The sequence below is a fragment of the Notamacropus eugenii genome, chromosome 2 (assembly GCF_028372415.1).
Source record: "Notamacropus eugenii isolate mMacEug1 chromosome 2, mMacEug1.pri_v2, whole genome shotgun sequence".
Classification (NCBI taxonomy): domain Eukaryota; kingdom Metazoa; phylum Chordata; class Mammalia; order Diprotodontia; family Macropodidae; genus Notamacropus; species Notamacropus eugenii.
In genome coordinates this window covers 267645353-267762045 of record NC_092873.1, presented here as the reverse complement: position 1 = coordinate 267762045, position 116693 = coordinate 267645353, and the positions used below count along the sequence as shown (strand labels likewise).

The following is a 116693-nucleotide window of genomic DNA, read 5'->3' as shown; positions in this document are numbered from 1 at the left end:
CCGACATTTATTAGTCATGTGACCTTGAGCAAATCACTGTGATGCTCATTCTCCTCATACGTGAAATGAGGTTAATATCATTCATTAGTATCTGTCTCATTAGGGTTGTTGTGAGGATAAAATGAGATAATACAATAAAATGCTTTGTAAATCTTAAAATAATGCTTGCCCTAAAGTTTAATAAATTCTTGATAACTGAATGAAGGGCAGCTGGGTGGTTCAGTGGATAGAGAGCCAGGTCTGGAGCCAGGAATACTCATCTTTATGAGTTCAAATGCAGCCCCAGACCCTTACTAGCTAGGTGACTCTGGGCAAGTCACTTAACCCTATTTGCCTCAGATTCTTCATCTGGAAAACAGGTTGGAGTGTCTTTGCTAAGAAGACGCAAAATAGGGTCACCAAGAGTCAGACTACTGAGAAACAGCTCAATAACAACAAATGAAGGAAGGAAAGCGACATGAAAGAAAGCTATTAATTAATAATATTAAATTGAGATAATCGCTCAATAAATAATGATCCCTGGTTTAGGTTGCCTGCAAAGATCACTTTAGCTGAGGAGTGTCAGAGCGGTAGGTAAAAGGATGCCATTAATATTAAGGGGCCTCAGGCATAGACTCACAACACCTCAGGAAGACCTTCGTAACATACAAACAAAAGATTACGAAGCTGCAAGAAGGATTTTTCTGTCTAACCAGACTATTAGAATCACATCAGCAAAATGGGGTTAATATTTGTATTACCTATTTCACAGGGGTGGTGTAAATGAGAATTATTATCACTCATTCTTCCCTTAAGTCTCATTTGGACATCTCCTGATGACAACTTTAATTTCATCCTGGCAAAACCTCACCCAAGCTTCCTCTATTTCTTTTTTCCTCCAACTCCCAGGAATCTATGCTACACACCTTCATTTCCTCACTTCCCACTCACTTCTCAATCCCATAGGATCTAGCTTCTGACTCTGCCACGGCTCTCTTCAAGGTTATCAATGATCTCCTAACTGTTGACTCCAGTGGCCTTTTCTCACTTCTTATTCTGCCTGGACTCTACAATTCTAGATACTGTCAATCACCTTCTCTACATACTTTCCTGCCTTACTTTTCTCTTGGCTTACCTCTTACATGTCAGACCCCTCTTTCTTGTATTCTTTTTTCTAGGTTATCATCCTTCTATTACCTACTAAGCATGATAGTTCCTCTGTCCTTGGCTCTCTTCTTCTCTATAACCTCTCTCTCTCTCTCTCTCTCTCTCTCTCTCTCTCTCTCTCTCTCTCTCTCTCTCTCTCTCTCCTGTTAGCTCCTATGGATTGCATTATTACCTCTTTGTGTGTTCGACCTTGGTTGCCAAAGAAGACCATGCCATCCGAGAAATGATGACATGACTTGCACTTGACTTTGTTTTGAGTGAAGGAGGGCTGTGCAGAGCACCAGCCTCACTTTTCCTCCAGAGCCATCTGAATCCAGTGACCAGATATTCATCAGGATGACTGCAGATGACCCAGGATGAGGCAACTGGGGTTAAGTGACTTGCCCAAGGTCACATAGCTAGTGAGTGCCAAGTGTCTGAGGTGAGATTTGAACTCAGGTCCTCCTGACTCCTGCACTGGTGCTCTATCACTGCACCACCTAGCTGCCCCATTACTTCTTTGTAGATGACTCCCAAATCTATATAACCAACCATAACTTTCCTGAACTGTATAGACCTACATCTCCATATATGTTTGTTGGACAACTCTACCCGGAGGTCCTGTAGGCATCCAAACTCAACATGTTCAAAACTTATATTTTCCCCAAAACCTCCATACTTCTCATAATCTGTCAAGGTTCCACTGTCCTTCCAACATACCTGAATGTTTAACTGTGGTGTCCTTTTCAAATCTTTTCTTAATCTTCCCCCAATCAAATCAATTTCCAAGTCTTATGAGTTGTACCTCCACATTTTTTCAATCCATCCTCCTTCTTTCCACTCACAAAGCCACTGCTTTAGTATAATTCCTCAGCACCTCTCACTAGCATAATTGTAATTTCCTCTTAATTTGGACCGCCTGTTTCCAGTCTATCCCGTCTTCACACAATTGCTAAATCAATAGACCTCAAACACAGACGTAATCATGCAAATCTCTTATCAGAAATCTCTTGTTTTTCCTCATTGTCTCTAGGATAACATACGAAATCCTCAGCCTAATATTTATGACCTCCACAGTCTGGCTTTTATCGACCTTCCTAGTCTTGTTTCACATGACATCCTTCTACATACTTCACATTCCAGGCAGACTGACTTACTAGCTGTTTCCCTTACATAACATTCTATCGTTCATTTCCTACCTTCATGACTTTGCATAGGTGGTCTTCAATATCTGGAATACACTCCCTCCTCACTTCTATCCTCCTTTCCCCAAATTCCTACTTTCTTTCATGGTTAAACTCAGGGTGCCAACTCTTACAAGAAATCTTTCCTGGTCCCTACAGTTTTTAGTACAGTCTTCCTCTCATTAGACAAAGGTCAAGTTTGCCCATCTCAGGTAGGTGGCAAAGTGAATGGAGTACTGGAATAGATTACTGGATTGTCATCAGGAAGACTCATATTTGAAAGTTCAAATCCAGCCTCAGACACTTATTACCCTTGTGACCCTGGGCAGGTCACCTAACTTTGCTTGCCCCAGTTTCCTCATCTGTAAAATGAGCTGGAGGAGGAAATGACCAACAACTCCAATATCTTTGCCAAGAAAACCCCCCAAAGAGGACAAAACTGAAATAATACCTCAGATCTCATTTTCCCATGCTGAACACTCAATTCTGTTTCCTTCAGAAACATTTCATTGTCTCTAACAGCTTGGAGTGTGGAAAGGTATTTCTACGCTTAAAACAGGCCATAGTCACTTGCCTGGGGCAGAAATATGACCTTGGCACACTTGCTTCAAGTCATTGCACAATTTTCCTTACACTCTAGGCTAGTTAGGATTTCCAGCTTTGTTAAGCTACTTATATGTCATCCCAAAATGTTTTAAATTTAATTTAAATTTAAAATTCTTACTGCCAATTATCACTTGATAGCCCCACCACCACTTCTTTAAGTATCAACAATTCCCCTCCCTGTTCTACACCAATCTCAGATCTATTTCACTAATTTGTCCAGCCCACTAATCATTCTGCCAGTTTTGCTTAACTCTCCAATTGTTCTACTTAACCTTTTCCTACTTACCTTGCCTCTTCTTGCCAACTACTTTCTCCTTTTCCTTCTTTTGAGAAGGAAATTTCCATGCATTACTATGTTATCTTCTTTGATCTCCCTTAATCCTCAGATCCTTCTTGATCCTGTTAAAGGGAACTTTACCTTTTTTTCCCCATACATCTAAAAATAGCATCAGGAAGGGGTAATTATTCTCCTTCTAACATTCCTCAATTTCTTACAAATTTGTCCTCCCAAATTCAATTTCTCACCTTCTTTGCCATCTCAAACCTCCCCAAACACCTACGTCAATCAATCAACAAGCATTTATTACATACAGACTTTATGTCAGGCATTGTGTTAAGTGTTGGGGATACAAAAAAAGGCAAAAACAGTTTCTATCCTCAAGGAGTTTCCATGCTAATGGAGGTGACAACATGTAAATAAATACGCATATACAAAACAGAAACTGCATGCATAATTTCCTTCTTATTGTGCTTGACTTTCTCTTTAGTCCTTATCCTTCTCCCACAAATTTCTCCAATAGAAATGTGGAATTGGTATCGTACGTAATAACTAGGGCAACTAGGTGGCAAAGGGAGCAGAGCACTGAGCTTGAAGAAGACTATGTTCATGAGTTCAAATCTAGCCTCAGACACTTACTAGCAAGTCATCTAACCCTGTTTGCCTCAGTTTTTCATCAGTAAAATGAGCTGAAGAAGGAAATGGCGAACCACTTCAGTATCTTCGCCAAGAAAACCCCAAATGGGGTCATGGAGAGTCAAACCTGACTTAAAAAATGACAGAACCACAGTGATATAATCTCCAAATCCAATAGCCTTTTTTTTCCTAGTCCTTACCCTTCTTGCCCACTGAAATTTTTTCAGATACTCTCTCCTTTCTTCCTTGGTTTCAGAGATATCTCACTCTTACTGTTTTCCCTCATTCTTCTCTAGCTGCCCCTTCTCCATCCTTGATCTCCTTCCATTCCTATTCAATGTCTTTCCAATCTCTTAATGTGAATATTCCCCAAGAATCTCTCCATTCTCCTCTTCTTCCTCCTTATAGTTTCCCATCCTAATTTCATTCACTCCTTTGACTTCTGCACAGATGAATCCTAAATCTGATGACCCTTCTAAGTTCCAGACCTGTATCTCCAGCTGCTTCCATTCCCACCTGGCTAACCTACTAACACCTCAAACTCAACACATCCCAAAATGAATTTTATTACCTTTTGACCCAAACCTTCTCCTCCTTTGATCTTCATTGATCCTGGGAAAGTGGCACCACCATTCATTTTATCTTTTATTTTCAAAGCCTTGGGGTGGGGTGGTGGAAAGACTGAAAGTTTTGGAGTCAGAGGACCCAAGTTTCTATGTTAACTCTGTTACCAGTAGGACTTTGGGTGAGTTTCTCAGCCACTCTGGGCCTCAGTCTGTTCATATGTAAAATAAGAGCTTTGAACTAGGCCTCTAAGGTCTTTTCCAATCCCTAAGATTATGATAATTTGAGTTTTCCCTTTTTTCTTTTCACTTCCAATAAATTACTAAACCCTACAGAATCTTGCTCAAATCCATCTCCTGCTTTCTATTTATTTCCACTCCCACTAAAGTAGAGCACGCCTTCACTACAGGCCCAAAAATTATCTGGCCTAGTATTGCAGTAGCCTCCTCTCACAGCCAAGGGAGTTATCAAGGGAGTTTCCTTGATAAATTCAGCCTCATGACTTTATAAGGCAGGAAATGATTACAAGACAGTTTGGAAGATTGGTATCTTATTTTAATGTAAGGGAGGATAAAACACACCTTCCTACGGATTTCCAGTGATTGGGGTTGCCCCCAAGATGATTTATTTGACTGGCACCCTAGCAGGACAGATTCTTTTTGGAGGAGACTGCTCTGTGCTGGTCTATATAAAAGAGCTGGCCAGGCTCTCTAAGTTCTTTCAAAATTTTTACTTTTTATATATAATTAGGAAAAAAGATATATTATTTTTTTAAAAAATTTTTATCTTACCTCCAGATGTTAGTACAGTGAATAGTTTCCTTCCAGAAATGATGCTGAAACAGACATTATCAAGAACTATTTTCCATGAACAATTAATGGGCATAAACAATTACCACAATAAAAACTAAAAATTTCTAGAAAATTCCTCCACCAGAAAACAATTGATTCCTGGGTCAAGCAGAGAGTTATGATATTTAAGAATACAACTAACTTGGAAAAGACATTCATTTGAATAAATCTTACAGAAGAAGATAGTAAAAAAAAAAATGGCAATAGTATTTTCTTGTTAAATACACAATAAACAATGGAGAATTAAAAAAAACAGCATTTTTGCATTGTGCCAGAAATAGTTAGGTAGCACTTGACCTAGCAAGTCTAACCTCAAATATTTTCTAGCTATGTGATCCTAGACAAGCAACTTAACCTTGTCTGCCTTGGTTTCTTCAACTGTAAAATGAGGATAATAATAGCACCTACCTCCCAGGGGTGTTGTGAGGATCAAATAAGATCACATTTATACATCATTTCACTTGGGCAGCTAGGTGGCTCAGTGGACAGGACATTAAACCTAGAGTCATGAAGACTCATCTTCCTGAGTTCAAATTCAGCCTCAGATACTTATGATTTTTGTGACCTTGGACAAGTTACTTAACTCTGTTTGCCTCAGTTTCCTCTTTTGCAAAATGAACTGGAAAAGGAAATAGCAAACCTTTCCAGTATCTGTGAAGAAAACCCCAAGGTGATTCTAATAAACACATTTGTGGAAACATAGGTGATTTCTCAGAGTAAACTCTGCATAGTGGCATACAAGCCAAAGGAGAACATGATCATTTTGGATCAGTCTCTGAGACTGTACCTGATCTATGTCGGACCTGAGCTTGGGGACCCTGTTCAGGACCATAGAAATAAATGCCTATAACGTAGACTAATAGTGTCAAGTCCAAGTAGCCTGTACATAAAGATTCCTGAGAGCTGCATATTGACTTGGTTTTAAAATGCAATGAATGTTACCTAGGTTTTATTGCAGTTTTACTTGTTTTGTTAAATATTTCCCAATTACATTTTAATCTAGCTTGGGTCGCGCTCAGGAGCGTTGAGGGCCAAATGCCACCCACATGCTTTATGTTTGATACCTCTGGTAAACACTGAAAATGCCTCCAACTCTAAAAGCTCTGTTTCTTTTGTACATCATCTATCCCTCCAGCGTCACTAGGTCAACACTTAGAACCTATTCTGGTGGTGTCCTTCTTACTCTCAATGCACGAATGTGATCAGCAAGGTTTTCTGAGGACTGCTCTCAAGCAAAAATCTGGTCTCTAGCTCAGCTATTGCTGCCTCCTCAGTGCAAAGGATGCTGGATCTGGAATCAGAGGACTTGATTTTGAATCCTGGCTTGGCCAATTGGCCAAGTTACTTCCCCTTTTGGAGATTCTCAGTTTTCTCATCTTTAAAAATAAGGGGGTATATCTTATGACCTTTAAGGTGCCTTCTTGCTTTAAATCTGTGATCTCTATGATCTTGTGAGTGTAGTTTTCCCTCTTCCCTTCCCACACCCTCACCCCCAGCCCCATGCTATTTCATGGCTTTTAGCTATGTTTGCTCTTTGTCAATTCCTGATTAGCTCTGTCTTAACACCCAGCCGCCATGTTTCTGGTTTCCTTTCAATCTACAGTAACACACTCTCGCCTGGGACAATTGGTGCAAATCAAGTATATGGCAATCTAAGGATGCCTCACAACTTCGGAAGTACATTCAATTCAATTCATCAAACGTTTATTAATATTCACATCTATAAATAGGACACTTGTGTTAAATGGACTCTGCTTGGGGTGGATTGAGGACTTGGAACTGGAAAAAAAATGAAGTAAAACTCAATCAGATTTGGTTTTAAAAAAATTTTTCAGCCAACTTCCTTGGCATAGTTTAGCAGTACAGTATGCCTCCTGAGATGGCTAATTAAACGCACAAGAAAATAATGGAATGAATTTACAACAGAAAGAGAAATAGCCTCCATCATATCCTATCCCTGTACACACATAAACCCTAGTTATTAGTATTATTAATATAAGTAAGATCTCATTACAACTACAAAAAATTTACTTCAATGAAATGCTCTCAAGCTTCAATGGATGGTCCATGCTAAAACTCTGTGTATCTCATTATAATGAAATTGCTTCTATAATTCAAATATATATGGTGGAGACCAGGCTCTTGAAGGCAGTATGTTGCATTGGAAAGAATATTGGATTTGGAGATAGTCTCTAATGAGATCCTTCAATTCACTTGGGTGGTATGCTAACCCATACATAAGGGTTCCTGTGGCTACATATTGATTTAGTTTTAAATGTAATATCATCTATGCTTTATCTTATTTTTATTTGTTTTGTTAAATATTTCTCAATTATATTTTAGTCTAGTTTAGGTCACTAAAGTACCCAGGGCTTTATGTGAGACAGTGTGGCCAAAACTTAAGAACATACCCTCCAAATAAAGATAAGACTCTCAAAGTTTTGGTCAATTAAATGGCTTTTATTTACTTTAATTAATGTATGTACTCTTAGTTACTTTACTCAATTTACTTAGTAGAGAGTGGGAAAGTTCCACTCTCATTTCCATATCATATAACGGAAATTACTTAAATTGCCAGAGATGAGCAAATAGGGTGTTGCTAGGTTCAAATGATCTACTGGATTTAAATGCTTTGCAGACCTTAAAATGCTATATAAATGTCAGTTATCATTATTAGCCTCCAGTCTGGTGGTGACTTTATTCCTCTATTGCCCTTCTGCTGAGCTCTAGCAAAGTTTATAGAGCCTTACAGAGGCATGTTGGTAAAACCAGGGGTGGGAGGTGGATGAGGAAAGTTTGGAGGAAATGTATGCACATATTTTTACATTTAATATGCATTATTAACTCTTAAGTCTAGACAATCAACAAAACAATAAATTTGTATCTGATTGCTGATTTGAGATATAAATGCTAACACTGAGAATTCAACAGTTAACTCAAACAAGTCTGTAAAACCTAGTTCCAGCACATCCCTAACATCTCATTCCATACCACAAATGATCTTGTCTTCCACCCTTACCCCCATCCCCGGATGATGGAAGCGATGGTCTTCAGTCCAAGGTTCCCCAATGAAAAGTGCAGAAAGCTAAATTCGGGTAGGCAGACCCAGTGGCTATGGGCTGTGATGGCTAGGATACATTCAGAAGAGTGAGATCTCTAGTGAGGCTGAGGTCTGTCCTCTCTGGACTCTAGAAAGCTGAAGGCTCACTTTGTGGTTTTATCTCATATCTCTGGTCATTAGCAATGTTGGATTTCCTGGAAGTGTTTTGCTTGGGCTTAGATCTGAGTTCCAATATGGCCTCAGATAATTGCTAGCTCTGTGACCCTGGGTAAATCACTTACCCAGGTAAGTGCAAAGTTGAGGTAATAATAGAATCAGTTCTCAAGGTTATCGTGAGAATTAAATGAGATAATATTTGCAAAGCACTTTTCAAACCTTAAAGTGTTATATAAATATTAGCTATAATTATTATTATTATCATGTTTGGTCTACATTGTAGTATAAGTCCATTCTGATTCTATTGAGAGTGGCAGCTTGAGCTCTCTGACCTCCTTTTAATTTTGTCAACCAGGGAGGTTTTTGGTGATGTAATTGGTAGCCAAGGTTTTAAATACCAGTAAACTAATATATTGATGTCACATTTCAAGGTGACAGTATTGGCTCACAAGTAAATGGTTATCAAATCTATTCCATTTAGTTGTTTTTATACTTAGGAGGTTGAAGTACATGTACTTGTTATAAATTCAGAATGGAATCATCTCAAAAAAGTTTCTATGAAATTGACTAAGGATCTGGTATGGAATCACCACTCTGCACCTAATACCTATATGACTTTAGGAATCTCTTCATCTCTCTAGGACTGTTTCCTAACTGTAAAATGTGAGGGTTGGATTAAGTGACTTTTTGCTAACTCTGAATGACACGCAATGTCATCAGAGGTGGGCGATCCCCCCAGTGTGGACTGAAATCCCTCTAAGCCTTGAGTTTCTGTAGCCAAAAATATCCATTACCAAGCATCTGGCGATGAACCACTCTGAAATTAGCTAAGCTAGTCCTCAGATGACAGATGTAAAATTCGTATCCAGCCTGCGCTTTAAAGCTGTCTTGGTTTCATAGGATCTGTCAGACCTTATGCTCCGCTGGTATAGACTTTCAGAACAAAGATTCACCTTCTACTTCAACAAACATTTATTATACTTCTATGTGTAAGTAAGGTGTCTTGCTAGGTTCTAGTATGGCATGCTAGGTTCTAACTTGACAGTTGTCCTGATTTTTGTCCTGCCACTGGACTCTGACAACTCTGGAAGAGAGAATGAGGCTGATGACTTTGTACAACTCTGCCTCATTTAATTCCAATTCACTCGAGAGTCAAGGCATCACCCAATGATGTCATTGGTCCTTTTTGAAACAAAGGACAAACAATACATACACACACATATCCATATACATATATACACACACACCTATGCAGACATATACATACACATACCTATAAACAGGCGCATAGACATACATACTTCTATATATACATCCATTCATACATATATATATCACATCTAAGTAAACAACACACAAACACAGATACAAACACAGAGAGAGAGAACACAAAGTAATTTCAGGAGACATAGGAAAAAGAGAAGGAAAGGTACAGCTGTACTCTTGGAGCTCAAAAAGAGATTTGAGGCTCTTCCTGAAGAGGAGAGAGTTGAAAGCGCTGCTTATCCTCCAAGAATGATGCCATAGGGCCATAGACACTATCAGGCATTACAGTAATCATACAGGATTGGAACAGGATGATTTCATGGCAGGGGAAGATACGTGATGAAGAGGAAAATAAGCCCTGGTTTGCCTCCATGTTTCTGGTGGAGGAAAGAAAAAAAAAAAAAGAATTAATTATGCCCATATCATACCCTTGTGTCATAGTCAAGCAAAACAAATTCCCATGTTAGTCACTTCCAAAAATTCATTTTTTCTTCTACTTATTAATTAGTCTATCATCTCTTTTTCATGAGCTGGGCAGTGTCCTCCTTTATCAGTAAACTGGAATCATAGTTGCTCTTTTATTTGATCAGAAACAGTTAAGTTTTTCAGAATTGTTCATTTTTACACTCTTGAAGTTTTAGTATAAATTGTTCTTCTGGTCCTGTTTAATTTTACTTTGCATCAGTTTATGGTGATTGGGAGTCTTGTAGTGGTGGGGAGAGCTGAGGGCACAGCTTCCTCCTATTCCGCCATCTTGCTAGACGGCTATATTTCGCTGGTCCTAGTTGTGCTCTTTTCTTGTCTTCTGCCATAAACAAAGCACCTTCCTCTTTATTCCATTTCCTCCCCTCTCCCCCCATGACTCTGGAATCATAATCTAACAAATGTTGCCATTTCTACTGGAAAGGGTATATCAATCTCTTTTACTATGGCTCCATTCTATATCCCTGGGACTTTCTGAAACACCCCTCCCTGGGCACTATTCCCTTTTACGTGTGGTCTTCCTAAACTCTTTAAGGACCAGGATTGTCTTAATTTTGTATTTCTATCCTCAAGACTTAACACATAGTAAGAACTTAACATACGCTTTTTAAATTAATTCATTTCATTCATAGATGGTATGCTCATCAAATTTACAGATGACACAAAGTTGGGAGGGATAGTTAACCCACTTAATGGCAGAGTAAGAATCCAGAAAGAAAAGATCTTGACAGTCTAATTAAAGTGAAATTCAATAGGGGTGAAGCAAAGTCTTATAGTTGGAGTTTAAAAAAAAAATCAATCTCCTAAGTATAAGATGTGAAAAACATGGCTAGACAGCAGTTCCTCTGAAAAAGATCTTTAGTGTTTTAGTGGATTATAATCTTAATATGAATCAGCAGTGAGATGTGGCAGCCAACAAAAGCTCACATGATTTGGGTAATGTAAAGAAAGCTTGTTGTTCTTTGTCCTTCAATTTCCAAAAGGACCCATGTCATCATTGGGTGATGCCTTAACTCTTGAGTGAATTGGGTTCAAGTGAGGCAGAGTTGCGCAGTCATCAGTCTCACCCTCTCTTTCAAAGTCATCGAAGTCCAATGGCAAGACAAAAGTTAGGATGACCAGTGATGGCCCAAAATGCATTGGATGACCTTTGCATCTTCGGTGTCTGACCAAGCTCTCAGTGCTGTAGAGCACTGAGAAATGATCATCTTGTTAGATCTTGTTTGGATTATTGTGTTCAGTCTTGTATACCACAGTGTAAGAGCTCACCCTCTTCCCTTAATACTCTCTTCTTCCTAGATTTTTAGTATACTGCTTTCTCCTGGTTTTCCTCTTACCTATCTGACTCCTCCTTCTTGGTCTCCTTTGCTGAATCCTCATTCAATTTATGATTACTAAACGTGGGTTTGCCAAAGGATTCTGTCCTGGGTCCTTTTCTCTTCTCCCTCTATACTATTTTATTTGGTGATCTCATCAGCTCCCCTGGTTTCAATTATCATCTCTATGCTGATAATTACTAAATCTACTTATCCAGCTCCAATTTCTCTGCTAACCTTCAGAGGAGCATCTCCAGCTGCCTATTAGAGATCTCTAACCAGATATCCAATACAATTCTAAAAGTTACTGTGTCCAAAAATGAACTTATCTTTTTCCTAAAACTCTCCCTCCTTTCTAAATTCTCTTAAATCCATGTTATATGAGAATTGATGGAAGGAATTAGGGATGTTTAATCTGGAGAAGAGAAGATGGGGGAGGGGCTGTCAAGGGGGGAAACATGATAATTGCCTTAAAGTATCTGAAGTGTTGTCATGTGGAAAAAGGATTAGCTCCAGCTCAAGGGCCTCCTTCTGCAAGAAACCTTCCCTGATCACCCCTCCCCCAGTTGCTAGCACCTTCCTTTCCAACACACCGTGCATTAATTTATATATATATATTATCAATATATTTATGTATTACAATGATTAGCTCAACTTAAGGCTAGGAGAAAATGTAATGTACTCTTGATAAATGTATTCTTGCCACCTTCTCAAGTGTGGAGTATGAGCAGCAGCTTGATCTCCTGCCAGGGCCCATCTTTGCTGGTCCAGTGAAGCCGCTACTTGATCTCAGCATTAATCTCCTTGGAATCCTTCACACTGAAACATCAGTCCACTTAGTTTCCTTCTCTTCAGTGTTAGGTTTTTTTTATTTTAGATGAAAAATTCTGAGCTCAGTAACAATCATTCTGAAATATCGATTAGGGAAAAAATTCCTGACACTTAGGGAAATGTTGGGTTCTCTGCTTAACCATATATATATATTTAGGGAAAGGTTGGGTTCTCTGCTTAACCTTATATATATATATATATATATATATATATATATATATATATATATATATATATATATCTTCTAGTTAACCTGTAGTCTTTTTGTGGTTTGGGAAAAATTCAGTTTATTGAAAACATTTGGTAATAAAATAATGGGTTATACCATAGCATGTGTGGTTGGATATGCATGAGGAGAGGAAGATGGAGAAAGAATAATCTTTTATGGTTGTTTTTTGAAGTAATCAGGATTATGTGACTTACCCAGGGTCACATAGCTAGTAAGCATCTGAGGCCAGATGTGAACTCAGGTCCTCATGACTCCAAGGCCACTGCTCTATCTACTACATCGCCTAGCTGCCCCTAAGAACTCCTCTTTTCATGTGACTCCCCTCATCCTAGATCCTCCTCTCCATAATGCTCATAGAACCAAGGACTTACTTCATATCTTTCTTCTCCATCACAACAGAATCTTCCCTTTACTCCTTGTTGGCTCCCATCTCTTAAATATATATGCTCAAAATCTCTTCTTCCCTGACTCAGAAATAACTTCTCTTTAGAGTATGACTCAGTCTTTCTCTCAATAACTTTGATTGATTTGGGGAGATATACAGGCTCTGTTCACATTTGGCTGTGATTGTTTGATTCAGTTTTTTAAAAAAAGTGTTTGTATCTAGAAGGCACAAGACTCAATTGGGGTGGTTCCAATTCCTACTCATACATTTATATATGTACCTATTGTCTTAGTCAATAAGCATTTACTTACCAGGCACTGGAGATAAGAAAAAAAAATGAAACAATCCCCATTCTCAAGGAACTTACATTCCATAGGAGAGACAACATGTGTATATATAGATATATGTTAAAATAGATATGCAGAATAAAAGTTAATGCAAAATAGAGAGGGAGAAAAGTCACAAGCAGTTACAGGAATCAAGAAAGACATTATGTAGGAAAAATCTTGTAGCAGGTGGTACTTGAGCCAAATCTTAAAGGCAGTGAGGATTCAATGAGACAGATGAAGAGGGAGTACATTCCAGGTATGGCGAATGGCATTTTAAAGACTCAAAGACTGTAGTAGATGAGAAACAACAAGAAGATTAATTTAGTTGGACTATAGAGCACAAGGTGATGAACAGTGCGTAATGGGGCTGGAAAGATAGAGTGAGACCAAGTTGTAAAGAGCTTTAAAAGCTTTTTATTTTAGAGGTAACAGGGAGCCACTGGAGCTTATTGAGTAGAAGAGAGACAAACTTTAGCAACTGTGTGAAGGACAGACTGGTGTAAGGAGACCCATTAGAAAATCCTTACAACAGTCCAGGTGAGAGGTGACAAGGATCTGAACTAAAATGGTGGCAGAGTGAGTAGAGAGAAGGGGTTGGATGGAAGAGAGTTTGGAGAGACAGGAATAACAACTTATTGTCAAGGGGCCTCTTCCAACCTTAAATAATTCTGTGATTCTGTATATAGGGAATCAATTCAATTCAACAATCATGTATTAAGGGCCTACTAAGTACAAGGCACCTGCACCAGGCCAGAAACTACAAAAGCAGAAATGAAATGTTCCTTGCCTTTGAGGAGTTTACATTCTGTTAGGGGTAGGGGATACAGCAGAGAGACAGAGAAGTATAATAAAAGGAAAGGAGTGTATAGGAAGGAGGAGAGGTCAAAGATAGGTAGTAGAATGGACAGCGTGCTGGTCCTGAAGTCAGAGAAATCGGAATTTAAATTCAGATACATACTAGCTGTGTGACCTCTTGGAGATCACTCAATCTCTACTTTCCTCAGTTTCCTTATCTGTAAAATGGGAATAATAATGGCACCTAATATTTGTAAAGTGCTATATTCATGCTAGCTGTCATTAATGCTCTTGTAGGTGAATGGGAAGGAGATAATGGAGGAGAAATCATTGGCACATTCTACAAGATAGCCAACATTAATAGAACACTTTGATGTTTGTAAAACAGCATTCTGTTCTCAGGTGACCCTCATGACCACCAAGTCATGCCCTATTCTAGTTTTTTTATTGTCTCTATTTAGCAGATGAGGAAACTAAGGGTCAGAGAGGTCATGACTTACTAATAGTCACCTAACTATTAAGGTTTGGAAGCAGGTCTCTTCTGCTCTCTATTCTTGGAATTCCCATTCCTTCAAGGAATTCTCTTGAATTGCTACCAATCCTTCAGAGACAAATTCAAATTTCTTCTTGTCCAGAAAACCTTCTCTGAGTCTCTTAATCAGTAAAGAACTTTTCCTTCCTTGGACCTCACAAAAACAAATAAAGGACTTTATATTTAATCCTGGATAGTAGAAAGAAAAGTTGGCAATGGATGCCACAGGAATAGGCTCTTTTGACTCTGGAAATTGGGTAAATGTGAAAAACATCACAAGTGTCTGTGGCCCTCAACATTCCTGAGTGGCAATCCAACCAGATTAAAATGTAATTGAAAAATAGATAAAAATACAATAGAACACAGATAATGTTAATATATGATTTTCTAAGTCAATGTGGCCTAAGGCCATGGTCCTTAGCTACTTTTTAGTGGCCTCTGTTTCTATTTCAGTTTGCTTTATATGATGCCATCAACTGTCTCCAACATGGGGAGGGATGGTGGTAAGGGAAGTGCCAATGATGATCTTTGCCATTGGGCACCTCAGACACTTCACACTCACTAGCTGTGAGATCTTGGGCAAGTCACTTAACCCCAATTGCCTCATCCTGGGTCATCTCCAGTCATCCTGATGAATATCTGGTCACTGGATTCAGATGGCTCTGGAGCAGAAATGAGGCTGGTGACCTGCACAGCCCTCCCTCCCTCAAAACAAAGTCAAGTGCAAGTCATGTCATCATTTCTCTGATGGCATGGTCTTCTTCAGCAATGAAGGATGAACACACACACACACACACACACACACACACACACACACACACACATTGGGCACCAAACATTCTAGCCCCACTCCTGAGCATGGCTTCCATTCTCAGCTTGGTTAAGTTTCTTTTTTTAATTTAACTTTAACTTAATCCCATCTCTTTCTCCCTCCATCACATAAAGAGCTAGAAGTAGTTCAAAGTGGCTCACCTCTGAGTTAGGGGGATAGGCAGTTATCTGGGGTACACATTTGAAGGTGAGAAACTTAAGGCACAGCTAGAAGACTTAGGGGCTGGGCACTTGTGAAGAAAATAGTGATAAGGGATAAAGATGCTGTTAGAAAGAGTCATCAGCGTTTTGTCTCATTTGCCATTCCTCTGGGTTTCTGACTTTTCTTCCCTAACTCCGAGCCTCAATTTCCCTTTTCTTACTGGGGTTATTCCTGCCCTTGATTGTAAACAGATAGCTTCTTCTTTCTGGAACTAGCAGGACAAGTGGGCAGGTTGTCCAGAAATGCTTGGCAAACCCTTCTTTTTGGCAGACTTTCACCTTAGTATAAGGACCCAACCACCCTAATGAGACCTTGCCTGGAATTGAGCAGGCTTAGGTCACCCAAAGATAAATAGGTTTAACTCCTTTTCCCCTGAAGCTAATGCCCTAACATGATGAGGATTCAAGTCTAACTCTATCTCCTGAAAGATCTAGACTTGGGAAGGCAAGGTTAGGAGTGAGGGGAAGATTCTATAATAATGAAAGCCATAGGCATACAAAGAGGGCAGTGGGAATCTAAAAAGGGGAGAGAGCTTAATCTCCCCCAGAGTAACTGCTCTGAAGCCCCTCCCCTGACCTCCGTTCCATTACCCTTTGTCCCAGTAGCTCAGCTGGTATGTAACCTTTGGCTTCTGGTCCCATTTCTCACCCAGCCCCATAGTGACTCTTCCCCTCCCACTCATCCATCCCATTGCTGTCCCAGCACACACACACACACACACACACACACACACACACATACACACAGAAGAAGTTGGACCCTGCTCTTGCCCACTGAACCATGGAGACCAGGGCCTGGGATTCTCATTCCTAGAACCCATTCCCCCATTTCAGATAAATTTTATGATTAGATAGGGGCTAAGGTAAGCCCTCCACATCAGGGCTTCACCCTCTGATATGTCCTTTGTTCCAGAGTTTTAGTTCATCTTCTTTAAGGTCTGCAGATAGTCCTCAGTCAGGTTCCCAGCTGGGCTTCTGACAGATCCACAACCTACCACCTAGCTTTCTAGCCTGTTATAGGTAGACCTTTCTGGATCCTCCACTTGTCAGCACTTTCTCCCTCTTGAAATTACTTTGCATATACATTGGATGTACTCCCTACGAATAAAATAATGAGAAATCATTATCTTAAGTGCTATGCATATGCCAAGAACTGCTAAGTACCAGGGATACAAACTGAAAGCAAAGACAACACCTAACCTTCAGAAGTTGACATTTTAATGGGAGACTGGTATCTGGGGAGGGGCACTTTGGTCTAGGAAGGAGGCCAGGAACAGTGGCAGAGTTTGATCATGGTACTAGAATGAGAGAGCTGGAGGAGAAGCAGAGTTGTGTTTCCTCTATAGAATGCCAACTCCCAAAGGGCAGGACTTTTGCTGTTGTCTTTGTATCCTTAGAACTAATAGAATAGAGGCAACTAAGTGGCTAGAGCACCTGCCTTGTAGTCAGCAGGACCCAAGTTCAAATCCAGCCTCAGACATTTGGGCAAGTCACTCAGCCCCATTGCTGGGGGAAGAAAACAACTTATTCAGTGAATGAATGAGAGCCAAACTGATTGTACTTGCACTGATTGTACCTGAAGGCAACCAAAGGCTAATGAGTGAGCTAGACCTTGGGCTTAGCTAATAACTGTGGATCTTAGCTCTGCTGGTGAAACAAGTATCAAAAGAGTGATGGGCAGGTAAGGAAGATAGATCAGTGATGTCATGATGTTAAAGGGCAAGGGATGGAGCAAATCACCGGGAGCCCGGACTCTGCATCTGTTGTCAGCTCACCTAGGTCAAGTCCCTACCATCATCCAAGCTAAGGAAAAATTGGAGAGAGGCTTTGGGCTATTTGGGTCATTGGGAGTGGTAAGAATGCCTTAGGGCTGGGGAAGGGACTAGTCAGTCCAAGAAAGGGATAGAAATCCCCAGGTGGGAGAACCTAGGGATATAGTGACGGAGGCTCTGTTTGGCTGTCTATCTGGTACACTAAGAATCTTCCTCTACTTTTGTAGTGAAAACTATAGCAATAAAACAAAAAAAAGGCATTACCCTGGCTCCGTCCAGCAAAACCTGATGCCTTCTGCTTCAGAAAGCTGGACCCTGGACCCTACTATACTCAGATCTTTCATTTCTGCAGTAGAAGATAGCCTATGAGGATAAGGAGAAGATAAAGCCAACTGATTAGAAAGTGGATCAGCCCAGCAATATTGCTATGAGGACTGTATCCCCAAGAGATCATAAAAACGGGAAAGGGTCCCACAAGTACAAAAACATTTATAGCAGCCCTCTTTGTAGTTGCCAAAAATTGGAAATCAAGGGGATGCCCATCAATTGGGGAATGGCTGAATAAATTATGGTATATGAGTGTAATGAAGTACTATTGTGCCATAAGAAATGATGAACAAGAAGACTTCAGAGAGGCCTGGAAGGACTTATATGATCTGATGCTGAGCAAAAGGAGCAGAACCAGGAGAACTTTGTGCACAGCAATGACCACAGTGCGCAAGAGTTTTTTTCTGGTAGACTTGGAACTTTGTAATAACACAAGAACTTAAAAAAAAAAAATTCCCAATGGTTTTCTAAGGCAAAATGCCTTCCACACTCAGAGAAAGAACTATGGAATTCGCAGAATGTAGCAGATCGTATTTATGTTTGTGTGTGTATATTATGTTTTGATTTGTTATATGATTTCTTCCATTTATTTTAGTTCATCTACACAGCATGACTATAGTGAAAATATATTCAATAGGAAAGTATATGTAGATCCTATATAGAATTGTATGCCATCTTGGGGAGGGAGGGGCGTGGGGGTGGGGTAAAAATCTAAGTTTTATGGTAGTGATTGTAGAACATTAAAATAAATTTAAAAAAAATGGATCAGCTGAAGACTAGTTGGAGGAAGAAGGGGCATAGAGATCTTAGAGGGCATTCAATAGAGGGTAGTCCCAGAAGGGGCCTCAGAAAGAAAGCACATTAGGGTAGAGCTTGAAGGACCAAGAAAAAAGACAAAGAGGGGAACAGAAGTGGCCATCCCCATAGAGGATGCCCAAGAAAGTGTCGGGTGCCAATGGCAGAAGCAGGAGAGACAAGTCCCAAGAGGTAGAACAAGAGGAAGAAAGCAGCTTTCTAGCAGAGTGGGAGTCAAGAGAAGGACAACTCTCTTCAGCAGCAACAGCAGACTCCAGAAAGAAGAGCAAATCAGTCCGAAAAGCAGGGTCCCAGCAAGCCACCCTCCATGTTTCTTTGTACTCTCTGTAACCATGAATCCAGTAACTACAGCAACGTGCAAAGACACAAGTGGCTGCATGCTCAGGACACCTTCTGCTTGCTATACCTGTGGATGTGTTTTCACTGACCCCCTCCAATGTGACCCAGCACTAGCTTGTTCCCTCAGGAGAGCACTTGTGTCTACTGCCCTTACCCTGTGCTTTTGCATATAAAACTACCCTTCACAAGCACCAACTTTGACCGCTCTCAGATTTTTGCCAGCCAAAATAGACTTTGGACACACTTGCATGGGTATCTGATAGCCTTGTACCTCCTTGCACATGTCACAACTGGGACGTTACCATCTGTCTACCTTGAGAGTACCTGAAGAGGCAGCAGCAATTTTTGTGTGAAGATGTGATGCTGTTTTCATCCAAGAATCCTAACTAATGCCAACGATGTTGCCACATATGGCAGACCTGCCTCTTCTGCCAAATCTCCTACCTGGGAAAGCACCAATGTGTTGTGTATCTTACAGCTCTTGATAAACCCACTCCCTGGAGCTTGGGAACCTGGAAGATGATCCCCCCAAGGGCTCACAGAAGGAACTACCAGTGGAGCAGAGAAAAGAATCACAGAGCCTCAGATCTGGCAGCAGGAGCTACCAATGATTGAAGGAAAGGTAGAAAACCTCCTTGGCCAAGAGCAGGAGCAACCATTGAAGATGCAAAAACAAAACAAAACAAAACAAAACACCCTCAGCTGCCACCCTGGCTCCTCTTGACAAAAAGGAACAAGGTAAGGATGGTCACTTGAACAGCTGAAAATGGTCCCTGGGACAGATAACTTTAGGAGTGTCCCTGAACAGCAAGGTAGAGAATAAACAAGCAAAGATCCTCCAGGAGTAGTACTTGTGAAGGGAAGAAGGGAGCATCACATTTACCTGATGCCTGAATGAGAGGCATAGGGATAACCACCTTCCAGGCTCCATCTCCTGTCAACTGAGCCAGAAACAGGGGATACCACAGTGACCAAACCCCTCCAAACTCAACAACAGGGATTCTATCTTCACTTCAAAGCCCCCAAAATGAAGTGCAAGTCACATCAACAACTAATATCTGTCTCCTGCCTAGCCTAGAATGCCAGCAATAGGCCTTTCCATACTTCACATATGACAAGAAATAATTGAAGGGGGCACTGAGATGACCATAAGGCAAACAGGAATAAGCTCAGGTATGTCAAGGACATGGCTTTCATCCTTCTGGCTAGAACGCTAGGAGCAAATGGCACTCCCTTACCACTGTGCCCTCCAAGTATCAAACCTAGTTTGAGGTGCCACACTTACACCCTCAGGGAGAATGGCAGGGCCAACAACAAATCCAGCACTTTTAGTGGCTTCTGCCAGCCAAGAACCCTCTAGATCTATTACCTCCTTTCTTCCCTGGCAGTACCTGAAGGTATCTGTCATTTGGTGTTATCCTGCAGTCATGGTAGTAGGATACATAGGTAAACCTTTGGATATGGACTGTAAGAACTCTCCTCTCTCTTTCTGTTCCTATTTGCCATGTATCCCTACAGTTTTTAGGTGCTAGAATATGAGGCTTCCCTACCCACCAACTGAAGACCCAGTAAAAGATGCTGATTGGACTCCAAACCCAGGAGGACCAGGCCTAGTTTAGGGAAAGAAACCAATCTCTTAACATACAAGCTAGTCACAGTAGCCAGGACCACTCATTCCCGTCACCAATCAGGAGAATGAATGATCAGCTCGTTCTCTGAGCCGGGTTTCCCTAAGCAGGGCTTTGGATTTCTCACATTGTGTATCATTAATCAGTAACTATAAGCTCAACTGTTATATAGAGTCCTACTAAATTTGCAGTGTGACTTCCCTTTGCCTCTGATCCCCTGGTAATGTTGTTCCCTCCTCAATTTAAAATAATGAGGGAGGAGGGACAATTTGTTTGAGGTCTGTTCTCAGAGTATTTGATAACTTCTGAGCTCAAAGGGAGGGAGGGAAGGAGGGAGCTAGGGAGGGGGATGGGAGGGCAAAGCAGGTGCCTGGCGGGGGAGGTGAGAGTAGCAGACAAAGAAACTTGAGAGGTTAATCAAGGTGAGGGCAAAGTTGGTGGGTGAGATGGTACAGGTGGGAGGAGATTTACATTATTACCAAGGTCTCATGAAAAACTAATGAAGCAATTTTGCCTTCTTGTCAGAATTTACAGTTGGGAGCTGAACAATAGAGAACCACTCACCTGGATTCCATGTAGACGGCAACACTCTATCCAAGGCCATCCTTGGCCATAGGGGCCCAACTTCTATACTCTACCCCCAGATAAAACAGAGACAGAAACAAATTCACTTGAGGTTTTTATTAAACATGCTAAAACCTTAGGAGAAGGACCGTTCATTTCTGCCCTGCTCCACAGAGGGGCAGGTGGAGATTGGGGGCAAGGTGAAAACACTGCTATTAGGAGGCCAAAGGGAGGGCCCATTGGCAGGGAGGTTAGCCAGAGCCCAAGGACACACTCACCTGGGCATGACCTCAAGGCTTCAGGAAGCCCTCACTGATTCTGTTTCATTCTTGCCTTTCAACATCCTTCTACCCTCAGTCCATCCCAGTCCCAGTTTTCCTGCCTGCCCCTCATCTCTGAGATTCTTCATTTTCCAGGCCTTAGAAGAATGGCATGGTGGGAAAGGGAGTGGGAAATGGGAGAAAATTCTTTGCCTCTACTATTCCCAGTCTTCCTCCCCTGAAATTCTAATCTACCCAGCATGCACTACTGTGAGAAGATCTTGAGTTTGAAGTGGGAATATGGAAAGGGGAGGCTCCAGTAACTGCTGTGGCTCAGCTCCTAAGAGGAAATTGGGAATAGGGACATAGAGAGCTGTAAGACAATACATGATACCTATATTCTAAGCTTAGCATGTGATAGAAAGGAAAAGTGTCCCCTCTCCCCCAAACACCCAATTCTGAAGCCCTGACTCTGCTTCAACTGCTCAAGGGTCTATTATCTCCTGCCTTGCCTCCATGGGGGCCACTGCTAGTCCCTGGCATGAGACTTTGCCATGGAGCACTATTCATGCAGGAGAGATTGTCTTCCTCAGGTTCCTTAAGAGTTTTGCTACTATGATGATGGGGACAGGGACATTATACAATTTACAGTTACGCTTCACAGATAGGTTAGCAGAAGAGAAACCAGGATACATGGGATCAGGGTCTGTGGAGGAGGTGGTGATAGGCAAAGACAGGGCTGGCAGCTTAGGAGGAACTTTTTTTTTTTCTGGTAGCTCCGAAACCTGTCCTGGATGGTAATTGCAGCTCTCTCTGTCTCAGGTGCTGTCATATCAATGCCACTCTCTTCTGCTGGGTTGGCGGTGACATTCCCTGCAGACAGCAGGGTCCATTACTCAGCCTCAAGGCTCTCGTTTCCCACCAGAGCCACCCCTAGTCTCTGACACAAGGCCTAGACACCAAGCAGGGGGATCACTATCTCCAGGGAGAGACTGGCTCACTCTTAGGTCTAAGTGGCTGCTAACTGGATTCTTTTACTTTCCCCAGTCCCTTATAGCTATGCCACCCTAATGGCCAAGGCAGGGGCAATTTTGAGGATTGATACTGCCTCAGAGACAGGGTGGAGAAAATAGGAACAGAAGAATATAGAAGAATCAGGGCCTACGGAAAAGGGTGCGAGGGAAGAGGGGAACTAGGACAAAGGTTCAGGCTGGTGGCTCAGGAGCTGGGATCTTTTTTCCTTTTCTGGAACCGGCGGAACTTGCCCTGAATGGCAAGTGCGGCTTTCTCTGTCTCAGGTGCAGTCAGATCAATATCAATTTCTTCTTCCTCACCCTTCTTGGCATCCGTTTTCTCTGCAGATAGTAAGGAGGACCCTGGGGTGAGTTTACCAGTGCCATTTCCTCTTTCCTTCCAGAAACCAACAGATCATTAAAATCCCCTATTTTTCTGGGCTCCAGGGTTCTCTACCCTTCCCACGCCTGGAGTCCTGAGTGATATTACTTCATGAACTTAAACAAGGTACTTGGGTTAGGGACTATCCAATGGTGTGCCCAGAGGAACCTCTTTACCTCAAGACCAAGATAAAGGACTTCAGGCATCACAGACTTACTTTCTGCAAGGCCAAAAGCACCATTCCGGTCTTCTGACTCCTCCCTCTTAGAATGAATGCCCTCCAAGTTCCTGCACTGATGGATGAGGCAGGAATTCAACAATCTACTCCTCCAACTCTGATTTAATCCCAACTGGAATGTCCAAAGTTAAAAGATAAAGAAGTTTCCTCCCTTGGATCTTGGAAATACAGCTTGACAAAGTAGAAAAGTTACGAGTGGTTAACTGCTCTGGCCTAGTCAGTCCTTTTGCTCATCCAAATCCCAGCTCATATTTGGTGCAGACCAGTGATGCCACTGGTGTAGCCAGATACTGAGCCTAACCCATCATAGGATGCCATGCCCAACTGTTTTCAAGAGCTTCTACATTAATAATACACATTCTTTTTATACCAGTGTCCTAGGAGCTGATTGGACTGCTCAGTCCAATCCTACTCACCCTTTTCTTCTGGACTGGATGCCTGGTTGGCTTTTGGAGACTCGTTGGTGCTAAGCTGAGGAGAAAAAAGAAGAATGAAAGAACTCCTTAGGAAAAAAATGCAAAAGTGGAGGTGAGATGCAGCCTGCTCTTAGCCCACCATCCTTCCTAACTCTCTTTCCTCCAACTATGATGGCCTCAGGGGTCCTGGATTTGGAAAAAGGGCTATAATAACTCTCCAATATTGTCTCCTTTTAGACATTATTGGGGCACTTTGGACAGCGTGTTAACATTAACTTTATTCAATAAATCCTTAATAATAGTTATAGGAATTCAAAAGAAAATTTTAAGCAGGTGTGGTAATAGTCAATTCTGGCCTTACCAAGACTTAGAAACAAAGAGTTTCTACTAAGAATACTTTCAAAAGGCTCTAGTCACATCATGTGCATAGTTAAGTGTTCTTGTCTGTTTTCTTAAATCTCTTTTACAAAAATGGAAATAAAATTGAACAAAGTTACAGAAAAAACTTGTAAAATGAACTAGTGGATGTTAAAAAAATGCCAACTTTGACATTTGTTCATTACTTGCCTTCCCTGGCCTTCAGATTTTCTCCTTTATAAAATGAAGACGTTTGGCCATTCCTCTATCAACAGTCACCCACTTTATTTCCAGCTAGCTGGCAGAAATATTGGAGTATAGATGAACCTTTTTGTCTTTAGCCTCCTTGTAGCATATGCCCAACAGTGAAATTTTTGGATTAAAGAGCATGAATACATTTATATAATACATAATTCCAAATTGTTTTTCAGAATGGGCCATTTCAACAGTATATTTGTGTGTCTTCTCTCCAGTATTGACTATTTCCATCTCATCTCAACTTTGCCAATTTGGTACTAGCAAAGTCAAACTTCAAAATTGTATTAATTTGACATTTTTCTAATTAATCATTTGGAACAGTCTTTCATATGGTTAATAGTTTATAATTCTTCTTTTGAGAACTATTTGTTTATTCATATCTTTTGGCCACTTACTAACTACAACAATGTAAACAAAAATGATAATAAAACAAAGATAAATATTATGTAGTTAAAAAATAACCAGTCTTGCCCCACTCCATCCCCCAGAAGAAATAAGGAAATACACCTCCATCCTCTTTTAGGATGGGGAGTAGTCTATGGATGTGGAGTGTTGCGTATAATGTCCCCAGTTAAAGAAGTAAAGTGATTAGCCTAGGGTCATACAGTCAGTTGGTGTCAAAGTTGGAATTTAAACCCAAGTCTTCCTGGCTTTGAGGCCTCTTTGCATAGAATCCAGAGTCACAGGACCCGAACTTGAATTCTGGATCTGCTACTCAACTGTGACTCCTTAGGCAAGCCATTTAACATTTCCAGGTTTAAGTGTCTGATATCTGTCAAATGAAGGGACTGGATGATTTCTAAGGCCCCTTCTGTGACCCCCTTTCCACCTCTCATACCAGAAAGTTAATTTATCCACCCATTCACCACATGCTAAAGACACAACAACAGGAGCTGAAGCCTTTTTTCCTTCTCTCCACCCACAACAATCTCCCCAAGAATGGTTCAGGGGCCCTCCCAACTCAAAAATCTTCCACAGTAACCCCACTTTCTACACTGTGATCCTTGGGGCCACAAGGGATTTCTTCCTTTTCTTCTTTGAAGAGGCAACCAACCAGGTAAATGTATACTTGGGACCATTCCCTAAGGAAGTAGAGTCAAAATTTCATGGGCTCATCATAGATTTAGAAAGGGAAGGGGTCTTTGAGACTTTTTTTTTAACCCTCTTCTCTTACAGACAGGAAAATAAGTCCCAGAGAGGTGAATAACTGAATGAGGATTTGAACACTGGTCCTCCACCTCTGCATCTGGCCCTTCTGTGTCCTCTCCCCACTCTGGGGCCTTATGTTCATCTCTTGAAGCAAATTGTTCTCCTGTATCACCAATCCACAAGGCTAACAATAGCCCTGCTCTGGCAATGCTCCCCACTCTGGCATCCCGCCAGCACTAGGGGCTGCGCACGCAGCGAGAGCCTGACATGGAGAAGGTAAAGGGGCAACAGGGACAGAGTCACCAAGCACCCCGAGATGAGCAAAATGAGGGAAGAGAAAATTCCTATGCGCTGACTCTTCATAAGCCATTTTCCCTGTTGCCAGTAAATCCCCCAGCCCTGATCCTTGCTTCAGCCATTATCCAATTATCTGCGGCTGAGCTTGCTCCCCATAATCCCTCCATCACCGCCACTCCCTTCTCTCACCCCAGCTCCAACTGGTGACAATAACCTGAAGCCCAGCCCGGAGGCCCAGGAAAGACCTCATTGCAACGTGGCCCACTTTCATCTCTTCCTCTTCCTTTACTTCATATCGGTTGTCCTTGAGGGTTCTCTAAACATGGATGTATGTCAGGACTGAGCTATATAGGACCCCTCCTTCCCTCCTCCTCCCCTCCCTGTCTGAATCTCTCCTGAGATTACTGCTTCTGGAATGAAGCCACAGCTCAACAGCCGTCTGGCCTCTTGGGGACTCCCAGCTCCAATTTGGCTTCAATTGTCAAGAACTAAAGTCTGAAAAGCAGACCGTCTGCTGGGGGGGTAACATTTGATAGCCCTCCTCTTCCCCACAGAAGACCCCGGGAACTCCTCCATGCCCTGCAGCACCTCCTGCTGGATCTAAATGACTCCAGTGATCCTCTGCTTCTTTCTTCCTCTCCCTCTCCCCACCCCCCAGCACTTAGCTCTCAGAATAGCCACTCTTTTTCTCAATTTAGTTCTTTGTGTTTTATTTGTTTTTGTTAGGTTTTTTAGGGTCAGGAGCTGCCGGCTCCCACCCTCTTTCTGGTACTTGGCCCTTCACTACCAATCCAATAGCTCCCCAGGCTTCCCCCCTGGCTCCTAACCTCTATTTTCCAAAAGCCCAGAATATTCACCTAAAATAAACAAGGCTCTCTTTACTTTCTCCTCCCCCAAAATCCAGTGGAGCTAAAATGACGGGACGTTGAGGCACAACCCCCATCCCAACACTCCCCACCACACACACATTCCTCATGCCATTTTTCTACCTGTCCTGATCCTCTAGTCATGCTATGATGTATACAACATTGGGACCTGCACGGAGTGTACACTCTCCTCTTGTGGCCTTTCCCCATTCTATTTGGGGTTCCTATTAAAATAATGGGACAGATTGCCTCATCCTCTGACACGTTCACTTCTCAACTACAGCAGGTGGTAGGGGGCATGCACAGCATCTATTTGTCCATTTGCATTTCTCTGTAGCCAAACAAAATGAAGGAGGCACAGAAGGACAGATCTCTACAGGAGTGCTAGAGGCCCCACATCCCTTACCTATACCACACACAGATACAGAGCCACTAGGGCAATGACCTATGTATTTATTTCTTACACTCTATGTCTAATTATCTACTATTCTAATCATAGAGAGATTACACATTTTCTTCCCAAATCCTCCAAGATTTGTCCCACCTCTTTCACTCTTTGTCACACACTCTTTGCATGAGTGTGTGTGTGTGTGTGTGTGTGTGTGTGTGTGTGTGCTGGGGGGGGGGGGGAATTGTCACACTCCACTACTTGATTAAATACTCTTACCACAAGGAAGGGCAAAGCCCTGAGTTGGAAACAAAGTTTTAGGGATTTCATCTCCACCACCCACCCCTCACCATCAAACAGCTAAACTGTTATTACCAAGACCTATTCCACAGCTCAGTTTTTCCTCTGTATCCCACTGGGAACAAATTAGCAATATATGCATTAGGGAGGTCAGGGCTAGTGCCAAAAGCTGAAGATTTGGGAAGGAAGTCCCAACCAGAGCCTGTACCTTCAGTTCTACAATGCTGTAACCCCTTGCTTGAAGTTTGGTTTGGATCCTTCAAGCTCTGGTTCTTGTAGACCATCTAGCAAGTTTCTCATTTCTCTATGAAGCCCAGCCCTGGCCTCTTGAGCTGTTCCTGTTTCAGTTTAAAACTCTTGCTTACCTCCTCACTCCCAGCCTTCTACCCCAAGGTTTCACAGCAGTAAAAATGTTACTTGGTGGGCAGTGAGCCTGAAGCTTAGTTGAGAAGAACCTCCCTGCCTAGAGAGTACCAAATGCTACTCATTTGTCATCTTTCTGTCCTCCCGCTTTTCTCCCACACCTACTTACTTATTAGCAACAGAACCTCCACCCTGGAGAGCCATCAGTCCCAGCCAACCATCTCCCAATGGAGCCCATGTCTCCTCTCCTAGGCTCCCTGCCTTCCTGTCTTCCTCAACTCAGAGCCTAGCATGCTACCATGTTCCATTCCATCAGCCAAACTCTAGCTGCCAATTCCCAGTGGGCACACTTTATTTTCCTCCACTTGCATGGATTCGCACATGAGAATATGGCCAAACAAGCAGTAAAAGTAAAGGAAGGGAAGGGGCTGGCTTATTGTCTCAGGTGCTCTGTTTGCTAACCTGCACAAATACCCTGGCTAGGGATGTTTCACAGGGACAAAATGAGAGCAACAACGCCCCTGATCCATGCCCCCCATCCCAGTTCCTGCTTTCAACAAAACTGGATGTCCCTATTTCTTCCCTACCTCCCAACAATCGAAAATGATCACACATTTGTTCCCTTTCTATCTTCTTAGCATGATGAATTACAGCTAACTAGTTCATAAAAGCATTCTAGCTTCTCATGTGGAAGGTGGTTCTAATTCCTATAAGTTCCAAATCCAGTTTACCCCTCTCTCCTCAGTCAGCCCACCTGAGTTGAGAGTCTAACATGGAATCTGCTTTCTGAGAACTAGGAGATCTCATTCTGTTATCATCTCTAAAGCTGTTAAGAAGGGGAGAAGGAAAACCAAAAGAATGGTTCCCCTCACCTCTCTGCATGACCTTGAAAAAGGAAGAAAACCAAAAGGGTGAACAGATTGTTTTCTAGTCTCTCCTCTACTCATTTAAGTAGGTTCTAAAGCCACAGGTACATGGGGTACTTTAACAATTTGGTGAGGACAAGGTTGCAGGATACCTGTGGTCAAAGCCCTATTTGTCATAGAATATCCCCAACTTAAGCTAAATGGTAGGAAAGAACCCCCAGAGCTTCTGAATTAGGAGGAGGGATAGGGAGTTGGAGACCAGGGACCTCTTCTACATTACAGGAATACCCAGAGGGGTCTTTCTTGTGTGGACTAGTCCTAGAAATCATAATCTCGGATGTCACAGATATTCAAAAGTTCCAAATCATCTCCACCCTGGGTTTTTTAACTGGCAAATCTCCAGAATGGTTCCAGCTCTCCAGGGCAGGGAAGTACAACAGTCTTAGATAGGAGGATGCCCCCCTACAGCAAGTCTTTAGGCTTGCATGCCTCTCAGACTTCTTGGGCCCAACCCAAAGTGTATATGCTGCAAGCCAGAGGGAGTGTCGGAATTCAAGAAAGAAATGACAATTCTACTGTGACAGGGGGATGTGTGGCCCGATGGGGGCTCTCCCTGCCCAAGATAGCATAGCACTTTGTGGAGGAGGTAGAGGTTTGGGGCTGAAGCCTGTAGGACCAGAACGGAAGTCAGGCATTGGACATTTCAGAGTTTGTTATTTAGTAGGCTGAGTGTTGGTGTAGAAGCAAAGTCACACAATTTGGGGATGGGATGTTTCTCCTGATTGGGCAGAGGCACTTGGAAAGCTAGGGGGTTTAGGCAAAACCCCACGGTCTTGCCTTCACACCTTTCCTCAAAAGGAAGCAGGTCATAGCTCTAGGGAAATCCAAGGAATAAGAAGCTTGGGGGTGGTTTTTGTGTTGCTGTGGATAACCTTGGGTAGCAGTTCCTAGACTCAGACTCACCCCTTCCTCAAGCCCCTCCCCTTCTTCCTCCTTCATCTCCCTTTCATTTTTAATGGTGTTGCCACAGCAACCACTGCCACCAGAATAGGCAAGATAGTGTCACCCTCTCTGCTTCAAACAGCAAGTTGAAACTCATCTCGGGAGGGGTGAACTGTATAGTTCACTCCATGGTTCTCATCTCACTGCCCCCCTTAAAGAAAAATCAGCAGGATGTCCTGGGTACCAGCCATCAGAAACAAAAGACTGACCTCTTCTACCTAGGTAGCTACATGCTGCATCCTCAATATGGCTGTACACAAACACAGCCTGAATGCACACATAGCTACATGCACATGATACCAAACCCAGTGCTCGTTAACATGAACATGTGTCTGCAAATCAGCGGCAGGGAATCCTAAAAGGGCTTCTTCCTTTTAAAAGATCAAGATTTGATAAGCTCCCCAACCTAAAAGTACAACAACTACAGGGAGAGTTACTGGGCCTAGGTTCTGAGCTCATGGGCAAGTTGGGGTTTCAGTTTCAATACTTATTCCTCCCTGACTATGTTCTATGATCGCTGTGAATTACTGGGCACTGCCAAAAGAGGGAAAGTTTTCCGTGACTCCCAAGTGCCCTTGGCAGGCTCTTCCATACTTCTGTTTTGGAGAGATTGCTGGAACTACATTCATTTCAGAATAGGATCCAGCTGCAGCCCTCACACAGCTAGAACAAGAAATACTTGCTCAAGGTCACCCCTTGGGATAATAATAGTCAGAAAAAGAACTCAGGTATCCTTCATCCTTATTCATCACAAACCCCTCAAAGAATGCTAGAAACCATATTTCCCAGGTCCCTCCAAGAACAGGGAAGAGAGACTTCACAATCTTGATTCCCAGTCAACCTAGCTCCTCCATCCAGCAATCACTCCCCCTAAATCCAGGAATAATACAACACCATACCCCCACCCCACACCCAGAGCCAGAAATGTCTGACCAAGCCAGCTTACCGAATTCAGTGAGTCAACAGCCCCAGCCCCATTTCTACCAGCTTGGGCTGCACCAGTTTAATGAGTGGTTATTTGCGGCACACTGCACATAGCTAAGGGCTGTGCCTTCACCTCACACTGGGGGGAAGAGTAGTGCCAAGGCACCATTTATTACTATAATCTTCAGCATGCATCCCACCCATGGTGCTAATGACTCAAAATAAATGTTTTAATCCCCTCACAACCCAACAAGCAAGCACGCAGCAGGAGGGGTTAGTGTAGGAGGAGAAAGGTGTCATGGACAATGATGGTAAGTGGGCATAATGAGTCCTGATATCTCCTTTCACTAGACAGAGGACCAGGAAACCTAGGTGGGTATCACCTCTGGAGTCACCCTACTGGGAAAGAGAAACGGGGCATCCACATGACTTTCTAATGATTTGCTTACAAAGGCTCCTGCCCAGCCTCTAAGAAAACCAAACAGGAAAGCCTAAGCCTAGGGGTTGCAGAGAAAGTGATTGAAGATTTCCTTAAGCTCTAGGTTTTATAGGCAACTAAAAGAAAGGGGAAGTCTCTATTTACCTCCTCTGAGGAATGGGTAAAATCCTCTCAGTTTAAGGAGGACAGAAGCATGGATGCTGGAAAATGTGTACTTGAGGTCTGGTGATCTCTGGGTCTTTGCTTATTATCATCAACTAGCTCAGCAGGTTCTCTGTTCTCTCTTCCTCCCACAGTTGTCCCCCCAAAGGTTTTGCGAACTTGACTTGAAAATAATATGCCTTTGTGTCAAGAACTAAATACCCAAACCTGATCCACTAGTCCTATCCCCAACATCCAGTGAACCTAACAGTTGCTCAGGACTAAGAGCAGCCAGTGATGCCTTAAGAAATTCATACTATCAATCTTCTCTGCAATGCAGTAGTAGCAGCTGTTTCTGATAAAGCTCCAGGGGCTAAGGTGGTGGTGGTAGTAGTACCAGTAACAATGAGCACCTTGCAATTATTTAGTGCTTTAAAATGGAAAAGGCCTTTTCATATCTATTATCCTATTTGATCCTCACACTCACATGAGATAAAGCATTGTTATAGAAATCACCACAATACAAAGAGACAGGAAAATCCTTTTCTCCCAGTTAACTACCTCCATATACCTGCGCTGCTTCTGTCAACCAGCCTAGCCTATCACTAAAGTGACTAGATACCTTGTATTAGAAAATGAACAGAGATTAATTTAAACTATGTGTCCCTGCCCCCACCAATTTCTCTTGTCACTTTTTGACCCAGGATAAACTTCTTTCCTCCTCTTTCTGTATGACCTAATTTTTAAGTCAGTCTCAGTGTTTCGTACTCAATTGTACATAGTAGTTACTCCAAAAGATCCACCATGATTTTGTCAGTGTGAGAGTTCCATCAACACCTTAGCAGATAACCATCAACACCTTAGTAGGCTCCATGAAGTGGAGCCAAAATAATCTATCACCTGGTGGCCAACTTTCTGGCAATAAGCCTCTCAGCTCTTAGTTAGACTGGTCCTTGGATGATAGACCTGTGTTTCATTGCCAGGCATGTACTCAGAGCCTTTCCATCTTGGCAGGACCTGCCAGAGATTACACTTCATTGGTATGGCCTTCAAGAACCCAGGGTCACTATGGAGCATGAAAGTAAGACTTGAGTGAAGGACAAAAAAAGAATATTTTCCTGAAAAAAATATGTAAATCAATTCAGTTTAACTGCACTGGCGAAACAAATGATTTGAAATAATTCTGTCACATCATTAGAAAATAAATGATTTCCTAATTTGTGCTCTTTTAGTTCAGATTTTAATTGGGGGTTTTCTTAAGACAGAACACAGCTATATTTCTATGTTCCAGGATAGTCTTGCACCTGCTTCTCCCAATGGACATGAATAGCGACAGAGGAAACAATCTCCTCTCTGATTTTTTTTTACTAATTTTTTTTTTTACTAGATTCCTCCCAAACTCCAACACCCCTAATTATACTAGTAAATACCTAGAGCTCACTCCTTGGCTACAAGGGCAAGATTCATCAATTTTGGCTCCTGATTGGCCATCTGAAATGTGATTGCTTTACCCTTAAGAGCCTCAGTAGAGACTCCCTCACACCCCACCCATTCCATTTCCAAGAGTCCTCCGACTGCTGTTCTTGCTGGATAGAGGAGAGACATCTTTTTAGGCCATAGGACCATAGGATTTTCTATTTCTCCTAGACCAGAGGAGCAGACTATCACACCAACCTATCACATCAGTCTCGAAAAACTGTGCTGAACCTGGTTCTTCCAGTCCTTAGTCTCGAATCTTCTAATAGGTTGCATAACAATACCTAAGTAGGCTTCATTTTCTCCCCTTATCCATTCACAGGTGGAGAATATAGAATTACTTCACATATAATACTTCAAATATTCTAATGATAAACAGCTCTTGTGTTCTATGTAAGAATTTTATTAAAAGGATGGAACTACCAATTAAAGGGAGAAAAATCACTTAATGAGTATTTATTAAGAAACACGGGGTCATTCCAGCTCCATACCAGGTTTCCAGTCTATTGGTTTGGAGAGGTCACAACAGAATTGTGTTGCCTTGATAGAGATTCCATTATAGGGACAGTTGCTCTGACCTATCTGAGTAGTCACCTAAACACCCATGTGTCTCATTTCAACAGAAACAGGGGTAAGCGATTGCAGCTATGCTTTAGTCAGGTCAGGAATGCAGCAGAGGAAGAGGGCAGAAACCAGATGTTGACAAATAGGCCCAGATGTGGCAAGATAACAGCGTGCATTCCAAGTGGGATATATGCCATGTCCAAGGGAAATAGTAACATAGTAAAGAAGACAGTATTTCTGAGTCCCCCCCACCAGAATGCTGCTAGTGAATTACCAACCATTCCAGCCCTTGCCAGGTGGCAATGCAGCATAGACCCATCTGAGTAGCCACCTAGACACTCATGCCCCATTTCAACAGAAAAGCCTACTGGAGTAAGGGACTGCCCCAGTGAGGGACTTCCATCAGGTCAGAAATGCAGCAGAGTAAGAAGAGGGAGACAGAAGTCAGAATTACGCTTCAAGCAACTAGATTCACTGCATGACAGTGGGGTTATAGAAAGGAACCAGGGTCCTCGGGTAAACCCCATCCCCATCTCTTCTTGAAATAGAAGCTATAGAACTATACAAGATGTACTGAGTTCCCTCTCCTGCTACTAATCCAGACCCCCTAGGCCCAGCTATCCCCACGTAGCCACCAAACTCTACTTGAAGCTGTAAATGTACATAATCTAGTCTCTAACAGCCAGCTCCTTATGCGCATGCAGACACGAACACACTCAAAGGGAAATTCATTGCTGCAGTACTGGATGACAAGAGCCAGGAAAACCCTAACAGAAGTGGACTGTTGTCCCTACTGTATCTTCAGCACCTAACCTTAAGCCCCTGTAGCTTCAGTGCAGTAAAACCAAGGGGATTCCCCCAAGCACTGGCTCTCCAGGTGAAATGGGGATCTCCTAAGGGAATTCCAAAGCTTCCCCTTTCCTACAGCTTCTCTGGAGTAAGGAAAGGGACAAGCGGAGGAGGAAAAGCTTGCGTAAGATTCAGGGTACCCAGGGCTTCCCCAAGCTGGGCACTTCTGCCTGGAGGGATGGGCTAAAAAGACAGAGACACTTCGGAGTCTCCCTGGAGCTGTGGACCTTCAGTCAGCACTTCCGACTTTCGCAAGAGTCTTAACAAGAGGAAGAAAACAGGCTGGGCCTGAGCCCCTGGGAAGCAGGGACCCCTTGGGGAATGGTTCCAGAGTCAGCTAGTCCCTGTACACACCCAAGTGGTTCCTTTTTGCAGTTTGATTTTTATAAATATCCATCTCTAGTGTTGGGCTCAGTTCCATGCTAAGAAGGACATTTTCAATAGCCAAATTGTTCTTTAGATCCAGTTCATTCTGACAGACTGGGAACACCCAGCAGCACTGAACACAGTGATGGCTAATCCTTTATCAGGAGATTCTACCTGCTACCACTCTACTACTCATCAGACTGAGATCAGACTCAGCTACTGAGTCAGGGCACCCCCCCCCACCCAGGACCTATAGACCCTTAAGACATCAAATTGTTTTTCTTTCCAATGATATTGTTTTTCTCTGATCACAGCCCTAAAGTGAACACCATTTCCTAGACCAGTGTCCCACAGAGGAGCGGTGCCCTCTCTGCAACCGAAGAGGCTAACCTCATCAGCTCCATGCAGCCACAGTTCTTAGAGCTTCGACTCCCAGGGACAGCTTGAGTTGCAACTTTCAAATTTAGAAACAGCCAGGAGGGGTCAACTCTAGACCTCAATGAAGGGAGAAAGAAGAAAATCTTTGCATCCACATTAAAGGTGGAAGCATCTTGAATGGAGTCAGAAAGACAGGGTTCAAGGCCTAGATTTGCTTTTTTTTTTTTTTTGGCTGTGGTGACTCTGGGAAAGTGATTTCATCTTTCTGGGACTTGATTTCCTCATCTGCCAAATACAATGGGGTGGGGGTGGGAGGAGAGTTGGACTAGGTAAATGTTAAGGTCATCTCAGCTCTCACATTAGTACTCAGTAACAGAGCTGGGGGTAAAGGAAGGAGATGGCAGTGTTGGTTCATTTCCTGCTCCCTCTCTGAAAGGCTCCCTTTGGTCACGGTGGCAATCAGCTGAGGGGCTGGAGCCATTGCCATTCTTCTGGTGGCCCCTAGACTAACTGAATTTATTAAGATAAACTTAATGGGCATAGCAACCAAAGAAAACTTTGTTGTTGGAACTAATTAGCACCCTGGACGGCATCCCCTAGCAAGAGGGAGGAGAGTAATTCCATAGCCTGAGCCTTCAATTGGGAATCAAAACTCCAAGGCCTTTTTTCTAATCAGGTGACCTTGGGAATATTTGTACTATTTCTCTCCCCTGCCCTCTTCCAATATCGCTAAACAAGAAATGAGAAACAAAAGGCTCTGATACCAAGCTGAGAAGTTGGGATTAACTCATGCCCAGAAAGAAATTCTACAAATCTTCTCAACAATCCCAAATCACTGAGGGGACAGAGGGAGAACTATACTCTGAGAAGAAAACAGCGTCAGGAAGCAAGCTGGAGCTGTCACTGCCCAAGATAGCTATACTTGAGCAAGAGAATGTTGATTTCTGGATCTGGGACTGTTAACAAGTTAGCACAAGCAGAAAACTGGGGGACATTCCTCAAAGTCCGTGGTCTGATCTCCCTCACGGATACAGTCCGAGACCAGAATGCCATAAGATGACTATATTGAGACTGGCCACCCTCATTTCCAATGGCAGCCATACAGCTTGACAAACACTGCAGAGGGAGGGATGTATACTACTTAAGGGTACTTCTCCACCCTCAATCAACCCCCTCCCCCAACATAGATCTTGGAATATGACACTATGGAAGCTACCCACCAAGATACACTGTTGAAGATGATAAAAAGCTCTTCCTTACATTCCAGTTAGCCCCCAGCAGAGGGCTGCCCCCACCCCATTTCCTCCTAAGGAAGGAAAAGTCTCCTGAGCTGAGGGAAGGATAGAGAAAGGAGGGAGGAGGAAGGAGGAGGGCGGAGGGTTGTCAGAGAAGTGCATAAATAATAAAAGAGGGATGAATCCTTAGACTGGAGGGGGAAGGAATGCACCTGGGCTGCCCAGTAATAGCCCCAGGAACCAGGCAGCAGCCAGAGCTGCAGAGTGGGAGAATCTTGAGGGGATCTGGGGAGAGGAGGGGTGGGGAGCAAGGCTGTCACTCGGAACTCTAATCCACCCACCCCGCAGCATTCCAATCACCCCCAAAGCTCCTGCCGCCCTTGGCAGTAAGCTCGCATCCCAGTAACATGAGGGGTCGGTCACCCTCTTCTTCGCAGTTCTGGGCTTCCTCTAGGAGAGCAGGTGGGGGGGCTGCCTCAGGGTTCCGTACTGACCCCCTCCACGGGTGACCCCGCAACGCGTCCCTTGAGGGGTACCCCCTCCCACAGCAGCCCCCTCCCCACCCCCGCCTTGCCTCCTCCTCCCTCCCCTGGGCAGGGCAGGTTCGGGGGGTGGCCCCCAGTGAGGGCGCTCACCTCGCTCATGGCGGTAGGACGGGGCTCGTTGGGGGAGCAGCACCCGCAGGTGAAGGGGCTAGCTGGGGCGGCGGTTGTCTCCGCGAGCCGTTGGCCGTCGACAGTTGTCTCACCGGGCTGCCCGACAGCGGGGCGCGCGGGGCTGGACGCACAAGTGGAAGGAATGCAGACGGATCCCCCGCTGCTGGGCACTCAGCACCCCAGTTTCGGAGCCCTTTCGTTCCCAGCCCGTTATCCCTTTCAGACCTGTCCTGTCAAAGCGGCTCCGCGATGCCCGCCCCGTGTTTTATATCCTGCTCCCGGGACCCTCCTCCGGCTTGGCCAATGGAGATGCCTCATTCCGGCCGACTGACAGTTGGGTCCAACCAATGGCAGAAGGCTCGGTGGTTTGCAGCATTTCCAAACTAGGGTAAGATAGACAAGCGAGCAGGAGGGAGGGGGAGACGAAGACGTGGAGGGCTTGTTTGAGAAATAAACCAGGAGGAAAAAGTTGGGAGGGAAATAGCAAGGGGTGATGGGAAGTAGAGAGAGAGCATGGATTGGGAAGATGCACCAGATGTCACTTAGAACCACTTACTCATTCTTGCTGATGTACATAGGTAGGGGGCAAAGACGAAAGAGAAGCCATGATCACTCCAAAGTGTTTCCATGTAAGATAAAGGAGAAAACTGAGCCCAAGCGCTTGACACTTTACAATCATCACTTGTCAATTTTCACCCTCCCCTCCAGGGACTGAGTGATAATAACATATCTGCTACCATCCTGGGCACTGTAGAGGCTACAGAAATTTGAAACATGATCCCTTGCTCTCAGGGAGTTTCCATTCTCACCCTGGAGATTAAACACATGAAACACGTTTCTGAATTGAAGCTGGATTGTTGGGCTTGGCAGAGCATGCCCCCTTAAGCCTGGTCAGTTCCTGTGCCAGGAATTTGGTTACTAAGCAAGCACAAAGCAACTGAAATACCTTTAGATAAGGAGAACTAGCTGATGGAGAGATGTGGATGAAAATGCAGCCAATCCAATCTACATTGCATACCTACAGACACAGATACCGCAATTCTTCGTGTCCAGGCTCCTCATTTTGCAGAAAAGGAAACTAAATCCGGGAAATGGGCTGTGACCTTTTGGAGGCTGAACAGTGAGCCAGGTCTCTTGAATTCCTAATCAGGACCTCTTTCCACTAGGCTCACAATGATGCTACTTTCTAATTACTATCAATATTTATGATTTGGAGTGGGGGGGGTAGGGGTCAGGAGGCAATCAATTAATTTAAAAGAGAACACTTAGATATAAGTCACATAGATAAGTATAAGGGACTGCAACCATAATTTCACTAATAAGGGGAACTTCCCATATCAAAGAAAGTTTCTTCGCCTAATAGAAGTCAGAATCATCTCTTCACTATCATCCCAGAGACTTATCTAGAGCATTGAGACCTTAAATGACTTGCTCATAGTCTCATAGTTGGTTTGAATGCCTGGGCAGCCAGGTGTTGAAGTGAATACAGCACTGAGCCTAGAATCAGAAAGACTCAATTTTTCTGAGCTCAAACCCAGCCTCAGACACTTACTAGCTGTGTGACCCTGGGCAAGTCACAACCCTGTTTGCCTCAGTTTCCTCATCCGTAAAATGAATTGGAGAAGGAAAGGACAAACCACTCCAATATCTTGCAAAGAAAACCCCAAATGGGGTCACAAAGAGCTGGACACAACTGAAATGACTCAGCAACAATAGTCCAAGATAGGGTTTGAACCTAGGCCTTCCTGGCTTCAGGTAGAGCTCTTTAGCTTTTAGTCCATGATGCTTTTCACAAGTCATACACCTTAGCTAAGTTTCAGCTACTAACAATCATCGCTTATCACTCTACCTTTCATTTCATCAGTCTTTGAAACCTGTCACTTAAGATACTCTCAGTCTTTCTAGAAAAATACCCCAGGCAATGCCAACCATTTGTAGTTTTAGTATTAAAAGCCTTTAGATGTTTTTCCCTATATCCTCATTCATGGCAAAGTTTCACCTCCCTCATAGGTGTTGCTTAGCTCTCCTTAAATTTCAGTCAACATCTCAAACAACGTTTGTCCTCTACTCACTAGATCTTGATCTGTCTTTCTCCAGGATCACACAATTCTTCTTTGTCCCCAAATATCTCTTACATACAGGTCCCCTTATATTGTCCCTAGTGCCAAGACACTTTGCAAATTTGTATCCATTCAAAACCATAGCTCACAGGTTCCCCATCCAAGTGTTTCATTTACTAGGCTAACCAGAGGATACAGTTCAAACCAAAATAAATGGAAAAAAAAAAAAGATTTCCCCAATAAATACCACAGGTACATTGTCCCATAGGTCACCATACCACCAGGGGAAGGAACTATATAAAAAGAACACATAGTTAGGGAACACTCCACCCAGCTAGTACAATTCATACACCTAAGGTTGCATCCCCACTAAAATCCTAGCTGCTGCTTATTTCTCTGATGTCTTCTGGCTAAGATGGGGGTCTGTAAGATACTTTCTCTGCTGAACCAGAGTCCTCTGCAGAGTTATTCTTGATAACAGGTTGCTCTTTATTACTCTCCTGGGTTTCCACTGAACTGCTCTGTGTTGATTTTCACTTGTTATTCAGTGTTTTTTCCCCAAAGGGGAAGACTTTCATTAACATAGCCACAGGGGCTGATTCAACTGCTTATGCTTTCAGACCCCAGACAGCTGCATACAGCCAGCTAACTAAAGAAGACCTAAGGCATTTCTCTTTTAAGCTATACTCCTCTTCCACCACTTAGACCATATTTTAACTCTTAATTGAGTCATGGTCAGAAAACTCCTTTTAACTACTACCATACTCCTGGCCCTATCCAGGAGTCCCTATAATTGTCCCAGAAGAGGACTGAAAAGGCCTGGCTGGGACTGTGGTAAAAGTTTTATTTTAACCTCGATGGTGGAAAGCCTGAAAGTCTATGCAAATGACCTCTGCAATAGGAACCGGTGACCTTCTCCCTACTTTCCTCCCAGCACTACCCCATCCTGCCCCCCTCTAAACAAATCCCCACATGGTGACGCTGGAAAACTAGATCCTTCTTTCCACCCACCCCACTTCCTCTTACCCCCCAGTAATAGATCTCTGTACTCCCTACATCCCCATATACCTAAGATTCCATGACTCACCTTTCAGCAAGGATATAGTAGCCTGGGTTACTAAGTTGCTAACTAGGGCAGTTCCAAACTATGTTGCTGCCTCTTTTCCCTTTTCCCTTTTTAATGAGTGGCTAATTAGCATTGGAAAAAAATTTTTCTTTATTAAAGGAAGCCTTCCAGCAGTTTTTAAATAGTTATATAATGGCTATCTCAATGTTTCAGTTCTACATTTCAAAGAATCCACGATCTCATCAAGGAGAGCACTCCTTCTGTGGCACATGTAGATCCAAACCTGTCCATGCTTTGTTTCAACTTGCTGCTGTTCCTGTTCTCCCTTAGAAGGCTCTACCTAGATTTCTTTAAATTGTTTAACATTCCATGTGTAGTAAGGGATGGACCAAGGGCTTTCTTGATCAGTTGAATCCCCCCCAGTTCATACAGATATAAGAGGCAAGTAATGAGATGTCAGGGCACTCTGTTTTCAAAAGTACAAATGGACAAAAGTCTAAAAGGAGCCCACCTTTCCATTGCATCGGGCCATGGTAGCCCTTTCTCGCTACATAAATAGCCCACCTCGTTTTCTGAATAGCATCTTTTACACCACTTGGAAACTTCACAAACAGAAAACAATGCAACATACAATCTAATTGTTAGTGCTCTCCCTCATTAGTATCTCAAAACCAACTCATTGAGAAACAGAATTCTTTCCTTCCCCTTTAACTCAGCTCCAACTGCTGACCAACTGCTAGAGACAGGTAAGTAACCCCAAGACCCCTGGGAACAGCAGTATCCCTCTCCCAATGAATTTCACTGGCCCTACTTCTAGCCCCATACCCAAAGCCATCATGGAGATGTGACCTGGCTATTTCCTCAGCAAGTGCTGTAACCCCTATCTCCTCAATAGCCCAAACTTCAGAAGACAAGGAAAAGAAAGCTCTTACCACCAATGTCCTGGATACTGCCAAATCAGAAACTAATATGGTTTTAGTAATGAAAATAACACTGAAGAACAAGATTTACTGTTTTGCTGCTGCTCTCTAAGGACCCCTGGGTCTTTCCATCTGACTGGTAGCCAAGACCTCCTACACGTATTATTTAGAATGTCAGCCCCCAGGGGATCAGGGACAGTCTCACTCCTCTCCGAATCCTTAGTATTTAGCATGATGCTTTGCATATAGGAAGAAAGTAAATGTTCTTTCATTCATTCATTCACTCTTCATTCATCCATTCCTCCTCCAAACTTTCCAATTTATGTTGAGAGCATTCTCATTCCAGTCCGTCCAGGTTTATAACGTGGCATCCTTGAATCTTCCCTCTCTCTCACCCCCTCATATATAATCAGTTGCCAAGTCTTGTCAATTCTGCCTTCCCAACTCCCATCTCCTTTCCTCCACTTAAATAGTTAGCCTAGACTTCTGGGAAGAGTTCTACAGTTAGAATCAGAAGATCTAAGCTGGAAAGTATTACTGCTGTATGTATGCCCCTGGGCAAGGAACTGAAGCTCTCCGGGTCTCCCTTTCCTTATTTGTAACATGACGGGGCTGGATAAGATCAACTGTTGAGCTCTGATCTAGAATACCAGGATGATCCTGAGTGCTTCCTGCTTCTCTGCTTCTTAGGATCCCTGGCTCCCTTCAGGTCTCAACTCTGGTCTCCTCATCCCACCTCCCCATGAAGTTTTTTTTTTTTCTGATTCCCTTAGATGTTAGTCTTCTCTCTCTTCTCAGATTTTCTTATTTAACAACTCCCCTTCCCCTTTCACAAAAGGAACCCTGAGAAGTTATTCTACATTCAAAGCATGTTGTGGGTCAGGTTTTTTTGAAAACCCACAATTTATGAGCCACACAGCCCCAGCATCACCCTCCCAATCAGTTTCTTTTACTAAGTCAACTAGAAGACATATTGGTTCAAAGCATAGGAATTTAATTAAATGAAATAAGTAACAGAATAGCTCCTCCTACCCCAATACATATAGGACTGTACTCTCACACCAGTGGGAGACAGAATATGTCCCATACTTGGAACAAGTGTGGCACATTGAGGAGGGCTATTGAGGAGTTGGGGGCTACAGAAGTGGCAGAGGAAATGGTCAGGTCACATCTCCATTACAGTTTTGGGGGTGGGAATACAAGGAGGACCAGTGGTATTCATTGGGGGAACCCACACATAGGGGCACTTGTATACATGTGTAACTGGGGAATATCTATGGTTAGGGAGAGTCAGTGCCTGTTGGAAATCTCTGCCTCTCTAGTTGCTACTTGCTTACCTGCTGAGTTATCAATATCCACTGGTGGTGTTAGTGGGCTGTGACCCCCTGATGTGGGGTCCTCTGATGATCTGTTTCTCCACCACCCTGCTCTCAGCTGGCTTCTTCACTGAGTTGTTCTTTATCGGACTTTTCTCTGCTGACATGGGACCAAAGGAATGAATGAATGAAAAAACATTTATTAAGCACTTTCTATGTACGAAGTGCTGAGGATGCAAATAGAAAAACAAAGGAGCTCCTATTCTGAGGGGGGATATAACACATATAAGAAGTTTTGGCTACAAGTCAGATGGAAAGATTCTAAGGTGCAGTAGCAAAGATGATAATGCTTTTTCTTTAATGATATTGATAAAATGTTATTCATCAACCATCTGACTGTGCCAAGGAATCTAGTGTTAAGAATTTTCCATTCTGGGTCTTTAGTAATGGTGGCTACTGCAGTTGTAGGGAGTGCAGCATCTACACAAAGCTTGCTCCCCTGGACGATGGCTACAGGCAATGGGCTTGTGGTCTGGGGGTGAGAGTAGAAGTGGCCCTTGTCTGAAAAGTGTCCTGGGCAGTCTCCACTGAGACGTGGCAAAGGTTTGACCCACATATCACTAGCCACCTTCTGTCTCTCCCTCAGGATACCTTTCTGCCTTAGCTAAGCCTTTGGCTGCCTTGGTCAGCTATTGATGTTGGTGATATATATGAAATAAGATACAGAGCTAGACATAGGCAGACATAGATGTAGGTATATAAAAACCATATAAATACCAACTATCATTATTATCTGCTGGCCTTGCCGCTGAATTCTAGCTGTTGCTGCTCCAATATCAGCTCATAGGTTCAATATCTGGCTTTGCCACATGCTGTCTAAGTGGTATTGGACAAATCATTTAACCTCTTAGTGTGCCAATTAACTCTCTCTAAGGCTATAAGTTGTAAGACTGCAGCTACAGTGGACTTGAGAAGATGGGATAAAACTGCCAGAAATCAGACTGGGAAGTAAAATCTAGATCCTGGACCAATGGCAGCCATTGAAGAATTTCATCTGCTGATAAGTAAGTAGGCTGTCTACATGTGTACTGGAATGGACGCAGACACACACAGACACACACAGACACACACACACCTCTTTTGCTTCTCTCTTTTCTATAAGTTAAGGGAGTCAGTGATTCCAAAAATTTTCCCCCTAAAGATCTGGGAAAACAAGAGGGAAGAGATTTATGAGATAGTTGGAGGTGGGTAGCTCCATATAAGAGTACTAACCAATTTCTTTCCCCACCTTTCCAAGTAGGTATCTTGTCTCCTACAGTTGGTGTGGTCATCTGTGAGAGCACAGCCCTGTATGTATTGGGATGAGAGGAGCTATTTTGTTACTTATTTCATTTAATTAAATTCCTATGCTTTTTTATATTCAATATACTATGTGATCACAGTATGTTGAGGACGAGTTCTGTGGATGTGGGTGGAACTATGACCAGAGGGAACAGAGTATAGACAGACAAACCCACATGTATCTAAGAGCTCTAGAATTATGTATTGGCTGTAGATTTCATATTTTAATTTTTGAGTAAAATTCCATGTCATCCAGTGAATTAAATTCTGAACCTACCCTCAAGGATAGGAGGTGGGTGAGTAGAGCTCACAACTGAACAAAACTATGCAGACAGACCACCCTCTGGTGGAGAGTAGTAAAATTGCAACATTTTAGGAAGGCTGTTGTTCAATTGTGTGGGACTCTACATGACCCTATGTAAAAGTCCATGGGGTTTTCTTGGCAAAGATACTGAAGTGGTTTTCATTTCCTTCTCCAGTGTGTCCTCATTTAAAAGATGAGGAACTAAGGGAAAAGAAGTTAAATGACTTGCCCAGGGTCATACAGATGGTAAGTGTCTGAGCTCAAATTTGAACTAGGTCTTCCTGACTCTAGACCTGGTGCTTAGTACTCTATCCTCTGCACCACCTAGCTGCCACCCTCCCTTCACCCTGTTTCCCTTTAGGCAGACTGTACTCCTACATAAACTAGAGAGAATGAAGAGCCACTAGTCTTGTTTCTCTAGTAGAGTACCACTTGATGGAAAACTCAGATACTGTGCTCCTTCCCTGGATAACTAATAGACAAAGTCACTACTTTTATGTAGGCTTAAGGAAAGCAGGACATGAGCTGATTTGAAGTGCTCACCACATATATCACGGAGGCTGAATTAATAATGCAGCCAGACATAATGTAGTGACAATGATAAAGAGAGGAGAATAAGGTCAAGGAAAATAAAAAAAGAGAAGCTGTAAAGAAGGAAAAAAAATAACTACATCAAATATCACCAGTAAAAGTCTGAAATCCAAGCTATATAAAGAACTGACCCCTTTGTAGTATCTCTCTTTTACCTTCCCCACCCCCTTGGTGCAGGCCCTCACATCTCACATCTGGACAACTGCAATAGCCTGCTGGGGGGTCTGCCCACCTCAAGTCTCTCCCCACTCCATCCTACATTTTCCTATGGTGCAGGTCTGATCATGTCACACCTCCCCCCTGCAAACTCCAATGACCCCCTAATTGCCTCCTGAATCAAATACAAAGTCCTCTGTTTGAAATTCAAAGTCCTTAATCACCCAGCTGTTCCCACCCACCTTTCCAGGCTTCTTACACAAATTACTCCCCTTATTTCTTACTCCCTGCCACAAATTCTTTTATCCAGTGACATTGGTCTCCTGGCTATTCTACAAATGAGACCCTTGCCTCTCGGCTCCGGGCATTTTCTCTGGCTGTCTCGCTTGCCTGGAATCCTTGTCATCTCTGACTTCCTTGGTTCCAAATAAAACTCCACCTTCTATGGGAAGTCTTCCTAATGCTTCTTAATTCTAACCCCTTTGTTAATTATATACTATTTATCCTGTATATACTTGTTTGCATATGTTTATTTGCTTGTTATCTCCCCAGTCACTGGCTGGTGATGCAGTGGATAGAACCTTATCCTGGAATCAGGAAGACCTGAGTTCAGATTTGACCTTGAAGGATGCTTATTAGCTGTCTGACTCTGGGCAAGTCAACTAACTTCAGTTTTCTCAACTATAAAATGAAGTAATAATAGCACCTACCTTACAGGGCTGTTGTAAGGAGCACATGATTTGTGTTTGTCACATAGTAGGTGCTTTCTCCTTCCCTGTTTTTTGTATTATAGATCTTAGTACAGTGTCTGGCACTTAGTAGGCATTTAATAAATGCTTATTGATGTTGTTCAGTTATTTCAGACTCTTTGTGACCCTGTTTGGGGTTTTCTTGGCAAAGATACTGGAGTGGTTTGCCACTTCCTTCTCCAGCTCATTTTACAGGTGAGGAAACTGAAGCAAACAGGGTTAAGTGACTTGCCCAGGGTCACACAACTAATAAGTGTCTGAGGTCAGACTTGAACTCTGGTCTTCCTGACTCCAGGCCTGGCATTCTATCCACTGAGTCACCTAGCTGCCTGTATTGGCTGGTTAACAACATATAATAAATAATAAGAGCTCTGCTCCTTAATAGATAAGTGATCAAAGGCTATGAACAGTTTTCAAAAGGATTTCACAGTATAAACGACCATTAGAAAACATACTTTAAGTCACTAACAGAGAAATACAAATTAAAGCAACTCTGAGGTTTTACCTTACACCATATAATTGGCAAAGATGATCAAAAATAGGAACAGTTAATGTTGGAACAGTTGTGGGAAGACAGGCACATTAACACACTGTTGGTAGAACCATCCATCTGTCCAAATGGATATTTGGATATCCATCTGGATGTTGATTTAAAATTGAGAAAAGAAAAATGATTAAACTGTCCACACCTATTGACTTTGTGATCCTACCAGCAGGCTGATACTCCAAGCAGTTCAAATGTAGAAGCAAAGGTCCGATGTATACCAAAATATTTGTAGCAGCATGCTTTGTGGGTAGAAAAGAACTAGAAACAAAATGGGTGTCCATCTATAGAGAAATAGCTGGGAAAAAACTACAGGATATCAATTTAATGGAATATTATTGCATAGTAATAAATGATGAATATGTGGAATTCAGGGAAATATGGAGAATTCTGAACTGACACAGAGTGAAATCGTCAGAAACAAAAGAACAACATACATTGACAAGGATTACTAGCAGTAAGTTGAACTCTTAACAAATAGAAAACCACTGATGGACCAGGAGACTAGATGGTAAAACATGCTTCCTCCCTCAAAGGGGTAGGGGAGGAAAGAGAGAGGGAAGGAGGATTCTATCAGGGCAGGATGTTGTAGAAATTGCCAGGTGCAGCCACTGAACTAAATATTTCTGCTTAACTATTTTATTTGTTAAAGATGATTCAATTGGAGGTGGAGGCTTTTTCATTTTTTCTCTAAAATAATTCGATTATTGAAGGCATTAATAAGATGAGTTTTTACCCTTAAGATGAACAGATAAATATAAGAGCTCTTTGAAAGTAATAGTTGACTAATTGGTATAGTGAACAAAATAAAAGAAAGCTAACTCCAAGGTTCCAAGATAAATAACTGAGAATGAGGGAGCCACTGGAAAAAATACAGATATATCCAAGACGATAAAGGATACAAGAATGATGGTACAGATGACAGTGTTTCAAATATAGATGTTAATTTATGCTATATGAAGAGATGGGCTCTATCCTAAAAGAACAACTATTAGAGAAAATGGCAGACTAATGAAGCCTGAGCCTTGTGGGAACACAGTTGACAGGACAAAGAAAGGGTCAATCAGTCAAACATTAATTAAGCACCTATGGTAAGTCAGGCACTATGCTAAGTACTAGGGATACAAAGAAAGGCCAAAAACAGCCCCTTCCCTCAAAGAGTTCTCCATCTAATGGGGAGACAACATGCAAACAACTTATGTACAAACATGATATGTGCAGGACAAATTTGATATAATCTCAAGAGGTACCAGCATTAAGGAGCATAGGAAAAGGCTTCTTGACAATAGGTAGAACTTGAAGGAAGCCAGGAGACAGTGATTTGAGGAGAAAGAATTTTAGGAAAGAGGGATATCCAACAGGAAGAGAATGAGATAGGCTCAAGAAAGGGGGAGCAGAGTAATAAATGGGGCTTTGTCCCATGACACCAACCAGAAGAGGGTCTCAGTGCCTTCCTATGAACACTGTGAGCTTCTCTACTGATCTTCAGCCCCACTCCCAGGGTCCTATCTCTGTGGGATCCCTCTGTCAGGGTTTACCTTCTCTCAACAGTCTCCTATAAAATAGAGCTGGATTCTGGGATTCTGGTCACCCCTTTTCCAGTCAGGTTAACTTTTCTGCTCCACTCTTCTGCCTCCCTCTTTGACTGTTCTATGTGTTGCTGGCCCCACCATTGATCCTCCTTGCCCTGACACACTGGGGCAAATGAGTTTTGGCCCAGGATTTCTTGTTTCAGCTCTGAGAAGTTACACACTCACAGAAGCCAAGGAGTCATAGAATTTCAGGGGAAAGTAAGTTGTTGAGAATGTTACATGCAGCAGAGTGGTTGGAAAGAGGAGATGGGGGCAGGCAGAGAGAAATCTGTTCTAGTTGACCTAAAGCAGTTGAACATAGGATGAAAGCCTAACAGCAAGAGGTCAAAAAGAAGTAGCAGGTATTGACTAATCCTCTTTTCAAATGATGTTTGGGCACAAAATGTCATGCCAAGACTTGGGTGGTGATGGGCCGGAGTGGAGGGGGGGAGGGGGTGGAGAAAAGGGATAGGGACTGGAGTTTGACCCCAAAGGAGGGGCATCTGGCAAGCCATTCTGAATTAGGCAGGTCAGGAAGCAAATTCAAAGAAATCACCAGACTGGAAGAAGCAGTCAAGTAGAGCTAAGCACGGATAAAGAACTCAGGCGAGTAAACCAGTAAAAACAAAAGGTCACCTCCCCAAGGCAGAAGGTCAGGGCTGAAAGAGAGGGAGGGCCCAAGCAAGCCTGGAGCTTGAGATGGTGTGAGGCAAAGCCCTCCTGAATCTGCTCCTTACATACTCGGAGCTGAGCCCCTCCTACATCTGGAAGGCACTCAACTGATGTAGAGAGTAAATGAGTGAATGCATGAATGATTTTCTGCCCAGGGCCAGAATAAGTCTCTGAATGTAAGCAGGTCTGAATCCCCCGGTTGTGGCAAACAGATATAACAAGTCAGGGGCAGCTAGGTAATGCAGTAGATAGTGTACAGGGTTCGGAATCAGGAAGGCTCAACTTCCCGAGTTTAAATCTGGCCTCAGACATTAACTTAACTGTGTGACTTTAGGCAAGTTACTTAACCTCTTTTTTTTTTCCCTTTGTCAAGAAAATCTCAAATGGAGTCATGAAGAGTCAAGGCACAATAAACAACAGCTAGGAAAGGGTCACAAAGGATGGTAGCCTGGCCGGAAGGGCCTACAACATCAGGTGAATGGTTTACAAGGTTATAAAGAACTGGACAGAAAGGAAGGAGCCAGTGGAAGAGAAGTCAGTGATGTTATGGAGAGAGGGAATGAATGAGATATTAGGAAGGGCTGAGGTCCACATGCTGAGGATCTGATTTTGAGAGAAGAAGATAGTTAAAAGGAGGAAATGCCTGTCCAAGGGTAGGGAAAAACCCACAGAGAATGGAAGAGGTTCTGCAGAAATAGAGAGAAAGGCACATGGAGTTCCAGTTTCCAAAAAATGGGAAGAGAATGGCACCTGCAAAACATAGGCTACTTTACCTTTGATTCCAGGCAAAACTCTAGATGGTATTTTATGAAAAGAATGGTTAGTGAAAATGGAGAGGTGGTCACAAAGACTCAGAGGTGGCTTTATCAAGCAGGACCTATACCAGATTACCATCATTTCCTTTTTTGACAGGGTCCTTGGGCTGCAAGATTAGGGGAATGAAAGCTGTAGATACCATTTAACTGGATTTTAGCAAACCACTTGACAGCATCTTCCATGTTATTGTGGGTAAAATGGAGCAATGAGGGGTTAATCAGGGGTGGGGAACCTGTAGCCTGAGGGTCACATGTGGCCTTCTAGGTCCTCAAGTGCAGCCCTTTCATGGAATTCAAACTTCACAGAAAAAAATACCCTTAATAAAAGGATTTGTTCTGGAAAACTTGGACTCAGTCAAAAGACCACACCAGAGGACCTAGAAGGCCACATGTGACCTCAGGTTTCCCAACCCTGGGTTAGATGATGGTACAGTCAAGTAGATTCTTAGAAGGTCTCTAGTGGAGGTTCATGAAGATTTGTTCTTGATTCTATGAGGTTTAACTTTTTTTTTCAGTGACTTAGATAAAAATATAGATGGCATGCTTATCAAATTTGCAAGTGATACGAAGCTGGGAGAGAAAGTTAACACACTGGATAACAGTTAGGATCCAAAAACATCTCGAGGAACTAGAACATGGGACCAAATTTAACAAGATAAAACTTAATGGGGATAAATGAGAAGTCTTGCACACGGATTCCCCCACACCCTCCTCACCTCCCTTCTCTTCCAATGTTGGCTTCCCTCAAGCTCAAGCATCCCTTCCTTCTGGACAAAGTCTTTTCTAATGTCCCTAGCTGCTAGCGTTTCCTCCCCCAAATTGCACAGACTCATAAATGTGTGTGTTGTCTCTCTCAACAGAACGAAAGCTTCTTGGGAGCAGGAATTGTTTCATTTTTGGCTTTGTGCCCCAACACAGCACCTGATACTGAGTAGTTGATGATAAAGTCTTGCTGATTGAGTGACTGATTCAAAAAATTAATGTTATAACTGAGAAGGTATGATTAGATAGCCGTTGACCTGAGAAAGAACTGGAGGTTTTAATCATAATCTTTAAGGTCTGCAAAACATTATATAATCAAGGGTGGGGAACCTGTGACCTTGAGGCCACATATGACCTTCTAGGTCCTTGGGTTTTACAGAACAAATCCTTTTATTAAAGGGATTTGTTCTGTGAAGTTTAGATTCAGTCAAAGGACCACACTTGAGGACTTGGAGGGCCACATGGAAGGCCACAGGTTCCCTACTCCTGAATATATCATCTCAGTTGATTCTCCCCACCATTGGTGAGGTAGGCAGCATTTTTATTTATAGATGAAGACAACTGAAGGTCAGAGAAATTAAGTTGACTTGCCCAAGGTCACATAGCCAGTCAGTTTCAAGGTATGATTTAAACTTAGGCCCTCCTGCTGCCAAGTCCAGAACTCTACCCACTGCACTGCATTGCATTTAGTATAAATTAGTGGTAAAATGGGGGTGGGAGTTGGGGGAAGGCTAATACAATCTTGGGCCACATTAAGAGAGGCCTAGCATCCAATAGATGCTAGCCATGCTGTATACTGACCTGGTCAGACATCTGAAGCCTTGGGTTCATTTCTGGTGATCCACATTTTTAGAAAGATACAGATAAGCTTGAAAGCATCCTGGGGAGGTTAATCAGGATAATGAAGGCAGAGGTGTGCTCAAAGAACTCTCAGGGGTTCTGAGAGTCAATTGTTAAATTTTCAGTGTGAGCATTTTAGACTGAGAAATCAGCAAATGGTGCAAATCAAGGTTTGATTTAATGCTTTGTTGTCTGTCTAGACTTAAGAAAGTAATGGAGAAAATGTTTAAAAGGCAGATTAAACTTAATAGTGTGTAGTGTATACATATTTTTTTTCTTATTAGGTGGTAGAGTCAGTTATTAAATATTTACCCACCCACAACAGGAAGCCCCTCAAATTCATGGCATATAAATGGAACAGGGAATGTTTAGTCTGGATAACTCAACATACCCATACTGTATTTCATTATTGTTCCCCTAAATCCACCCTTCTTCCTAGCTTCAAGCACATCACCATTCTTCCCAGAACACAGGTTCCCAACCTTGGAGTTATCCTTGACCCACTGCTCTTCACCCTCACCCCCCCCTACTTCCCCCCCCCCCCATATCTAATCAATTTCCAAGTCTTATAAAATTAGCCTCTAGATACAGGGGTGGGGAACCTTCAGACTCAAGGCCACATGTGGCCCACTAGGTCCTTGAGTTCAGACCTTTGACTGAATCCCAACTTCACAGAACAAATCCTTTTATTAAGGGGTTCTAGGCTAGAACATCTCTCACATTTGACCTCTTCTCTCTACTCATAATAACCACTGCCCTAGTTTAAATAGTCATTAGCTCTAGCCTTAACTAGCCTCCCTATTGTTCTCTATGCTTTCTTAAGGTGCTTTTTCTTCTCTCTAACCCATCCTCCCCATAGCTACCAAACTGATAATCCTAAAATAAAAGTATGTCCCCTGCTCATGAATCTTCAGTAGCTCCCTTTTTCCTCTAAGGTAAAATACAAACCACTTTGGTATGTAAAACCTTTCACAATCTTACTACTCCCTTTCAGGTACTCTTAAGTTAGTCAAATAAGTCTTCTTGTTGTGTTCCTTACAGGAGCAGTGGGCTCCAGCAGAGGTCCCAGGCAGGAAGGAAGTCTCCAGTTCATACCTTTGCAGAGACTGACATCCATCCATACCTGCAATGTTATCCCTCCTCATCCCCCTCTCTTGAGAATCTCTAGCTCCCTTCAAGGTTCAGCTTAGATGTTACTTCCTACATGAAGCCTTTCTCAGTCCCTCCCCAGGGCCTTATCACCACCTGTCCCTTGTGAAACTCCAGTCCTGGATTGTTCTCACCATCTGCCTCCTCCACTCCTATCCATGTGCTGCTGAATAGAGCCGAAGAAAGTCACACAACCTAGCTGGCAGAACATGCTAAAAATACATGTTATCTAGCCCCACTGGATCTTCACTGCAGCAAGACAATCCTTTTATTCTCCCCTAATTGATCCCTTATCCCACTCTCCACCAAAGCTAGGTCCAATCTTTTCTTCTCTCCTCAAGCTTCTCATATTTCCTTCTCCTCATCTTCTCAGCTGAGGATTTTGCCTCTTAAAATATCAGTCATTTGCCATGAGCTTCCTTTCTTACCCCTTCTCATCACCTCAAAATGCCTTGATATCATCTCTCACCCTCTGCAGGCTTTATTAAGGCCACTCAACTTGGTGGTGCTGTGGGTAGGGTTTGTATCTGGGGACAGGAACACTGCAGTCAGCAATCCTGCCTCATACTCTTACTAGCTGTGTGATCCTGGGTTAGACACTTGACTTCTGTTTGCCTCAGTTTCCTCACCTGTAAAATGGGAATAATAACAGTACTTACCTCCCAGAGTTGTTGTGAGGATCAAATGAGATGCCACATGTAAAGTGCTTTGAAAACATTATAAATGCCAGCTACTGCTACCAACTTGTACATGACCCCTTTCCTGAGTCCCCCCAGTTGCTAATGCCCTTTCTCCCAAATACCTTTGTGTTTGCTTTATGTTTGTCCTGTGTCCTTATTGTCTCCCCCACAAGAATGTAAGTTCCTTGAGAAGGAAGAATTGCGGATGGCAGAGTAGAAAGACACACATATGCAGGGTCTCCCCCCACAGCCCATAAAATACCTGTAGAGAGGGACTCTCAACAAATTTTGGAGCAGCAGAAGTGGAGAACAACAGAGTGGAGGAGATTTCCAGCCCAGGGTGACCTGAAAGACCCATGGGAAATGTGGGTTGCACCAGACATGGAGCAGAGCGTGGAGCCCAGCCCAGCCTTGGTCGCGTGGCCCTTGGGGGTAGAATATCAGTTGCGGAATCCCTAGTCCCAGTAGCAACAGGTTCGCAGATCCCTCAACCCACAGGCGCCAACAGTCAGTGAAGGGGTTTTTCCAGCTGGCCAGGAAGGGAGAAGGGCCTTCCCATAGCTCCAGCAGCAGGCAGCCACCTCAGAGGCTACCTTGCAGGCGCAGCAGCTGCATACATTTTTGGAGTGTAAAAACCCTGGGGGCATTGAAGAGCTGATTCTTGCCTCCGCCCTGTGTTCCACCCTGTGTGGAGGCCCTGGGTGAGCTGGTTTTTGTCTCACACTGAATGGTGGCCCTGCCCATCCAGCTTATCTGAAAATCAGCCCCCAGTGCTGACTTGGGAACTGGAGGCCAGGTGGCTGTGGAGAGTTAACTGCTAAGATTCTGGGCACAAAAATCCCTCTCTGTGTCCAGACCAGTACACGCTTGATCGTGCCACATTGGAGGAACTGAGATCTTACAGATTCCCAGAGTATACCCTACTCTTGACAAAGGACCCAAAAGTCAAGTAACTGGTTGGGAAAAATGCCCCAAAAAGGGGGAAAAAATAAGACTATAGAAGGTTACTTTCTTGGTGAACAGATATCTTCTCCCATTCTTTCTGATGAGGAAGAACAATGTTTACCATCACAGAAAGACATAAAAGTCAAGGCTTCTATATCCCAAACATCCAAAATAAATATTCAATGGGCTCAGGCCATGGAAGAGCTCAAAAAGGATTTTGAAAATCAAGAGAGGTGGAGGAAAAATTGGGAAGAGAAATGAGAGAGATGCAAGAAAAGCATGAAAAGCAGGTCAACACCTTGCTAAAGGAGATCCAAAAAAATGCTGAAGAAAATAACAGCCTTAAAAATAGGCTAACTCAATTGGCAAAAGAGGTTCAAAAAGCCAATGAGGAGAAGAATGCTTTCAAAAGCAGAATTACCCAAATGGAAAAGGAGGTTCAAAAGCTCACTGAAGAAAATAGTTCTTTCAAAATTAGAATGGAACAGATGGAGGCTAATGACTTTATAAGAAACCAAGAAATCACAAAACAAAACCAAAAGAATGAAAAAATGGAAGGTAATGTGAAATATCTCATTGGAAAAACAACTGACCTGGAAAAGAGATCCAGGAGAGACAATTTAAAAATTATGGGACTACCTGAATGCCATGATCAAAAAAAGAGCCTAGACATCATCTTTCATGAAATTATCAAGGAAAACTGCCCTAATATTCTAGAAGCAGGGGGCAAAATAAATATTGAAAGAATCCACTGATCACCTCCTGAAAGAGATCCAAAAAAGAGAAACTCCTAGGAACACTGTGGTCAAATTCCAGAGTTCCCTGGTTAAGGAGAAAATATTGCAAGCAGCTAGAAAGAAACAATCCAAGTATTGTGGAAATACAATCAGGATAACACAAGATCTAGCAGCTTCTACATTAAGGGATTGAAGGGCGTGGAATAGGATATTCCAGAAGTCAAAGGAACTAAAACCAGGAATCACCTACCCAGCAAAACTGAGTATAATACTTCAGGGGAATAATTGGTCTTTCAATGAAACAGAGGACTTTCAAGCATTCTTGATGAAAAGACCAGAGCTGGAAAGAAAATTTGACTTTCAAACACAGGAATGAAGAGAAGCATGAAAAGGTAAACAGCAAAGAGAAGTCATCAGGGACTTACTAAAGTTGAACTGTTTACATTCCTACATGGAAAGACAATATTTGTAACTCTTGAAACTTTTTTCAGTATCTGGGTAGTTGGTGGGATTACACACACACACACACACACACACACACACACACACACACAGAGAAACAGAGCACAGGGTGAATTGAATAGGTTGGGATCATAAAATAATGAAATTAAGCAGTGAGAGAGAAATATATTGGGAGGAGAAAGGGAGAAATGGAATGGGGCAAATTATCTCATAAAAAAGGCAAGTAAAAGACTTTTCAGTGGAGGGGAAAAGGGGGGAGGTGAGAGAAAAAAGCATGAAGCTTACTTTCATCACATTTACCTAAAAGAAGGAATAAAATGCTCACTCATTTTGGTATGAAAACCTATATTACAATACAGGATAGTGGGGGAGAAGGGGATAAGCAGGGTTGGGGGGATAATGGAAGGGGGGGCAGTGGGAGGAGGGAGCAATCTTGGGGAGGGATAGGATCAAAAGAAAGAATAGAAGAAATGGGGGGCAGGATAGGATGGAAGGAATTATAGTTAGTCTTACACAACACGACTATTATGGAAGTCATTTGCAAAACTACACAGATTTGGCCTATATTGAATTGCTTGCCTTCCCAAAGGGAATGGGTGGGGAAGGAGGGATGAAGAGAAGCTGGAACTCAAAGTTTTAGGAAAAACTGTTGACTATTATTCTTGCAACTAGGAAATAAGAAATACAGGTAATGGGGTATAGAAATTTATCTTGCCCTTCAGGACAAAAGAGAAGATGGGGATAAGGGAAGGGAAGGATGTTAGAAGGGAGGACAGATTGGTGATAGGGGTAATTAGAATGCTTGGCGTTCTGGGGTGGAGGAAGGGGAGAAATGGGGAGAAAATTTAGAACCCCAAATTTTGTAGAAATGAATGTTGAAAACTTAAATAAATTTAAATACAAAAAACAAAGAGAGAAGGAAGGATTGCTTCATTCTTTGTATTTGTACCCCCAGCACCACTTCTGGCACATAATAGGCACTTAATAAATGCTTGTTAATAATAATAGCTTGACAGTTGGGGAATGGCTGAACAAATTGTGGTATATGAAAATAATGGAATACTATTGTGCTATGAGAAATGATGAACAGGAAGACTTCAGAGAGACCTGGAAAGACTTATATGAACTGATGCTGAGTGAAAGGAGCAGAATTAGGAGAACTTTGTACACAGCAACAACCACAGTGTGTGAGGAATTTTTTTGGTAGACTTACTACTTCATTGAAATGCATGGACTTAAAAAATTTCCAGTGGACTCTTGAGGCAAAATGCCTTCCACATCCAGAGAAAGAACTATAGAATTGGATCACAGATAGAAGCAGACCACTTGCTTTTGTATTATATTTTGTTTTGTTTTATGGTTTCTCTCATTCGTTTTAATTCTGCTATGCAACATGCATTTAATAGGAATGTATGCGTAGAACCTACATAAGATTGTACGCCCATTTCTGGGAATGAGTGGGAAGGGAGAGAGGACTGAGGGCAAGAGAGTGGAAAAAATCTAAGATATATGGAAGTGATTGTGGAACATGGAAAACAAATAAAATAATTCAATTAAAAAATTCTTTCTACTTAAAACTGATAATAATAATAATAGCTTGATTTATAGAGAACTTTGAGGTCTAAAAAGAGAAGACAAAAAAGGAAGACAAACCTGTGTTGTCTCATTTGATCTTCACAGTGAGGTGGGTGTTATTATTATCCCCATTATACAGATGAGGAAATTGAGGCAGAGAGAAATGAAGCGACTCACACAGGGTCACACAGTGAGGCAAGATTCACACTCAGGTCTTCCCAACTCTAAGTCCAACACTCTCTCCACTTTGCCATTTAGTTGTCTTGTTAATTAATTGTTGATAGTTTCTCCTCCACCCTCCTCACCAACGTGAAGATGAGGGGTGTCTTATGAACTTCTGGGGTGCTTTAGTCTGGGGGAGGGCTATGGCCCACAACAACTTAAACAATACAAATATATTTCTGTGATGTTCATGGGTAAGGAAGAGTCACCAAGGTAGATATCACAGGGAGAGATCCAGGAAATACACCAGGATCCAGCATTGGGAATCAACTGAATTAATCCCTAGGTACCCCAAAGCAAGCTGAGAGGAGCCAAAGCCCTTTTCACATGTCTTGGATAGTATTGGGTCACCACATCGCAGGGGCCCAGGAAGACAGGTTACTTTGGAGGGTTATTTAACAACATTACCGATGACCACGGGGCATCAGGTTACACTGAATGATGGACCTAGGGAAAATAAGTACAATTCAGGAAGCAGTAGAGACAGTCACATGTTGTGCAGATCATTTTGTGGACAGTATGCACATGCTTGTGTTATATTTGTGATGTTTAAAAAGTTTGAGAGACATAGTTCCTGGGCAATCATTTTATTAATAATGATAGCATGCTACCAATAAAATGGGTCAGTGATATTCTTATATGCCAAAGACAGTCATGGTGGTCTAAGCCCTTGAAAGAGTGGGTGTTCCTGACGCTGGTAATCAACTCTGATTGGTCAACAATTAATGAGAAGAATTAATATTACAATGAGAAGTGGATCTATTCTAATGAGGGGCTGGGGGATGTGACTTTGATTTACTTCTAAATTGTCCAGTCTTGATTAATCTAATCAAAGAATTTATCCCACTGAAACCTCAGTGGAGAAGCAATGGGCTTCCCCACCTGGGTGGGGTATGAACAAGATGGAGGACAAAGTCAATTCATTGCCATTAGCAACAAGGTCCTTTAGAGACTAAATGACCTTCTGAAAAAAATCCTAGTCCTAATTCAATAACTGATTATTAATATGAGAGAGAAATAATCATTTCTTTTATATCTTACGTGTATATATACTGTCAGTCAATAAACATCTGTTAAGTACCTACTATGTGCCAGGCACCATGCTAAGCACTAGGGATACAAAGGCAAAAGACAGCCCCTGCCCTCAAGGAGCTTCTGTTCTAATGTGAAAGATCGCAAAGAAATGGAAGCTGAAGAGGTATGGATGGCGGCGGGTCAGAGTGGGAAAGAGGCATAGCAAGGAGGCGTCAATGCCATGTCTGGCACATAGTAGGCACATTTTACTAAGTGCTTGTTAACAATAATAGTTGGCGTTTATATAGCACTTCAGGGTTTGCAAAGGTAAAAACCTGTGTTATCTCAGGTGCTAAAATCTCCAAAGGGGCGTAAGGGCAAGGGAAATAAAGAGATGGCTGGCCTGGGCACCCTACAGTAAGAGGAAGGGGCTCCAAGGACAGAAGGTACCAAGAAGGTAGGAAGTGGAGTTTGGGGTTGCAGTGGTCTTCCAGGCTGAAGAGGTCCCTGACATGTATGGAGAACCCCAGAGGAGCCCAGCCTGGTTAGAAATGATCACAAGATGACAGATTTAAAGTCAGAAGGGACTTTGGAGGTCACTGGATTCCTCTCCAAGTGCTCCCTCTGCCAAGTCCAGCACTTTTTCCATTTCCTTTATTACATGCTACTTCTTGATTGGATTGGACTGGATCTGGGGAATTCAGCAGTAACACTTTCAGTGATCCCAAGCTGTTCCCAAAACCCATCTTCCAGACATCCATATTCTTCCAGCCATGCTATGTGACTGTGAATCATGAAACACCATGCTCACAGGCACTTCAAAATAGCAGATGACCTAAAGAAACAGAAAAGCACAGAGTGTGGGTACAAGTAGGCTGTGCCATATTGCCAAAAATGGCCTGCCCTTGGTGATGTCTTTTATGTCACTTCTCAAGGGCACCCATGACGCAGAAAAGGAGATGTGCCCGTCACTCATTTAGAGCCAGGGAAAACAGATGGACAGCCAGAGTACTGCATTCATTTCCATAAAGTATTCAAGGGACCAGAAGAAAGTCTCCAGTGGGCAACTCTTCAATGGAGGAATTCATGGAAGACACAGACAAGAGTTACATGGGATGAGGAAGCAGGAAGGTGTTGCTATCTCCACTATGTCAAGAGGGATCTTTCCCACTCCCCACCCCCCCACTCTTGGAATCCCTTGTTTCTTTTGAGACTGAGCTCAGGCACATCTACTACAAGGAAGTCTTTCTGGATTCCCCCTCCAAACACCCACACACATCCAGCTTCTAGAGCCCATCCTCCCTAAATTAACTTGTGTTTCCTTTGTATATATTCTCTACTTGTTTATTGTTGCATGTTTTCTTCTCTCCCCACCCCCAATCCCCATAAAATGTAAGATTCTTGAGGGCAGGACCCCTTGACTCTGTCTTCTCTTGTCTTCAGCTTCTTGTGCAGTGCCAGGCACATACTAAACACTTAATAAGAGATTATTGATTGACTTACAGTACTAGTATCCACATCACTTCAGTAGAGATACTTGAAACATCAAAAATTATACAGTATAGGTACAAAATGTAGACTAGGTAAATAAGGCACACATAAATGGAGAATATGCCCAACACCTCTTAATGATGAGGTACATATAACAGATGTTCAATAAATATTTGTTGTAATGAATAATTGAATGTAACATTTCTTTCGAAGTTCAAGCCTTAGTTTATCTCTTAGTCCACAGTGAACTTTCCTGTCCCTTAAATTTCAGAACTAAACACTTAGTCAAGTGTTGTATATATGTATATATGATGGGCTGCTAAGTGGTACAGTGGATAGAACCTGGAGCCTCGAGGTCATGTGTGGCCTTCCAGGTCCTTGACTACGGCCTTTTGACTGAGTCCTAGTTTTACAGAACAAATCTTTTAAGGAGATTTGTTCTGTGATTCAGAACAAAGGGCCACACTTGAGGATCTAGAAGTCACAGGTTCTCTACCCCTGGTCTAGAGTCAGGAAGACCTACCTGAGCTCTAAATCTGACCTTAGATACTTAACTAGCTGTGCCACCCTGGGCAAGTTGCTAATTTCTGTCTGCTTCAGTTTTCCTCACCTGTAAAATGGGGATAATAAGAGCATCTACCTCCCAGGGTTGTTGTGAGGATCAAATAAGATGAAAATTGTAATGCACCTGGTACATAGTAAGAACCATATAAATACTAACTATTACTATTAGCTGTATCTTGAAGTTTATTATTTATTGTCTCGGGTGTAATCCGGTTTTGAGCATATATGTCTCATCTCTATATTCTGAATTCCTTAAGGATGGAGACCAAATCTCAGTCACATAATATTAGTGGCAGAAGGAGGTTTAGAGATCCTCCAGTTGAAGTGATGAAGAGTGGAGTGATTCCCCAAAATAGTTGAGAATAAAGTGTTGTCCTTGGAGTTGGGAGACGTAGGAAGAAGGCAGAGCATCCTAATGATGTGGCCTTGTGGGCTTACTTAAGAAAAATGAAAAAAAAGCACAATCCTACAGAGAAATGCTGAGAAAGACCTATTCGCAGAGGTAGGTACATCCCTGTAAAGTACAGGTATGTCACTTACCAATGTTACCAGTGAAGACTGGACATTGTCTCCACTCAGGCTTACTCTGATGGGTCATCATTCATGGAGATGCCCCTGTATTCTCCAGCTCTGGTGGGTCTTACTAAGCTGGAAAAGCTTTGAGAGCATGGCTTCCAGCATCTGACTATTGTCCAAGGACCAACCTAGCTGCGTTCATCACCAAATAATATGGGTGTTTTGTTTTGTTTTGTTTTTAGCCACAACAGTTCATTAAAGCAACTAGAAATGCGTGGAAGGGCTGTGATCTGTGATATGAAGGGTAAGCTGAAGAATTATACTGAAGACTATAGTTGCTTGAATATTTCTGTTTTCTTTTAAAATACTTAATGATATTCTTTTGTTTGTCTTTTTAAAAAAAGTTTTTAATCCCCATCGCTTCCCCCTATATTGGGGGCAGCTAGGTGTCACAGTGCATAGAGTGCTGAGCCTGGAGTCAGGAAGACTAATCTTTCTGAGTTCAAATCTGACCTCAGATAATTATTAGCTGTGTGACCCTGGACAAGTCACTTAACACTGTTTGCCTCCATTTTCTCGTTTGTAAAATGAACTGAAGAAGGAAATGGCAAACCACTGCAGTATCTTCACCAAGAAAACTCCAAATGGGGTCACAGAGAGTCCAACATGAATGAAAGGATTGAACAACACTTCCCAATGACTCTCTACCTTAGGGGTAGGGAATTTGTGGCCTCAAGGTCCTCTAGATCCTCAAGTGTGACCATTTGACTAAATCTAAACTTCCCCAAATGCCCTTATTAAAAGGATTTGTTCTGTAAAACTTGGACTCAGTTGGACTCAGACTTAGAAGGCCACATGTGGCCTTGAAGCTCCAGGTTCACCACCCCTGCTCTACCTCACCATATGACCCTTCCTTGTAACAAAATAAGTTCAGACAAGCAAAACATATCAACACATTGACCACCTCTGAAAACATATGCCTCATTCCACACCAATGGTCCACTACTTCCTGTGGAGAACTGTGTAAGGGAGAGGAGGAAGAGAGTTGACCCTGGCTGAATCTTAAAATTCATTATCAGAAATCATCGGTTCCTTTATCTTGGGGCTCAGAGAACAAAGCAATAACATGTTAATACCAGAGTAGTCTCTATCCTCCTACACCTACTCTATTAATATACATAGTTATTAATGTGTCAGATTCCTACACTTTGCCCTGTCTATCCAGTTTTTCCTTCTAACAGGAGGAATTCCCTTTAATAAAGCCAGATTATTTCATCCTGTCACAAATTGGAAATCTACACTGGACATTCTTAAAGTTTGTCACAGATACTTTCACCCTGACAACAGCCAGCAGACCTGACCTGTGAGAGGTGTGATGGGGCAGAAACCACTGTTAGAGAGTCCCTAGGTCTCATTCACACTAAGCTCCTCCTCCATGCTACCAATGCCAACTTCTTGGGCATGCTGGGATAACCACCCATCCTGGACTCCATTCTAGGTCCAAAGTCTACCTTAAGCCCAGGCACTGAGAACTATTGGAAGCTCCACAACACCGGGCCCCATTGCCCATCTCAGGTACTGAGGTCCACTATCCTTGATACTAGGAATTGAGTCCAAGCTGGGGCAAGAACCAAGTATAGAGTTGGGGGTGAGGGTTGGGGAGGGAGGTTGATGACTCCCACGTGGAAGCTGAGGGCCATACAGGTAAGTGCAACAAGAATGATGGTTTGGGTGGGCTGAGCAGGGTAAAGGATACAACAGGAATTTGAGAAAGGGAAGGAAAGTGCAGATAACTGCAGACCATGGGAAGTAGAATATCTGAGAAACCAAGGTCCCCTGGCAACTGACACAAAAGGGGGCCAAAGCTACAGAAGGCTAAGGCCAGAGACAACAGCTTGAGTATGAGTGCTGTAGGAGGGAGAAACTGGGAAGACTCAAAGGTTGACAAGGACAAAATGCCCACCCTTTCTCATTCTCAGGGGACTGGGGCCCATCTGAAGTCCTAAGATCAATGGCAAACAGAGAGGATGAACTACGGAGCTGCGCTGTATGCGGGGACAGGGCCACTGGCTACCACTTCCATGCCCTGACCTGTGAGGGCTGCAAAGGGTTCTTCAGGTGAGGACACCTACAGGAATGAACCTTCATACAGTTGATCACTCTGCCCCTACGCCTGAAGAGAACATAGGCTTGACCATATCATATGGGGTCATGGGGCTCTATTTCTGCAGCCCATGACCCCAAAGCCAGCCCTCACAGTCCTGCCAACCTCAACATTATACAAACAAGTAGAAGGCAAAGACAAAACCCTGAACTTTTGTCTCAGATTTACTGCCAACTTATCTACTCCTAGCAGTAAACGTTTACCATGTGCCAAACAACACTATATTACTAAACTTGATATGAAAAGGACTAAAGTCGTTATTGTATAGAGTATCATGACTTGATTATATAGTCGTATAGAAAACCTTTAGAAAAAATTGGGATCAAGGTCCCTAGGTTCTAGAGGTCCCTAGACCTCTCTCAAGTGGGCTTGGATATAATTTGTTCCTAATTGGCTATGACAATAAGCCACTTTCTGCAAAGCACCAAATGACCTGAGTTTTTCCTTTCCTGACTTGGTCTCCTTATATGCTTCAGATTGGCCCATGCCATCCACTCCACACACTTTCTCCTAAAGACATTGCTCAGACCAGGCCACACAAACTTTAATTCTTCTTTGGACCTTTCCTACATCTTATTAGTCCTCAACCACCTCTCTGCGTCTCCCAGGCGGACTGTCAAGAAGGGGATGGGACTCACCTGTCCTTTTGAACAATGCTGTGAGGTCAGCAAAAACCAGCGGCGCCATTGCCCAGCATGTAGGCTACAGAAATGCTTTGATGCAGGCATGAGGAAGGACAGTGAGTCAGCCCCAACCCATCCCCTGAGAAGGGTGGTATAGTGGACTTGCTAGGCTTGGGTTCAGATTCTGCCACTACTCCATACTGGTCATGTAACTCCAAGGGCCATCTTACTTTCCCTGACCCAACCTTCATTTCCTTTCTCTAGGTATTAAGACCCTGAGGCCATGAATTGTCCTTCTCCCTTGCACCTCCATACCTGTGGGGTCCCACCCTGTCACATCACCTTTACACCTATAGAACAGACTTTCTCCTTTTACCAGAGCTTGTATGAGAGGCCTTGGTATCACAGACCTTCCCAACACTCTCCCGCTCTGAGCTGTTCCCTAGTGCAGCAACCTACACATTCTATGAAAATAGACTAGAGACCCCTGCAAGCTGATCTTACCCTACAGAACCCTGAAAACCTTTGGGGCTCCTGAAACCATTGAGGAAAACCTTGGGCACCTTTCTAGCCTTGGCAGAGCTCGGTTTGGGGCCTGGAGGAGCTCCTGAGGCCAGGCCTGATATAGTCAGACTCCACCTCTCTCAGCACCTCTTCTGTCTCTTCTGGAGCACAGTGATCCTGTCAGCAGAAGTCCTGGCACAGAGGCGGGCAAAACAGGCCCAAAAGAAGGCAGAACAGGAACCTGTGCAGCTGAGTCAGAAGCAGGAGGCATTAGTCCAGGTGTTACTGGGGGCTCATGCCCGCCATGTGGGCACCATATTATTTGACCAGTTTGTGCAGTTCCGGGTGAGTACCTGCTGGGGTCAAGATTCAAAGAGCTCCAGAAGAGGAGGAGGGAGGGAGACTAGAACCAAAACACTAGGGAAGGCTGACCCATGGAAGAGACTTGAAGGGGTGCCAACTCTGAGAGACATAATGGTTATGTCTGTTGTGTTACTTAATGGTTGAAGAATGACCATTAGCCCCTTTAGCCAAGGCCCCCTCCCTGGGAGAGGTGAAAGCATCAAGAAGATGCTTGAGTCAAGGCCTCTGACTGTCCATTCTTCTAGCCCCCAGCCCATTTGTTCATCCACAACGAGCCTGCAGGCTCCCTGTCACCTGTCCTGCCATTACTCATACACCTGGCAGACATCAGCACCTTCATGGTACAGCAAGTGATCAAGTTCACCAAGGATCTGCCCCATTTCCGGTCAGTGAGCCCCACTACCTCTGAGTAGTCTGGGAAAGGACCCTTTCCTACACCCTCTAATGTCTCCATGGCAAATGCTCCTGCTCCCAGCCTTGTTGTTCTCCATCTTCACTAGGGCCTTTGACTACTTTGCTTTTTAATAGTCTCAGCAATCCAGCTCAGCTCCTCTGTTGTTCTCCTACCCTGCAGGTCTCTGCCTATGGAAGATCAGATATCCTTACTGAAGGGTGCAGCCCTGGAAATCTGTCATATCGAGCTCAACACCACTTTCTGCCCCCACAGCCAAACTTTCCTGTGTGGGCCTCTCCGCTATACCTACCAGGATGCGGTTCATGGTGAGGGGGCACAGCTCCCATGTACTCCCCCGATAGAAGGTGGCAGGGAGGGCTTGGGAAGCAGCTCAGCAAGCTGTGGTCTTGCCCTTGAACCCGCTGTGTCCTTCAGTGGGGTTCCAGGAGCAGTTTCTGGAGTTGATGTTTCGTTTCCACGTGACACTGAGACGACTACAACTGCAGGAGCCTGAGTATGCGCTCATGGCAGCCTTGGCCCTCTTTTCTCCAGGTGAGAAACTCCCAAGTCCCCAAAGCTCTCCTGCAATTCAGCCCTTTGGGGGTCCATCAATGTCCACCTCCCACCCCTCAGGTAGACCTGAGACAACTCTGCCATCTCCATTTCTCTGTTCTGTCCCCCGGCCCAGACCGACCTGGTGTGACCCAACGGGAGCAGATTGATCAGCTACAGGAGGAGATGGCACTGACACTTCAGAGCTATATCGGAGGCCAGCAAGCTCAACCCAAACGCCGGTAGGAACAAGCTCCTAACTACATTCTCTGAGCAAGGGAGCTCCCCTCCTGTTTTTACTGAGAAAATAGAGGCTACCCATTCTGAACTTACTCTCCTGTTCTACTCCCATACCACCTTACATCATGTCCCAGCCACTCCTTTGACCCAGTCTCTGAAGAAGAGATGGTCCTTCTTAATGCCAAGGCTTACCCTTCTACTTATGCTGTTGATCCCATCCTTATTTCCACCATCCCTTTTTTTCTCTCATCTTCAACCTCTCCTTGACCACCAGCTCCTTCTCTTTTTGGAACAAGCTTTAAAAAGCTTCAGTTGATCCTGCCATCAACTCACACTATCCAGAATCACAGATTTGGAGAGTTGGGAGGGATCTCAGGGGCTGTCTAGTCTATCCTCCTAGAGTTCTTCTCCCTTTCCCAACTCAACTTCAAGAAAAAAGTCATCTACATTCTCCATCCTCACTTAACATTCACTTTTCAACCCCTAACAATTTGGCTCCTCACCCCACCAATCATCTAAAAGTACTTTGCACAAAATTAATAAGGATGCCAATTACCAAATCCAGTGGCCTTTTCTCAAGCCTCATTTTGATCCCTGAAACCTTGAATACAGCCAACCATTCCCTCCCTTGAATGATTCTCTCCTCTTTTGGCTTACAATTACATGAAGTTTTCTTCTATTTCTTCTTTTGACTATTTCTCAGCTTATCATCCATTTCTTGCCTTTTTAGCATCACTTTCTTGTGATATCAGCTCCCATGGGTTCAATGATCACTTTTGGACAGGAATTCTAAATCTATATATTTAGTTCTAACCTCTCTCTGGAACTCTAGGTCTACATTGCCAAATGCCTGCTAGACATCTCCACCTGGATGTCCCATTAGTATCTCACTCAAAATGGTCCAGAGTTCACTTTCCCCTCAAGCCATCCTCTCTTCAAACTTCTTTATTACTGTTGAGAGTACTGCCACCTCTCCAGTCATCTTGGTTTACAACCTTGGAATTCTCATGACTCTTCCATCTCCCATATGAAATTGGTGGCCAAGTCTTGTTGATCTCATACTCATTATATCTCTGGCATTCACTCATTCTTTGTATTTGTGTCCCTAGCCACTATCACAGAGCCTAACACATAGTAGGCACTTGCTTAATTGACTGGTTGACATTCCCCTCCCACTCTCCACCTCCAATTCAGAACCTCATCACCTCAAACTCCAACTCTGGCAGTAGAATCCTAACTGGCTTCCCTGTTTCTAATCTCTCTCCACCTTTCTCCTTCCCATCTTTCAGAGCTACCAAATTATCACTGTACAGGTCTGACCATTCCTCTGCTAAAAAATACTTAAGCAATATCAACATCCGTTACTTGTAGAACCACAAACTCCTCAGCCTCGAGTTGAAGGACCTTAGTTTTCCCCCCACCCCCACCCTTCCTCCTCAGACATATTTCATGTTACTAATATTTTACAGTCTCTCCATCCCCAGGCCTTTGCACAGAACATCCCTTCAAACCTGGAGTGCATTCTCTCCTTACTCCCCTTAGAATCTCTACCCTCAAGAGAAAATGTGGGGTAACAGAACAGTGATTGGGTTTGGAGTCAGTAAAATCCAAGTTCAAATCCTGCCTTGAACCCTTTCCTGTTACCCCAGGGGAGTACCTCCCTTTCTGAATGTTTTCCATCTGAAAAAGAGGGGTTCACATCTGTCTAGTTCTTTGGTCCCAAGGCTGTTCTGAGCATTAAATGAAAAGCTACAAGCTCTAGGGGAATGTTATTCTTGCAAACCTTAGCTTTGGGACGATCTCCTGTGCTTGGCCTTTCTTGAATCCCCCTTGTGACTGCTGTCTCCTCTCCTGGAATTACTTTGCATTTACATGTCTAAGTATTTGCTTTATCTCCACAATAAAATGTAAACTCTTTGAGGCTTGGAACTGTTTCTTTAGAAAAACATCTGTATCTCAAGGCCAAGCATTGCACCTTCCATGTGGTAGGAGCCTAATGTTTGTTAACTTGAACTGAGACTTAATGTTCAGGCTCAGGCTGAATGCCTTTCAATATCCCTTTCCTTTTGTGGATTAGGTTCTCCGGAGGTCATCTGGACAAAAATGGTCCTTATACCTCACATGTCTCATAGCTAAATCCCTCCTGCTGCAACTTAATTCTATTTTTTTCCTACTTCTTTATTCATTAGTGATAGAAAATAGCTGAACCCTGTGTTCTATATTATGGTTCTTCCAAGGCTTAAAATAACCAACCCTGCCATTCAACAATCCCATTTTTTGTTTCTCTAAAGAAATCTAACCCCTTTCACTTTTCCTCCTTATATTCTCTTTTTTTCCAGTCCTCCCCTACTCTATTAACTTTCCCTGATCCTCATTTCCCTTTGAATTTGAGGATGAATACTGGCCCCATGACCCATACCTGGCCAAGGGTCAGTCATTCTTAATTTATCCCTCCCCAATCTTAGGGGTTCCCCCCTTGCTCTTCCTGTTCTCTGTAGAACCACCTTAAGCAACGGTCAGAACTGACCATGACTTGCTTTCCTTCTCCTACCAAACAGCATGAGCTCTTAGAACCTATTTTCAACCCAGTCTCAAATAATTGCACTAAAGGCCTAGCCTCTTTAAAAAGATTTGCCATTACTTTAACAGCCCTGCCCCTTCCCCCACCTCCAGCCTTCACATGATACAGAGTTTAGATACCCCCTGCTCCTGTCAACAGCACACACTGTGTGTAGGTAGACCAAGAGAAGGAGTTGGACCCCAACAGGTCGCTAAGCCATTGTATTTTGGGCCCACTGGCTGCTTATGGGCCTGGGATTCATTTTCATAGCTGCTCGGTGGAGATGACTTGGCTAGGGGTGGAGGGGCCCCAGGACCAAACCTTCAACTATATGAGACTTTGGCCTACTTTTCTTTGGTTTTTCTTCCCCAGGGAGGATGAGGGGGCCCCTAGAAGTTCAGAGGAGGTGACCCAGTCAGTGATTTTCAACCCTGCAGGTTCTTGTACGCAAAGATGCTTGGGCTACTGGCAGAACTTCGAAGTCTCAACATGGAGTACGTGCGCCAGCTGCAGCACATTCATGAGCTGTCCGCCATGATGCCTCTGCTACAGGAAATCTATAGCTGAGCCAATGCCTGCCCCCATCCCCCAGCATGTCCTTACCTAACAACCTGTCCCTACTTACCCACCTGGGAGATTCCCCGTAATCTACTCTAGCTCTCCTAAACCACAACAGGAGCTAGCCCTGCCCTTCACCTCTGCAGGGTTCCTACAGGGCCATGAGAGGGATTTGTGTCCAGATCTGAAGTCAAGACCAGTAGTAAGAAAGAGGTCCAGGGGCCACACACCCCACCCAAGGTGAACAATGAACGACTAAGGCAACACCATGTCTTCATGCTGCTGTTGAGGGAGGGCCATATATTCATTCATTCATTCATTCTCTAGTCTGCACAGGGAAGGGGTCAGAGCTGGTTTCACAAGTGAAGCAGTACCCACTGGGTACAGGCTGAAGCAGCCACAGCCCTGTTCCCTACTCCAGCACTAGGCCCAGAGCTGATGAGTGGGAGGGATTTGTACCCACCTAGGTTTCTTAGCTCTGTTGATGGTCAGAGTGGAGAGGGATTGGCTTTAATACACAGGGATGGAAGAAAGCAATCAGATATAATCACAGCCCTCCCCCTCAGTCCAGAGCCAGCCAGACTCAAGGACATGGAGAGGAAAGCAGTCAGGCTAGAGTTCTGGGGGAAAGACAGGAGAGCCTCCCATCCTGCCCATTTTAATAGCTCCAGTTTGCAGGGGGGCTCTGTCCAGGCCCTCACTCATCCAATGGAGGCAAACTGAGCAAACCGATCTCTGGGGAAAGACCCAGACCCTGGCGTTCTCTCTCTTTCTGATGACTTCAAGTGCTCAGGGGAGCCATCTCCAGTTTTCTCATCCCACAGTGATGCTGAAGCCACAGTGAAATCTGTTACGCCAGTGATTGAGGAAGGCTCCAAGTGCCAGGGTGACAGGCAGAGGGGGCATCTTCTTCTCTAATACAGCAGCAACACACCAGTTGCTATCCACAAGACCTGGAAAAAGTAACACAAACTATCCGAGGGGGGAGCCAACGCTGCAATTTGGGGAAGGGGGGGGAAGAGCACAATAGATCAAGCATCCTTCAGTCAGTCAATAAATATATATCACATGCCCGCTGTGTGCCAGGCACTGTACTAAATGATGTCCTTCTGGTCATGACTCTGCTCCACCAGGATCCTCTGCCCAACCCCTATATACCCCTCACCTCTGAACACCATGTTGGCCTGGGGCAATGTCAAGTGGTATCCAAAGGAGAAGGTGGTATCCTGCAACCGAGTATTGGCCTCAAACTCCACTCCAACCTGAACCTAAGCCCACAAGGGCAGGGATGAAAGGATAAATAGGGTTGATGAGGTCCATCAAGAACATCAAAGGGTCAGGCGGGTTCAGAGTGAGGATCAAGCATGACAGGGGCAAGCAGATTCGATGGAAAGAGTCTTTGAGTCTGACTTGGGAGAGGGCCTCACCTGCTCATTTGCCTTGTGGTAATAACTGGCATGGGCCCCACCTGACCCCACATTCAGTGTAGCCACCCAGTGCAGAGCTGTAAGAACCAAAAGGGAGTGGTGGTCACTAATGCTCATTAATAGAACACAGGCCACAGACCCCAGAGCAGACCAGAATCATCCCATCCTCTCCCCATCCTGTCTCATTTCATACCAGAGTACTTCCCAGCCAGTGTCAGGATAGCCCCCTCCTCTCCTGGGCGCCGGTGATATACCAGCTCTCCCCCCAGCACCAGACGTTGAGTAAGGCTCTGCAGGAAGTGAGCGACCATGATCACTGTGTGGGGGGGGAGGTGGGAGGTGGGGAAACATGGGGTCAGGGAATAATCAAGGAACCTCCTTTGCCCAGGACCAATACCCCATCAGGACCTTCCCGAACTACACATTCCTCAAAGCAGTATTGTTATAGTAAGGAGTTTCCCCCTTAACTCCACCCTTAAAGCATATAGACAAAAATGGAACAGGAAAGGAAAAGCAATCCACAACACTGGGCAGCTGAGGTGAGAAAGGGAAGGTTTCCACCCTAGCCCCTCCCCAGCTCCCCATCCTGGTCCCTCACCTGATTCCCCAATCAGGTCAGGGTTCCCCAGTGTCAGAGTGGCAGTGCAGTCATCCCCCCGATACTCTCCATCAAACTGCCATGTCAGGAACTTGGCCTGTTGGGTCTACATGGAAAAGAAGTGAGCCTCGACCTCTCCGACCCCCTGTCAACCCCCCAGCAAATTCACAACCCCTTTCACATTTGCAGATGCTGACAACTTGCCACCCCAAATCGCACTCCTCTCCATGTCTTCAGAATGGGGATACCCTTGGTTAGGCAGTGTGCTATGGGGGTCAGTCAATACTGGTGGGTCACCTGGAAGACTGCCTTGGCTCGGAGCCGCTCCGCCACGAGAAGCAAGACCTGGGCATTGAGGCTTCCACTGCTGTCCATATCCCCCACAACAGTAGGGAACACCTGTTGAAGAAGATGGCTTGATAAGAGGCACTCAGCAGGTACCAATATCCCATTTCAAAAGCCAATGGCAGGACTTTCACAATTGTATCCAGCGCCCTCTGGTGGATCCATAGGGATGGACATAACTCACAAGGAAAAATGGGGCCAGTCTTTTCTGCCTACCCAGACACACAAAAGTTACAAATGCCTTCCTAGAAATGCCTTCTAAGAAACACATCTATGAAGACAGGCACAGACATATCTATTAAGACACTGTTGGTGTAACCGTGAATTGGTCCAACCATTCCATTAAGCAACTGGAAATTATGCTTAAAAAAAGTGACTTAAAATGTCCACGCCCTTTTACAGATCTCAGAGCTAGACTTCTACCTCAAGGAGGTCAAAGATAGAAAGGTCCTATACATTCCATAATATTCACAGTTGTACTTTTTGTGATGACAAGAAACCAAAAACAAAACAGGGCAACAGCTAAACAAGTTACAATATATGGCTATAATAAAATATTAATAGGCTATAAGAAATAATGAATATGAAGAATTCAGAAAAGCATGGGAAACCTTATATGAATTGTGGCAAGGTGAAGTGAGCAGAACCAGTAAAATAGTGTATATAGTAATGACAACAATGTAAACTGACAGAAAAAAAATTGAATCCTCTGTATTAGACTATAAGCTGCTTGAGAGCAGGGACTGTTTTTTACCTCTTTTTGTAAGCACTTAGCACAGTGCTTGGCACATGGTAGGCATTTAAGAAATGTTTTTTGATTGACTGATTGATAATTCAGGTGGAGGGACTTAGTGGGATGGAGAGAGAAGGATTACTCCCTAAGAAATGCCCCATAGCCTGCATCAGACCTTCCCAGATTCAGGTCCTACAAGAAGAAAACCTTTTCAGCCTCATCTTCACAGCATTCACTTAGGTTTCTGGTGGAATAAACCAACTTTTGATCCCCTTACCTCAGTAGAGCTGAGCTGCTGGTCACCCACAAAAGCAGCATGGAGGTGATAGCCTGACAGGCCCAGGGCACTCATGTGCACAGTGTGGGTTACCTGAGGAAGAAAGGGTTATAGGAGGATAGGTTAGCAAGGGGCTCCTCTCTTTCTTGCCACTCAAGGAACTCCTTAACATAACACATATATGAGGGCCACCCTGATTTGCAGTCTTAGTCATTCTCCATCCCCTACTCCATCCTCACTGGGCTGAGAGGTAAAAGGATACAGGAGGTACAAGTTTTCTTCCTCCCATTTTGAGTCATACAGCCCAGCTAGAGGTTGGAAACAATAGATGGAAGGATGGAGGGGTTCAGGAATAGGTCGAAATAAAGGAGTGGTGGTCTGGGTGGGAGGAATCAGGCCCAGGGGATTTCTACTGGAAAATGAGAGCACCTGGAAATGGCTGCTCAGAACCTTGTTGACAATGAATTTTACTCCTTCCATCTGTACCGGGAACACATCTAAAATACAGGAACAAAAGAAAGGCTCAGTCTAGACAGAGGCCTTCTAATCACAAGGAAACCTCCTCCCCCAAAGAGAAAGGATTGATTCCTGAAGGGAATTACTCACTCCTTAAGCCTTGGAATTCAGATACTCCCATCTAACCATGACCTACTACCTCTGAGGCTTGTCACCAAGACCTTGGGAAACTATCTTAACAATTTTACCTCTGTTCACCTCTGTCCCCTCCTCTATTCCTCATAGGGGGGTCTCTCACTATGATTCATCCGCACTACCATCATAGCTTCCTAACAGATGTTTCCTACTTCTAGTCTCTCTTCCACTCCAATATATCCTTCATGCCACAACCAGAATATTCTTCCATATGTTCTCCTTCTAAATCCTTTCTATAACACCCTATTGCCTGAATAAAGGACTGAATAAATGCCTGTCATTTAAAGCTTTCCACAAACTAGTGTCATTTTGTTTCATGCCAATCCCCTTCATGTAGTCTAGACTCTAACCAAACTGGACTACTCTGTCCCCAGAATACACTCTAACCTTCCTAACCTCCATGTCTACCATATATCTTTATCCTTAAAAGCCCTAACTCAAATTCCACCTCCTACAGGAAGCTTCTCCTTTCCTCCAGCTATCCTTTCCCCTGTAGACCTCATACACACTTTACACCTCTCTAATGTATTTCACAGCTATTATTGCGTATTCTAGTTTTCATACATTTTACATCTCTTCACAAACTCTACAGTCCAGCTACGGGGCCCATTTGCGTTCTCTTACCCAAGGGATTCCATCTCTCTCCTGCTTCCCCCATGCCTAGAATGCTCTCCCTTCTCACCTCCAAGATTCAACTCGATTCCCCTCCAGTGGACACTTCCCCTCCCCCCTTCCCCTTCCTCCTAAGAGCATCTGCCATTTACATTGTACATGTTGTGTGCTACATAGTTGCTCGCACGCGGTTGACACAATTACAATGTTAGCTCACTGAAGTCCAGGACTGCGTTTGCCTTTCTGTGGATCCCCAGCACTTCGCCCAGTGCCGCGAATATGGTAAGAGGTGACTTAATAAGTTACCTGGGTAGGTTCCCCATCCCCAAACTAGACAGTCATTGCTGGTACCCCTCCCGACCAAAAAGTGAAAAACAATTCGTGCCCAATCAAAGACGCAGGGAGTTCCGGGCCCTAGGTTTCCTGCCAGGATCCCCACCTTTGCAGAGCCGGTGCAACTCATCGAAGCTCCCCGGGTTGGGTAGCGGCTCCTCCCGACGGGCGCCTCGGCGGGGCAGAGCTCCCGGAGGAGCCAGGCCCAACATGTTCCCCATCTCAGCCTGGGGGAGGGTGGGGGTGGGGTCCAGGAGAGGGGTCGCTACTGACCTCCCCAGCCCCCGCCGACCCCATCCCCCGCTACCCAGCACCCCAACCCAGGGTGCCTCCACATGCTCGGACCCTGCAGCTGGAACGGAGGAGGGGAGTGGAGGAAGAGAGAAATATCAGTGGGACACACGGGCAACTCACCCCTTCCCTACCCCACCTGTCGCCCCAAAGCCATATCCAGCCCCATCACCGATCCTCCATCATCGCCCCCGCCCGTCGCCCCCCGGAGCCAGCAGCCTTAAAGCCCACTCCTCCATCCTCCTTTGCTCTCTCCGCTGCGTCCAGACGACACCAAGTCCAGTCTGGCTTTGAGGTCCTTACCTGCTCAGGCCACCGCGCCACCCTTCTATCCCCGGCACACCCCGGTCATCTTGATGGGGGCGGCCATCTTGAGTGAGGGCAGAGCCACGGCTTCACAGCACCCTCCTAGCTCGGTCGCGGGCGCCATCTTGGATCCTGGCAGCAAGGGAAGGGAAAAACCCCACCCCTCGGCACCTGGGCATCAGGTACCGCCCCCTGTCTCTACCTCACCAATAATGAAGGAATTCTCTGTGTTTCAGAGGCCAATGAGAAGAAAGTTAATCGTGGCGTGGAGGGTTGAGGGGCGGGAGATTCCTGTACGGTGAGCTTGACGAGGACCGGGAATTGGCTGGTGCTGAAGCCCAGGGGCTTTGTTCCTTCAAAGCTGCAGGGAGAATCCCAAGGATGCCAGCCCATTAGGCGGAAACTTCAGGAAAGTCCACTGCCTCTCCTTCTGCATCACTCCCACAGCGCAGAATGGGCCATGGTTCTTCAGGAATTTGCATGTGTCAGAGGGGCGTCATTCCCTTCTTTTTTTTTAAAGGAGGGTTGTGATTTTTTGGGTGCGTTGAACTTCCGATGTCGAAACACTTTCCTCTGATGCACACTGGCAACTCCTCTCTAAATTAGAATTGCCCAGGACTCCCAGAGATTGGGATGATTTGACCGTGGTTGTGTTCCAGGGCAGCACTGGAACCTGCATCTTCCCGACTCCGATGGAACCCTTTACCCAAACCCCATAGATACCACCAATTCAAGACGACTTTCGACTTCACACACTATAAACCTGTAACAAGTATTTATTAAGCGGGTACTATGTGCCAGACATGACAAGCGTTAAGGATACCAAGAAAAGGGAGGGGGTAGAGGGCAGAAACAGGTCTCTGGAGCTTACGGTCTAATGGGGGAGACAGGGAGACAACATGCAAACAATTGTGCACTATATATATGTGTGTGTATGTATGTATATGTGTGTATGTGTGTGTGTATATATGTATGTAAACTAATTGGAAATAATCCATAAGGGAAGCACACACATTAAGGGATAGCAGGAAAGGCTTTTTGCAAAAGGTGCCAGTTTAGTTGGGACTTGAAGAAAACCAGGAGATGGAGATGAGGAGGGAGAGAATGCCAAGCATGTGGGACAGTCAGTGCAGTTGTCAGGGAGAAGTTGGGAGTTGTCTTGTACAAGTGGTAACAGCATCAGTTCCTACTCAAGCACTTAAGTGTATAGCTGTTGTTCAGTCATTTTCAGTCCTATAAGACTCTTCCTGACCCCATTTGAGGTTTTCTTGGCAAAAGTATTGGAGTGGTTTGCCATGTCCTTCTCCAGCTCATTTTATAGATGAGGAAACTGAGAAAAACAGGGAAAGGTGACTTGCCTAGGGTCACAGCTAGTATAGGACAGGGCTATTTCCAGAATCCATAAAAGTCAAATTATTTCTCTTATTTGTGTGGAGTGGGGTTAGATGTAAAAGGAATATAGGAGTGGTTAGAAAAATATGGGAACTTCTTTTGGAAGTTTGCCATTCCATTCAACTTTCCCCTGAAGAACAACCCATAAGAAAAGCAGGGTAACAGAATCTAGGAGTCCTCACTCCCAGTTCTCTTCTCTATTCCCCCATGCACAAATCTGTTAGGACCAGTAAAGGTACCTTCCAGCTAATGTGTCTGAGAGATCATGACAATAGGGATAGATTACCTAGATCTTTAGTTGTTTTTCCCATTAAATGCCATATATCTGCAGGATTATATGCTGAGATCAGAACAAATGAGCCTCTATTCCGCCCCCCCCCCCAAAAAAAAAAACAATTCTGATCCCCAGGCAGCTACAAGACCCCAGGCCCTAAGCACAATCTTTCACCCTATGGTCAATTGTTTGAAACCTGCTGACTCAAACTCTGCTGACCAGCTACAATTTGCAACAGATTAGATAAAGTGACAGGAAGACCTTTAACCTTTATAGCCATCAGCAGTCTTTCTCCCAGTCTCTCTCTTCAGAGCCATTCACTTGATGGGGGTGAGTATGGCAACTTTAATTATTTTGGTTGAGAGGTGTGCAAGTCACTGATTATCCAACCCCTAGAAGGACACACATTCTGGCCTTCCAAATTCCATTACATATTAACCTGAGGAAAAGACAAAAACAACAATCTCTATCCTCTGACCTCAAAGCTCAGATACATACTGGTCTCCTCCAGTCCTCATTTCTGTGCTTCAGCCTATAGATCCCCTCCTTAACCTCCATCCCCACGGTCTTTAAAGATTTTCCCCAAATTACAGTTTAGGGGAGAGGGAGAAAGGGTTCCCTTAACAAGCGATGACAAAAATGAGACCCAGAGACTTGGTGGGACATATGAAAGGCTTTCCAGAGGAGGATTCAGAAGTTTTGAGTCCTTTGTGCCTTTCCTATCTTCTTACATTCTACTGTGCTCTAAATACTCTGATACCTTCGCACTGACTTGCTCCCCATGCCTGGAAATCCTCTCTTTCCCAGCGCTGGACTCTTAGAATCCCTGGCTCCTTATAAGACTCACTTTATTTCCTGTAGGAGGCCTTTCTTGTTTCTAGTGTCTGCTAATACCATCCTTTTAGGTCACACACACACACACACACACGCACACACATACACACACGCACGCACACATGCACTCACACAGACGCACACAGACACATACATGCACACACACACACAGACATACACTCTACCCCATTAGAATGTGAATTCTTTAAGAACAGGGACTGTTTTTCTTTCTTTGTTTCTTCCTTCCTCCCTCCCTTCCTCCCTTTCTTTGTTCTTTTCTTTCTTCCTTCATATCCTCAACTCTTAGCACAGTGCCCATGTAACATGGCAAATGTAAGTACTTAATAAATTCATATTGATTGATTGATTAATTTTGGTCTCCTGTGTCTCTTTGCCAGGACCCCTCACTCCCTTGAGGATAGATGCAAATCAATCTTTCTTTACCATCGCTTTGAGCTCCTGCTTATCCCTCCTCACCTCTCCTATCAGTGTGGTCTGTTTACCCTAACGGTGATCCCTGACCCATTGGGTCTTGCCTCAAACTTGGTCACCTGATGGGGGGAGGGTAGTAGGTAGGTATATAACCCTTTATCTCCCTGGGCAGATTCACACAGCCAATAACCTGACCTGCACAAGGTAGGGTGAAATCTGGAAGGCAGTATCTGTGGGGGCATTTGGGCTATGATCCAGGGAAGGTAAGGGAATGAAATAGGCTGGAGGGCTGGAGAGTTTTGGAAAGAGACCTGAGAGTAGTGGCCCAGGAACTATAGCTGCCTATTCCTATTCAATTTTCTCCTCAACTCTTTTGTCCCCAGACAGTTCAACACGACTTGCCATCATCATGAAGCTGCTCACCGTGACGGTGTTGATCCTGACCATCTGCCATATGGAAGGTATGTGATGGGGATGAGGGCAAAAGGGTCCTGAAGGGGCAGACCACCCAGTGGTCTGTTCTGTTATACAGACGGCCAGTTAAAGGGTCCAAGGAGGGAGGTTCCCTGGATCCTTCCCCCTCCACTCAACCCGGAAACCTCGTTCTTTAAAGAAACAAGGAACCAGATGTCTGGGTTTTGGCTAAGTTTATGGGGAGGAAGACTTTGACTGGGTTGAGACTGAACTTGATATATGTCTCTTCAGGAGCTCTAGTCAGAAGACAGGCAGAAGAGTCAGAGGTGTTTAAGAATGTCTTTTATGAGTACTTCCAGAAGCTGACTGATTTCACCAAGAATCTAGCAGCGAACGTTAAAACCCCAGAGGTGAAGTCCCAAGTCCAGTAAGTATGGGAAAAGGAAATGGGCATTGGGGAGCAGGTAGGGATGGAAGACCTTAGAGTGGGGATTATAGGGCTAAGGTTGAGGGACCTGCAAACCTAGGGGAGGGAGTGTCCTTTAGTAACTTCCATTGCCATCCAGCACCTCTTGATCACAGGGAAACGCAGTAGCAAGAAGGACCCTGGAGTTCATTGTATTTCTGAAAGGGTTCCCTCTCTCTCCTCTTCCCCTAGCCAAAAACAGACTAGAGTTTAGTGACCTGGGTCCATCTGCCCTGACGTATTCATACATTCCTCCCTCACTGACCCTTGTCCCCGCACCCAGTTTCTATCCCCCATCTATATTGCCTTTGGTCTTCACCTTTTCCTAGGGCTTATTTGGAGAAGTCACAAGAACAAGTGATGCCACTGGCCAGGAAGGCCTTAACAGACACCATGACCTTTTTCAGCTCTCTTGTGGAGACAGGCAAGAAGGCTGCTTGCCAATAGGATTTTCCCTATCTCCAGCTTGCCTTCGAACATATATATTATAGAACTTTAGCCCACCCTCCCCAAACCCCTTTCAGACCAGTTTTCAAGCTGACCTTTCCTTACCACTCCCTGAATATCCCCTATTTTCTACAATAAATGCCACATGAACCATGCTGTGTGTCTGATGCATTTCTGAGATCTCAGATGAGCAGGGGGCCATGCAATGCTTGAGGGAAGCTTGTCAAAGGGTCAAAGCAGGTAGGAGTACTTTCAAAGAGCAATGGGGCATTGGCGTTTGATGCTCAGGGTCAAGGGTTGTTTTTTCCATTTAACTAATAATCTGAGTTGGGAGGAGGTAGGGAGGTACCTAATCTAAAGAGGGTTGTTAAGGGATAAAAGAACAAAGTGGAAAGACAAAATTAGGGAGTCCAAACACAAGAAATCTCTCTGCAAGGAGGAAAGTAAATGTCATAGTGAGGGACAGGAGCTCACTTGGGGGACTCAGTAAGAGTAGGTATTTGAAGAGCTCTCTAGAATGGAGGTAGGGGGAGATACACAAATTACCCATGAATAAATGTCAAAGTAATGGTTCCAAAAGGTCCCAGAAGCTACATAACCTCCAACATTTCTCCCCACAAAAAATACCCTGATATTTCCTCTTCATGCTTCCTCCTTACCTATTCATTCATCCATCCTCACCCAATTCTTTAATCCTCCATTCAGATCCACCACCTCCTCCTAACCCTTTCCTAGGGAAGGTCAAACTACCCCATTACTATCCATTGTATGCCTTTGGTGGCAGCTATCTTGGGGCCTAACAAAGAGTTGATGAGATTTAAAATCCTGGGATGTTGGACAGGAGAGAATGAAGTGTTGTTTTTTTTCTAGAAACAATCCCAATTTACTTTTAAAACAAATATTTCCACTAGCTTACATTTGTATCTAATAACCTTGCCTCCTCTGCTCAGAAATCTTACTATCTCCCTGATAACAAGGCTCAACCTCCTCTATGTGGTCTTCATGACCCTTCACCAACTAAGTTCACCCTTTTGCCCATGTCTTATCAGGGGAAGCTTAAGATATGAAAAAAATAGGAATCTGGGTGCCTGGGTAGGTACCCTGTATTCTCATTCTGAATCTGTTAGAAACTGTGTGACTTTACGGGAAATCGCTTGACCTCTTTGTCCAAGAGAAGTCCATTGCTTCATACTTCAGCTTCCTCATTTACAAAATTAAGATACTTACCATCCATATCTCATGGTACAGAATGGGAATTCATTGAAGTTGTAAGTAGGAGTGTGTATTTGACATACAGTATTGTAAGCACAAGAAGCATGAAAGCGTCAAGGAGCTCTAGGTGGCATTGTGGATAGAATGCTGGGCCTGGAGTCAGGAAGACCTGAGTTCAAATATAGCCTTAGATACGAACTGTCTGACCCTGGGCAAGTTTTATATATCTATACATATATAGATACACATATATATACATACACATACACATATATATATATAATAGTATCTGCACACACATACTATTATATATGTGCATATGCATACATGTATCTAAGTATCATATACATATATAATAGATAGATAGTATGTGTATATATACATACACATATATGTATACATATAACCTGTATTTTATATATAGTATTTATATGGCATCTCACCTACTGTGGGCTAGGCACTATGCAAATTGCTTTGCAGATATTATCTCATTTGATCCTTACAATAACCCTGGGAGGTAGGTGTTATTATTCTCATTGTACAGTTAAGGAAACTGGGGCAAACTAAAGTTAAGTGACTTGCTCAATGTTGCCCAGCTAGTAAGTATCTGAGACTGAATTTGAACTTGTTTTCCTTGCAACAAACTGGTGAGAGAGCAATGAATTTTTATACTCCTTTTACAGAAGAGGAAACTGAGGCACAGAGACGTTAAGCTACTTGTCCAGGGACAGACAACTAATTAGGGTCAGTCAGAAACAGAATCCAGATTTTCTGCTTCTATGTCCTGTACTCTTTTTGCTACACCTTGCTTCCTCTTATAGATACCTGAACACTGAGCGTGGTTGCCAGGGGGAATAACCAAGGCTTTTGGAAAATCATTGCCCAGGCCCCTGACAGAGACAGAATGCTGTGGGTGATGAATGGATCATGGGACTGACTCAGGATGATATTTATGTCTCCTAAATGACCTAATATCATACTACCCAACTCCGCAGCCCTACTGTCCAATCAGGTTTATGGTTCGAAGATAGACGCTGTAGATCCTGGTCAAGTTCAGTATTCAATGTCCAGCAGAACAGAAAACTCCAGTCAATGGCAGCTTTATTGAAGGATGAGCCCCACCCTTCAAAACCCACAATCAACAGGGGAACGGTGGGACAGGGATGGGCAAGGTGTAGGAGACTCTTTAATAACATGGGATGGTCAAGGTTTGTGAATAGTAAGGAGGGTCAATGACTTATCTTTGCATATTAATGAAGGATAGGGATATTAAAATGAGCAGGTGGGATTCTGTGTTAATAAAGGGGTATAGCCAGTTGATTATCAGAGAAGTTCCATCATATCAATAAGGATAATAGGGACACTTTATGTGTTGATTTCAATGGGCAGAGGGTAGGGATGAAGAAGGGTACTCCGGTGGTAGAGGGGGCTGGGACTGAGAGACTGGTGACCATGGGGGCTCTCTCCTTAGTTCCTCTTCTACTGTGGTTGTTTTTCATATTTCAGTGTCTCATAAGTCTCCTGGGTCCGGGTACTCAGGCCCTAGGACAGTGAATTAGGGGTTCATCTGGGGACCAAGATTAGCATTCCAACCCAAGGTGAGCTTCCCACTCCCCAATCCCCCTACCTCCATAATGACCATAATCCTCCCAATCATCCTCCAGACAGGCACCTTTAACCACATCCTTTCCCAACTCTTCTTTCTTGATCATCTTCAAGACTCTCAATTTTTTAAAGAATTGAGCCCTTCAACCCATTCCTATGGTAAACAATAATGGCATGGACCACGAAATGTCACTTACCGTGTAGACTTCCTCAGATTTCTGTGAAAAGAAGGAATATAGAGCATAAGGGATCTGGAATCCTAGAAATCTCCCCACTACCCATTCTCACCCTTTTATGGCCCATAGGTAAATCTGAGATCTTGGGATGGAGGATTCTCAGCTCACAGGGAGCTCCCAAACTGCTTTTACTCAGGTGATAACCAGGACAGGTAGCAACTAGGTGGCACAGTAGATAAAGTGTTGGGCCTGGAGACAGGAAGATTTGAACTCACAAATCAAATCTGGCCTAAGACACTTATTTATCTGTGTGACCCTGGGCAAGTCACTTAACCCTGTTTGCCTCAGTTTCCTCATCTGTAAAATGAGCTAGAGAAGGGAAATGGCAAACCACTCTAGTATCTTGCCACGAAAACCCCAAGTGAGGTCATGAAGAGTTGGCCATGACTGAAAAAAGACTTAAGACTTCAGCATACACAGACCTTACTTTGTGATTGGGAAGTATTCAAAGATCAGAGCTACAGAGTATCCACCCTTGGGTAGAGGACATGGGTCTGCTTAGCAAATGCCTAGCACTTAAGCACACACACCCCTGCTCAGTGAGATCCATGAGGACAACCTCCTCAAACAAGTACAACCACCTCCACCTTATGCTCATTTGCCACATCTGATCACTGGTCTTGAGAACGTCAGGAGCTGCTGTGATGTTGTGGTCCCAGTATCTATGGATGCTGTTTTTCTAACAGGATCTTAAGCATCCCCCCTTTTGAGTCTTCCAACTCTGAGGCTTCCAGTTTCTCTGGAACTAAGTAAGGATTAGCAAAGCCAACACTAGCTCCTGGGAATTGAGGGGTGGAGGATTGTGGAATTGGTCCATACCTCAAATCTAGCAGATGCCTTTCGTACCTGGATCTGAGGGAAGGGGAAAAAAGAAAGCCATCAGTGTGGAAAAACAATGCCTTCCTTCATGTAGCTGCCTAACTTCCTCATGGGCAAAACTGATTTTTCTTCCCTTTTCCCATACAGGACCCCTACCCACGCCAGTACTCCCACCCCTTTCTGTGTGCCCCTAGTACCTTGAGCCGGCAGTAGAGAAGAGTGAGGACGATGCCATAGGTGAACAGCACAGCGTCCAGAATGTAACAGAGCTGGGGCTCAGACAGAGCCACTGAAAAGGGAAAGTCCAAAAGTCAGAGAGTTTCAGGAGTCAGAGGGAAGGTAGCGGGGGTCTTGAAGGAAGGAGCAGAGGGAAGGCAAAGGAAGAGAGGCTTTCTCTTCTAACAGTGCACAGGCCCCACTATCAGTTTGAGTCCTCAGGATGGGTTGGGGAGTGGGGAGGAAAATGAGTCTTCAACATGGTCGAGTACAGGGTCTTTTGTTCTTGACTTTGTGAAAGACTGCTTCTTCTATCTAAATACTCCTTCCATAATTCATCGTCCTCCTCTCATACCCTAAGTGTGGATGTTTGCTCAGGTTTCTGGGTTATTTTGTGCTAAGTAGGCTAAGTAAATGCTCATTAGCATTATCATTACCATTATCTTTTCCTTTCTCTTTATTTTTGTTCAGTTGTGTTCGATTCTTCATGACTCTGTGAACCATAGAACACCAGTACTGTCCATAGGGTTTTCTTGGCAAAGCTACTATAGTGGGTTGCCATTTCCTTCTCTGGCTCATTTTGCAAACTGAGACAAACAGGGTTAAGTGACTTGCTCAGGATCACACAGCTAGTAAGGGTCTGAGGTTGGGTTCACACTCAAGTCTTCCTGACTTCAGACCCAGCACTCTCTGTGCTACCTAGCTGCCTTTCTTGTTTGGTAGTCTCATTCACTCCCACGGTTTACTTTTATAAACATTTTCTTGAAGATGTTTATGTCTTTTCTACAATTATTTCCCAATATAATGACCACTCCCACTCCCAACAAAGAATAATTAAGTAAGACCAATTAAACAGAAAGAGTGATGGCCTTCGGCCTAAATTCAAATTCTAGCTCTGACTTTTAATACTTCTGAGATCTTTGGCAAATTACTTAATCGCTCTGGGTTTCAGTTTCCTCTTTTGTAAAATAAGGAGGTCCTCCAGATGACTTCTGGGGCCTCTTTCAGATCTAAATCTGTGGTTTGGTTTGACAGACAGGATGTGCAATATCCTATATTCTCAGAGGAGACATAAGGTATTCTATCTGTTCTCCACCTCAAGATTAGTGAGCTCTAATTAAAAAATTAGAGTCCAATATCTTTGTCATTGTGTATATTGTTCCTTTGGTTTACTTTCTTTACTCTGCCTCAGTTCATACTTGTCTTCCCATATTTCTCTGAATTCCTTATATTCCTGTCTTCCATTACATTCGTGGACTACCCCTTGTTCAGCTGTCTCCAATTGATGAACACCCCCTTTTGTTTCTAAGTTGGTGGGCTTTCTTGCTACCACAAAAAGGGCAACTACAAATGTGTGTGTGTGTGTGTTTTCTTTCTGACTGAACTCTTTAGTGTGTGAGCCTTGATTTCTTCTATCACTGCTACTGAGATGACTCCCATATCTAAATGTACGTACAACTGACTAGAATAACCTTTTAGTTATCATAATAAATATCTGTTGCATTATTCTATGGTAGAACTTCTTTCACTTTAAAATATTAAAAGCTCATTTTCTTTTACTCTAGGTGATTTTTAACAAGTCATGTATGTGTGTAAAATTTAAGTGTGAGGACTCTCTTCTGTATAAGTCTGACTTATGTTTTGAAGATAATTGTGTATCTTTAAAGCAGCTTGAGTGCTATAAAGAAGCCAGCATATGAAGAGGTTGAAAAGACAGAATTTGAATTGGTTCTTCATTTTGAGAACACCTGCTTAAGTTGCTGCTTTCAAACTATATACCGATCCCCAATTCTCTCTTGAATTCTGATTTAACTTTTCTAAGATAATGGTGGACGTCTCTATATGAATGTACTTCTAGTGCTTCAAATTCAACATGTCCAAAACTGAACTCTTTGCCTTCTTCCCCCAAATTTGCCCTCCCTCCTAACTTCCCTATTTTTGCTAATGACATCATTACCCTTCCCGTCAATCAGACTCAAAACCTGAGTCATCCTTAACTCTTCTTTCTCCCTTCTAGTTGTCCTCTAAGGTCCTTCCAGCTCGAAATCTATGAACTTAGGGACACCATCTCTCATAGATAATCAATTACCAAATGTTATTAACTCTATTTCCATAATATTTCTTCCACGAGGATAGGGTCACAATGATAAAAACCCACTGAGTAGGTGTGATGAGTAACTTGGTTATATCCTCTTGGGACTATTTAAAGCCATTTAGCTAGTGGAAAATGAAGATTTAGGTGAGAATAGAGAAAAGAGAAAGTATTCCTGCCAAGTCCCTGAGAAGAAAGAAGGACTCTACAAATGTGAAGGGCTCAAATGTTTATCTCATCGTAGTATATTCTACAAGTAGCATATACTCTAAGGTTTCTATCCCAAACTTCCATTCACACTCAGTAAGGCTTGTCCCATACTTATTTCCTCAGGGTGGGTCCCCACAGCAAGGGTAGCCTTGTGGGGTAGGCTTATCTTTCTCATGCCCTCATCAATGTGCCTCCCCTTATGATTGTCAGTTGGTATCAATCAGTCAGATAGACTCTGTTAGCCTTCAGAAATATACATTCACCACAGGATGGTAGTTGGTACAAAATGTTCCCCCCAAAATCTGTGACATTCTCCCACCAGTACATGCAAAGTTCAAGAGAAAATAGGCTCAAACTAGAGAGCAACATGTAGCAAGGCAATGACATAGGTCCTAGAAGTCCTTTTGATAGAGTAATCAAGTTATTCCCCTTAAGTCTGGCGTAGATTTTCTGCTGGACTCTTTGTGGAGCCTTGAATCTGCTTTCCTTAGCTCTTCCAGTGTGTTCCTAGTTCCTGACGTAAACATCACCATCAACTATTTGAAGACCATTCCTAGGATGCCAATGAAAAAATTCAAATCCTTTAGTGCTTCAAATTCCTCCAACCAAAGAGGGTGGGAGTTGAGGGGAGGAGGCTGAGACCAAAATGCTCTCCTGCCCCCAAAGGATTCCTTCTCACAGGTTTGGCTAGAACATCTTCTCTTGCTAGCAACTCACCCAAATACCTTGAATTCTGAACTAGCTCCTGGTTTTATGCCCCTGTCCCCACACTGAAACATAACCAAGTCCATTAACAAATTTGAACACTTCTTATCATACCTAGGGATGCGTCTAGACCTTGTTCGTACCTAATAAACAATCAAGATGTGCTCTGACTTGTTTAGGTGGTGAGTTTTTGAGGGGATTGTCCCTATCAAAAGACAAGGGACTGTGTTTTGCCTCTTTTTGTATCCCCAGTGTCTAGCACAGTGCCTGGCACATAATAGACCCTTAATAAATGTTTACTAACTGACTGAAATATAACAGAGTTAAGTGGTTTGAGGAGATTTTGACTCCAGCCTTATATTTGTTTCTGTTAGATATTTTCCCTTTCATATGTGGACATTTTGTTTCCTGGAAGGAGCAGATAACATTTGTGCAGGAATTCAACTTGAGAAGAAAATGGTTTCAAAGTTTTTTTCTAAACAGAAATCTATTTTCATTTCCTCCTACTTCCCTCCCTCCCAATGAGAAAAACAAAATCCTTGTTACAAATAGGTATAGTCAAACAGAGGAAACTGGTACATTGGCCCTGCCCTCCAGGTATGTTTCTGTACCCCTCTTAGACAAAATGTACTGAAAGGACCTGTTTGAAGGCAGAGCACTGTCTGAGGAAGCAATGACCCCTGGGCACTGTGGTCTGTCTCAAGGAGAGGGATAATAAAAGGGAGGACAGATTTAGGGAGGCAGTGGTTAGAAGGAAATTGACTTTTGAGGAGAGACAGGATAAAAAGAGAGAAAGAGGAGGAAAAAGAAGAAAATGGGTTGGAGGGAAAATACACAGTAATCACAACTGTGAATGTGAATGGGATAAACTCACCCATAAAATGAAAGCAGATAGCAGAATGGATTAGAAACCAGAATCCAATAATATGTTGGTTAGAAGAGACACACACGAAACAGAAAGACACCACAGAGTTAAAATAAAGAACTGGAACAGAATCTAGTATGCTTCAGACAAAGCAAAAGCAAAAGTGGGCCTAATTAAAAGAGATAATGAGGTAAACCACATTTTGCTAATTGATACCATTGACAATGAAGTTATATCACAAATTTTTAAAGCAAGTTTCTCTGATAAAGGCCTAGTTTCTCAAATATACCCTAAATATAGAACTGAACCAAATTTCTAAAAATAAGAGCCATTCCCCAATGGATAAATAGTCAAAGGATATAAAGACAGTTCTCAAAAAAAGGAATCAAAGCTATCTATAGCTTTGACAAATACTGGAGGGGAGGAGGGAAAAATAGGTACATTAATGAATTGTTGGTGGAGTAGTGAACTGGTCCAACCATTCTGGAGAATAATTTGGAACTAGGCCCAAAGGACTAACAAACTGTGCATACCCTTTGATCCAATAATACCACTACTAAGTCTGTATCCCAAAGAAACCAAAGGAAAAGGAAAAGAGGACCTATACATACAAAAATATAGCAGCTCTTTTTGGGGTGGCAAAGAATTAGAAAATGAGGGGATGCTAATCAATAGGGGAATGGCTGAACAAGTTGTAGTCTATGATTTTGATGGAGTGATATTGTGCTGTAAGAAATGATGATGGGGGTGCTACATGGCAAGACCTGTAGGAACTAATGCAAACTGAAATGAGAAGAACCAGGAGATCACTGTGTACACTAATGTACAGCAATGTAATGATGATCAACTATAAAAGACTTAGTTACTCTGATCAATACAATGATGCTAGACAATTCCAAAAGACTCATGGTGAAAAAATGCTGCCTCCCTCTAGAGAGAGAACTGATAAACTCTGAGTGAAAATCGGAGTATACTTTTCTTGTTTTTTTAATTTTTCTTGTTTTAAAAAAATAGCTACTATGGAAATATATTTTGCATAATTTCACTTGTACGATTGATAGGAGATGGCTTGCCTTCTCAGTTGGTGGGAGGGAAAGAATTTAGAATTCAAAATTTTCGAAGAAAAGAATGTTAAAAATAAATTGATCATATATATTTTTTAAAAGAACACCAACGTTCATGTAAAAAATGTGTGCCTCATTATGCATCTTGAGTCCATCATGTCTGTCAGGAAGTGGGTAGCATGTTTCCTCATGGGTCAATCAATCAACAAACATTTATTAAGCACCTACTATGTACTAGTCACTGTGGTAAACACTGGGTATATAAAAAGGCAAAAGATAGTTCTTATCCCAAAGAACTTATACTCCATACAGAGTGAGCTATATGTAGAATAAGTAGGAAATAATTAAAAGAGATAAAACACTGGAATTAAGAGGCTTCCTCCAGAAATTGAGATTTTAGTTAGGACTTAAAGGAAACTATTGAGGTCAATAGTCAGAGTTAAGGAGAATGATCATTGCAGGCATTCAGGAAAGCCAAAGATTATGCCCCTGAGTCAAGAGATGGAGTGTCTAATTATTAGGACAGCTAGGAGACCAGTGTCACTGAATCAAAGAGTATGAACTGGGAAGTAAAGTGTAAGAAGACTGGAAAGGTAGGAGGGGGCTCGGTTATGAAAGGTTTTGAATGTCAAGCAGAGTATTTTATATTTACTCCTGGAGGCAACAGGAAGACCCTGGAGTTTATTGAGTAGGAAGATGAGATGATTAGACCTGAATTTAAGGAAATTAGGAATTTAGGAAAAATCACTGCAGTGGCTGAGTAGAGAATGGATTGCAGTTGGGAAACACTTGAGGCAGGCTGACCCACAGTACGCTATTGCAATAATCAAGGCATGAGGTGATAAGGGCCTGTACTAGAGGGTTCTCTGGAACTGTGCCAAAAAAAAACCCACAACAAAACCATCTGTTCTTTCCTCAGGATTTTATCAGAGAGGCCATGTTTCTCCTGAAACTGATTTGATCAGTTTTCCTCACAAACTGCTCTTTATATGCCTCTTTCAACATCAAAACATCCACATACAGAAGGAAGATGAGCTTCAGCAGTCATTTTCTCCATTTCAATTTTCCCATCACTACGTTCTTTCAAGCCAAGCTCTCATTACCTCTCCCCTTTGCTATACTAGTAACTTTGTGAGTGGTCCCCCTTTCTCTGGGCTTTTCTCTTCCCAGTCCATTTTTCACAAATGTGCCAAAATAATCTTTTGAATATTTTAGGTCAGATATATTACTCTTCTTTTTTAAAAGCTCCAGATGTCCTTTTAGCCCATCCAGGGAAATATAAGTCTGACATTTGAGGACCTCCATAACTTGACTCCAACCTGACTTTCCAGCCTTATTTCAAATGCTTCCTTCACTCTGTTACTGTTCCCTTTTCCCTCTGTGTATTTCATCCATGTCCTGATGCCAACATCCTCGCTTCTCATCTTTGACCATTAAGAGTAGCTATTTACACAGCACTTTAAAAGTTTACAAAGCATTGTACATACATCATCTCATTTGCTCCTCACATCAGTCTTTATGAGGTAGAAGCTACAGGTATTATCTCCATTTTACAGGTGAAGAAACTGAAACGTAAAAGGTTAAGTGGCTTGTCTCTAGGTCATACAACAAATAGGTATCAGAGACAGGTTTCACGCATAATTTTAAGCTTCTCCTGACTTTAAAAATTAAAAGCTCTACCTCTCTGCCTTTCTGTCAAAATCAGTCTTCATGGTTCAACTTAAGTGTTACCTTTAAAATAAAGGAAGCCTTCCTTAATCTTCCCTGATCACAGTTACCTCTAATCCTCCTTTAAATTCACTTAGAATCCTTTCTGTTCCTTTCTTTTGGCCATGTAGAGGATGCTCTACCTTTTCTAACCCCTGCTTTTAAAGATTTCCCTCTAGAGTTTGTGGAGATTGTTGTTTTCTCTTTGAGAATACCCAAGCAAATGCAATGTCCAGAAAAAAGGCAGGCAGATTAGCAGATGGAAGTGCCAGCGGAGAAGTGGTTGCACGTGAAGCTGGCCTCCATATGGAGTCAGAGAGATACATGTTCACCTGTAGTCCCTGAGGACCTTAACAGTGTTTGTTCTGTGGGAGTCAGGGAGATGGTGTGTGAGGTTTTTGTTTTTAACTTTTTATCTAGAAGGATCTCCTTGATAAACTGTGGAGAGATTATGAAGACAGCAGTTAGAGAAATGTTTCTTGTCATTGCTCGAGTGAAGCTGAGGAAAATACATCCAGGAAGAAAGGCATGAAGAGATCTTTATATGAAGAAGCAGTTTAAAACTTTATCTTACCAAGAGGATTTAAGAGAAGAAACTTTACTTAATATATATCTCAAGAAACCCTGAGTAAAGCAGTATTAAGTTCCCAGAGAAGGGGAGTCAACTACTGATATTTTGAGCATTTGAAGTGACTCTCTGGAGCATATATATGTTAACATAATATATAATTTTATAATTTATTATAGAATTATGATAGTAAATAGAATGAATTATATAATATGTTAATAAAATACATTAACATATTATTTTACTTCTATTAGTACAATATATGGTATATATTATAATATGCCATATATAAATATATAATACATACTGTTGTATGTTGTCTTCTATGTGTATTGTTAAATAATGAATATAATTATTGCTTTAATTATGTAATTATTTTATTTATTACCTAGGTATATTATAGATTCTATGTATGTATGTTATAAAATATAGGCAATGTGTCTATATGAACACATGTATACATACAAACATGTGTGCACACATGCATGCATGTGTATAGCTGCATATTACTGTATGTATATGTTGTGTGTATATATGTACATACCTATATATGTAGCTGTGCATAGTTATACATGTACCTTTACGCTTATTATCAGTTACATTCCTCAATAAATTATATATTTAGCTATTTTAATGTATATTTAAATATATGAATGAAAATATATTTTTACTATATAAATATATGAATGAATAAGCATAATTACTCAGGGAAAGAATGTTTCTCTAGTTCATTGAATAATTAATATTTAATGAATTGGAGTGAGGGGCTCGAACTTATTAAATTAACTAAGTAGTGAGAGATTTCAAATTTATTAAAGAGAAGTAAATTAGCCAATAAATCTAATGATCATTAGATTCTATACAGCTCAGGATTAATAAATTAAATAGATAGCAATGAGTCAAACTGCAGGACGGGGTTGAATGTGTGAGTGTGGTCAGACACCAGCCATCTACAGCCTGCTCTTAACATTAGTCATCATTATTATCAGTTATTATCAACATTATCCACATAATCTCAATCCTAGAATAGAGATGTATATCTTATTTAAAGAAATAGGATTATTATGGGGGCAAGGGAAGAATGAGATAAAATTATATGTTAATTACATATACTCATGAAGAAACTCTAGAACCAGAAATGGGAAACATGACTCAGAATATTTGGGTCAAGGTCAAGGGACAGAGAAACAGAAATGATGTCACTGAAGTATGCTACATATCCCTTAGAAGGAGGAAATAAAGAGTAGGGAAAAGTAGATTGCAAGCCAGGTTGAGAGGCATGAGATGGTAGTGATGGGGAACTTCAATTTTCCACATTAGGTAGACGAGGGGAATGGTGTTTCCCTAGATTTTAGCAAAGTTTTTGATGAAGTATCTCATACTACCCTTTTGAAGAAGACAGACAGATATGGATTAGGTGATAACATGATCAGTTGTATTCACACCTGGTTGGGTAGTAGAACTAAAAATGTGGTTATTAATTATTCCACATCCACATTACAGGAGGTATCCAGTGGTGCTCCCCAGCAATTCATGCTTGACCCTGCTCTGTTTAACATTTTTATTAATGATGTGGATAACAGCATAGACAGTTCATCAAATTTACAGGTGACACAAACATGGGAGGGAGAGCTAACTCACTGACCTACACAGAGTTGGTATTCAGAAAGAATCTTGATAGGCCCAAGCATTGGGCTGGATTTAACAAGATGAAATTCAATAGGGATAAATGTAAAGTCCTGCAATTTGGTTACAAAAAATCAGCTTCACAAGTATAAGATATGAGAAGACTTGAGATCTTAGGGGTTTTAGTGGACTGCAATTTAATATGAATCGGTAGTGGGAAGGGGCAGTCAAAAAAAAGTCAATGTAACATGGTGCTGCGTTGAGGAACTTCCAGGTTCCTCTTCCAGAGAGCACTGTGATAGTTTCACTGTGCTCTGCCTTCATTGAACTTCCTATGGCGTATGGTGTTCAGTTATGAGCACTGGAGAGGGTTCAGAACGTAGCCACAAACAACCTTGAATAAGTGACATCTGGTGAAGGAACTGGGCACGTTAACCTTGAGAGAAGACTTGAGGGAAAGTGATAGCTATCTTCAAGAATTTGAAGAGTTGCCTTGTAGGCTTTACTAGTGAAAGCAGAGGCAGGAGCAATGGGTCTAAGTTACAAAGAAGCTCATTTAGACTTGATATGAGGAAATACTTAACAATTAGAGTTGTGCAAAAATGGAATGATCTTTCTTAAGAGGTGAGGAGTTCCCCTACCTTGATAGTCTTCCAGCAGAGGCTTGGGAGGTATTTCATAATTGGAGTTTCTTTTGGGGGTTGAGGTGGATTAGATGGACTACTATGATTCCTCCCAACTCTCAAACTCTGTGATTATATCAATGTATACATTAAAATTCTGAGTGTACTGCATGATGTCATATTATTTATCATTGTTAACATACTTTACTTTCACATACTTACATAGTGCTTTGAATTATATTTCAAGGCACTTTGACATACCATCACCTAAGGTAGGTAGAACAGGGATTTTATTTTATTTTTGCTAGGACCTGTGATTTTTATCAATGTGGAAAACTTTTCTCAATAATATGTCAGTAATTCCTCTGTAACATATGGTCTTAAGGGAGTTTCCTGGATCACTAAAAAGTTGACTTGCCTGTGGTCACAAAGCTAGGATATGCCAAAGGCTGGCCTCTAATCCACTGACACAAGCTGCTTCTGAATCATGCCCATTTTAAAAAATTATCTTTTATTCTGAACTTGAACTCCAAATAAAATGAGCATTTCCATTTATTTAGTTCTCATCTATTTCCCGAGCTTCAATTCCACAATTCAATGCTTATTAAACATTTCCAACTGGATGTCCTTTAGGCATCTCAAACTTACCATATCTAAAGCTGAACTTAGATTTTCCCACGAACTACACCTTTTTAAATTTCTGTTAAGTGTACTATCCTTTCAGTCACATATGTGTACATCCTTAGCATCATCTTTGACTTTTCACTCTTACTCCGAATACCCAGTCAGTGTCAATCTTATGTCCACCACCAGCACATTTCTCATCCCCTTCTATTAACACAGTTTAGGCCCTTATCACCTCAACTATTATAATGACTTCCTAATTGGGTTCCCCGTTTCAGGTCTCCCCACTCCAATCTATCCTCTACACAGGCACTAAAGAGACTTTCTTAAAGTGTGGACTGACCATGTCACTCCCATCTCAATACATCCCCAAGGCTCCTAATTACATCCAGGATTAATTTTGAACCCCTCTGTTTGCCATTTAAAGTCTTTCACAATCTGCCTCCAACCTTCTTCTAGCTTTCTTATATATTATGCCCCTTCTCATACTCTTTGTTCCAGCCAAATTAAGTTTTTAACTTTTCCTCATGCATGACTAGTCCATCTTCCATTTCCATGCCTTGGCACTGGGCTGTTCCCATTTCCAGTAATGCACTCATCACTTCCACTTCTTGGAATCCCTGGTTTTCCTTCAAGATTCATCTCAAATGAAACCATCTCCGTGAAGCCTTTCCTGAGTCCCAACCCTCCCTTACCCCCACAGATACTAGGGCCCTCCCCTCAAAAGCCTGGTAAATTTTGCAAATTAATGTGTTTTCTGATAGAATGTAAGCTACTGAGGACAGAGATTGTTTCATTTTATACACAGTACTTAGCACATACAGGTCTTTAATAAATGCCTGTTGCTTGATTACCAGGTTGGGTAGTTTGGGAACCTCAGTCATGGCTTTGGAAATATACGCTCTCTGCCTCCTGCTTGTGGGCTGTTATCAGCATTTTATAGCCATTTTACTTTCTAAATTTATTTTCCCTTTACCCACTGGGGGAAAAAATAAGTTTAAAACCATTTCTGTCAAATTCGATAACGTAAGTAATTTATAGAGGGAGGGGAAACTAAAGTTTCATCCTGAATCCCCAGACTTTCCCCCTGGATCTTTTCCTTCTTACAAATGGTGAAATTCTAAGGCATCATTGAGCACAATTCTCCCCAAGGGACTCATCAGCGTTCACTGGGCTGAGACTCAAAACCTCAGCTGAGAAGGGTAGGGCAAGACAGAGGCAGCAACGACTTCAGCTTAGAAACCACAGGAGTGTTTCTTACCAAGTCCTGTGACCTGTGGCTGATGTGGCCGGACAGGAAGGATATGTATATCGGGGCTAGGGAGTGAGCAGTGTCTATTATTGTTCATCTCCTAGCCTTGGCCCCATCACTTCCCTCTAAATAAGGATCATAACTGGGAATGAAAAACAATTTCCTGATTTTCTAATCCCTGGGGCTCCCCAAATCTCTCAATACTAGAATGGATGAAACATGGGATGAGAGATAGTACTCAGAGAAATGTGTAATTCTAATAAAAACTGATGTTTTATAGTGTCTTAAAGTTTGTAGAATTATGGCATACACTATTAGTTTGAACCTCAAAATCAGCATGTGAGGTAAGTACTATGGTTATGTTACACCCATTTTACAGATAAGGAAGTAGGTAGAGAATATGAGTGATTTGCCCAAGCTCACAGACCCTCAGGATTTTAACCCAACTTCCTGACTTCAAGTGCAATACTCCATCCTCTATGTTGCAGTGTCTTCAGCAGCTCAGTTATACAGTATGTTACTTTACAGAGCGATGGAAGGTACCACATCTAAAGCTTCCATTTCCCTAATTGCTCTGGCCTCTACTGACCCTCAGAGAGGGTAAGTTACACCAGATACCTATTGACCACCTGCTAGCACAAGCCAGGATATAATAATGGTCTGGGCTTCATCCTTACTGCTCCTAGCATTCTCGACTCTCCTCAGCGCATCCACCTAGGCTTCTTGGTTTCCTCACCAAAGCAGAGGATGGTGGGTCCACTTGCCTATAATTCCCTGCCCCTTCCTCTGCCCACCACTGTCACCTTAATATTTCCCACCATAGACATCTCAATGATAGTTAAGACATTACAAAGGACATTCAAGGTTCCTGAGCTGGGAAAGTCTCAAGTCTGAGAGATCTTGCTAAAGGTACTCTCCACCCTAGCTTCCCCGTACACAACTTTCAATAAGATGGAATGGGCTCTTGACTCTGCCCCTCAGCCCTGCCCCATGGTTATCACCATATTGACATGAGAACTAGTGGCTACAGGAGTTAACAATCACTTTTTAGTATCAATTCTGACTCAATGCCAAGTACAAGGTCATGGACCCCCCACCTCCCTAACTACACCAGTAATTCTCCATCACTGATACCAGGGTAGCTAGTTGTCTCCTGTAAGACCTTAAGACAGAAGCAAAGAAGGCAGGGCAGTATTATTCTTGATCCTTTTTTAGTCTCATGAAACCCAAAGGTACGAATGGGACTGAAAAGGGAGGGGAGAGGAAGAAGACACTGAGAGGGCTGTCATAGGAACCACAGATTAGGATTTGAAATGGGACAAGAGCAAGGTGGAACCAAAAAACTTGCACCAGGCATTCCTCCGTGAAGCTCACGTCCATGTTTGTCCTATGCCAATGCACTCTCTGTGAATCAAGCTATTTTCCATGGGCTTCAAAGGCCCATGCCCTTTAACCCACCATTCCCCACAAGCCTTCAACTCACCTGCTTCTTGAATCAGAAGCAGCAACAGTAAGACCACCACTGGGATCATCTCAAGCAGGGGTTTGAGGACCAGAGGCTGAGATCCGGACGCTCAGTTGGTTAGCTGGCTCAAGTTGTGCTCAACAGCTCCCTGACCACAGTTTCCCCCCTTCCTGCCCCGCCTCCCCCACCAGCTTCGGCCCCTTCCCCTTCCTGCAGCACAGGCTGGGCAGCTCCCGGAAGGGCCAAATCAGACAGAAAGGAGTGTGGTCCATTTGTAGGCCTAACATCTAAGAAGCCAAACCCTCTAATCCCAACACAGTGAGCCCCCCAACCACTGAGAAAAGGCTGAACCCAGCTTCAACTGTCCCTTCCAGTACAGCAGAGGTCAGGTGATCCACAGTGTCTACCACATTCCTTCTCCCTGCAGTTTCCTGCCTCTGCCCAAGGTTTAGGGTATGGGGGTTACAAGAACAAGAATTTAGAGGGTGAGGCCAAAGCAGCTCTGCAAGGACGGGGTAAACAGGGGAGAAAAGGGGAAGAACATAGGAAACAAGGAAAGGAGAAGTAGAAAGAGCATGTAGGAGTGGCAAGGGTGGTAGAAGAACTGCAGATATCTGAGTCTGGTGATGGGGAAGCGAGGGGTGTTTCAGCTGTCCCTCCCTCTGCCCTTCCTATCTAGGATCCTGGAAAAACCCTTACATTTCATAGGCAAGTAAAGTAATGGGAAGGATGAACAGAAGGAAAGAAAGGGAAGCTGAACACAGGGACCGCAGAGCGGCTAATTTATTATGTCCTTTTTCTTAGCAGAAGCACAGCCTACTTGGTGTGCATACAAACACACACACACACACACACACACACACACACTCTCTCTCTCTCTCTCTCTCTCTCTCTTTCTTTCCCTCCCACTTCCCTTAGGAGATGGTAATCAGTGAGGAGATAGCAGGGATAAGTTGCTGTTCTCCCATTCACCGATCTACCTCTCCAAACACAATGTCCTGGGTACCTGGAGGAGAGAGGAAAGAAGTAAGTGTGTGCAGGGGTCATGTGAGTTATTTCCATTCCCTATGCTTGATCTCAGTTCTCTAGCCCATGCAAGACATTATACCCACCCATCCAAAGGCACCCATACCTATGATTGCCACCACATCCGCCAGCATGTGCCCCTTAGACATCTTATCCAAACCAGCCTGGGGATGTGAGAAAGCAAGAGAATAAGAGAAAATCAATACTGGAGGAGGAATAAGGAAGGAGTGGAAGAGCACTGAGGGTTTGCAGGCCTTGGGATTTGGGAATAACTGGAGTTTGTTGTTCTCACCAAGTGGGCAAAGCCAGGTGCTTTGATCTTGCATCGATAGGGGCGGCTGCTGCCATCAGAAACCAGGTATACTCCAAACTCTCCCTGTGCAAGAGGGTGCAAGGGAGATGTCACATCCCTGATTCCCCAAAACAGAAGCCAATTCCTGCCTGTTTCTATGATTTCTGTCAATCCTCAAGTTTCTTTTCAATATAATCAACATTCATCTATCAAATAACTACTAGGTGCACATTACTATGTCTCTTCCCACTGTGGCCACCCCTCACCTTTGGTGCCTCAATGGCAGTGTATGTAGCACCAGGTGGAACTTGGTAGCCCTCAGTATAGAGCTTGAAGTGATGGATTAGTGATTCCATGGATGTCTAAAGAAGGAAGAAGAAAGAGCAGTGAAAAACTCAGTAGATCACAATCAACACCTGAGAGAGATCTAGTGAAAGAAAACAGTCATACCACATGCCCTAACAGGACAATCAATACCCATATGAAATCAACATACGAGTGTAAATATAGACAATAAAGTTTACAAAGGAGATATAAACAAAGAGGACCAAAGCGCATTAGCCTCACAAAGACAATCCTTACAGGGACTGAAGTTCAGCTCTGACCACTTTCCCCTTTCCTATCCTTTCTCTGTCCTCAGTTCCTTTCCTAGACCATTCCCCATCCCCAACCTTCATCTCTGCCCGCTTTGGTGGAGACACTTTGGCATCATCAACTTTGATCTCCCCAGGAGGCATCTTGTTAAGACACTGCAGAATGATCCGGAGAGCCTGACGCATTTCTTCTACCCGACACAGATACCTACAAGGTGGTCAAACAGAGAGACAAGGAAAGTCAGAGTTAGGGCCCTGCCCTTCCCGGGTCCAGAGGGGCAAACTCCACCCACTGGCTACTCTGAACTGCATATACCAGATCTCTTTACCTCAGATATGCCTGCCTCACTTGAGCCCCCTACATTCCAATAAGCCTGTAAGACCCCTCCCCTCTTTGTTTCTTTTGGTAATACCCCAGGGATGTTGTTCCTCCCATTCTACCAAATAAATGACACATATGAGAGCCATCTCCGGTCATCTTAATCTATATCTTGCCACTGCACCCAAATGGCTTTGGAGGAGAGAGTGAGGCTGGTGGCTTTGCATAGCCCTGCCTCACTTCAATCCAATTCCCTTGTAAGTCATGACATCACCTTCCCAACGTCACGGTCCTCTTCAAAGGATGAAGGACAAACAAGAACGACAACTACAACACTTACGTAGTACTTTACGTATATTATCTCATGTAATCCTCACACAACTACTGGAGGGAGGGGCTGCTACAAAGCCTATTTTATACATGAGAAAACTGAGGTAAAGGGAGGTAAAATGTCTTGGTCTGGACCTGCAGTTACTAAGTGTCTGAGGTCAGACTCACACTCGGGCCCTCTGGACTCCACATTCAGTATGATGGATTATCTACGTTACGTCAATGGCAGGTAAGGCAGGGACAAAGTAAGCACCTGTTGAATCTTCCTGGAGCCACCTAAGGGCCCTCTCAGAGAATACTAAGAGCATTTAGCTCCATTTGGGCAGAAGACAAAACAGGGTTAGAAGGTTGGGAGACTGCACACAGACCCAAGACCTCCCTGATTCTCTGGCCAGCACTCTACCCAATGGCCCTTTCTACGATAGAGAAAGGCAATGGCAACCAAATGGGACTGTATGATGGAGGAGGAAAAAGAAGGAACCAAGAGACAGAAGAAGTGGCCTTTGTAACACATATCCCTCTAACCTTGGTAGCTCTGGGAAAGCCACAACTTCTCTGGGTCTATTTCTTCATTTGTAAAATGAAGACTTACCCTGACTACTTTTCAGAAAATGAATATTCATATGAGTCTGGAAACTAAAGATCAGTGGGCTAGGAGTAAGAAAAACTAGAGTCTTGTCCTTGCTTTGTTACCATTGACATAATCTTGAGAAAGGCAACCAAATCTATTCATTAGTTTTCTCAAATGTAAAATAAATGTCCACCAGCCAGACCTACCTACATTTCACAAGGTCATCATGAAGGTAAAATGATAAAGGAAGTGTTACATGGTAAATAAGAGTGCTATGTCTGAAGTCAGACCTGGGCTCAAATCCCAACTCGGAAACTTACTGGTTGACTCCAGGCAAGTCACAACTTCTATGTGCCTTAAACAATGACCTAGTATTTATCTAAATGAGGGACAGTTTATAAGCTGCACAGGTAGAGAGTGCTCCCATACCAAGATTTCCTCTCTCTGATGAAATCAAAGATCCTCTGAATCAAATGAAAATGCCTATGTAAAATCATTACAGAGAGCACAAAATTCTGTACAAACAGCAGTTACCGCAGGTGCAGATGGGGGAAAGATGGAAGTGGAAAGTGGCTCCATGCTACCTGTCATAGCAATCGCCTCTGGACCCAATAGGGACATCAAACTCTACTTGGTCATAAGCATCATAGGGCTGAGTCTTCCGTAGGTCCCACTGGATCCCGGAGCCTCGAAGCATCACCCCACTATTAGAAGGAAGGAGAGAGGAGCTTACATTTTTGTACAATCAAGAAAGACACCCTGCTCTCTTTCATGTTCCCTCTGGGCATATTCAAGTCCAAACTGAAGGGAAGGGGAGCCAGAAGAGGGAAAATACCAAAATGCTAAGACCAGGAAGACGGACTGGTCTCCCATCCAAAAGGACCAGTTTCTTCATTCCTGCCCAAGCAGACTCATCCCTGCCCTGCCCTACCTTGCCCAGCTACTGACCTAAAGCCATAGTTAAGGGCCTCTTCTGCAGTTACTACTCCAATGTCAACTGTTCGATTTCGCCAAATCCGATTGTTGGTCAGCATCTGTCACTCCAAGGAAAGAAGTGTCAGTGTACCACCTCGTACTATGGCAGCTCCTATTCTTTTAGACCTAAAGACTAGTACCTCCCCACTCCAACTTGAGCAATTCCTGGGAGCACCCAGGCAGGTTTTCTCATTCCCCTTTATCTTACTTCTTCAAGCTCATCAATTCGAATGGAGAAGTTCTTGGCAAATTCATAGATGTCATCCATGAGCCCAAGGGGCAGGTCCTGAGGAGCCAGGTGAGGCAAGTTAGGGAAAAGACACTAGCATATTGAGAAACAAAGTCCCAAACTTCTCCATCCTTAACCCTGTGGAATACTGGAACTACATCTAACTTCCCATTGTCCCCAGTTAGGGAATCCTAAAATACTGTAGTCAGAGAGAACAGAGGTGAGGCAAGAAGGGACAGGAGGATGGAAGGAACTGTGGAAGAGGTTCTTCTTACCTGATGCACCCCTCCTGGACGTATGTATGCTGCATGCATGCGTGCCCCTGATACGCGTTCATAAAACTCAAACATCTAGAGGAGACACACTGAAAATCAGAGTAAAGCCCTTGGCCCCCGAACACTCTCGGTATCACTAACCTGTAGCACTGCACCACCAAAAAAGAATCAAGGTAACTTTCAGGAAGTTGATTCCCTGGTCATTACTCCATGTGTCAACTATGTTCTCCCAACCTCACACTCAGAGTCCTTTAATACCTCCCTTTTCTGTACTTTCTCCAAACTACTTCTAATTCCTGTGACCAATCATACCTTCTCCCTTTCTTCAAACATCCAGAAGAAAGGAGTCATAGCCCCAATGTCCAGGGCATGTGTGGTCACTGCCATAATGTGGTTCAGCAGCCGAGTGATCTCTCCAAATAGCACTGTGGAGAGTGAGGAAAGATGAAGCAAAAAAATATTTGAGAACTAGGGAGTCAGAACTATCTCAGAAAAGCCAATCGGGTGTACTCCAGTCTGAGATGTTTGAGAACAATGAGCATCCAAAAGGAAGGGCTGGAGTCCCTCTCTCATTCACGCCTCTCCAGAAGAGGTAGGGAAACAGGTTTCAGATACATCACACCTAGAGTGGGCCCCAAGGAGACTGAGACATACCTCGGATCCACTGTGCTCGAGTCGGAGGCTGAATGTTAAGTAGCTTCTCTACAGCCAAGGAATAGCACTGTTCATTACACATCATGGACACGTAATCTAGCCGGTCAAAGTATGGAAGGGCCTATAGAAGGACAACAGACACTAAGAGAAACCTTGCCACATCTTGTACTCTAGTACAGATTTCTTGTCTGACTGGAACAAATGTTCTTCTAAACTGGTTCCAAGAGGCAGGACCACACTCATCTGCCAAATCCTTGGCTTGCTAGTAAAATTTAAGATATTCCAACAATCTCCCAGACAAGGAGACAACTGCACGGTATCTTTAACTTCCAAGTCATTGTTTCTTCCCCAAATCTAACAGAAGAAATTAAAGAAGCTGGAAGTGGGACTGGGAAGATGGGTCATGAGAATTGTCAAGAATGAGGGTCTAAAGGGAATAAGGCCCTTTGGAACTGAGAAGAGCAGGATCTGTTCCTGATTAGAGTAGCCCTTGACCTAAGGTTCTCATCAGGTTCACACTAGGTCTCCGCTGCTGTCCAAGCTGCAGCTTCCAGGAAAGAGGTGGGGCTTGGGCTGCTCCCATCGGGACAGTCTGTTCTTTCTTGGCAATTACTGTGACGTGGAGCCAGGCTGAAGAGTTTTTAACTCCATGGACCCAAGGGCCAAAAACCATCGTTCTCAGGTCTCTTGGGCAATCTCACGGTCACTATGCTTGACCCCTTTACTGGGCCACTAAGTTTTAGTTTCACAACCTTTCACTTTAGGACTCTTTCCTCTCTCCTTTCTCATAGGCTATAAATAAATAAAAAACTGACTTCTGCCTCAAACACAAACTCTGACAACGCTGCAATCCTGATTCTCACCACTTGATTGTCATAGTTCCCACTCACCCCCTCCTCTATCCCACAAGCCAGGAGCAGCCATAACCTCTCTATCCCAGTCATTCTGACTCACTGAACATTTCAAAAGGAAACACAAGCAGCTGGAAGATACAGGGATGTCCAAACAAAAAAAAGATGACGTCTCTCACTTTGTCCCCTGCCCTGGGAAACAATCTGTGACGCACTGGCTGGACTGGATATGACATCAGAGAAACTGAGGCACAGGATAAAGAGGGGCAGCCAAAAGTTGATCAAGAAAATTATAGGAGACTTAGAAAGAGAAGCCAGAAGACATGGCTTCTACTGCTGAATCCAAGTCCAATCAACCATGGCAGAGCTTTCCACTACCCCCAATCCTTCTCATCTGTCCCAGCACTGCCTTATAACAGGGAAAAGGTATGAAGGATAGCCATCATGCTTCCCCACTGCCCCTGTAGCCTCTCAGAGTCCTGCTAATGGCCAAAATGACAAATCTCAGAGCTGAGACTACCCCATGTCTCTATTTCTTATTCATTCCTCACACCTGCAAGTAAGTCTTGTATTCGATGAGCTTCTCAGTGCCTCGGTGAAGCAGGCCAATATGAGGATCACACTTCCGCACCATTTCTCCACTTAGTTCCATCACCAGTCGAAGGACTCCATGAGCCGCTGGGTGCTGGGGCCCAAAGTTTAGGGTCACATTGGCCACCTTTGTGTCTTTTGGAGGGTCCACATCTGGGGATGGGGGAGAAGGAAGAAGAGGAGGCTGAGGGCTAGATGTTGACCCCTCTGGGATTCTCCCAAAGATTAAAAGGGTTAACCTATTACTGGGAGATCCTGTCCCATATTAACCCCTTAGCAAGCCAATTTTACTGCCTTCCTCCTCCTATACTCTTAAAATAGTTTAGGGTTAAAGGAAAGGAGAAGTGTGCAAGACTATCTGAGTTCCTTGAGGGCAGAGACCTCAAATCTTATTTTTCCTAATTCCTCATAGAGTCTAAGGCAATGTTGAGCACATAATACCTGCTCAAATTTTACAATCTAGAAACATCAGAAATATTACCATGAAAATGAGTAACACATGGAAACATTTAAGTGACAAATGAATGCTAATGGAAATCAAATGAAGGAGAGATCATTGTAGGCTAAAGTGTCAAAGGAGGCTTCATGGAAGAGATAATTTTTTTAACTGGGCTTTGAAGGTTGGGAAGGCTTTAGATAGGGTCTTTGGCAGAGGAAAGGCAATCAGGGAACAGAGAGAATCAGAACATACAATAACATGGAGCTGAAAACATGAAAAGTGGTTTGGAGTACATTAAACATGGTGGCTTGATTGGAACAGAAGTCATGCTAGCGAATGGTAGAAGACTAAGTGAGAAAGGAGGGTTGGGTTCAGTGTGTGAAGAGCTTTGAATGAGAGGCCAGACTCTGCCTCATGGGCAATGGTGAACCTCTAAAGGTTTTTGAGTAGCAGTGGCACAGTAAAGATGGTATTTTCAGAAGATCAACACAGTGGCAATGAGTGAGATAGGTTCAAGGAAATACAGACTCAAGGAAGGTAGGCCAGTTAGAAGGTTACTGCAAACATGATGTTATCAGAACCTAAATTAGACTAGTAGTAGTAGGAATGGGAAGTAGGAGAGCTAAATGTGAGGTAGGGGGACTTAATTTACTAGACAGGGAGAGAGAGGGCTCAAAAGTTTGAACCTGAATGATTTAGAAGGGCTGTACTACTAACAGAAAGAAGAAAAATGGGAATTCTGCCAGGGTTGGTAGGATGAAAATAAACTGAATCTGATGACAGAAGGACACGTTATTAGAAGTACCAACTAGGCAGTTGGGCATGTAGGACTGGAGCTCAAGAGTGAGGTTACTCTTAAAGGTAAAGTTTTAAGAGGCATTCAATCAGCAAACCACAGCTAGATGACACTACGGAAATAGACAAAATCTCTGAGAGGGAATACATAAAGAGCAGGGGACTGAAACATGCTTAAGAGCGGGACTGGACAGCTCAAATGAGACTAACATTAATGAGGTATCAAGAGGCACAAACACAAGGGAAGTAGTTCTGGGTGTGTGACAAAGCTGGTGGGACTAGAGGCCTATGGATCCTGGGACTCACCATTCCAGGGTGCGGGCTTCCAGAGGGCGGTTTCTTTATTGGGGTACATGACAGCACCCCCAAACTGTTCTGCCCATTCCACATCTGGCTGCCACTGCCGAGACCCTCTGGGGATCAGAAAACAGGGACAAAAGGGTCAAACTGCACGGTCCCTGAGGGCAGGGACAGCTTCATTTTTTTCTTCTCTATCATTTGGTATCCCTAGTCCTTGCACATCGATCATTCATAAGGGTTTGCAGAACTGGACCAGATGGGCGGGCTGAGGGATGGCCCGGTTGTTCTCACCCCTTCCCTACCTCCCACCCCCACGTCAATGACGAGGGTCAGCATGGCCTCCTTCTAACAATAATAACAATAACACCCCAGCGCTCCGAGGCTGGCAAAGGCCGCGCTAATTATGCACCCATCGGATCCTGATTGAAAGTTAATTTCTCCAGACAGCTCGCACGTGACTCCTGGGTCAGGGAAGGTGAAGAAGGGCCCGGCTCTGCTCCTCCCCGAGAAGCTGCCCAAGGTCATTCGGGGCACTGAGCCGAGAACAGACCCGGAGCTCCGGGCTGAGCAGGGGGGCATCCCGGCCAGAGGGGATGGGAGACCCCGACCCTGCCTTCCCTGTGGGGATAACGATGCCGCTGCCCCCCCCCCCCGCCTACCCCACGGAGATTCGGGGGGCGGGGGGACCTCAAGTCCACAGATGAAGGGAGCAAGGAACCGGAAAGTCCGCTCAGGCCACTGAGGGCAGCCCCTCAGCGGCACCCGAAAATTGGGGGAAATCACCCAGCCCAGAGGCTTATGGGAGACTGGGGGGGAGGAGCGGGGAGAGGCGAGGTCATAAGCCTGGGTCACTCGTTCTGTGGAGGGTCAAAGGGCCTAAGGTAATGTCCCCGGCCTCCGGGGGCTGTGGGGCGGGGGTAGCGGGGCCAAGGCTTCCCGCCTCCTCCTCACCTGCTGGGCTGAAGCGTCAGCCGGACCCCGGGGCTGGGCCGTAGCACAGGGGCCACGAGGGTCCGGAGCTTCCCCAGAGCCCTCAGCGTCACCATCTTGCTGCCGGGGCAGGCCCGTGGGAAGGAGAACCGGGCGGAAGCGGACGCTACGCGTCACTCCCTTGGCTTCTAGTTACGGCTGGATACGACGAGGACGCCATCTTGAAAGCTGGCAAAGTCTTCGGCGAGTGGCCAGGCGACATCCGGGTCCGTCGGCTTGGCTTCATTGCTCGAGTCCGCCACGGGCACCTTCCATCTTAACTATGGGCAAGAGTCTTGGGTCTTTGCTGAAATGCGCCCCCTGGTGTTGGAGCGAGTGCGCGCTCTCTAGAAGTCCTGCCAACGAGGGTGGGAGGGGGGAAGCATCTTTAGCATATAGGTACCGTAGCATAGCGTAGACGCGGATGCCGGAGGAGTCCTCCTCGGCTTCTAGGCCACAGCTGCCGGGAGGCGGAGTCCCATCCCGGACGGCTGTCAAAATCTTCCCCCGCCCATGCTCTTCTCAGTCTGGCTGCTTTCCCTGCTGAGGGCCTGCCGCCCAAATGTGTTTGCGCCCTCGCACATCTGGGCCCCATTCGGGGGAGCCCTGGGCACTCCCCGTCCCTTCCCCCAGCGCGGGGCCGGAGGCAGCAGGAGCCTGGGAAGCTCCCTCCCCAGCCCGATTCCCAGATGTTCGAATAGGGATGGGGGAACCCAGATGGGGAGGGGCCGGGGGCTCCGGCCAAACACAAATCAAAACAGTCGTGCGAGCCAAGGCCACCAGCACTGGGGGGAAAGGGGGGACCTGGGGCTACACCCAGCCTGGGAAAGGGGGGCCGGGGGAGGGTGGGCATCCTGCTAACTGACACTCCACGGCCCCCATTGCCGACGCTAGCCCCGGTCCTGTCTTGTGCTTCTGGCCTCGCAGCTGCAGCCCCACGGCCTCACCTCTCCGGCCCGGTTCTAACCCTGATCCTGGTTCTGAAGAAAAAGAGACACACCCGTCTGGGCCACCCTTGGAGGCCACGCCCAGGCCCTCGCCCTCCAAGCCCCCCAGCTAGAGCTGGGCCACCCCTAAAGTCTGGAACTCCGGCCCCACCACCCTGCGAGTGTAAGAGTGGAGAGAGACGAGGTCTTCCCGGGGTTGGGACCCTGAGACGGAGCCCACTGGCAGTACAGAACCCCTGGGGTGGGAAGTGGGAGAAACCGAGGCAGCCGGAGTGGCCTAAGGGACCCGTGGGAGGGGAAGGCTCAGCGCAGGGGGTCAAAGTATTGTCCGGTAGCCGCCAAGCCCCAGGGCTGTGTGCTGGGGGAGAAAGGGTGGACGCCCGGGAGAGGCCAGACTGCAATTGCCTGGGAACTGACCTAATAGGAAATGTTCCAAAGGGTGGGGCCAGAGCCTGTGGCTATGGGAAATGGCCTAGGCTTGGATCGGAGCTGGGAGCAGAGGCGAGCTGCACCATCTCTGTGGCGCAGGGACCGTCTCTGAGACCCCCCCAGCACCTTCCAGAGGAAGCTGTTCTCTAAAATAAGAGGGATGGGCACAGGGTGGGGGTGGGGGAAAGCGAAAAATAAAGAGATTGTTTTGTCCCTTGCCCTTCCCAGCCTCAGGAGAGATGGGGGTTAGTGAGCATCTGTGCTCACTAGCCCCGGAGGGTGGATTGAGCTCAGGCGGGGGCAGGGTTCCTAGGGGGGCTGTCCGGGACACTGAATCTTTTGTGCCCTACCCGGGCTGCCACCACCCGCCCCCCCTTGCCATTCTGAGGCCCTTTTGTCTTCAGCTGCTTTGTTACCCCCTTTGTCCTCTCTGTTAAGGGGGGGTGGGGGCGCCCTCTGGGGATAGCTCCTCTTGCTCCAGCCCCTTCCTGCTTCAGACCCTAGCCTTGTCCCAACCCAGGCTCCTGTCCCTGCTTTTGCCCCAGAGAGTCTCACATTCCCAATATCATCAGGGTTTGGTGTATTAGGTAAAGAGAGGAAAATATGGCTCAGCAGTGATGCAGGGCTGGGTGGTGCTGGAAGTGGTAGGCATAATGAATGGGCAGGTACTCGTGGCCCCTAGGGTGGAAGGGGAAAAGGATAAAGGAAATGGCAGGGCAGGATGTGAGGTGGGGAGCGGGGAGATGACTGGGAAGAGTGAATTAGGGGGGTGAATGGGAGTGAGGAGGTTGGCTTGCTCCTGGGAAGGGGGAGGAATCAGTTGGCAACTCAGTCCTTCCTGGGGATTTCCTGGGGAAAGGAGTGGCTATGGGGTGGGGGTGAGAGCAGGAATTGCCCCAAACTTCTACCGACCTTGCTCCGATGTCAGAAGTAGCCTTCTCCTGTACTTGTCCCCTCCCCCAAGCCCTCCATCCTCTTACTACCACTACTACACACACAAAGTTCCTGTCTTTCTCTGTGTGTCAGTTTTCCCATATGTACAATGGAGATGTCCCCTGGAGAATAAGAAAGGAGAAGCCAATGATGATTATGAGGCCATGAGTTCCCAGGGTAAGGGTGGGAGGATGGAAATGTTAGAAGTGGAGTCTTACTGACTTGAGGATATATGAAAATAGAGACCTCTTGAGGGATAGCTTAGAAAGGCAATATGGAAAGACTATTGGTCATGTTAGACTCAGGTTGGGTTGGAGTCCCTCCTCTGATACTTAGCAGCTGTGTGACCTTAGGTAAATCACATCCTCTCAAGGCCTTAGCTTGTGGTCTCTGAGGTTCTGATGGACTCTAATTGTTAGGAGAAAGGCAGAGAGTGATCAGACTTGATCACAGAGAGGGAGAGAAAGATGAGAAAGTCTCTGGGGGTGGGTAGGACAGGGACCCATGCTTCTGGGAGAGAGTAGGAGTGAGGCCAGGAGCCCTAGGGTAATTGACTGGGAGCTGGGCCAAGAAAAGGGGGAGCCAGGAAGTAGGGGAGGAGGACGTGAATTGAGGAGGGGGAGCCCTGGGGGAGAACGGAGGCGGAATGGCTGTTCCGGGTATGTGTTGAGGGGAGGAGGGAAGCTAAGGAAAGGGGAGCCTGAGGGAGGGGGGGGTGGTAAGGGAGAGGAGGTGGTTTCTGGCACAGGAACCCCTGCCCTGGCCCAGGCTGGATCCTCCTTGTACAAAAGGAAAAGTCATTAACTCCTCTTGTACTGCCCTCTATCCCAACCCTTGCTTCAAGCAGAATTGCCCTACCTTCAAATTAAAAACTACCTTGTCTTGTCCCGTCCCGTCCCGTCCCATCCCATCCCATCCCATCCCATCCCATTCCCACCTCCACTCCCATCCCATTCATCCTCTCCACTGTCCCAGGTGGACCATTCAGCAACCCTAAACTTAAAACTTCCTTGCTCTAAACTCCCTAGGACTTCTCGTGTCTTCCTCCCTGAGCTGTTTCTTTTGTTCCTCTTTCTTCAGTCATCCATCTCCCTCAGCTCTGAGACCCAGCTCCTGAGGAAGAGGGGTCATCTTTAGGGAGTCCTCCATCCCCTCCAGGGTTAGGAATAAGAGTTTTAGATGGGGGAGGGGGAGTAGTTCTTCTCTTGGCCTTGGTTGTTATTTTGTTCACACTAGAGCTGGGGGTGGTGTTATCCCCCAACTTCACTTCCCCCCACCCCCATCCAGGGCTGTGATAAACTCCCAGAAAAGGAAAGAAACAGCTGAGAGTTGGAGTCAAATTTAGGAAAAGAGCTGTGTCATCAGCTGGCCAAGTGCCTGGGATCTGACTGCTGGGGATTCCCCTCCCCCCACCCCACCCCCAATTTCCTTTGAAAACCTGAATTTTTGGAAGTAATGAGACACCCCATCTGCCTTCCCACCAAAGACCTCAAGCTCTAGTCTGAGTGGCTCCGCCGGCTTGGCCAATCCCAGCTCTTCACTGTACTTAAAGGCGCTGGCGGGGAGAGCCCGCTGAGGAGAATCCAACTGGGAGAGGGCTGGGGAGACACACAGAGAGATAGAGACAGAGACACGGATACAGACACGGAATCGAAGAGAGACACAGAAAGAGACAAAGACCTAGAGAGAGGTATAGGGAGATAGGGAGATACACAGTCAGAAAGTACTGCAGAAAGTCAGACAGAGGAAGAGAGGACAGAAAAAGGACAGAAACAAAAGAGACAGAGACATTCAGGGAATCAGAGGCATACAGATATAGGGAAGGGCAGAGGGAGATAAAGGAAGCCTGAGCAGGGGACACCTCAGAGGAGGGTGGGGAGAGGGTGTTTGGGGAAGTGGCTCTCAGACTTATCTCTCTGCTCTGGGGGGATATTTTATTTCTTTGGAAGCTCCCTGGTCCCTGTGCCAACACTGCATCCTCCTCTGGCACAGGTCAGAACCCACAGGGGATTCCTGCTGAGAGAATCCTCCAAGAACCAGGCAGGGGGAGTAACTGGAGCCTCGAACACCCCACTTCCTACTAGCTACTGCTGCTGTACCATGTCCCAAGCAGACATAGGTCCCAGGAGGGACTTAGGGGGAACTCAGACCAGCCCTCTACTTCCCACTCCATCCCAGCCACTTCCAGGGCTTCTACTTCTGATGTTGCTGCTACTAGATTCCTGCTTGTCTCTTGCCCAGCTGGTGGGCCTCCCCACTCAGGAGGAGGAGATCGTGTTTCCTGAGAGACTCAATGGCAGCATCTTTCCTGGCCCCGGCTCCCAGGGGCTCCTGTTGTATCGGCTGCCAGCCTTTGGAGAAATGCTGCTTCTGGAGCTGGAGCAGGACCCTGGTGTCCGGGTTGAGGGATTGACTGTTCAGTACCTGGGCCAGGCACCTTCGATGCTAGGTGGGGCTGAAGTGGGCACTTACCTGACGGGCACCATCAACGGGGATCCTGAGTCTGTGGCATCTCTGCATTGGGATGGGGGAGCCCTGCTGGGCGTCCTACAGTACCGGGGGACAGAACTCCACCTTCAGCCCCTAGAAGAGGGTGCTCCTAATTCTGTTGGGGGGAAAGGGGCCCACATCCTACGCCGAAAGAGCCCCACCAGAGACCAGGGCCCCATGTGCAACGTTGGGGCCCCACTTGGGAGCCCGGGTCCCAGTCCTCGAAGAGCCAAGGTAGGCAGTTTCAGAGTCCCTGCTGCATCCGCTCCACCATATCTGTCCCACTGACCTCCATTCATCCTTTCCCCACCCACCTCCACCCCTGCCTGCTCCATTTTCTCCTCTCCCTTATTTCTTTTCTGCTTCTACTTGCGTCTCCCTTTCTGGATCACCAGTCATTCACTTTGCCAGCTAGACCCTGGGTGAGGACCCTTGGTGTTCTTTTCATGTCAATCTGCTGACTTGCCTCCCTTCCAAAGCACCCCAGCCTCTTTCTTGGCTAGAAGAAGGCTGAGTCCAGCTGGTGAATTTGCAGCAGTCATGGAAACTAGCGCTGGAAAGTGACCACACCTCCCTATAACTGGCCCTCAGGGCCCCTCTCTCCAGCCCAGGGAGTCCCAAATGGAGTGCTTTGAGCAGAAGCAGTCACACTTCAGTCCCCTATCCCTGTCCCAGCACTTTGCAGTTTCTTTGCTTGTACTGCAGAAGATGGCTCTGAGACTAGTTCTTCAGTCCAAACCCCACTTCCGAAGCTGAAAGGACATCCACAATCTCTCTTTAGGTTGTCCCCTTCTCAAGCTGGTAGACAATTGGTTTGCCTTTCTTTTCCTTCTTCCCTTCTTTTCTTCCTAACTACCCTTTTCCCTCCCTCTTCTCCTTCCTTCCCTCCCTCCCTCTCTTTCTCCTTCTAATCCAGACCAGACGCTCCCTCTAAACCCAGCCACCTCCGGATATCTGGCCCCAGCCCTGGCTGCTGACAGACTTGTTCCCCCACCACCACATAGCACAGACACGTTGCAACTCAACCTTCTACTCCACTGTTTTCAGGCCCCTCTCACAAACAGGGGGAGTCCCCCCCCACATCTCCTCTCTCAGGCACTCTCAGCTGTTCTTTCCCCCTGAGGCCCACGTGGCAGGGGACGTGGCACCCCCTTCCCCTCCCCTTCCCTAAACCGACAGCTGATGTCTCTGAGTAACCACAGGAGCCCCTTGGAGTGGGGCAAAGAAGGGAGGAAGGAGATAACTAAGATAAGAGCAGGAACCCAGTGGGGTCATACGGGTCCCTATCTGGCTCTGCTAAACTTCAGTCCCTAGAGGAAAAGGGGTATGGATGAGATGAAGGGGACAGAAGAAGCATGGGTGCCTCAGGATTAAACCTTACTTTGCTTTGATCTTCCTCCCAGCGCTTTGCCTCAGTAAGTCGCTTTGTGGAGACCCTGGTAGTGGCAGATGACAAGATGGCAGCATTTCACGGGGCTGGACTGAAGAGATACCTCCTGACTGTTATGGCAGCTGCCGCCAAGGCTTTCCGCCACCCAAGTCTTCGTAACCCAGTCAGTCTAGTGGTAACCAGGCTGGTTGTACTTGGGCCTGGTGAAGAGGGACCTCAGGTGGGCCCCAGCGCTGCTCAGACCCTGCGCAGCTTCTGTACCTGGCAGCAGGGACTCAACGTTCCTGAGGACAGCCACCCTGACCACTTTGATACAGCCATTCTGTTTACCCGACAGGTGAGGCTCCAACCAACTTCCCATTTCCCCAAACCTCCTATACTGTTATCTAAGCCTCCTATATCCCTAAGCCTCCAGCACCCAGGTCCCCTAATGTTCTAGAGTGCCTAACTGTATGGAGCTTGGCTTCCTGGCTCCAAATGCATCTTCTGTACTCCCCTAGGACCTGTGTGGTGTCTCTACGTGTGACACACTTGGCATGGCTGATGTGGGCACAGTATGTGACCCAGCCAGAAGTTGTGCCATTGTGGAAGATGATGGACTCCAGTCGGCCTTCACTGCTGCTCATGAACTGGGTAAGAGACACTTCCTGTGGGTACAGCCTCTTAGGCTCTGACTTGGACCCTCTCCTTCTTTCCTTTCTGTACTTGTCAGTTCTCATAGGTTCAGTTATCATCAAGCAGCTAAATCCCTGCTGCTCTCCTTCCTGAGCTCTATTCTAACATCACCAACTTGTCTAGTAGATATTTCAAACTATACCATAGGCTTCTCAAGTGCAGCATGTTGAAAACAGCTTTAAGCCCCCTAAACCCACCCCTCTTTCAAACCTGCTTGTCGCTGTCCAGGTGTGTCCAGTCACCCAGGTTTGCAACCTTAGTAGCATCTCCTTTGCCAACCATGAATCCAGTCAGTTGCCAAATCTGGTTTGGGTCCGTACCTTTGTGCCCTTCTCTTCTTTCATACAGCCGCTGCCCTGGTTCAGGTTCTTGCCTCCTCAGACCCTCTCACCTGGGCTATAGTATAATGGCTTCTTGACGGGCCTCCCTGCCTCATCTCTCCCTCCTCCAATCCCTCTGCCACAAAATGATTTTCCCAAATTGCATAGCTAACTATTTCACTCCCCTACTCCATAAACTCCTGTTACCTCTAGGATCAAATATGAGCTCCTTCTGAGACTGTGTAAAGCTCTTCACAGTCGGATGCCTTCCTACACATTATTCCTTCCACACACTCTTCACTCCAGCATTAATGACTTCTTAGATATTCCTCACACGTGATCTCCTATTTCCCATTTCTGTGCCTTTGCACCGGTTGTTCTTCATGCCTGGAATGTACGCCCTCCTCACCACTCCCTTTTAGAACCCTTACTTCCCTTCAAAGTTCAACCCAAATGCCACCTGCTACTTGAATCCTTTCCTGAAGGTCTCTAGCTGCTAGTGCTTCTCTCCAAAACGATCACCTTGTTTTCATTTTGTACATGATTGAGCGTGTGTACATGTTGTATCCCCTGATAGAATGCAAGGAACTGTTCCTTTTATGTCTTTAAGCCACCTACACAGTGCGTGGCACATAATAAGTGACTAATAAATACCTATTGATTGATTGATTTATAAAATGAGGGGGTTTCATTGGATCAGCAGCTCTCAAAGGTTTTGGTCCCAGGACCTCTTAACTCCTTACCTCTAAGAATTTCATTTTATGTGGTTTATGGGTGTGGATATTTACTATTTTAGAAATCTAAAGATCTTAGTATTATTATGAAAACAGTTTTGACTTCAAAGAATCCCAGAGACATCCAGGGGTCACAGACCACACTTAGAATCCACTGGCCTAAATGACCACCAAGACCCTTTCCAGTACTAAATCTATGATCCTACCCTTGAAGAAACTGAGGCCCTGAAAGGTGGAATAATTTGTCTAAAGTCACCTGGGGAGTTAGAGAAGAGCCAAGATTGGGCCCTTGGTCCTCTGACTGAATTCTGTATACTTTTCAAATGCTACTCCATCAGTTTTCAAAAGGATGTGAATTGAAGACATAAGAGTTATAGGTAAAGGGGCCTTGTGTGTACGTGTGTGTGTGTGTGTGTGTGTGTGTGTATATATGTGTGTAGTAGCAAAGGTGTACCCTAGAGGCACCATAGGGCAACTTAGTGAGCTTAGAGAGTGATGGAGTCCAGTTTGCAAACTGATGGCTGCTTCATTGTCATAGCGTCGGTATCCAACCCAGTGGGATGGATGGGGAAGGGGACAGATGGGACCAGGTCTCTAGCAGTATTTCTGCCCCCACAGGCCATGTCTTTAACATGCTTCATGACAACTCCAAGCCATGTGTGAGTCTGAATGGTCCTGGGAGCTCCTCTCGTCATGTCATGGCACCAGTTATGGCACATGTGGACCCTGAGGAGCCCTGGTCCCCCTGCAGTGCCCGCTTCATCACAGATTTCCTTGACAACGGCCATGGTCAGAACCCTACAGTTAACCTTGACTTTCATGGGGTGAAAATTTGTGTCCCCTGCCCCCCTAGCTCCTCTCAGCTCCTCCTACATTTAATCCTTTCTTCTTGGAAGACTCCTACTCCTTTCCAGCTTTGCTCCCAAAAGTACCTCCCAAAAGAAAGGTAAGAAGGAACCAGAAAGCACAACCATCCTTTCTTGCACTTGTCCTATTCAGCAGATTCTAAGAAGCTAGGATATCCCCAACCTTCTAGTCCCAGGATCAGGTCCCACCTTTCTTGCCCCTGATAATTTTCTCCTTCCTCTTCTTTCCCTAGGACACTGTCTCTTAGACAAGCCCTCAGCTCCTTTGCGCCTGCCTGTGACCTTCCCTGGCAGGGACTATGATGCTGACCGCCAATGCCAGCTGACCTTTGGGCCTGACTCAAGACACTGTCCCCAGCTTCCCCCACCCTGTGCTGCCCTCTGGTGCTCTGGCCGCCTCAATGGCCATGCTATGTGCCAAACTAAGCACTCTCCCTGGGCTGATGGCACCCCCTGTGGACCCAACCAGGCCTGCATGAGTGGCCGCTGCCTCCAGAGTGCTCAGCTCCAGGATTTCAATGTGAGGGTCAGGAGATGTGGGAGTGGGGTTGGTGGTTAGGAGGATGACTTGGCCAGGGAAAGAAAGACTGGGAGGAAAAGGGATGAATAGAGTGGGAATACAAAGGGATTTGAGGCTGGTGCCGGGATGGGACAGTCTGAGGATATGTGGTGGAAGAAGGTATATTGATCCCTGTTTCTCTAATCTTATGCTTCTACAGACCCCACAGGCAGGAGGCTGGGGCTCTTGGGGGCCCTGGGGGGACTGCTCTCGGACCTGTGGAGGTGGTGTCCAGTTCTCTTCCCGTGACTGTACTAGTCCTGTTCCCCGGAATGGTGGCAAATACTGTGAGGGCCGCCGCATGCGCTTCCGCTCCTGCCATACCCAGGATTGCCCCACAGGCACAGGTGAAGAGGGAGGGACAATGGAGAGGTGTACCTGCCACTCAAAGAACTGTCCTATGGGCTCTAGAGATTGGGGGACTGGGTCATTCTGTGGGCATTGGTAGTAGGACTGCTGTATATAGGATTATCTTCTCCAGTGCTTCTGAGGGGAAAAGAGGAAAGTATACAGGATAGGCCCTCGTGGGGAAGAGGAAGCCCTAATGTCTATGCCATGGGTGTTGATGATGCTGATGGTAGAAGGCCATTGAGTGTCAAATTCTGACACAGTGTGTCCCTGGCAATTTATGCGTGGTGAAAGTGGGGGTGGGCTTGGAAATAGTATTGGGAAAGCAGATGGTAGGTAGAGCTGGGGAGGTGGATAGAGACTGGGGATAGTGGTAGAACTCTGAGTCCTAATTATTTGTCCTGTGTCTTGGTATGCTACAGCTTTGACCTTCCGTGAGGAGCAGTGTGCTGCCTTCAACCTCCGCTCTGATCTCTTCAAGAACTTCCCAGGGCCCATGGATTGGGTCCCACGATACAGTGGTGTGGCTCCCCAGGACCAGTGCAAGCTCACTTGTCAGGCCCGGGCCCTTGGCTACTACTATGTCCTGGAGCCTCGGGTGAGGACAAGGGCAGGGGTGGTGGGAAAAGGGTAGGGAGTCTCAAGACCTTGACCTCTCTCTCACACCATCCTGACAGATCCTATCCTACCCTATTTTCTGAAAGTTAAGAAATAAAAATCACTGTCATAGGCAGGTCATCTGTATGGAACAGTGCCATCTTACCAGAAGTATCTGCTTATAGCTACTTGTAGAAAGAAACCAAAAAGTGTTTGAAATTGCTGCTCACATGTATCTGACTATGAGAGTTTTTGTAGCTCTAGGATCTTGATCCAGGATCTCATCTTTCCTTTGTTTTGCTTTCTTTTCTCCTAGCTCCTCCAACCAGCCTCCACAATATAGATGGCTGGCCTCAGGGCTACCTTAGCATTATTGGTACCAAGCAAAGTAGGAAACCCATTAAGCTTTACCCTACTTGCACCCCTAAAGCTCACTGTTATCTCAAGGATAACTAGGTAGCTCAGTGGATAGAGCACTGAACCAAGAGTCAGGAAGAAGCTCTGAAGTCAAATCTAGCCTTAGACAATTACTAGCTGTGCAACTGCAGGCAAATCACTTAACTGCTGTTTGCCTCAGTTTCCTCAACTGTAAAATGAAAGCACCTACTTTCTAGGATTGTTGTGAAGATCAAATGAGATAGTATTTGTAAATCTCTTAACACAGACCTGGCACAGTAGGTACTACATAAGTGTAAGCTAGTGTTATTATCACTTTGTCGGCATGTTGGGCTCCTGCCCTAATTCCCAAGACCTCTTAACATCTTCTCTCTGAAGTTGTGAGGCCCCTGTTCCATTCCCATCCCCACAAGCCTCTACTTCTGCCATCAGGGCTCCTTCCCCTAATTACATTTCTTCTCCTCAGGTGGTAGATGGGACCCCCTGCTCACTGGACAGCACCTCAGTCTGTGTTCAGGGCCGCTGTATCCATGCTGGCTGTGATCGGATTATTGGCTCCAAGAAAAAGTTTGACAAGTGCATGGAATGTGGCGGGGATGGCTCAGGCTGCAGCAAGCAGTCTGGCTCCTTCAAGAAGTTCAGGTATGGGAAGATGCCTTCTCCAGCCCAGCCTCAGGGATAGACCTTATAATATAGTGGCAGAATGGGGCAACTATAAAAGGGAGACTTCTTTTTCTTATCTTCCCGCTTTCCTAACTCTGTCGTCTTGCATCCTTCCCCAGGTATGGATACAATGATGTGGTCACCATCCCTTCAGGTGCTACCCACATTCTAGTGCGGCAACAGGGGGATTCTGGCCCTCACAGCATTTACCTGGCTCTGAAGCTTCAGGATGGCTCCTATGTCCTCAATGGTGACTACACACTGCTCCCATCTGCAAGTGACGTGGTTCTGCCTGGAGGTGCCAGCCTTCGATACAGCGGTGCCACTGCAGCCTCAGAGACCCTAACAGGCCATGGGCCATTGTCCCAGCCCCTGACCTTGCAGGCCCTGGTAGTGGGTAACCCTCAGAATCCTCGCCTCCGCTATAGCTTCTTTGTACCTCGGCCTGCCCCTCCAGCCCCTCGACCCACCCCAAAGGACTGGCTCCGACAGCGTGCACAAATCCTGGAGATTCTCCGGCGGCGCCATTGGGTGGGCAAAAAATAACCTCACCCTCCCAGGGGAGCAGCCCTGGGCACCGTGGGGGCACACAAATGACTTCGAGGAGAGGGCTCTGAGAAGCTGCCTCCTATAGGGCACAATAGGGAAGTGGTAATAAAGGCAGGACCTACCCCTTTCCCCCATCTTGCAGGCTGGCCCTGCCCTGGGCTGCCTGACTGAGAGAGGCAACCTGGCTACTATGTGACTGGGGGCTAGTAAACCTAAGATGGGGGAGAGTCCCTCAGTACCCACCCATTCCCTCTCCAAAGCTGGTCCTAGGAGGTGAGGAATTGCACGGTGGGCCCCAGTTGTATTTATTTGATATTTATTCATTGGTTTGTGAGGGATCAGCACCAAGGAAAGGGAGGGAGGGAAGGTAGAAATTGGTCCCTCATAGCATTTGCCCTAGCCAGGGGATCAAGTGTTAGTGGTGAAAGGCGTGAGAGGTGTGTTTGTGTGTGTCTGTGTCTGTGTGTCTGTGTATGTTTGTGTGTGTTCCTGAACCACAGCCCCTGTCCCCTAAAGGGGATCACAGGAGTGTGTGGCATGAATTATCGTGTTTTCTAATAAATTTAACTTCATTATTTATTCACTGGGCAGCAACTATGTGCTCCTTTTGGGAGTTGAGAGCTGCCACACCTTCCCCTATTATGTCTGGAAGGCATGGGCTTTGGGACTTAAGATTGGCAAAGTCTAGGCCACTGACCCCTTTCTTGTCCTCCCCTTCGAGGGGACTGCAGGGCCACTGGATACTAGTGTTCAGCTAGTTATCACTAACTACCCCACCCCTGCTAATGCTCTCCTCCTCCATGTCCTGTCCTGGGTGCTGAGGAGGAATCCAGAGCGAGCAGAATCTGCATATAGATTTAGAGTCCTAAGGGACTCAATACTTGGCACAAGTACGTGGTGATTAACACAGTCGATGGGAAATGATCATTCAAATGTTATAAAAGCTGACACCGATACAAAGATACACACAGGAGTTAAGAAAGACTTGACTCAGGGGGGTTGGAAGAAAGTTTCCTCAGTAATGGATAAGCATAAAGAAAAGTCAGCACTCAGGAGGCAGTGAGGGGAATAGAGAGGAAAGGATGACATGGGGATGGGGGAAGAAATTGGCCAGGATGTGATAAGGTTCAGAATGTGTAGAGTGAAAGAAATGGCTTAGTAGTAATCAGACTATGATTCTAGGGCAGGGATTCTTAACCTGGGATCTGTGAACTTGTTTTGTTTTTATTTTAATATTTTGATAACTGTATTTCAATATAACTGATTTCCTTTGTAATGTATGTATTTCATTTTGTACATTTTAAAAACGTTATTCTGAGAAATCCACAAGGTTCCCCAGACTGCTGAAGGGGCCCATGATACACCAAAGGTTAAGACCTTTTGTCCCAGGGGAATAGAGGTGGTGTTGGTAATCCATGTTCTCCTGTGGAGGGGAAGGTGGGAAAGTGTGACAGGAGAGGTTTCAGAAGGAAAAGGAAAAGAAAATTGTCTCATAGACAGCTGGGCAGAGTTAGCCCAGCCTAGTAGCAGGCTGTTGCCTTGTGCCAGTATTCAATCTTA

The 116693-nt window shown here is 44.5% G+C and overlaps 7 protein-coding genes across 13 annotated transcripts; 3 read left to right on the top strand and 4 right to left on the bottom strand.

The window, feature by feature from the left end:
- Positions 1–21206: 21206 nt before the first annotated feature.
- Positions 21207–36524, bottom strand: PCP4L1 (Purkinje cell protein 4 like 1). 2 transcript variants are annotated; one of them, XM_072644015.1, is made up of 4 exons: positions 36267–36524; positions 23414–23468; positions 22699–22719; positions 21207–22237 (listed from the first exon to the last, which is right to left on the bottom strand). In XM_072644015.1, exons 1-4 carry the CDS (start codon positions 36273–36275, stop codon positions 22023–22025), a joined length of 300 nt encoding a protein of 99 aa, XP_072500116.1. In that variant the 5' UTR covers positions 36276–36524; the 3' UTR covers positions 21207–22022. The 2 variants fall into 2 exon arrangements, with proteins under 2 accessions (XP_072500116.1, XP_072500117.1); XM_072644016.1 differs by having other exon boundaries at positions 21207–22719; positions 36267–36522.
- A 24313-nt stretch (positions 36525–60837) lies between these two features.
- On the top strand, positions 60838–67478 carry NR1I3 (nuclear receptor subfamily 1 group I member 3). 3 transcript variants are annotated; one of them, XM_072644007.1, is made up of 9 exons: positions 60838–60924; positions 61329–61467; positions 62122–62252; positions 62813–62985; positions 63249–63388; positions 63578–63723; positions 63833–63949; positions 64086–64191; positions 67187–67478. In XM_072644007.1, exons 2-9 carry the CDS (start codon positions 61361–61363, stop codon positions 67314–67316), a joined length of 1050 nt encoding a protein of 349 aa, XP_072500108.1. In that variant the 5' UTR covers positions 60838–60924; positions 61329–61360; the 3' UTR covers positions 67317–67478. The 3 variants fall into 3 exon arrangements, with proteins under 3 accessions (XP_072500108.1, XP_072500109.1, XP_072500110.1); XM_072644008.1 differs by lacking the exon at positions 60838–60924 and adding an exon at positions 60965–61053; XM_072644009.1 differs by lacking the exon at positions 60838–60924 and having other exon boundaries at positions 61399–61467; positions 62094–62252.
- A 102-nt stretch (positions 67479–67580) lies between these two features.
- On the bottom strand, positions 67581–73058 carry TOMM40L (translocase of outer mitochondrial membrane 40 like). Its single transcript, XM_072644010.1, has 10 exons — positions 72878–73058; positions 72390–72635; positions 71117–71184; positions 70688–70780; positions 69630–69731; positions 69333–69438; positions 68928–69050; positions 68735–68811; positions 68473–68575; positions 67581–68260 (listed from the first exon to the last, which is right to left on the bottom strand). The coding sequence occupies exons 2-10, from the start codon at positions 72502–72504 to the stop codon at positions 68121–68123; spliced, it is 927 nt and encodes a 308-aa protein (XP_072500111.1). The 5' UTR covers positions 72505–72635; positions 72878–73058; the 3' UTR covers positions 67581–68120.
- A 97-nt stretch (positions 73059–73155) lies between these two features.
- Positions 73156–77293, top strand: APOA2 (apolipoprotein A2). 3 transcript variants are annotated; one of them, XM_072644011.1, is made up of 4 exons: positions 73156–73419; positions 76196–76273; positions 76518–76653; positions 77022–77293. In XM_072644011.1, exons 1-4 carry the CDS (start codon positions 73341–73343, stop codon positions 77137–77139), a joined length of 411 nt encoding a protein of 136 aa, XP_072500112.1. In that variant the 5' UTR covers positions 73156–73340; the 3' UTR covers positions 77140–77293. The 3 variants fall into 3 exon arrangements, with proteins under 3 accessions (XP_072500112.1, XP_072500113.1, XP_072500114.1); XM_072644012.1 differs by lacking the exon at positions 73156–73419 and adding an exon at positions 75977–76016; XM_072644013.1 differs by lacking the exon at positions 73156–73419 and adding an exon at positions 75993–76075.
- Positions 77294–79435: 2142 nt separating this feature from the next.
- Positions 79436–94191, bottom strand: FCER1G (Fc epsilon receptor Ig). Its single transcript, XM_072644014.1, has 5 exons — positions 94047–94191; positions 81209–81300; positions 81012–81044; positions 80154–80174; positions 79436–79893 (listed from the first exon to the last, which is right to left on the bottom strand). The coding sequence occupies exons 1-5, from the start codon at positions 94093–94095 to the stop codon at positions 79831–79833; spliced, it is 258 nt and encodes an 85-aa protein (XP_072500115.1). The 5' UTR covers positions 94096–94191; the 3' UTR covers positions 79436–79830.
- A 596-nt stretch (positions 94192–94787) lies between these two features.
- Positions 94788–103588, bottom strand: NDUFS2 (NADH:ubiquinone oxidoreductase core subunit S2). The gene is made up of 14 exons (XM_072644006.1): positions 103220–103588; positions 102275–102381; positions 100697–100887; positions 99293–99413; positions 98951–99063; positions 98639–98713; positions 98343–98420; positions 98108–98193; positions 97744–97863; positions 96018–96147; positions 95613–95708; positions 95347–95430; positions 95161–95218; positions 94788–95034 (listed from the first exon to the last, which is right to left on the bottom strand). The coding sequence occupies exons 1-14, from the start codon at positions 103312–103314 to the stop codon at positions 94997–94999; spliced, it is 1392 nt and encodes a 463-aa protein (XP_072500107.1). The 5' UTR covers positions 103315–103588; the 3' UTR covers positions 94788–94996.
- A 491-nt stretch (positions 103589–104079) lies between these two features.
- On the top strand, positions 104080–116409 carry ADAMTS4 (ADAM metallopeptidase with thrombospondin type 1 motif 4). Of its 2 annotated transcripts, XM_072644005.1 has the most exons (10): positions 104080–104347; positions 107539–108270; positions 109440–109763; positions 109927–110059; positions 111774–111944; positions 112255–112541; positions 112741–112927; positions 113351–113526; positions 114388–114563; positions 114704–116409. In XM_072644005.1, the coding sequence occupies exons 2-10, from the start codon at positions 107647–107649 to the stop codon at positions 115128–115130; spliced, it is 2505 nt and encodes an 834-aa protein (XP_072500106.1). In that variant the 5' UTR covers positions 104080–104347; positions 107539–107646; the 3' UTR covers positions 115131–116409. The 2 variants fall into 2 exon arrangements, with proteins under 2 accessions (XP_072500106.1, XP_072500105.1); XM_072644004.1 differs by lacking the exon at positions 104080–104347 and having other exon boundaries at positions 105470–108270.
- The last annotated feature ends 284 nt before the right edge of the window (positions 116410–116693 follow it).

Excerpts from the sequence above, each read along its gene's own strand:
- PCP4L1 (XM_072644015.1), bottom strand. Across the intron at positions 22,720-23,413 it reads ATCCAGTCCAGAAGAAAAGG|AGAAAACGGATGCCAAGAAG; the intron begins GTGAGTAGGATT and ends TACTATCTGCAG. Across the intron at positions 22,238-22,698 it reads GAAAACGGATGCCAAGAAGG|GGAATGTCACCGCCAACCCA; the intron begins GTGAGGAAGAAG and ends TGCTGTCTGCAG.
- NR1I3 (XM_072644007.1), top strand. The coding sequence starts at position 61,361 with ATGGCAAACAGAGAGGATGAACTACGGAGCTGCGCTGTATGCGGGGAC. Across the intron at positions 63,389-63,577 it reads AAGGATCTGCCCCATTTCCG|GTCTCTGCCTATGGAAGATC; the intron begins GTCAGTGAGCCC and ends CCTACCCTGCAG. Across the intron at positions 63,950-64,085 it reads CTTGGCCCTCTTTTCTCCAG|ACCGACCTGGTGTGACCCAA; the intron begins GTGAGAAACTCC and ends CCCCCGGCCCAG.
- TOMM40L (XM_072644010.1), bottom strand. The coding sequence starts at position 72,504 with ATGGGGAACATGTTGGGCCTGGCTCCTCCGGGAGCTCTGCCCCGCCGA. Across the intron at positions 71,185-72,389 it reads GTTGCACCGGCTCTGCAAAG|ATGTGTTCCCGGTACAGATG; the intron begins GTGGGGATCCTG and ends CCTGTATTTTAG. Across the intron at positions 69,051-69,332 it reads TGACCTGATTGGGGAATCAG|TGATCATGGTCGCTCACTTC; the intron begins GTGAGGGACCAG and ends CCCCCCACACAG.
- APOA2 (XM_072644011.1), top strand. The coding sequence starts at position 73,341 with ATGGTTCTTCAGGAATTTGCATGTGTCAGAGGGGCGTCATTCCCTTCT. Across the intron at positions 76,274-76,517 it reads GACCATCTGCCATATGGAAG|GAGCTCTAGTCAGAAGACAG; the intron begins GTATGTGATGGG and ends ATGTCTCTTCAG. Across the intron at positions 76,654-77,021 it reads GAGGTGAAGTCCCAAGTCCA|GGCTTATTTGGAGAAGTCAC; the intron begins GTAAGTATGGGA and ends ACCTTTTCCTAG.
- FCER1G (XM_072644014.1), bottom strand. The coding sequence starts at position 94,095 with ATGATCCCAGTGGTGGTCTTACTGTTGCTGCTTCTGATTCAAGAAGCA. Across the intron at positions 81,301-94,046 it reads GCTTCTGATTCAAGAAGCAG|TGGCTCTGTCTGAGCCCCAG; the intron begins GTGAGTTGAAGG and ends TTCCCTTTTCAG. Across the intron at positions 81,045-81,208 it reads TTCTCTACTGCCGGCTCAAG|ATCCAGGTACGAAAGGCATC; the intron begins GTACTAGGGGCA and ends CCCTTCCCTCAG.
- NDUFS2 (XM_072644006.1), bottom strand. The coding sequence starts at position 103,314 with ATGGTGACGCTGAGGGCTCTGGGGAAGCTCCGGACCCTCGTGGCCCCT. Across the intron at positions 99,414-100,696 it reads AATACAAGACTTACTTGCAG|GCCCTTCCATACTTTGACCG; the intron begins GTGTGAGGAATG and ends GTCCTTCTATAG. Across the intron at positions 95,035-95,160 it reads GGATGTGGTGGCAATCATAG|GTACCCAGGACATTGTGTTT; the intron begins GTATGGGTGCCT and ends TCTCTCCTCCAG.
- ADAMTS4 (XM_072644005.1), top strand. The coding sequence starts at position 107,647 with ATGTCCCAAGCAGACATAGGTCCCAGGAGGGACTTAGGGGGAACTCAG. Across the intron at positions 108,271-109,439 it reads CCAGTCCTCGAAGAGCCAAG|CGCTTTGCCTCAGTAAGTCG; the intron begins GTAGGCAGTTTC and ends TCTTCCTCCCAG. Across the intron at positions 114,564-114,703 it reads GGCTCCTTCAAGAAGTTCAG|GTATGGATACAATGATGTGG; the intron begins GTATGGGAAGAT and ends ATCCTTCCCCAG.